Source organism: Heptranchias perlo, chromosome 2 (assembly GCF_035084215.1).
Source record: "Heptranchias perlo isolate sHepPer1 chromosome 2, sHepPer1.hap1, whole genome shotgun sequence".
Classification (NCBI taxonomy): domain Eukaryota; kingdom Metazoa; phylum Chordata; class Chondrichthyes; order Hexanchiformes; family Hexanchidae; genus Heptranchias; species Heptranchias perlo.
The window spans coordinates 45,765,689-45,898,679 of record NC_090326.1 but is presented as its reverse complement, the minus strand read 5'-3'; the positions used below and the strand labels follow the sequence as shown (position 1 = coordinate 45,898,679).

Below are 132,991 nucleotides of genomic sequence, written 5' to 3'. Positions count from 1 at the left end.
ACGCCTCGCAATGTCTGACTCTAGGAGAACCGTTGACATATGAGTGCCTCCCTGGCCCGGCGAGCATCCCGGTGAGTCGGGGTTCGGCGCATGGGTCGTTCCTCGTCCTCGTCCTCCTCGTCGCCGACCTCAATGTGGGTGGCGGGTGTTGATGGGGCCTCCTCCAGCGGCACCCCTCTCTGTTGGGCCATGTTGTGCAGGGCACAGCAGACAACTATGATTCGTCCCACTCTGAATGGTGTGTATTGCAGCGCTCCCCCAGAACGATCAAGGCACCTGAAGCGCATCTTGAGCAGCCCTATGGTCTGCTCAATTGTAGACCTGGTAGCAGTGTGGCTGTCATTGTACCGACGCTCCGGCCCGGTGATGGGGTTCCTCAGAGGCGTCATGAGCCACATGTGTAGGGGAAGCCCCTTGTTGCCGATGAGCCAGCCGTTGCCCGCGTTGGGTGCGTGGAAGATGGGCGGGACGGTGGACTCCCTGAGGGCGAAGGCATCGTGGCAGCTGCCGGGGTATCTGGCGCACACGTGTAGGAATCTCTGGCGGTGGTCACAAATGAGCTGGGCGTTCATGGAGTGATACCCCTTCCTGTTGATGAACAGCCCTGGCTCATGCGGAGGTGCCCGTATTGCGATGTGGGTGCAGCCGATTACACCCTGTCCCCGTGGGAAGCCAGCCATGGCATGGAATCCAACCGCCCTCTCCATCTGGCTGCGCTCGTCCATGGCGAAGTTGATGTAGTGCGAGGCCCTGCGGAACAACCCATCGGTGACCTGCCTTATGCACTTGTGTGCAGACGACTGACAGACCCCGGTGATTTCCCCCGTGGCACCCTGGAAGGATCCGGATGCGAAGAAGTTGAGGGCAGTGGTGACTTTGACGGCGACAGGTAAGAAGATGCTGCTTGGTCCATCAGGGAGCAGCTCGTCGTTCAGGAGGCTGCAGATGTCGGCGACTACCTGGCGATTGACTCTGAGCCGACGTATGCACTGCTCCTCGGAGAGGTCCATGAAGCTGAGCCTCGCTCTGTACACCCTGTGCGGAGGGTAGTGCCTCCTGCGACGCATCTCTCTCTGCGGTTGCCCTCCCTCCTGCTGTGCAGGTGGGTGTGCCACAACACCGTGTTGGGGGGCTCCACGTCTCCGAGGCGGACGGCGTGGACTGCGAGGCTGCTGGGGCTGGTCATGCTGTTCGTCCTCCGAGGATGTCCATGCACCACCCATCTGGCAGGTGTTGGTCTGAGGGGTTGTGCAGGGTAGGTGGGTGGTTCCTCGGACTGGGGCTGCGGTTTCACGTCGGTCTGTCCTCTGGCTTGGCGGGGGGTGGTGGAGGGCAGGGGTTGCCCTATGTGACGCGGTGGCCTCCTGCGTGGGTGAGGGCTCTCCCCCCCCCCCGCCCCCTGTGGAGTGCACCTTGGCAGCTGCCACAGGCTGCTGGCTGCAACACGTCTGGTTGGAGGGAGACTGTTTCCCCCAGTGTGTGAAACACTCTGCGTTGAAGGTAAAATCCCACACTTCCTGTTTTGACAGCTGATTCAGCTCATTAACTGACCTCAACAAGCAAGGTAAGTACACTCAAGTGGCATCCCGCTGGCGTTAATTGCCTGCGGGATTCCCACCAGCGGGGGCCGCGCACGCAGCCCCGCACGTCAGCGCGGGACCCGGAAGTGGCTGGGATCGCGGCGCGATCCGCTCCCGCACATGGAAATTGACATTTTCGAGCCCACCCCGCCGATAACACACAGGGAACCCGCTACTAAAATCGAGCCCCATAAGTCTGTCACTAACTGAGACAGGAAGCTGCCATCAGAGGAGCCCACCTGCACACCCTCTCCCCCGTAGAAGAAAACATGCCGGCCATCATGGGCAAGGGGAGTGTCAAAGCCATGGCAATTGGCAATGCTGGAGGAGATGTTACGCGTGATTTCTTCACACATTATCCTCTTTTTTTCCCTTATTGCTTCTATCTCACCCTACATGACAAATTTCAGATGCTTTCACCAGTCACTTCTCTCTCTCTACTCTCCCATTACACTGAAAGCTAACTCTTGTCCCTCTCGTTCATTTCAGGTGCTGAAATTGTGGACGCCCCTCTGCCAATGGAGGAAGAGGAGGCCAGCCTTCCTAAAGATGCAGCATTGCTCAATCTCACCCTCGCAAGCACCAGCTCAGAGACTGGCACCATGCGTACTTTAGAGGCTAGGCTAGAGGAGGAGCCTTCATGTGGTGAATCACTGGCTACAAATGTGCAGGAGTTAGGGCAGGGGGATAGGACGCCACAGGTGCCAGCTTGCTGGAAGACAAGATCACATACCAACTCTACTGGAGAGGACTCAGGTGCTGACTTTGAGGGTTTAGCACACCAAAGAAAGCTGATGGGCACATACCAGGAGTACTAGGTGCACTGGGCAGCCCGCCAGTGAGCTTGTACATAATGTCGCAGAACGTGGAGGAGTCCAGCTCCAACTTGTGTCAAGGCTTTGAGCAGAGCATAAAGACCTTTCTGTCCAACATGGGCCGAGCGGTCAGCTCCATTAACACAACAGTGGCGCCCATCGTCCCGGAGCCTCTCCTGACAGCTCTCCCAGATGTCATGGGCCACTGTTGACAGGGGCTTCCAAAGAATCAAATCACTCCTGCGCTCTGTTCTCATGCAGAGCCGCAGGAGTGCTGAGACTGAGGGCGGGAGGGCTGATTTAGGTGAAACACTCCTCAATGAGCTGCTCTCTGAGAACTCTGGCAGCTAGGGACACCTGTAGTCGATGCCTCTCCTGCTCTTCCTCCTCTTCATAGTCCTCCTCCTGCTGCACTTTCTGTTGCCCAGGTGGTGGAAAGGGGTAGTCCTTCATGATGGCAAAGTTATGGAGCATGCAGCAGATGACCACAAATCTGGATACCCGTTCAGGGGTGTTCTGCAAAGCTCCACCGGAACGTTCCAGGCAGCGGAAGCTTTGCTCGAGCATGACGATTGTTTGTTCGATCAAGTTTCTTGTGGCAACAAGGCTCTTGTTGTCGGCCAGCTCTGCAGCTGTGCCCTGGTTTCTGACAGGAGTCACGAGTCATGTCCGGAGGGGATAGCCCTTGTCGTCCAACAGCCAGCCTGTACCCACCCTGTAACTTGATGGCCTGGTTGGAATGAAGACGGCCCAGAGGACTGATGCAAACTAGCTGTACATTGAGTGAGTGGAATCCCTTTCAATTGATAAAGATGCGAGGCTGGTGTTGAGGAACATGCAAGATGCTTGCAGTCTATGGTATCTTGCACCCCGGGGAAACCTGTCGTGCAGGAGAAGCTGAGTTCTCTCTTGTCCTGCTTCGTTCTGTATCCTGGGAATGAGATGTCAGTGTTCCTCCTGGTATAGAGAGCCTCGGTGGCATTCCTGATACAGCAGTGGACGTGAACTGTGATAAGTCACTGATGGCACCTGCTGCAGCCTGAAAGGAGCCCGTGGCATAAAAATTAAGGGCCACAGTGACCTCTACAGCCACAGGCAGTTTTGTCTCTGCCCTGGTGCAAGAATCGAGTTGTGGATGCAGCAGGTGACATAGCTCAGTGACAGCCTCCTTTGTGAAGCAATGGCGCCTCAGACATTGCTCCTCAATGAAGATAATGCAGGAGGTGCTCCCTGAATATCCACTGTGGATATGGCTTCCTGTGCAGCGCCACACTCCTCCTCCTCCTCCAGAATCATAATATAGACCAGAAAATACCCAGAAGTTAACCAGCAGCTAACTTGCAAGTACCGCATGATCCCTTTAAATAGCACTGGTGAAGGGTCCTTCCTGCCTGTTAGTGCCACGAGTTGCTGAGCGAGTTCAGCACATCGCAAGTCAGGCGGTAGGGCATACTAAACGTTCACTTAGTACACCTATGGAAAGACCAATCCAGTATGGCTGGCAGTGCACTTCCAGCTCGAAATGAGCTTCCTGCCCTCCCTAATGAAGGGTACAGCACCCGTTTAGCGCCTGGAAAATTAGCGCAGCCCGATCGAATTTTTAGACCCATGTCTTTGGCTTCCTATCTCAACAGAATCTGGGATGGAAGTAAAAAGCAGAGGGACAGAATCCCCACTAGTTTCAGAGATTTTTTTAGAATTTAGCCCACTAACAGAGATAGGGTGGTATGCTTTATTATCATCCATGTTATGAAGACTGTTATGAAATAAATTGAAATTCATTAAAAATTTAATTTTTTTGTTCATATGTTACATATAAAATAAATCAGCTTGTTGGTTTACAAGTGGCCCAGTCTTGCTACAGTGTGTATTAGTCCACCAAGATAAGAGAAAAGCATGTGAGGACACATGCAAGATTATAGTATCCAGTATACACAATGAGGGGTTTTATTTTATGACCTCTGGGTTACACTATGCCCAACATCTATCCATACAATAAAGGTAATTCCTTGATTGTAGGGGACGCAATGTCCAGTGTCAAGTGACACTGAACACAACAGAATATCTAATACACAGCTGGAATTTGTAACAACCTGTTCCATATGATTTTGAATATTTTCAGAGGCATGGAGAGTACTAGAAACAGTTTCAGAGTTACAGAGCCTGCTTTAGTTGAAGGTATTTGGAAGAGAATGAGTTTAAATCAGTTCTGATGGATGAGTGTTTATGAAGCATAAAAATGAAAATGGTAGAAAATAGCTTGTCAAAAGAGCTGGAATACAATCACGAGGAAAGGACATGCTTGAGGTTGATTTGGATTTAGAATGGGATCAAGCAACATCTGTAAACACCTTTAGCTATGTTATCATTATTTGTTATATCCTCTGAGCTTACAAAGGCCCAACTAAATTTCTGGGATCATTTCCAGTATTTTTCCTAATGCCCATACAGTTTTGTTTTGGACTGAAACCAATCTCAATCATAATCCTCTCCCCAGTCTGTAGAAACAAACTATTCATATATATGTGACAAAAAAAATCCATTCAGTTTCAAGTTGTAAGAATTTCTATGATATATCCTCTCAGCTGAATTGTGTGAATACCAGGGGGTAATTTTAACCTAGATTACCAAGCGGGAATCCCACGGCATTGGGTGGAACGTTGGTTCAATTGAGACGTCAATGGAGAGTAAAATCAGGCGGGGTGTAAAACTAGTGTTGCGCCCGATCCCGTCAGTTTCCCGACAGGCGGGTTAGGTTAAAATTGTTCTCCGGGTCTCTGGGATTTTTAAAATGGAAGCTATGCCTGCATTTCTTTTAAGTTCTCATTTGTTCTTTGGGCTGGAGAGCCTGTAAGCAAAGCTAATATACGCCTCTCACTGAAGGCATTTTCTTTTAATGATAAAATTAAAATGGATTTTTGCTAGCTGCTTTTTGAAAGTTATTTCTGTATGTGTGTGTAAGTGAATGCACATGTCCCGATTTGGTCCCAGCAGCTTTTGAACTCTACTAACCACTTTGTGATATCCGACTATATTATTTTGTAGATTCTGATCAGATAGGTATCAAACAATGTAAACTTTCAGATATCGGCCCAGCTATTAGGAATAACAACGTCAAAAGAATGACCTTTGTTTTATGAGAATAGGTCAGAATGAGTGATCTGGTATTAAGCAAGAGTGTGCGGTTATTGTTATGTACAATTTCTATCTACTGGGAAAATGGAATTAATTAATGATTTGCTTACCTGCCTGTTGAGAAAGGACCCAGGGGTTCTTCAAAAAATTGCTTAGTGAGAAAGATTCTTTTGTTTTGAGATACCAGAACTGCTTGGACCATTTCTATCTAGGCAACACTAGGTTCTTGAATTCATTTAATTCAACCCTATCTACAGGGTCACTGCAGCAAGACAGAGCTCCATGAGCACCAATCAGGCAATTTTGTTATCTTGGTCTCCAAAAACAGTCTTAAAGTGCCAATGAAAATCAGGTATAATATTGTTATTTTATCTGTTGTTTTAACTTGCTTCTGTGTATATTTCTTTTAATAAGCAATTCGTAGTTCAGTCTGAAAAATGTGGTCTGTCAGTATGGTGTTTTTCTGCCCACTGGAGAGATCAGGAGTATAAAGTGGGCATTCTGTACTGTTTTCAGTATAATTCAGCAGTAAACCTGTAGAACATTAGCCTTGAGGCACACTACATTCCATTTAATATATGTAAAATGTGACATTTTGATTCATTAGGTGCAGGGGCCTGCTTATGGAAGCTATTTTGCAATAAGCATGAGTAAAGTGTGTTGGTAGATGGTCCAAATTATAACAAACCTGTAAATCTGCACTTTCCATGTTAGGCATCTATTATGTTGCACACACATTCAATAATGGAGATTAATGCACTAATGGGTGAACACTTACTGGAATCTGGACAAACATAATGAACACCGCAACTAGACATTTCCCCTCAGCTCATTTAGTTTGTTAGCAAAAAAACAACCGGTCACAATTGAAAATAACAACTGGACTGAGTGATTTTGGGTGGTGGGGGGGGGTCATATTGTCTGACACAGTGATATAGGGGTGTCACATTCCATGATTTAGTAGTGCCAGCCATATGCATTTTTAAATACTGTTGTTTGAATCTTACCGTTTAATTTGAAGTTGTTGGCTTGCATTTGACATTAATATCCAACTTCGCTGCCAGCAGTTGTTATGATTCAGGTTTCTTTACATACTTTTTCTAGTGCCCTTCACAAAAGCCAACTCCCATAGACAAGCCTGTGCTTCTGTCAATCGAAGCAACACCTTGTGTGCAAACTAATCTAGGATAGCATGCTCTGGGCAAATATTAAATCCATTTGTTACTTTCTGGATTTTTATTATGTGCTCCCATCGCTTAAGAAGATGATTAATATCAGTTACACCAGACATTTCTGTAGTAGACTAAATTACTAAACAAGCTTATTCATAGATAGCAAGTTATTGAAGTCAGTTCAAATAACACAGCAGCTTTGAACCAGTTCAGGAACATGTTAAGCAGACAAACCAGTAAGACGAGTTTCTTTGAATGACTGTCCTTGCAGATCTTTCAAACAAATGACAGACAGTTCTCAGAAGGGAAGTAACTGATGGATCCCTACCAGTTAGTCTTTCTCAGAACCATGAAGACGTTCCTACCCAAAGAGTTGTGCCTTGCCTTGTCTCAACACCATGACTAACTACTATATCAAAAGTGTATGATTCTATTCTATGATACCTATTAAAAATACAGGCTCACCATGAGATGTTAAGCTACGAGACACAATTATTTCACTAAACAATAAACAGTAAGCTTCATAACACATATACGAAGGTATACCGATGGCGACCATCGCCGTTGTCATGTGGTGCCTGACAAATGCTTTTAATGCCATGGCATTCCTGATTAAACGAAAGCCCAAAAATACATTCTAATTGCTTCGAGTGCTTGGGTGTACTTGGTGATTTTATTCCCAGACACATGCATCTGTTAGTAATCAACAGCACTGACTTATCTGGCTTATTTCTGATAAACTTCATGCAAAACCAAATGAATACAGTTGGAGAAGCCATTTTGAGGGTTATATCTTTCTTAAAAGAACCTGTTTTGAAGCTGAGAGGAAACCCATATGTTACAGACAGAAACCTTGTTTTGTAACAGGAGGATGGATAAAGGAAATGCAGTGGATGTGTTTCATATTGATTTTCAAAAGGCATATGATAAGGTACCACCATAAGAAACATATGCCAAAGATAATGAGACATGGCATTAAGGGGAAAGTAACCACATGGATAGAAAGATGGTTGGAAGGCAAAAAGCAAAAGTTAAAAGAATTTTGTCAGACTGAAAAGATGTGTTAAGTGGTGTTCAACAGGGGTCTGATTTGAAGTCACTCTTATGCAATATGTGCATAAATGATCTAGACTTCAGAATGGAGGGAACAATATTGAAATTTTCTGATGGGAGGGAATGGAAAATTGTGACATAGATGTCACAAAAGGCATCAAGGGTTATGGGGGGAGAGAGCAGGAATATGGTATCGAGATAAAGGATCAGCCACGATCATATTGAATGGCGGAGCAGGCTCGAAGGACCGAATGGCCTACTCCTGCTCCTATTTTCTATGTTAAAAAGACATTGATCGGCTAGAAGGACTGACAGATAGATGGGAGATGCAGTACAATGTGAAGTAACATATTTGAGGTAAGTGGAGTAGTGGAGAGGTTGTGCAGATTCTCTGCTCATTAAAAGGTGAAAGTGCTAGCAGATAAAAGCCTAAAAAGGAAACAGAATCCTTGATTTTGTATCCAGAGGCATAGAATACAAAATTAAGGGGATAATGTTGAACTTGTACAAGGCTTTAACTAATCAGTAGTTGGAGTATAGGATGCAGTTTTGGCATTCCATTAGAGAAAGCATATAAAAGAATGAAAAAGTTGATGCACAGATTTATTAAGGTGTTATCAGGGATGAACAGTTATAGTTAGGAAGAGAGACGTGAGAAGTTAGGGCTTTTTTCACGAGAACTGAGGTGGTTCATGGGTAACCTGATCGAGGTCTTCAAGATTATGAAGGATTATGATAAGATAAATAGTGATGGATTGTTTCCACTAATCAGCGAGATAGTAACAAGAGGACACAACTTTAAGATGATCACAAAAAGGATTAAAGGGGAGGTTAGAAGCAAAAATATTTACAGAGGGTGATTAGAATGAGGGATTTCTTTTTGCCCCAAACTGTTGTTGAAGCAGATTCTAAAAATTCTTTTGAAAGGGAGTCAGGCGCTTGAAAGAGTAACATTAAGCATATGGGGACTGAGCAAGGGAGTGTGATTGGACTAGATGGCTCACTTGGAGAAAAACACCAGTAAAGACTTGATGGGTCAAATGAGAGAGGGTTAATCAAAGATTCATTCACAGTAAGGTCTTACAATGAGAGTCCTTCATGTTGTGAAACAAAAGCTCCCCTAATGGCTTGGCGAGCCAGGTCCCAGGTTCAACTCCCAGACCGTACTGAGTTAGCTGATCTCAGGTGGAGTCGTAGTTCCAGGTTTAACAATTGGCCTCAGTGCCCCAGATTAGGGAGGCAAAAATTCACCAGAGTGATGACAAGATTGGGCTGCGATGCTCCATATAGTCAAATAGCCTGCTGACTCTCGTTGCCAAATTTCACGAGGAGTGGCCTTTGAACCAACCCACAGCAAGGTGCCATTGCCTTTAAGAGGGGAAGGGGAGAACATTGACAAAAAGAAAAAAGGGAGAAAAAAAATGTACATACATATTGCAGCAAAATTTTAAATAAACAAATTAAATAAAACAGAAATCCCAAGATGGAAATATAAATGAATTATCACCAATGTGCTGTTACTAATAATGAATTATTACTGATTGCCTGATCCTGATTTAAGTGAAGCAATTCTAATGTTTCCACCAGTCTGATTCAAATTAATTTGACAATTTCAGCTGCTTTGAAGACCATTTCAGGCAGTGGCCAGTTTGTTTCTGCAGTACAGATAGAATTCCTATCATTTACATGGTATATTAAAATGGGGAGCAGCTGGAGACTCACTGAAGTGAACTACCAGCTATCTTGTAAACAGGGTATAAAGGAACAGGGTTTCACATCATCCGCTCGAGTGGTACTTGGGATAAACAAATACATGTGTGCATTTAATCTCTAGACAGACATGAATAAAAAAAGCTGTAAATCTAGTAAAGTAAATGGAGTTAGGCTAAATACTTCATCACCTGGACTATAACTGTAATTTAAATGGAGATGGGTGTGATCTGACAAGCTGTAGGACACACTATAATTTGATGACAAAGGAAAGCATAGAGAGCACAAAAGAACTATGCAGACTCCAAGGTCTGAAAGATGAGTGATTGTGGAAGGTACACTGATTTTCAGACACAGCTGTCTGTTACTACACCCAGTGGGAGGCTCTGAAGACATTCCATCAGCTTTAACTCAAAAATGCTTTGAAGGATAGAGAAGAAAAGGCACATCTTGCCCTAAATGCCTTTTTACTGCTCTCAGTCATCCATGTAATGTAATTCAAAATAAACAAAGATAAGATTCATGAAAAACAATCTTAAAGCTTCTTTTAATCTGAGGCATTTCTAAGCATAGATCAAAACCTGCATTTTACAAACAAGAATGACATTGTCCTCTGTTTTCATCCCATTTGATTTTGTTTTTAAAATAGGCCTCAGCTGCATGTTGGCTGGGGAGAAAATTCACACTCAACATCTGCTGCAGTTTAAACTTTTACAATACAGCGATTAATTTAAAAAATATATAAATATAATCTTTCTTTTTGCCCTTAAGAGTTTTCTCCCCCATCCCCGGTTTTGAAGGCCTTGACTCATGCTGGAGGTCAGTTTCATGGGTGCCAGTAGCTTTCAAGCCCATTCTTCAATTGTGAACTTAGATAGTTAGTGTTGTCAGACTATTCAACTGAGGGAGCATCACAGAAGAATGCAATCTGCTCTCACTCAATGTCCACATATGCACACTTCCAGCAGAGGTCACTGACTAGCGAACAGCAGTGAACGCTGGTCGGTTTCCCCTTCCCCAACTGAGGGCACTGAGACCAATTGCAATGCCTCGGCTGAGATCAGCTAACTCACAAAGACCAGAAATCAAACATTGAATTTTTCTGGTTTGCAAAAATCAGTTCTAATCTGGACAGTAAATCGAATAAATCTGTGGTAAGAGAGAGACACATTCAGTGACTCAAAAGGAGTTGTGTTGCAGATGACATTTCTGGACTTTCCTGTTTAATCTAGTGAATTCTCTTACAACACAATCTACCAGATGCTAATGCTCCTTTGGGCTCTTCAAAAAAAACTACAACAATCTATTTAGAATCTCCTGATTCCAGATCAGCCCAAACATTTGAATTGTGGTAAATTACTGAAACTGACCTTAAATCAAATATTGGAAAAGGAATACTGGAACAAGTAACAGGTTTCAGTTACTCCACATTGATGGACAGACATTTTCTGCACTGAGGGAATTAGTTAGCTTTTCATCAAAGCATGGAGACAACATTTAAATTTCACATATTCTACTGGCATTTGGTGATGGCGTATTTATATTGCAGAACTGCTTCAAGAAGTGGTGCTGCAACATTTTCTGAAGATCCTGGTGTTGTGAATATTGGCTTATTTATATTGTGGGGCAGATTCCACAGCACTGCAACAGGAAAACAACTAGACATGTGCAGTCCAAGAACCAAGCAACAGGAAAGTGAGAAAATAACTTTAAAAAAAAAGGGAGGCTCAGTCTCAACAAAAATGTTAATTATGTGCCACTCAGAAAATACGAGTATAGAAGTCAAGACTTACTTCATGCAGATTCATTACATTTTCTGAAGAAAGCAGTGAAAGACATGACTTTGTTTTCCATACTCAAAGTTTCCATAAAGACAAAGCTGACATATAGCATGAACAAAGAAACCAATGACAGATTTAAAAACAATAACAGCATTTGAGAGCTCTGACCCAGTTATAAGCATTCAAGTTTTGCTCTTGCAGTTTACATTGTGAACTGCTTGACCATGTTGTAACTTTATCTTATCTATTCCTATTCATTTTATATGTAGGGTGGATCCCTTTTGTGAGGCTCTCAGATATACCATAACCTTCAATATAAACATACAAAACCCATAGAAACACTCCTCACACTTTATTAGGTGCTCCTCTCTAACATGGTTTTCATATGGCCTCCAAACAGCACTATAAAGTTGGCCTGCTCTGTGTCTAGGTATTTATGTTTTTTTTTCATTGCTTAGGGTAATGATCTTATAGTTAGTGCTGTGTTACATGAACTATTAAACTCAGCATTTAGAGGAAGCAGACAAAATATTAAACCCATGAATTGAATTCCTTTGGGCCTCATTAATACTCAATTTCTGAAAGGCAAATGTTTTCACTGTGGATTTACATTCCTTATATTAATGTATCTTTACAATAATATCTAATGCAAACACTTCATATTGACTATTCCCATTAATATTGCATTGTGTCTGAGTTGAATGGGAAGTGTTGCTGACAACTCAGTTTTGGTGACTGGAGGAGGGCTCCTTTGGACAGTCTTATTACACTTAAGTAGTGCTGATAACCGAACAACAGAGCCATCACTGACATTGAAAAATAATAGCTTAAATATTTTATGTCAAAAAATGATCTTTTAAAAAAGAAACCTTTCTAGTTTATACATTCAGGAAAGATTAGGGCACTAACTGACAGTTACTAGCTGACAAGATGGGAGTACCTACCTTGCACATGTAAAACAGGTATTGTTCTCTGAACATAAAATGCGGTAACCTTCCATGGAATCCCACACTCGCTCACCTGACGAAGGAGAAAGCCTCCGAAAGCTTGTGATTTTTAAATAAAACAGTTGGACTATAACCTGGTGTTGTAAGATTCCTTACATGTAAAACAGGGTTACACAACATCAAGGCTAATGTGTTGAAAGATCCACTCTCTGTCTGGTCTCTGCCAAAGTAAAATGAATTTATTCCATCTCAACTTAGTTCCTGCTGCAGATGTTTTACATGGAACTACACCTGTGACAGCATGAAGTTCCATCCACTAACATTATAAAGTGGAATAGTGGATTATGGATAGATTACTCATTCATAATATCAGAGGGTGGAATACTTTATGCTTGGATCAGGAAATCTACACAGTAGAAATTTTGAGTAAGATGATATTTTTTCCATTGAAATTCTATGATTGCTATCTGATCCAATCAAAAGTATACCTAAGGATAGAATACGACTTCTGTTCATTCTACAGATGGGAAGTGAAACATACCTGGCATGTACTTTCAAAATGTTGCATAACATTGTCAATTATACCAGTAACTAGTGATAACAGCACCAGAGAAACCTGCTTGTACCAATTTAGCTCAACATCTGGTTTAAAATGTGTGAGGTCTGTGTCATTTTTCAAAAACATGTGAATGCAAGTTCAAAAGTTATTATGAATACCAAGAGACACAGCGCAGTTAGACATCTGCCTGTAATTACATTTGCATGACTTACATTCCAGCCATACAATGTAGTATTATGCTTCGTATAAAAAAAAGCCACAAGCAATGTTCAATAACTGAGGTTTGTGTAACAGTTCATACTTGAAGAAAAAAGGGAGGTTGGAGATGGGATAGTAGTTTGCAAGGATAGAAGGAGTTGAGAGTTTTTTTTGGTGGTGGGGGGTTGGTGGCTGATGGCAGTGGTTTGGAAAGGGAGGGGAACAGTATCTGAGGAGAGGGATCTATCTACAATGTCAGCAAACATGGGGGCCAGGAAAGGAAATTGAGTGGTCAGCAGTTTAATGAGAATGGGGTCAAGGGAGCAGAAGGTGGGTCGCATGGACAAGATGAGCTCGGAGAGTGCATAAGGGGAGATAGGAAACTAGAGAAAAATGCGGGTTCAGGGCTTGGTGGGCTGGGGAGGGGGGAAAGTAGCAGAATGAATGGTCTCAGTCTTCGTGACAAAGAAGTCCATGAGCCCCTTGCACTTGCTGGAAGTGAGGGGCCTGGGTGACGAGTTAATGGAGGCAGTTGGTAGTGGAGTAAAGAAGCCAGGGGTCATCCTTGCATAGGTAATCAAGCAAGCTCCAGGAGATTGTAGTAACTGATACACTAATCAATCACTAACCTACCTACTGTTACTCAAGATATTTTCTACTCACAGGAACTTATCCAGCTTCCTTTTGAAAGTCTGTAGCAAATCCATTCTCACTGCATGTCTGGCAATCTGTTCCAGAGATTGAACAACCAACCAACCAACCCAGAGATGCTCCATGGTGTGGGGATTTCAAGAGAAAGAAATTCAAAGAAAGGACTAACTCTCCTGCAGGCTGAAGGTGTAGGTGCACCAATTACTGTGGAGCACAGCAATACAGACTAGTAAGGTCACAGGTTTGATCCCAGCTGAAGTAGTTGATCTCAGCATATTTGGAAGGAAGAATGGTCCTACGCTAGTGTTCATAGAATTCCTGAGAGCGGGTGAGGAAGAGGGAAAAAAAAATTAATCAGAGTTCTCACTCCTCATTGCTATCCAATTGCACCATTAAAGTAGTGAGAGGGGAATTTTATATGTGTTAAACGTTTGCACCATAACATCACATTGGGGTTTCTGCAGTTCTCCCGGCAAAGTTATGGGAGAACCCCTGCAGAAAAGTGATGGAAGGTGTCGTCGACAGTGCCATCAAGGGGCACTTACTCACCAATAACCTGCTCACTGATGCTCAGTTTGGGTTCCGCCAGGACCTCGGCGCCAGACCTCATTACAGCCTTGGTCCGAACATGGACAAAAGAGCTGAATTCCAGAGGTGAGGTGAGAGTGATTGCCCTTGACATCAAGACAGCATTTGACCGAGTGTGGCACCAAGGAGCCCTAGTAAAACTGGGAATCAGGGGGAAAACTCTCCAGTGGCTAGAGTCATACCTAGCGCAAAGAAAGATGGTAGTGGTTGTTGGAGGCCAATCATCTCAGCCCCAGGACATTGCTGCAGGAGTTCCTCAGGGCAGTGTCCTTGGCCCAACCATGTTCAGCTGCTTCATCAATGACCTTCCCTCCATCATAAGGTCAGAAATGGGGATGTTCGCTGATGATTGCTGTGTTCAGATAATGAAGCAGTTGCTGCATGTGGGCTCGAACTGCTTCATTATCTGAGGGGTTCATCAACCCCTCCGATAATGAAGCAGTTCGAGCCCACATGCAGCAAGACCTGGACAACATCCAGGCTTGGGTTCATAAGTGGCAAGTAACATTAGCGTCAGACAAGTGCCAGGCAATGACCATCTCCAACAAGAGAGGGTCTAACCACCTCCCCTTGACGTTCAACGGCATTACCATCGCCGAATCCCCCACCATCAACATCCTGGGGGTCACCATTGACCAGAAACTTAACTGGACCAGCCATATAAATACTGTGGCTACAAGAGCAGGTCATAGGCTGGGTATTCTGTGGTGAGTGACTCACCTCCTGACTCCCCAAAGCCTTTCCACCATCTACAAGGCACAAGTCAGGAGTGTGATGGAATACTCTCCACTTGCCTGGATGAGTGCAGCTCCAACATCACTCAAGAAGCTCGACACCATCCAGGACAAAGCAGCCCACTTGATTGGCACCCCATCCACCACCCTAAACATTCACTCCCTTCACCAGCGGCGCACTGTGGCTGCAGTGTGTACCATCCACAGGATGCACTGCAGCACCTCCCAAACCCGCGAACTCGACCATCTAGAAGGACAAGAGCAGCAGGTACATGGGAACAACACCACCTGCACGTTCCCCTCCAAGTCACACACCATCCCGACTTGCAAATATATTGCCGTTCCTTCATCGTCGCTGGGTCAAAATCCTGGAACTCCCTTCCTAACAGTACTGTGGGAGAACCTTCACCACATGGACTGCAGCGGTTCAAGAAGGCGGCTCACCACCACCTTCTCAAGGGCAATTAGGGACGGGCAATGAATGCTGGCCTTGCCAGCGACGCCCACGTCCCATGAACAAATAAAAAAATGAAATTCATCCCCATTCTGTTTAATCTCATATTCTGATCTCAAAATGTCCTTTTCTCTCTTATGTGAAGGAGATCTTTTTTTAACAGCACATCACATGCTAGGCTAAAGGGAGTGGTGCTCATTGCAATCAGATCAGACGAAAAGGAAAACAAGGATTAAATTAAAAAATTATCGGAAAGCATTTGTGTTTTGAGACAGAAATGTCATTATAAATGCTGGCTGCTGCACTTTTTTTTTGAATATATTTCCAGTTGGTTTAATAAATTAAGGAAACAACTCTTGTGGGTGGTTCTATGGCTCAATTTCTCACAAATATACCTATGTGGCCTGTACATGTGACTTGTTAATGATGTCAATGAGCCTTCTTTACATAATAATTAAATAAAAGCTCAAAAAACAAACTGTTAGTTTGATGCACAAATATGGTTTATTTTATACACTGACTTTCATGTTGGGAGTACGTGGTAAACACAACAGGATTTCAGAGTTACCAGATGTCATTACTAAAACACCAGTGCTTTAAAAACCACACCCTACCTGAGCAATCTGCATATTTTGTTGACTTTACAATAGCCCTTGGAAACCAACTCAATTTCATTGATTTGCTCTCTCCTTAACATTGTCAGGCCTGCCTTTTTGAAATCGGGCCCCAAATAGCTGGATATTTCAATCATGCCCTTGTTATAAGCACAATTGTAATCTTCGTTTTTTTTTGAAAATCACAATTTGTGAAGTGCATACCCATTACCAGGTGGAGTCTCGGTTGGAAAAAAACCTGCAAACTTTGGCTAGTATCTATGAGACTGGAAAGAGTGGATTTCCATTCCAAGCAGATACAATGATGGGGATTAAGTTCATTAGATAAAATCCTAAATAGAATTTTTGTTGCTGACATCAAATTACATTCACTTGTAAAAACTATGCATGTGAAATGCTCAGTAAATTGATAGAAGAAAATTAATTTCAATGCTGTAATCCAAAGCGAGAATTCAAATTATATTGAAACAGAAGTGAAGATTTTAAATGTCTGATTACTTAAAACATGTATACAGCTCATCAACCTTTTAATGCATTTACACTTGTAATTCTTGCTGTATTTTTAATCCATTGCAGGCATGCAAGGTCAGTTGGCAGGAACAACTTGCATTTATATACCATTAATGTAAAAAAAAGTGCTTCATAAAGAATAAGTGGACAACGAGGCAAAGGAGGAGATATTAGGAAAAGTGATCCAAGAGCTTGATCAAAGAGATAGATGTTGAGGATCTTATAGGAGGAGTGGGAGGTGGAGGGGTTTAGGAAGGGAATTTCAGAGCATGGGTGCTATTACAGAGGTCTTTGTAATGGAGAGAGTACAGAGTTGGAAACTCAGCTCAATAGAATGCCAAGGTTACGAGTCCAGTTCAGCATGAGTGTCCAGGAAGGGAATTGAGTCAGTGGTGAGGATGGAATTTTTCAAAGAGAAGCCATTAGTAGAGATGCCGTGGCTACAATCGGATAGGTAAGAGTAGAACTAAGCCACGGCATTCCCACTGAGCTGGACACCGGAAGACAGGCATCGAAGGATAGTGTGGTCGACCATGTGAAAGGCTGCAGAGGGGTCGGAGGAGGATCAGGAGAGATAAGGCACAGAGAATGCAGTGCCGTGCTTACAGAAGGGTTCTGAAATTGATGTAATGCAGCAAGTTAATGAACAAATATGCTGTGGTAGGCAGAAGTAGCACAAGTTCATGCTTGCAATTCCCTCCATGGCAAAGTGAAGAATGGGGGAAAAAGTCACAAGGCGAGTCATCACAGCCTCTTTCCCTAAATCTCTCTGCAACAGATTGAATGTCATTCACAGAGGGCTGTGCAGAGATTGCCTTATGCTCAGTGTATAACAAATAGTCACTCGATTGGAGCAAACCTCCCCCCGTATCATTCAACTATACTTCTCTGTCATACTCAAATTTCTGTATTGCACTTTTTAAAAAAAAAATAGCAGCCTCTTAAATGATATATTAATTCACCCTGTATTTACTTATCAGTAATTAGATTTTCTAGCCCTTAAGGGGCCAACACCTAAATGTTAGCAAGAGAATATTACATTCCCTTTATACGGTATAATGTTCCTAGCACATCCTCTGACTTACAAAGAGCAATTCCATGGCAGGTTGGCTAGTAATACTATTTTAAAATGGTGTATCAGAACTTCAGACATCGCACTCCAGACACCGCACATTAAAAAAAAAAGTGCCTCCAACAGAGAAAAAAGCCCCAGCATCATAATGTTGGCTGCTTCTGGTCTGCTCCCAAAACTAATGAGCACTTTCCAGTATGCAAAATTCCCTTGTCCAAACAATTTAAACTCTACAAATCTTCAGCCATTTCCTTACTAATTATGTTTTTTTTGTTGCAAGGTAGAAGAAATTTAATTCTCTCCAAGAACTAACATTCAGGCAATTTTTAAATACCTTTAATCCTAATTAAGACAAAGATTAAAATATTCTTGAGCTTTTCTTCCACAACACCTTAATTTATCTCAACATACCTATTCTTTTTGTTCTTCCCTTTATTTTTATAATTGCAAAATTAATTATCCCAAACTTATTTATATTTGTAGAATTTTCATTTTATATATACATACATACATATATATATATATATATCTCAATATACAATAAAATCCAATAATTTTTACATTTTATAGCAATTATTTTCCACTTTTCTGCAGTGCATATTGGTTCTGTTACACTTTTGTGTCGCTCTCCCTGGATTATTTTGTCTCTCCTACTTTACTCTCATGAGTCAGTTCCAAGTCCCAAACCTTTTGGAGTGTCTATTCTTGCCTCAAGATCAAGGAAACCTTTCAGCAATGCTGCTGGCTAAATGAACAGCAAATCTGGCTAGGTAATTGTTTTTAGGTACTGAACTCCATAGTGTGCCTCCCATCTAGTCTTCAAAATCAGCAGACGTTTTTAAGTTTAAAATATCAAATAAATTCATTAAACAATGAAGAAGTGAATAATCTAGATTATGATAGTTGTATATTTACAGTCGGTATTCTTTTATCTAACTCAAATAGACAAAATAATAAAAAGATCACAGCTCTAAAAACTAATCTTTTATAAATGGCTTTTAAAATATATTGTGTTTCTTCTATATCTTTCAGGAATATAAACCTCTCTATTCTGTTCCTCCTGAGATTCTCCAACTAGCTGCCTTTCTCATAGGATATTCCAACTGCCCAATGCCTTCAATTTAACTTTCACCTGTCAGTCAACCAAAGTTTTCTCTTATATCCAGGACTTTAAATATTGAGCCACTCAAATTTAAAAAGGAGCCATCAGCCAAATAGAAATTGAACCAATTAAGAAGTTTGTGTATATTTGAAACTTTTGCATTGGGCTCCCTTTAAAACCTATTAACAGGAAGCTTATAATATACTTTGCAACATTAATTAGAGGTATTAGCTGTGGCTCAGTGGTAGCACTCTCGCCTCCGGAAGCAGAAGGTTGTGGGTTCAAGTCCCACGCCAGAACCTTGAGTACAAAATCTAAGCCGACACTCCAGTATTGTAGTGCTGCAGTTGGATGAGATGTAAACCCATCTGCCCTCTTGAGTAAACGTAAAAGATCCCATGGCACTATTTCGAAGAGCAGGGGATTTCTCCCTATTGTCCTGGTCAATGTTTATCCCTCAACCAACATCACTAAAACGATTATCTGGTCATTATCACATTGCTGTTTGTGGGACCTTGCTAAGTCCAAATTGGCTGCCGTGTTTCCTACATTACAACAGTGACTACACTTCAAAAGTACTTTATTGGCTGTAAAGCACTTTGGGATGTCCTGAAGTCCCTGAAAGTCTTTTTTTCTGCATTGGAATAAACAGAAACATAGAAAATAGGAGCAGGTGTAGGCCAGTCGGCCCTTCGAGCCTGCTCTGCCATTCAATATGATCATGGCTGATCCTCTATCTCAATACCATATTCCCGCTCTCTCCCCATATCCCTTGATGCCTTTTGTGTCTAGAATAGGCTTTAGGTGGCTGCTAAACTCCCTTTGCACAATGACTGAGTTTTAAAGTGACAGCTATCTAAACAACATTAGCTGAAACAAATCCATAATTTATATTACAGATTCTAAGGAAATATTTGATTTAAATCTAGACTGTTTGATGTTTTGTGAATATTAATTGAAAATACATCCATTTAGTTGGGTTCTGACATATGCAAATACAATTTGCTGCCCAATGAGTTCCTATGTTATACCATGTTCATTACATGGTATAATGATCCTGTTAAAACCACAAACAACAAAAGATGTCCACAAGGAAAATCCACCAGTAATAATATGAATAAGTGTCTCAAGTCTGGCATGTGTCTGTCATGCTCCAAAATGTTACATTTTGTTACAGATTCAAAACAAATCGACAAAAAAATCTCGTGACCTGGCACCAGAAACTTACAAACAGTTGCTGTTGAACTCAAGAGTTTACAAGTTGCTAGTTTTCTGGTTTTACCTTTTAGATCACTTCCTGGCAGGGAGTACTTGCACAATGGTTGTAAAGGGATAGGTCAGGCTAGCAGCTGAACATCACAATCATGCTTCTGTGAGCAATGCTGGTATTAAAAAGGATGCCTCACATCATTCGTGGAAAATGTTTTAATGTAAAAACAGTAGCTTGGCATTTGCAACTGAGAAATAAGCTTTGACCTCAGTGGTTAGTTTCTGTTTGGCTTCAAATCGTGGGCTTTATACTATACAGAGTATACTAAGTATGGAACCAGCTAGCCGCATGTTGTGATGACATTTTCGTGTGTGCTCAGAATGTGACTTCCCAGAGCCTGTCAAGCTAGGTGAGACTCCACCAATGTGTGGCGGATGCAGTATGGCGAGGCATGGTGATTTCTGAAAACATTTTTTGATGGGATTTGACCATCCCGATGACTGCTTCTGAACAAAATAAAACCTCGAGAAAGAAAGACCACCTAAAATATCCAGGACCCGCTCCACAAAAATGCTGCGCACTTTCCTTTCATTTTTAAAAAGTCAGATCTTGGGGTTAGCCATCAAAAGGAATACTGGCTTTTAGGCCTTGCTATGTTTATCACCCGTGTGCAGGTCGTGCCAATGCTTAAATGCTGGAGTATTGAAGTGATAAAAACCACATAGTGTAGATTTCCTGCTGTAGGTCATGGAGTGTGTTCAAAACCCTCACTCCACTCAGACTGTTTCTTTCAGCTTTTACATTTCAGCCCAATTTGCAGACTACAGATTGCTCTACTTAAAAGCTTAGTGCCGCCCCGTCTTACTCAAGATCCTCAGCACAGCCCAGGTTATTTTCAATGGTGATATAGGCTTTGTGGCAATTTTGCAGGTTTACAGAAATAAGCATGGAGCCAGCTTTGGGTGCGAGGGTAGGGGAGAGGGGGAAAAGGAAGGAAAACCAAACTGTGTAAAACTTTAGGCTTTTCCGAGGAGAAATTTATAACAGCTATTACTGTGCATCAACAAGTCAATGCTAGTGAAGAACTCGGAGGAAATACTAAAAATAAACAACTTGAAGTACTGCAGTCATCTTTATGAAGAAAAATCAACTTGTGCTGAATTGTTGGTATCTCATTATCAGAGGAAAATGAGCACAAACACTTTCTTGACCATGTCACCATTTCATGTTGTGAAGATTGTGTTGCAGGATGCAATGAACTTGTAAGCTGTCATCCAAACATTGTGAGCATGACCCACTTACCCACTCTACTACTGTAACCAAGCAAAGTACAAGCTGCTAGGTCAGAACCCAAAGAAACAAAATCAAACAATACTTAAGTTCTAATATAGGATTATTAGAACTTACTCAATTGACAGATCAAGCAAATGGTCACTGCAAAGTTCTGTCTCTTCTTAGTTTGGGGCTATTGTAGTTTGGGTAATAATTTTGGTTTTGTTCCTTTTAACAACCTAATTCTTTTGCTTATCTTCTGACTGGTGCAAGAGTAATCATGGCATTAAATTGCATTTTTAGTAAAATGCAATTCCCTCAATTATTATTTCATTACTTTGCTATTAAAAATAACTCCTAGTATTTTATTGCATTTAATGTGAAATTTATTAATTTTACAAAATAATTGAAGATGATTGAAACATAAAAATTGGAGAATGTTGGCCTGGAAACAATCTCTAATTTTGCACCATGAAGGGGCAAAAATGCTTTGATTTCATGACCCAATAACTTAATTATTTAGTCTCCTGTTCATCGTTGCAGGCCATTTTCTATCACTCATCCTTTGCTCCAGCTTGGAGGATCGAATGATCAATGTCACTATCAACAGCATTCCTTTATGGAGATGGAATGTCTAACTTCCTTGTGGCTCTCGATCTAATCGAAGGTTAGCAAACCAGAGGAAAGAGCTGGAGCAAGTAACAGCTGAACCCAAGCCATAAACTCAATCTCACCGGGAGCTTCAGGGCACAGCTCTTGGGCTCCTTTCATTGTTTAAAATAATGATTAATTTCATGCTTGTGGCAAGAATCACTGGGCTTCACTTTAAAGCATACGCCCAAGACAACAAAATAATTAAAGATGTAAACAGCTCTGTAACTCTCTTCATTCTTCCACTAGAAAATTGATGAGGGCGGTCCTGGGAGACAGGATGGCTTTCTTGATGGCCCGTCCCTGTAGCTGTCTGATCCCCAGTTCACTTTGAAGGATCAGCTCCTGCACTCTTTCTGCATTCTTGACCACGTGTTGGGGCATGTTTACTGAGCCGCAGACTTTGTTGTTGATCTGTTAAGAGAGAGATGGGAGACAGCTTTTGTTACTGAAACATTTACATCTCATCACCACTTCCAGGCTTATATGTTCAGGTTTCTAATATCAGCCAAATGAACTCGGATCCCCAAAGATACCCTTGGTATTAATACTCTTTTCAAATGTGTTTCCTCTGCAGTTCTTCAACTCGTCTTCAGAGCTTCCCTCTATGGCTTTCCCAACAGAGCTCCTGGTTTCCTTAGCCAATGTCCTGCTCAGACCACATCAATCTGTAGCATTGCAGGTGCCCAGAAGCACTTCAAGCTCCCGTTATCATTTATTTAAGAATAGGTTGACAGCTACATGGAATTTAACAGTTAACCAGCAACCATGGGACTTCTGATGTCATGCTAGCACTTGTCCTTGAATTCTGCTGCCACTCCACCTATTATTAAAACCGTATGCAGATTCTGAAAATACCACAGAAAATCCAGTTCTTATACCTTGCAGTTGAACCGAGACATGGATACACAACACATATTATACACACTCGTACTCCCCCCTCCTCCACGCCCATCCCCCCCCAACCCCACACACAATTTTCTTCCCATCCAATGTTAATTCACACTGGAAGACAGTTCCAACCTCTAGTACTTTGCCATTCTTCATTTGGTAAACTAGACAGTGAATATCAGATTATTCAACCTTAGGGCATCACAGCCAAATCTGGCACTGTCCTCATCCATCCCAACCCATACACACACTTCACAGCAGGGGTCAATACAACACCAACAGTGAACACCTGGCTGATTCTAACCCTCCCTAAATCCAGGGGACTGAGGCAAATTGCTGCACCCACTCAGCATAGGGTGGGGATTACATTTAGATTTTCCAGATCTGGTCTGCATTTATCTACTGAACTAAAAAGGGGAGCTACAATGCAGTAATAACGTCACCACGATCGTAGCCCGAGGCAATGACAGTAAGTTGCAGGCAAATTCTGCTCCAACAATTATGTTTGTCCATGAAATAGTGGGAACGAGTTAGAGGAGCAAATTGCAGAAAGAAGAAAGAACTTTACAGTAGCGATAATGAATTACTTCAATTATCCTAATATAGACTGGGATAGTAATAATGTAAAGGGCAAAGAGGGGGAGGAATTCCTGAAATATGTTCAAGAGAACTTTCTTGATCAGTATGTTTCCAGCCCAATGAGGAAGGAAACAGTGCTGGATCTAGTTCTGGGGATAGAAGTGGGGCAAGGGGAGCATGTTTCAGTGGGGGAGCATACGGGAAACAGTGATCACATCATCATCAGGTTTAGAGTAGTTATGGAAAAGGACAAGGAAAAATCAAATGTGAAAATACTCAACTGGAAGAGGGCTAATTTCAGTGAGTTGAAAAGGGATCTGGCCCTGGCAAATTGGAATCAAAGATTGGCAGGTAAATCAGTGAATGAACAATGCAAGGCCTTCAAAAGAGACTGTTTGATTAGACTAGACACATTCCCATGAGGGGAAAACGAAGGGCATTCAAAGCTAGAGCTCCCCAGGATGACTATAGATTTGGATTAAAATGAAACAGAAAAAGGAGGCTTATGATTAATGTCAGGTTCATAATTCAGTAGAGAACCAAGCTGAATACAAAAAGTACAGAGGAGAATTGAAAAAAGAAATGAGGGGCAAAGAGAATGTATGAGAATAGATTAGCAGGTAACATAAAAGGTAACCCAAAAGTCTTTTACAAACATATAAATGGCAAAAAGGGTAGTCAAAGGAAGGGTGGGGCCTATTTGGGGCCAAAAAGGAGATCTTCTTGTGGAGGCAGAGGGCATGGCTGAGGTACTAAATAAGTACTTTTCATCTGTCTTCAATAAAGCAGAGGTTGCTGCCAATGTCACAGTAAAGGAGGTGGTAGTAGAGAAATTGGATAGGGGTAAAAATAAAGAGGTACTTAAACAGTTGGCAGCGCTCGAAGTAGAAAAGTCACCTGGTCCGGATGGATGCATCCTAGATTGCTGAGGCAAGAAAGGATGGAAATTGTGGAGGCTCTGACCACAATCTTCCAATCCACCTTAGATATAGGAGTGGTACCAGGACTGGAAGATTGCAAACGTTAAACCCCTGTTCAAAAAAGGAGAGAAGGATAAACCCAGCAACTATTGGCCAGTCAGCCTAACATCAGTGGTGGGGAAACTTTGAGACACAATAATCCGGGACAAAATTAATTGGCACTTAGAAAAATATGGGCTAATAAATGAAAGCCAGCACGGATTTGTTAATGGCAAATAGCGTTTGACTAACTTGATCAAGTTCTTTGATGAAGTAACGGAGAGTGTTAATGGGGGTAGTGCGGTTGTTGTGTATATGGACTTTCAAAAGGAGTTTGATAAAGTACCACATAAAAGACTGGTTAGCAAAATTGAAGCCCATGGGATTAAAGGGGCAGTAGCTGCGAGGATAAGAATTTGGATAAGAAAGGTACAGAAAGTAGGGAGTAGTGGTGAATGGTTGTTTTTCAAACTGGAGGGAAGCGTGCAGTACTGCCCCCAGGGGTCGGTGTTCAGACCACTGCTATTCTTGATATATATTAATGACCTAGAGGTTGGTATACAGCACATAGTTAGTGCAGTATAAAATGTGTGGCTGTAGGCATGAGTCTTTGTATGCAGCTGAGGTGACAGGTTTGTATTACTTATCTAAGTCTGGCATTGAATTGATATCAGATTCACTCAAGAATGAAATTTGAAAGTGTAAGTGATGCCGAAGGGTTGATTAGACTTTGCAGTCACTGGCCTGTGCGTGATTCAATCCTGCCACAGGGCAAACATGTCATTTACAAATAACAAAATTATTGTGTGGAAGCTGGTCAGGTTCACACCCACGCCAATGGAATGTCAGGTGTGTTTCAAAATGGACAACATTTTCAGCTTTCAACAATCATGAAGGTTCTCAATAAAGGGGAAATAGAAATTCTCTGACAAGTTGAAACATGTGTAGATATTAGTAACACGCAACTCCACTAGAATGCAGGCTCGCTAGAAGCAGATAGGATAGGGACCCGAGACAGTGAATATTTAAAAATATAATTTAAAGTGGGGGGGGGGGGGGGGGGAGGGAGAAAGAGGAGCGGAGAGTTGCTTTTAGCTCGAGAGCAGTCTTTAAAATGTTCAAGCTGGAACATCTTATCCAAAAGTCACAATGTTGAAAAGCAGATTTGTAAAGAATGTAAAGTCAGTTGCACATTTTAGAGTCAAAGTTCATTGAAACAAAAACACCACCCACCTACACAAAGCTAAAAATTCCTGTTTGATTAGAGGCAATTACTTTGTTGTGGAATTATACTTTATACTTCAACCCTTTATACTGTGAAATATCCTAGAACAATAAAAGCATCCGAGACCTCTTAGATTTGCATGAGTGAGGACACATCTCTGGCAGAGTTAACCCTGCAGTCCTGCCACATCCAATCGTGAATGGTGGTGGACAGTTAAACAACTACCGGGAGGAGGAGGCTCTGTAAACATCCCCATCCTTAACAATGGCACAGACCAGCACGTGAGTGCAAAAGACAAGGCTGAAGCGTTTGCAACCATCTTCAGCCAGAAGTGCTGAGTAGATGATCCATCTCGGCCTCCTCCCGATATCCCCACCATCACAGAAGCCAGTCTTCAGCCAATTCGATTCACTCCACGTGATATCGAGAAATGGCTGAGTGCAATAGATACAGCAAAGGCTATGGGCCCCGACAACATCCCAACTGTAGTGCTGAAGACTTGTGCTCCAGAACGAGCCGCGCCTCTAGCCAAACTGTTCCAGTACAGCTACAACACTGGCATCTACCCAACAATGTGAAAAATTGCCCAGGTATGTCCTGTCCACAATAAGCAGGACAAATCCAATCCGGCCAATTACCGTCCCATCAGTCTACTCTCAATCATCAGCAAAGTGATGGAAGGTGTCGTTGACAGTGCTATCAAGCGGCACTTACTCACCAATGCTCAGTTTGGGTTCCGCCAGGACCACACGGCTCCAGACCAAACATGGACGAAAGAGCTGAATTCCAGAGGTGAGGTGAGATTAACTGCCCTCGACATCAAGGCAGCATTTGACCGAGTGTGGCATCAAGGAGCCCTAGTAAAATTGAAGTCAATGAGAATCAGGGGGAAAACTCTCCAGTGGCTAGAGTCATACCAAGCACAAAGGAAGATGGTAGTGGTTGTTGGAGGCCAATCAGCTCAGCCCCAGGACATTGCTGCAGGAGTTCCTCAGGGCAGTGTCCTAGGCCCAACCATCTTCAGCTGCTTCATCAATGACCTTCCCTCCATCATAAGGTCAGAAGTGGGGATATTCGCTGATGATTGCACAGTGTTCAGTTCCATTTGCAACTCCTCAGATAATGAAGCAGTCCGTGCCTGCATGCAGCAAGACCTGGACAACATCCAGGCTTGGGCTCATAAGTGGCAAGTAACATTCGCGCCAGGCAATGACCGTCTCCAACGAGAGAATTTAACCACCTCCCCTTGACATTCAACGACATTATCATCGCTGAATCCCCCACAATCAACATCCTGGGGGTAACCATTGACCAGAAACTTAACTGGACCAGCCACATAAATAATGTGGCTACAAGAGCAGGTCAGAAGCTGGGTATTCTGTGGCGAGTGACTCACCTCCTGACTCCCCAAAGCCTTTCCACCATCTCCAAGGCACAAGTCAGGAGTGTGATGGAATACTCTCCACTTGCTTGGATGAGTGCAGCTCCAACAACACTCAAGAAGCTCGACACCATCCAGGACAAAGCAGCCTGCTTGATTAGCACCCCATCCACCACCTAAACATTCACTCCCTTCACCACCGGCGCACAGTGGCTGCAGTGTGTACCATCCACAGGATGCAATGCAGCAACTCGCCAAGGCTTCTTCGACAGCACCTCCCAAACCCACGACCTCTACCACCTAGAAGGACAAGGGCAGCAGGCACATGGGACCAACACCACCTGCACGTTCCCCTCCAAGTCACACACCATCCCGACTTGGAAATATATCGCTGGGTCAAAATCCTGGAACTCCCTACCTAACAGCACTGTGGGGAGAACCTTCACCACACGGACTGCAGCAGTTCAAGGCGGCGGCTCACCACCACCTTCTCAAGGGCAAATAGGGATGGGCAATAAATGCTGGCCTTGCCAGTGATGTCCACATCTCGTGAACGAATTTTAAAAAATGGAAAGTCAAACTTTGGTAAAAAGATGCCACAGCTTTGAAGTGCATTAAGTGAGAGGAGCACATTTTTAGAATTAGACACAAAGGTTTTATGAGGACAAGACAGATTTTTTTTGGGGGGGGGGGGACCAAATTATTATGGCCTTTTGCACTTTTTCTGCTCATCAAGGTGAGGGATCTTTGTGATGGGGAACGGAAAAGTTTCTAATTTTCCATTCGTAGTGTTAGCATTAATCACTCCTAGGTCAACAGTGGCTAGAGACTCCTTTCAGTCCGTTACGATGTGCCTTAATCTGAATATTGAATGCCCACAGGAAACTGAGTGGAGATGAAATCATTTCACACTGGTTACATGTAGCATTTCATTCTATTCATTTCGAAATGTGCATCCATTAAATTTTGTACGAGGTGTGCGTTTCATCAAAAACTTTCATGGGAACTGTTCCCCTATAAGCATACCCATTATATTGCCTCTAGTACCAGATGGGTCAGTGGCACTGTAATAGGTGTCCTTAATTTTAAGGGTGTCACAGATTCATCGTGTTACATCGAGTCTACAGCACAGAAACAGGCCATTTGGCCCAACTGGTCTGTGCCAGCATTTATGCTCCACATGAGCCTCCTCCCTCCCTACTTCATCTAACCCTATCAACACATCCTTCTATTACTTTCTCCCTTGTGCGCTTATCTAGCTTCTCCTTTAATGCATCTATTTTTTTTTGTTATTAATGCTATTTACATAGGATGTACAGCAGAGAAACAGGCCATTCGGCCAAATAGGTCCATGCCAGTGTTTATGCTCCACATGAGCATCCTCGCTCCTTCATCTAACCCTATCAGCATATCCTTTTATTCCTTCTTCCCTCATGTGTTAATCTGGCTTCCCCTTAAATACATCTATGATAGTCGCCTCAACTACTCCTTGTGGTAGCGAGTTCAATATTCTAACCACTCTCTGGGTAAAGATTCTCCTCCTGAATTCCCTATTTGATTTATTAGTGACAATTTATGGCCCCTAGTTCTGGTCTCCCCCACAAGTGGAAACATTGGGGGGAAAAAATTGGATAGGGGCCGTTCTTGGGCGCAGGTAACATGACGTGCTATTACCCCGCGTCCAATGACCCCCATGCAGACAGGACGCAAGTTTCAGCCCATCCCAGGACTCACCTGCAATCAGTGTTCCATTCCGGGCCTTGCACGTGGAATCAATGCAATTCGCATTTTCCACCACCAGGGGGAGCTCAATTTCTTAAAGGGAGGATGTTTCTTAGAACTCTCAAAGGTAGCTGGTACCTGTTATTTGCTGAAAATAACAGTCTACTGTCTGCACGGAGTCTGAACAGAGATCAGACATTGCACACGTAAAACACAGATGCAGGTCCCATCTCTATGTTTACACACTGATGAGTTTTGTTAAAACATTGAATAAACATTGCGCACTACTAAATCCTACATCCTCCAATCTGCATGCCAGTGGGGGGGGGGGGGGGGCGGTGGCAAGAGGCCTTCCAAAAGGCAGTGGGAGGCAGCGAGGGTCGAAGTCAATGCCAGGCGCACAGCATCATGAACATGGATGCAGTGCAGGAAGAAGTTCAATGCTTTGACTTGAGTGGTCAAGGTGAGTGAGGTCAACTGTCAAGTGGCGTCTCCTACCAACTGCACCACGCACTACACCCCCCATCGCCCACATACCAACAAACTCACTCCATCAGTACTCAACTCTTCCAACCAGATGCTTCCTCTCACTCTTACACATTACCACTGTTTCAAGCCGCCCACCCACAACTCACGGGCCACACATACTGACAGCTATTCAACCATGACAGGCACATCACCCAGACACACGTCCCGCTTTCTTGCAGGAGAAGGTGGGCGCATATCAGGAGGCATCAAGTGGCATTTAGCCTGTCGAGCCTGTTCTGCCATTCAATGAGATCATGATGGACCTGTGACCTAACTCCACATACCCTTGGTTCACAGAAATCTATCAATCTCAGATTTAACATTCACAAGTGAGCTAGCATCAACTGTCATCTGCAGAAGAGCATTCCAAACATCTCCCACCCTTTGCGTGTAAAAGCATTTCCTAACTTCACTCCTTCACGTCCTGGCTCTAAATGTTAGGCTATGTCCCCGCATCCTAGTATTGAAGTCTAGGAGACCTCCAAAAATAGTTACAAATGTCTCGGCAGCCAGAAGCAATAATCCATCCACTAACCTGTAAATCCTGCATGGTCCCTTTAAATAGCGCTGGTGGGGGGTCCTCCAGGCATTCTAAGACACATTCAGATGGTCGGGGAAAAGACTGTGCGTTGAGTTGAGCGTTAAGTGCCAAAATGGTGTCCATCACTTTAAATCAGCATTGCACACTGATTGAAGCCATTTTCTCCCTACTTTACATGATTCCAGCGTTTGTTATCTGTGCCAACTCCTATACCAAGGCGGCATCTGGCGCATGTTATGCTGGAAACGAGCGTGCACATCCAAGAGGCCATCTTGGATGTCGGAGAGGCCTTGTAGCACCGAAACAATAGGCGGTACATGGCCCAATTTAGCACCCATTTTCTCTACGTCTACCCTATCAAACCCTTTCATAATCCTAAAGACCTCTATCGGGTCACTCCTCAGTGTTCTCTTTCCTAGAGAATAGAGCCACAGTCTGCTCAATCTTTCCTGATAGATATAACCTGTCAGTTCTGGTGTCATCCTAATAAATCTTTTTTGCACCATCCTAGTAAATCTTTTTTGCACCTTCTCCAGTGCCTCTGTATCCTGTCATAGGGAGACCAGAACTGTGCACAATACCCCAAGTGTGGCCCAACCAAGGTTCTACACAAGTTTAACATAACTTTCCTGCTTTTCAATTCAATCCCTCTAGAAAAGAACCCCAGTGCTTGGTTTGCTTTTTAAAAAAAAAATGGCCTTATTAACCTGTGTCGCTACTTTTAATGATTTGTGTATCTGCACCCCCAGAACCCTCTGCTCTCCTACCCCATTTAGACTCTTATCCAAGCAGTTTGTGGCCTCCTTATTCTTCTCACCAAAATGTACATTCACGCTTATCTATATTGAAACTCATTTGCCAATTACACGCCCATCCTGCAAGTTTATTAATGTCTTTTGACATTCTTCCTTTGTGTTAACTACACCCAACCTTGTAGCACATACAGTAGGTGCTTTGCACTAGTGAGGGTAAAGGGTACAAGAAAATTATTTATTTCAATTTCTTTAGTGACTTTTACATGATTTATACAATCCTTTCTACATTTAAAAAAAATTATCTCCCCACCTTCTCCAAGTCTCCAGATACTTTTTTTCTCATGCAACTGCTGCCCAGCCTCTGGACATCCAGAATATATAGAATCATAGAAAATTTATGGCACAGGAGGTGACCATTCGGCCCATTGTGTCCGCGCCGGCCAAAGGTGAACCAACCAGCCTAATCCCACTTTCCAGCACTTGGTCCGTAGTCTTGTAGGTCACGGCACTTCAGGTGCACATTCAGGTACTTTTAAAATGAGTTGAGGGTTTCTACCTCTACCACCCTTTCAGGCAGTGAGTTCCAGACTCCTACCACCCTCTGGATGAAAAAATTTCCCCTCAGCTCCCCTCTAAACCTTCTATCAACTACTTTAAATCTATGCCCCCTGGTTATTGACCCCTCCGTTAAGGGAAATAGGTCCTTCCTATCCACTCTATCTTGGCCCCTCATTTTGTACACCTCAATTAAATCTCCCCTCCGCCTCCTCTGTTGCAAAGAAAACAACCCCAGCCTATCCAATCTTTCCTCATAGCTAAAATTCTCCAGTCCTGGCAACATCCTCGTAAATCTCCTCTGTACTCTCTCCAGTGCAATCACATCTTTCCTGTAATATGATGTCCAGAATTGTACACAGTACTCAAGCTGTGGCCTAATCAGTGTTTTATACAGTTCTAGCGTAACCTCCCTGCTCTTATATTCTGTGCCTCAACTAAAAGAAAAGTATTCCAAATGCCTTCTTAACCACCGTTATCTACCTGTCCTGCTACCTTCAGGGATCTGTGGGCATGCACTCCAAGGTCCCTCGCTTCCTCTACACCTCTCAGTATCCTCCCATTTATTGTGTACTCCCTTGCCTTGTTTGCCCTCCCCAAATGCATTACCTTGCACTTCTCCGGATTGAATTCCATTTGCCACTTTTCTGCCCACTTGACCAGTCCATTGATATCTTCCCGCAGTCTACAGCTTTCCTCCTCACTATCAACCACACAATCAATTTTTTTATCATCTGCAAACTTCTTAATCATGCCCCCTACATATTAGTCCAAATCATTAATATATACCACAAAAAACAAGGGACCTAGTACTGAGCCCTGCAGAAACCCACTGGAAACAGCCTTCCAGTCACAAAAACACCTGTTGACCATTACCCTTTGCTTCCTACCACTGAGTTGATTTTGGATCCTATGGACTTGTACTTTTTTGACCAATCTGCCATGTGGGACCTTGTCAAAAGCAAAGCTAAAATCCATGTAGACTACATCAAACGCGCTACCCTCATTGACCCTCCTTGTTACCGCCTCAAAAAATTCAATCAAGTTAGTCAGACACGACCTTCCCTTAACAAATCCATGCTGACAGTCCTTGATTGATCCATGCCTTTCTAAGTGATGGTTTATCCTGTCCCTCAGAAATGATTCCAATAATTTACCACCACCGAGGTTAGACTGACTGGCCTGTAATTACTCGGTCTATCCCTCGGTCCCTTTTTTAAACAACGGTACAACGTTAGCAGTTCTCCAATCCTCCAGCATCCACGCCTGTATCTAGTGAGGATTGGAAAATGATGGTCAGAGCCTCCGCTATTTCCTCCCTTGCTTCTTTCAACAGCCTGGGATACATTTCATCCAGGCCTGGTGATTTATCTACTTTCAAAGATGCTAATCCCCTTAATACTTCCTCTCTCACTATGTTTATCCCATCCAATATTTCACATTCTTCCTCCTTAACTGCAATATCTGCATCGTCCCTCACTTTTGTGAAGACAGACGCAAAGTATTCATTATGAACCATACCAACATCTTCCGCCTTCACACAGAGACCAAAAAGGTAACCTAATAGGCCCTACTCTTTCCTTAGTTATTGTCTTGTTCTTAATATATTTATAAAACATCTTTGGGTTTTCTTTGATTTTATTTGCCAATATTTTTTCATGCCCTCTCTTTGCTTCCCTAATTTCCTTTTTAATTTTACCCCTGCACTTTTTATACTCCTCTAGGCTTTCTGTAGTATTGAATTCTCGGTGTCTGATATAAGCTTTCCTTTTTTGCCTTATCTTACCCTGTATGCTCCTTGACATCCAAGGGGCTCTAGATTTGGCAGTCCCACCCTTTTTCTATGTGGGAACATGTTTATTATGAACCTCTTGAATCTCCCCCTTGAATGCCTCTCACTGCTCTGACATTGATTTACCTTCAAGTTGCTTTTTCCAGTTCATTTTTGCTAAATCACTTCTCAGTTTAGTAAAATTGGCCTTTCCCCAATTGAGAACTTTTACTTCTGTTCTATCTTTGTCTTTTTCCATAACTATGCTAAAACTAACTGAATTATGATCACTACCACCAAAATGCTCTCCCACTGATACTCCTTCCACCTGCCCAGCTTCATTCCCTAAAACTAAATCTGGAACTACCCCCTCTCTTGTTGGGCTTGCTACATATTGGCTAAAAAAGTTCTCCTGAATGCAATTTAAGAATTCTGTGCCCTCTATACCCTTCACACTGATTGTATCCCAGTTAATATTAAGATAGTTGAAATCCCCTACTATTACTGCCCTATTGCTTTTGCACTTCAGAAATTTGCCTACATATTTGCTCTTCTACACCCCTCTGACTGTTTGGGGGTCTATAGTACACTAACAGTAGTGTGACTGCCCCATTTTTGTTCCTTAGCTCAACCCATATGGCCTCATTTAATGATCCTTCAAACATTTCATCCCTCCTCACAGCTGTAGCTGTTTCCTTAACCAAAATTGCCACCCCCCTCCTTTTTTATCCCCCTCTGTATCTCGTCTGAAAACCCTGTAACCAGGAACGTTGAGCTGCCATTCCTGCCTCTCTTTAAGCCATATTTCTGTAATAGCTAAGGTATCATACTGCCACATGTCCATCTGTGCCCTCAGTTCATCTGCCTTATTCACTATACTCCTTGCATTGAGGTATATACTTTTAAGCACTGCCAAACTCATTTATTGTCTTGTTTCTACTGCCTTCCAAACTCACTTCCTAATTTTCTGCCTTCCATTTCCAGTTCAGCTTCTCTCCCTTCTTAGTCTACACTCAGGTTCCCATCCCCCTGCCAAGCTAGTTTAAACACCTCCCCAACAGCACTAGCACATCTCCCCAAAAGGATATTGGTCCTATAGTAGTTGAGTATTAATTTTAAATATTAAATTAATTTCAAGTAACTGTTGGACCATATTGCTCTCGTTCGCTATGGCCCCAACAGCTCCTCTGAAAAGTTATTTTATTTGAAGTTAGTTATTTCCTTAGGCCAGCCCACACGGCCTTCACACCTACAGGAGACGTGACCATCCCCATAGAATTTCTGATTGGTTATTGAGTGAAGAATTGCTTCGATGCTTGTAAAGAGAGACTGGATATTTAATAATTAATCCAAGCAGCAGCCGTGACTGGAGTTTCTCCATCGGTTTAAGCATCCCAGGCCTCTGCTGTCTGCACGCACCCCCATAGGCTGGAAGTGTGCGACCCACCATGCTGACCAAACAAGGTTGTCTCTGATTCTCCTTTACTAAGATGATAAACTCACAAAAGTACGAGCTGCCAACAGCCAAGGGAACTATTTGACCAGGAACAGGAAGGGGTACAGGTATCTTCCCCCACTCCCCACCATGAGGAAATTATGGTCTGGGGAAGGGAAGAGTGTCGCATCCCACTCTTCACCCCACCCCACCCCAGTTGAGATGATGATTCAGGCATGGGACAGCAAAGGGTTGTCTACCACATAGTCCCAATGAGAACAAAATGAGGGGGGGAAATAGAATCTACCTTCCCCTAGAATCAGGGCCATGTGGAGGGAAGGCACCTACCCCCTCATTAAGAGACTCTACCACCCGGTGGCCCACTGAAGTGGTTTCCCTGCCTTTACTTGGCCCTCCTCCTACCTTGCCCCCATCCTCCTGTCCCCGTCCACCTTTATCTTCCCTCATTCCCCTTCTCCTCCAATTGTGGGTCCAATTATCCCCCCACCCTCTAACCCTTCTTGACCCAAATACTGCACTTAGTTTTGATTCCCCTTGTGCAATCCCACTGGAGATCAACTAGTACTATATTAAATGTTTTGCATATAACATGTACTTCTTTTAAGGTATCATACTTGCTTCCTGTAATACTTTCCCTGTCACTTTGTTGATTTGACACAACCAAATTTTGTCCAGTCGTTTGAATCAGAGGCCCTGATAATTAGTGGTGCCTCCGACCACAGCAGGAAAGTGCTGAAGGGAATCTTGACCCTGCAGGTAGAAAAGCTGGGTTCTTGCTGTGAGCAGAAGTTAGTTATGTGCTAAAACGGTCAAGGAACTTCGTCGGTTCCTACTCACATCAGGTCCAAAGCGAGCCAAGAAGCCAAAACTAAATCGACATCAGGCGGCTGGTACTGTGGAACACAGCACCACTTACCTTGGAACATAGGAACAGGAGTGGGTCATTCAGCCCCTCGAACCCACTTCGCCATTCAGTTAGATCACGGTTGATCAGTACTTCAACTCCATTTATCTGCCATAGCTCCCTGGATACCCTTGCCCAACAAAAATCTATTGATCAGTCTTCAAAGCTCCAATTGACCCAGTGTTCACAACCCTTTGGTGCGTTGTGGGGGGGGGGGGGGGGGGCGGAGAAAGAGAATTCCAGATTTCTGAATCCTTTGTGTGAAAGAGTGCTTCCTGATTTCCCTCCTAAATGGTCTAACTTTAATTTGAAGATTGTGTCCCCTCGTAATTGATTTCCCCCATCAGAGGAAATAGTTCCTCTGTATCTACCCTATTGAATCCTTTTATAATTTTAAGACACTTTGATCTTCTAAACTCAAGGGAATACAAATCAAGTTTATGCAACCTGACCTCATAATTCAACCCTCTAAGCCCCGGTATCATTTTTGTGAATTTGCGCTGTACCCCTTCAAGGCCAATATATTCTTCCTGAAGTGCGGGGCCCAAAACAGATGGGTCTGACCAAGGAGTTGGAGGTCTCCTTGGAAACTAAGTAAGTTGAAATGTGACAGACAGGCCTAACAGTGAAGAATGTAGCATGACAGAAAAAGTAGAACAGCAGAAATGTTCCAGGAAGTAAGCGTTATACTTAAGCGTGTGCTATGAGGAAGTCTTGTTTTTTAACATTTCGCACAGCCCTGATTTGCTCTCTGTTTCATACTTCTGCTCTTCTTACCCTGACAGACATTTGCACAGTGTCCGGCTGCTGCAGATACTTTGGGTCCAGGCTTGGCCACTGTTGAAACAGCACATCTGTGTCCCACTGATAGTGAACAGCAAGTTTATTCTGGACACTAGAGAGACCTGCAACAGAGAGGAACACTTTCATTTGTACATCAATGGAGAGCTTAATATGTGGTTTCCCAAAAGACCTGCAGCTTTGAAGGAAACAATGTTTATTTGTCATGAGGGAGGAGTGCTTCAGAGCCGATTGTGTAAGTTGCAGTATAAATCCCCTACATCAGTTGGTAAATCACAGCTCACTTTGTGAAGGCAGAATGGATTTCAAAGCTATAACACAATAGAGTATCAAAGTGTCATTCTGTGAATGTCAGCAAGAATATAAAGCTCTCAACATTTTACAAAAAAAACCTGTTATGTCAGACTCTGAATAATGTGGCTGTAATATTGCTTTTGCGAACGGCAGCGTTTGCATGAATTACCCTAAGCAATTATCCCAATTTAGCCAGGACTTTTCATTGAAATAACTTGTACAATATTATTGAGTAACTGGAAGAACTGGTGTTTTGGTGTTTGCATTCAAGCAAACTACATTTTAGTGTGGTGCTAGTACACTGTGCTAAATATTCCAAGTCACATGCATCATGAGATATATATTTGATGGATTAACAGCTCCTGGGCTGGGTAGCTTAGCATGTTTTTACAAAAGGTTATTATAGAACCTCCCTCTCCACATTCCCTTAATCAAGAAGGCAGAATAGTCCAGTCTGCAGAAATGGCATCAGTGGCACTCACTGGTGTATTTGCTGGATGATGAATGAGATTGTTGCGTTAATGAAAATTAGGACCGATCTCAGAAGCTTTCACACAGTGATCAAAATATGGAATGCATTTCCATGGACTGAATGAAAGTAAAAATCTGGAAAACAGATGCTGTGATTTGAGGGGAGGGGGAAAAGACAAGAAGCAGGTTCTTTATGGATGAATGAGCTTAAACAGGGTGAATGTCCTTCCTCATCTGTATCTATCTCATGATTTATGATAACCACCCATCACCACGCCAATAATCCATGTGTTGCTCAAACTGTAGCTGTTGGTCTCACCAATGTCCTGTAGTTTACCTGAACTGTCTGCATTTATACTTACACTTAAATTGCTGTTTGTGGGAGCTTGCTGTGCGCAAATTGGCTGCCGCGTTTCCTACATTACAACAATTACTACACTTCAAAAATAATTCATTGGCTGTAAAGCGCTTTGGGACGTTGAGGTCGTGAAAAGTGCTATATAAATACAAGTCTTTCTTTTATCCTGCATTTTGTTGGAACTGTAATTCCTGTTCACCAAATACCTTCATTTTGGTAAACTGTATTTTTCTTCTGTCATTCAATAATAGTTTTAAAAAGAAAAACTAAGGGAGCAGTTTTACAAATCCACACTGCTGTTGGGGAGCTTCTCCCACCGGCAGCGTAAATCAGAAACTCAGGCTCGCACCGCCAATAACTTGATGACCATCAAAATGAATTGGCAGAAAACAGTGGGTAGGGTGTATCCCAATTTTGAATTTGTGCTGCCGGTGGGTAAAGCTCCCCACGGGCAGTGCGGACTTGTAAAATTACCCCAAAGTGTACATTACTGCAAACCACTTCTCCTTCCTCAACATCATTTAAATAAAATGACATTTGTAGTAAGATGATGAGAACCTCCCTGAACACATCAGAGTACTGCAAATATTACACATGTAAAAACATTGCTCTAAGTTTTTTATCAATCACTCACCCCCTTTTTTGAACAAGTTTTCTGCCTGTTTTGTGCCGAAATTTTCTCTGCACTTTTGTTCCATATCTTATTTCTCTCCTCTTCATTAATTTGTTTGACCCCTTTTGGTCATGTATTTTAATTCCCCCCCCCCACCCAACAAATCAGATTTTCTCAACTCTAATATAACTGATGAAGTAAGACAGACAGGTAGCTTGAGGAAATGCAGACTGAGCTATTATGGTTGATCTTGCACAACGGGTGCATTTGGCCACATATGGGCAAATGTAGACACGGACAGTGCTGTTGGAGCACTTGCAGCCAGGTGTGCAAAGATTAATGGAGCAGGCTGGCGGGTGGGTTTCCAGAGGTAGAGGATGGACCTTTGTGGATGGGTCTGCAGGGAAAGGTGATTAGATAGGCAGACACCAAATCTGTGAAAAAAATTATTTTATTGTTTAATGTTCTGATACAAACGTAATGGCAGATTCCAGGCTTCAGGAAGGAACTCTGTTTCCTTATCCTGTTAACGTTAGTGAAATTCCAAATCTGCTCCAAATAGCAATCAAAGGTTAAACTTCAATTTCATTGTTTGATGTACCAAAACAACACACACAAGTACAGTGATGACAGGGATGTATAAACATTTACTAATCCAAGGGTTATGTTTATATATCCGTGGAAAACATGAACATAAATCGGCAATCCAGGCTCAGCCAAATTTAGGAAGTGGGGATGGGGGTAAAAAGACTTTATTGATTCAAGCAAGAACTTCTAACTGCCTCCCAGAATTAATGTAATTCTGACTATGTAAATTGGAAATGGTAAGAAATGGAGAAGTAGCACCTTAAAGGAGAACCATGTTCATCTGAATGGTTATATAATGTTGATTTATATTGAACAGCCACTTCCTGAAATAGTGCTGGTGTAACAGAAAATTTGCACAAGTGGCAGATTCTTCTTTAATTTGTACACGGGATGTTGGCAACACTGGCAAGGTAGTATTTAATGCCCCAAGGGAAGAGTCAACCACGTAGTGTGCAGTTAACCATGAAGACTGAATGGGAAAGGCTGGCAGGTTCCTCCCTTTAGAACATTAGTGAACCATTCGCATTTTTAACGCAATCCAGCAGTTTTCATGGTTAGATTTTAACTCGATTATGGTACTAGTCCACAACCATGAGATTACAGTACAGGCTGGAATATTATTAATAAGCCTGTACAATAAGTTGCTTCTACAAAGTCCTGGACACATTGGTAAATTAGGGGTTTCTACTACAGCAGAGCTGGGGGAACCAAGGAGGCCATTGAAGCAAATATTCTAAATGGAGAGAAGAGGCAATTGGATGCATTCCTAGGGAAAGAAAAGATTGAGTGCGATGAGAAGTAAAGTAAGGTTGAAAAGACAGGTTTGTTGGATGAAATGATCTGCTTCTATTCCTAAGAATTATGTTCTCAATACAAAATATAATTTTATTGTCTTTTGATACATTGCTTAAACTCGGGATCGATTCTGAGCTATATCTTCTCCTTCAAAACTTCTTGTAGAAGTTATTTGCAAAGCACAACAGGACATTGTGATTATACAAAGAACTGAATGATGGAAGAAGGCTCAAAAGACTAAGCTTTGTAACCACATGGCTCTGCTGAGTAATTCCCACATGAGCTGCAAATAGTAATACTATTATAAGCTACAAAACAACAGCGTCCTGTGATGCAATGGTCCCTGACATGTTGCACAAGACAATGACTGCAGAACGACATTAACAGTTTCAATTCCTCACTCAGACAGTACTTAAACTCTGTCACCATGGGGAAGACACTTCAAGGGGGCCAAGCATTTCATATTGGGAGGTGGAAGAATAAAAATATATGGGTAGATGTTATGAGTTGGTGCTCCCGGTTCACAGCTTTGTGGGTTGGGAGTATATATTGGGAATTAAGGTACAGGGGGCTTCACAGGGTAGATGCTGAGAGGTTGTTTCCCCTGGCTGGTGAGTCTAGAACTAGGGGGCATGGTCTCAGTCTTAAATGGCCGACCGCTTATCCTGACATGAGGAGGAATTTCTTCATGCGGAGGGTTGTGAATCTTTGGAATTCTCTACCCAGAGGGCTGTGGATGCTGGGCCATTAAGTATATTCAAGGCTGAGATAGATAGATTTTTGGACTCTAGGGAAATCAAGGGATATGGGGATCGGACGGGAAAGTGGAGTTGAGGCCAAAGATCAGTCATGATCTGATTGAATGGTGGAGCAGGCTTGAGGGGCCGTATGGCCAACTCCTGCTCCTATTTCTTATGTTCTTATTTCTTATTATATCTTAAGCCCTATTAGTAAGGTGTCTAATATTTTTATTTTGTCAGTCATCTAATATATTGCTTCAGTAAGCTTGCTGTATTCCAGAGATGGGAGTATTGCACACACTGGGAAAATTGAATTATTTCTGATGTTTATTCCTACACTGACGCATGCATGTTTTAACAGGAGCAGAAAATCCCCAGCACGCAAAGCCAGGTTGAATTTCCAGATCTGCGATGGAATCAGATTCCAATGTCCATGGTCCAGAGGGGAAGGCCTATGCTGGGGAAATGTCTTAATGCATTAACTGGCCAATTTTCTTTTGGTACATTTAGCGATGTGTGTGTGTTTATGTTACATTATATTTGATTTTCCTCCTGTATATACAGGAGGAAAATTGTGGCCGTGAACAGTATGAAGATGTGATTTGGGTAATTTGACTGGCCTGGCAGCTGCTGGTTCTAGATTGCTAGAAAAAAAGGGTGAGTAATTTGACTGGGTGCTTTTGTAATGTTTGCTCATTGTTGTTTGGAAGCTTTCCTATAGAGTTGTTTTTTGGGATATTTGAACCAATCACTATTTCTTACACTGCGGATAGGTGAAGCTTTGGATGCATCACGTGACACCTCGAGAGGTGTGACGTTACAGATACGTGCTGGACACGAGGCTATTTATATAGACTGTGATGACTGTAGTTGATATTTTGAATGCTACAGTTCACTGTAGATATTACTAAATGTTAGTACTTACTGTATTTATGCGAGGAATTCTCAAAGGCTCAAAAGCTCTTCATTCTTTTCAGCTTTGAATTTCTTCCTTTTCACTTTCTCTACTCTCTAATCTTGGTATCTTTGTCACATGCTATTTTGAATAAAATGATGGCTAAAGCTCACAGGCTTGGTATTCTAATAACAATGAAGTACAACAAACTTGGTGTTTAGTCACTCTTTCTTTATGAAAAATGCAGAAATTAAATAAAGGTAATGCAACAACTGTTCTAACCTGCAGATCACATCAATATTGTACATTTGTTTAAATTCTTACCCCCTCCCCCCACCCCACACTCATATTTACATAGTTCTCCTTTGGAGTCCTTGACATCTTATGTTTTGTTCAGGAAACAGTGCATTGGGGCAGCATCAAGCAAGGAGGAGATCCTTTTAAAATGCATCCACTCCATAACATTAGTATAAATAGGATTGGTCTCTTTAGTCCTGTGCTCTTTTCAGGATTCTTGGACTACTTACTAAGCTCTAGCAAATATTCTTGAAAGTATGTTTTGAACTCTATGAATCCTAAGCTTTCAAATACAAATATGTTATGCCCATCTAGTTATATCTGTTCATTTTCACAGCAAACCTACAATAATATACACACAGCTAGGGACCAGTAACTTTTGACTAGTAACTTTCTTTTTGTTTCTGGGAACTGGTTCAAATCCGACCTGGTCAAAAGATACAAAAGTCTAATTTCTATGTTGGCCACAAGGGTCTTGGGCACTTTAAACCCAGTTGAAGCCCAGAGTACAGAGACACAATAGAAAAAAAACAATGTAAATAAAATTAAATTGGTAATCTTGCTCAGTCTGCAATGGTGGCTGTTGCAGTAAACAAGAACATGAAGATGTACCAGTCCACCTGGAAGTGCTCTTTTGTGGTTTGGTTTAAGGCAAATTGTTGAGTTGAGTCCAGTCAAGGTGAGGCAGACAACAATGCAGCTGACCTCAAGTTAGGAGGAAGGTGGAAAAAAAACACACATCCACAATTCCTGTTATTGTTTGCTAATCAGCTGCTGGAAGTCGTGTGGACATCTGGAGAAAGGAAAGCCTATGGTTGAACAACTCTGAAATCTTGGCTCTCGGGTGAGGAGTTCAGCAAGATATTAGAAAACCATAACAACTAATGAACATACCTCACAGCATGAGTTGCTGCAATTTCTGGGAACAGAAAAAGACCATTAAGCCCAACTGGACTAGAATTAGGTGAGCCGAACTATACACAATCATCTGGGTGTTTTCTAGTTTAGTTTATAGAATCATAGAAAGGTTACAGCACGAAAGGAGGTCACTTGGCCCATCGAGTCCGCGCCAGCTCTATGCAAGGGTAATCCAGCTAGTCCCACTCCCCTACCCTATCCACGTAGCCCTGCAAATTCAGAGAATCATAGAAAGATTACGAGGCTATTTAGGCTATGAATAGGCAATTTTACATTGCAATGCCAGTTTCAGGGGAGCGTTGCTATACTGGCCTCCCAGTGCTGCTTTTCCCATTTACATTTCCACTCAGCAGTGTTTATCATCAGGTGCTGGGCAGATGTAAACCCAGCAAGTCTGGCGGCACTCATGTGACTCATGGAAAATCAAATCTCTGCTGCTGCTGCCACGAGAGCTGCATGTTTGCTGTTGGTTAAATATCAACATGCCCAATGAGAACAGCATGCTCAGTGACAAAGTTAGCATTGCATTCAAGGATTATGATTACAAATTCCTTCTGCTAGTGTGATACATTTAAAAAAAAATACTGTAGTAATAATTCTTCTTAGCTTTTACCTTTCCACAACTCTGATGCGAGGTATGGAACCATGGGAGCAGTCATAATACATAAGGTAGCCAGAGCATCTTCATATTCAGTGCTGTGCAGAATCACTGGAGAAGTAGCTTGCTGAAGGAAAGGGGATGGAGAAAAGAAAAACAATAAAACCTTTATTTACTGTATAAAGCCAGAGCCAACTTCCTAAAGAGAAATCAACACATGATCTGCCATAAACAACACACATTACCAAGCTCTGAGCACGATGGCATTTTCATTTCTCAGCTTTTTTATTTAAAATAAAAAAGATGCTTAAAAAATTACTGTTTTTCCCCATCAACTTGCATCAGACCTGAGTAATTTGCTTGCACAAAGTAAAGAAAAAAAATTCAATCCAAATGAGAGGTTAATGCTTTCCAGGAGGGACTGTTTATGAACATTAAATGACACAAAAACAGCGTTCAGGCAGAGACAACATTACAACACCAACACTCAGGAAGAGGCTGAGCGGATGATCCATCTCGGCCTCCTCCCGATATCCCCACCATCACAGAAGTCAATCTTCAGCCAATTTGATTCACTTCACGTGATATCAAAAAACAGCTGAGTGCACTGGATACAGCAAGAAGCTATGGGCCCCGACAACATCGCGGCTGTAGTGTTGAAGACTTGTGCTCCAGAACTAGCCGTGCCTCTAGCCAAGTTGTTCCAGTACAGCTACAACACTGGCATCTACCAGACAATGGAAAATTGCCCAGGTATGTCCTGGCCACAAAAAGCAGGACAAATCCAATCCAGCCAATTACCGCCCCATCAGTCTACTCTCAATCATTAACAAAGTGATGGAAGGTGTCGTTGACAGTGCTATCAAGTGGCACTTACTCACTGAAGCTCAGTTTGGGTTCCAACAGGACCACTCTGTTCCAGACCTCATCATAGCCTTGGTCCAAACATGGGCAAAAGAGCTGAATTCCAGAGGTGAGGTGAGAGTGACTGCCTTTGACATCAAGGCAGCATTTGACCAAGTGTGGCATCAAGAAGCCCTAGTAAAATTGAAATCAATGGGAATCAGGGGGAAAGATCTCCAGTGGCTGCAGTCATACCTGGCACAAAGGAAGATGGTAGTGGTTGTTGGAGGCCAATCATCTCAGCCCAAGGACATCGCTGCAGGAGTTCCTCAGGGCAGTGTCCTAGGCCCAAACATCTTCAGCTGCTTCATCAATGACTTTCCCTCCATCATAAGGTCAGAAGTGGGGATGTTCGCTGATGATTGCACTGTGTTCAGTTCCATTCGCAACCCCTCAGATAATGAAGCAGTCTGTGCCCGCATGCACCAAGACCTGGACAACATCCACACGGACTGCAGCGGTTCATGGCGGCGGCTCACTGCCACCTTCTCAAGGGCAATTAGGAATGGGCAATAAATACTGGCGTTGCCAGCGATGCCCAAATCCCATGAATGAATTAGAAAAACTACTTGCATTTATCTGACACTTTTAACGTTTAAAACGTCCCAAGGCGCTTCACAGGAGAGTTATCAAACAAAATTTGACACCGAGCCACATAAGCAGATATTAGGATGTGACCAAAAGCTTGGTCAAGGAAGTAGGTTTTAAGGAGGAGAGTGGTGGGGAGGCAGGGAGGTTTAGCGAGGGAATACCAGAGCTTAGTGCCTAGGCAGCTGAAGGCTAGGCCGCCAATGGTGGAGCGATGAAAATCGGGGATGCGCAGGTGGCCAGAATTGGAGGAGCGCACAGATCTCGGAGGGTTGTAGGGCTGGAGGTGGTTACAGAGATAGGGACGAGGCCATGGAGGGATTTGAAAACAAGGATGCGCATTTTAAAATCGAGGCGTTCCCGGAGTGGGAGCCAATGTAGGTCAGCAAGCACAGGGGTGGTGCGAGTTAGGATACGGTCAGCAGAGTTTTGGATGAGTTCAAGTTTACGGAGGGTGCGAGGTGGGAGGCTCGCCAGGGGAGCATTGGCATAATCTATTCTAAAGGTAACAAAGGCATTGATGAGGGTTTCAGCAACCAATGAGCTGAGACAGGTGATGTTATGGAGGTGAAAGTAGACGGGCTTGGTGATAGAGAGATGGGGCCGGAAGCTCATCTCAGGGTCAAATAGGACGCCAAGGTTGCGAATGGTCTGGTTCAGCCTCAGACAGTGGCCAGGGAGCGGGATGGAGTCAGTGGCTAGGGAATGGAGTTTGTGGCAGGGACCGAAAACTTTGGTCTTCCCAATATTTAGTTGGAGGAAATTTTAGCTCATCCAATACTGGACAAGCAGTGTGACAAATTAGAGGCAGTGAAGGGGTCGTGAGAGGTGGTGGTGAGGTTGACCTGGGTGTCATCAGAATACATGTGGAATCTGGCATCGTGTTTTTGGATGATATCGCCGAGGGTATGTGGATGAGAAATAGGAGGGGGCCAAGGATATAAGCCTTGGGGGACTCCAGAGGTAACGGTGCAGGAGCGGACAGAGAAGCCATTGCAGGTGATTCTCTGGCTACAACTAGATAGATAGGAATGGAACCAGGCGAGGGCAGTTCCACCCAGCTGGACTACGGAGGAGCGGCGTTGGAGAAGGATGGTGTGGTCAACCATGTCAAAGGCTGCAGACACATTGAGAAGGATGCGGAGGGATAGTTTACCACGGTCACACTCGCACAGGATGTCATTTGTGACTTTGCTAAGTGCCGTTTCAGTCCTGTGGCAGGGATGGAAACCTGATTGGAGGGATTCAAACATGGAGGTGCAGGAAAGATGGGCACAGATTTGGGAGGCAACAACACTTTCAAGGACTTGAGAGGAAAGGGAGGTTGGAGATGGGGCAGTAGTTTGCAAGGACAGAGGAGTCAAGAGTGGGTTTTTTGAGGGGGGGGGGGGGGGGGGGGAGATGATGATGGCAGATTTGAAGGGGAGAGGGGCAGTACCCAAGTAGAGGGCACCGTTAACAATATCAGCTAACATGGTGACCAGGAAGGGAAATTGGGTGGTCAGCAGTTTGGTGGGAATGGGGTTAAGGGTGCAGAGATTCATGGACAAGGTGAGCTCAATGAGGGAACAGAGAAGAGAAACTAGAGAAAGATGCAAGTTCAGGGGTAGGGCAAGGACACAGATCACAAGATTTGACTCCAGAGTGTGCTGGAAGCTCAGAAAGTTTGAACGAAAGAATAACAGGAAATGTCTGAGAGAATGCAACAAACTTGCATTTAGCCTCATGTCCTCACGCTATCCCAAAGCACTTTACAACCAATGGATTTCTTTTTGCAGTGGAGTCACTGTTTTTAATGGAGGCACAGCGAAGCCCCACAAGTGGCAAACGAATGACTTATTTTTGGTGGTGTTGGTTGAGGGAGAGATGCTGGCTGGGATACCTGTAGCACTTTCTGCCCTCTTTGATGGGACTCATGTCCACTTGAGCAAGCAGATGGGTCTCATCTGAAAGACGGTACCTCAGACAATGCAGCAATCCCCAAGTATTGCTGTGAAGTGTCAACTTAAATTATGTACTCAAGTCTGTAGGAGGACTTTAACCCACAACCTTCTGACTCAGAGGCGGCAGTATGACTGAGCCAGACTGACACTCAAAGAAACTGTGTTGTGGCATCATTTTTGTAGCCCAGTACAAAATCCAACAAGTGGAAATTGGAGATTTGAAAGTTTTCTGTTAAAAGTAGTGCTACTTGCTCTTCTGTCCATTGTTCATGGATAGTGTGGGGTCTGCAGCATGGTTATGATGCTTAATGGCTAAGATGGAGCTGTATTTAACCTCATCTGTGCCTTTAAGGCCACAGCTCAGGTACAGCCTGTGGAGATTTTTTTAAAAATTCGTTCCTGGGATGTGGGCTTTGCTGGCAAGGCCAGCATTTATTGCCCATCTCTAATTGCCCTTGAGAAGGTGGTGATGAGCTGCCTTCTTGAACCGCTGCAGTGCGTGTGGTGAAGGTTCTCCCACAGTGCTGTTCGGTAGGGAGTGCCAGGATTTTGACCCAGCGACGATGAAGGAACGGCGATATATTTCCAAGTCAGGATGGTGTGTGACTTGGAGGGGAACGTGCAGGTGGTGTTATGATCTAAACAGACACATCCTAAGAGGTCAGTAAAACCAGCAGAAAATGACTTTTTTTTATATAAAAGAAAGCCACTTTTGAAATGTGTTGTCTGGACCATGACAGATGCGCAGTAGATGAAAGAGTTTTTATTTTACATACAAGTCAACCTCCCATGGCACTGATGACAGCAAGTCAGAGAATATGGTCATTCTCTTGCATGCTAATGATTGTATGTTGTTGATTCACTCAGTTTTTCCTCGTTTCAGTCTCTCCCTTAATTCTTTTTGATTCTCGGTCATCTTCAGCTGCTCTCTTTTCCTTTTACATGGGAGGTGGTGAGTGGGATGGTGTAGTGTGGTGGGGACAGAAGCCACCAACAGCTAGAGGCTACCACTGAAGTGGGGGTTGCAGGGGAAAAATGGCCCCCAGTGGCTTCATTTCCATCCCTCCAATCACACATGCTTCCCTCTCCCCCACTTACTGCCATCACATCCCCTATCCCTTCACTTTCCCACTACTCATTGCCCTTCCTAACACCATTTCATTCCCATCACCTCTTCCTCTTTGAATGACCCACTCAACGCCTGTATCTTCCCTTCCCCCTTCCTCTGTCACTCACCTCATGCTTAGCCCCCGCCCCCACCTTCTCTCACCCACCAGCACTAACTCCACCCAAGGGTGGATGCCAAGAGGCCCCATCACTGTCAACTAGCTAGCTTCCTCCCTTATTAGCAATTTCTCTCAGTCATGCTTTCAAAATTCAACTTTTTTGTAAAAAAAATAAGGCAATCTAATTAGCAGGAGAAAATAAACTGCCCATCTACCTTTTCCTCTGTGTCTTTCTCACTCTCCCTCTAGTAATCAGATCTCATCTCACAGGTACACACAATTAGCATGGACCTATTCTAACTCGGGTGGAGATAATTAGTTGGCTTCAAAATTCAACTGGTGTTTATTGAAAATTGAAGTAACACTAAAAGGAAGGGAGGCTCTCTCTCTGACCAGTCTCTTTCTCACCCCCCAATTCATCCATCGCTCTTTTACTTTATTATACTTTTAAATTTTATAAAACAAAACAAAAATTACAACAGAGGTATAATGAGAACACTATTATTTTCTCTTTCGTAAACGCAGCCTCTGTTTTTAAAAAAATGTAAATTTTACATCAGTAAAGCTTTTGAAATTTGTCCTCTTGTTTTTCCAGATTATTTGAAGAAAAGCTACTGGGCAGAAAGTGCTAGGAGGTAAAGAAGAATATCCCTTCAGTACAAGCGACTGAACAGTACTCATACACCCTGGGAAATTAGGTATACTGCATATGCTCGAGTCATAGCCTGGGCAAAAATATCAAGTCCCATTTTCAGCTTTTGGAAAAGGGAGACACCTATAAGTAAAGAATTTAATGAAGGCAAGACAAAAGATAATTCAGTGGATACATTTAAATCATGTGATTGTGAAATACTTATTTTTTTGGAATTTATTTTTTCATTTTGGATGCTTGAAATTTCAGTTACTAAGAAAAGAAATGGCAGCAGAAAAAATTTCAGAAAGCATTTGGAGTGATATATGGGAATTCTGTGGCCAGGTTACACAATCTCAGAAATATATTAATTATAAAATAGCATCTATTATGTGTCACACAGTGTGGCACCTTTAAAACTAAAAATACCTATCACAGGACCTACAAGAGTAACAGGTACTACAGGTACATAATGAGTTTTCAATGAAATTACTGCTCCAAAAAATGAATTTAATATAGAATAGGTACTTGGAAATCTACCGTGGTGCTGCTTATTGTAAATCAGCAGATGCACTGTTTTATAAGGACAGGAATATTGTACCATGTAAATCGCAACGTATTATTTTTCTGCTAAAGTGTAGGTATGTGTTTCCTTAAGGCTACAAAGTCGAACTGCTGTTAAGTAAACACGGGGTGAGTTCATACAGAGGTCAATTCAAAGGGCTACAGGCACTCTGGTTCCACTTTCTATAAACTCATACTCATCCAAAGCTTAACAGCATGCATCCTGTCCCACACAAAGTACCATTACCCTGTTATCCTAATCTCTGCCAACTTCCATTGGCTATCTCTCTCTCTCCCAAACATTGAATTCAAAATCCTCATGCAATTACATCTTTCAGGTCTATAGTGCTCTTCATTTGCAAAAAGATGTCTCACAGTGCTTATTATTAGGAGGGCAAAACAGTAGACACCGAGCAAGAGAAGGAAAGGGAAAAGCAGAAAGGATTGGCCGGTAGGACGGGGAGAGAAAATTAAAGACAGTAGAAAATTAGGGCTTTGAGGAGGGAGGGAGGTAGTAAGGTAGTGGGTTCCAGAAGGGTTGAATATAGTGGCTGAAAGTGTGGCCACCAATTATGAAGCAGAGAACCAAGGAGAAGCCAAATGTTACAGGAATGAACGGTGCACGCAGAGATACAAGGCAGTGAGGAGATCACGACTGTAGGGCAGGGCGAGGTCATGGAGGGATGAGAATTTTGAAGTCAACTTACTGGGGTATGGGGAACCTGGAGAGGACAGCAGTGGACACAAAACTTTGTCTATAACCCATTTATATTGTGACAGTGCTCCTTACATAATTACTAATTTTAAAAAAAAAACTTAGCACAAACACAAAAGTATTTAACACCAGCCTATAGCACTTCCACACACAAATATTTTCTGAGTTTAAAAATAAATTTGAACTGGGAGATATTTCCAGTGAGATCGTGAGAACAGCCCTAACAACTGGGACTTACAGAAAAATGTGAGAGATTTGGCATATCTGCTTTGCCTTGGGGAACAAGATTTGTATAAACTGCATTCTTTAGGGAGCTCTAATGCAAACCAACTGAACAAACTTAAAGAAACATAATCGAGGGAGATTGGAACTAACTACATCCATTTAAACATGCCATCAGGCATCATCAGATGAAGCAACACAAAGTACAGACATCAGCTGTTAATTATCTACAGCTTTAGTGCTACTTTAAGGCCAGAATCCCATGTGCCTTGGAGACTGGTCAAAAAGGTTCCTTTAATTATTGTTGAAAAATCTGGTCTTTATTCCTCAGACACCAGCTATTTTCAGGAGATTGCCCCACAGAGTGAGTTAAATGCTTTCACAGATTTGTTTTTCCTTTCCACACAGATTGAATAGAGTGGGAAAGGAGACATAGTTCAGAAGATGCCAACATCTTTCTCATTACTGGGAACAGTATTTGTTTCAATTTATTGCTCAGGCAACTGCTTAGTGAATTTTTTAGCGGTTCCTTAACAGCTGATATCTTCCAGCCTTATTATGTATTTCCACAATGGACATCAAAAAATATTAAAAATCTGGCAGGACATATAACGGATTTAGGGACTGGGCAGGAGGAAAAAGACCAGCAATCATGTATTAAAAAGATTGAGCGAGATTCCTCTTCGAGCTGTCCAAAAAGCCCCGAGCAAGCATCCTCTTCTAGTGATCTAATTAGCACTACCCAATTATGTGACTGATTCATTCAATTAGGTTACAACTGGATGCCAATCAAAATAAGATAAATTCAAAAATAGCCATCACAATCGCACTAAGCAGTGCTTCCAGGGGCTGAACCCAAAAGGAAAATAAAAGGTAAATGAAATCAAATAAAAATGTAGAAATTAAAATAAGTGGGAGGATACAAATTTGAACTGAAATGATAAAATAAAAAGAAACTGCAAGTTGTCTGCCTTGATTCTAAGTCGAAGTCGAAAATGAATTGAGGGGTAAGTGAAATAAATTGTGGAAATTGCAATAAAATTTGAATAGAGGAGTAAAATTTGTAATTTCATGAAGAGCCTTGCAGTTTTATATCTTGAAGAAACTTGCTACAAACAGGGCAGTGGTTAATAATGGCTTCTAATGTTCTGCAGTTGACAGGGGTTTAAATTTGCAACACAAATACTGTACACAGTAACAGGAAAGATGCTGATCCCTTTTGAACAAGGTCTCTTCTCACTCTACCCAATGTGTGGAAAATTTGTGTTTTAAAAAATTATTTCTTCAATATCTCTTAGCATTTATATTCTTACCTATTTCTTCCTTTTGGGCTTGAGCTCTGGAGATGTATTTGGTATTTGGTGCAAAGAATATGTGGCTTTCAGCAACTCCATCCCCAATCAATCACTCATGCTACTCCCATTGTGCCTCTTACCCCTTTCATCTTTCCACCATTCCCCCATTCCCATTACTACTGCTACCTCTTTGAACTACCCACTCAACCAGTTAGGAGTGAAATCAGGAAGCACTTTTTCCACACAAAAAGTGGAGCAGAAATCTGTAACTCTTTTACCTCAAAAGGCTAGGTCAATTGAAATTTTCAAGAGATAGATAATTTTTTGTTCAGTTAGGGTATCAAGGGATATGGAGCAAAGGAAGGCAATGGAGTAGAGTTACAGATCAGCCATGATCTAACTGAATGGTGGAACAGGCTCGAGGGGCTGAAAGGCTTACTCTGGTTTCTGTGCAACACCTGTATCCTCCTCTCCCCCTCGCACCAATGTCATTCACCTCAACTGTAACCCTCCAACTACTACAACCCACACCCCATTTGCTCGCCCCAAGGGCAAGTGATGAGGGGCCGGAACTTGTTTCCTTCCTTCTTCCTACCCGTTTCCTTCAGAGGCTTAGTTTGTTTTCAAAATTCAACTTACTTGTTTTCTTAAAGAAGTTAAATTAGAATGAGGAAAGACACATCTTCCTGCATAATGGTGTCCCTCTCCCCCCAAAGTCTCATAGATGTTAGCAATTAAAATCTCTGTCCCACAGCTGTAAGCAATCTGCTAACTATCAACAAAACACAGGCAAGATAATTATTTGGCTTCAAAATTCAACTGGTGGTTTTGGAAATTTAAACCGTAGTAAGAAAAGACATTCATACTCTGCCCACCTTTCTTAGTTTAATACACTTTCTGAAGTTTATACAACTCAAAACAAAAGCAACAGGTGTGTAGATAGTATGCTGTCATTTTCCTCAATCTCTTTCACACAGCTTCTGTTATTCTAAAAATAGCTTAATATAATTTTTACCTCGATAAAGCTAATGAAATTTTTTTCATCTCTCCCTGAGCAATGCCACAGGAGATCAGCTACTTCAGTTTGAAAATAAATTGAAAATTGGCTGCTTCAAATTAAATATCAAAATTAATGTCCCTGAATTTTTTTTATAACATAGAAAATTTAGTATTTTCTACTCTCCCCTTCTTTAGGTATCTTCACAATAGACAGGAGAATCAAAACATAACTTGTTCTAAGGCCTTGCCTAACAGTGCTGCAATTACACCCAGGACTTATCTGCAGATCTTCTTTTCCTCCCTATCGGGTGCTCCTGGCTTCCACTCAGCAGTGCAGCCATTGTTTACAGAATTGTGCTTTGATAGGTATACTTTAAATATCTAACTTGGCTGATCTGAGAATTATAAATTTATATCATAAGAACATGCATTGTTGCAGCACATGTTATTTTAAGGTATTTAGGAGAATAAATTCATAGAAATCTACTCTGCATTTAATGTGAAATTCTGGTATTTTGTTCCTTAACGTTAACATAAGGCCAAAGTCATCCGACAGATGTTGTGTCCTTTCCCTGGCTATCTGAGACACATGTAGTCTGTTGTACTCACTAACTTCCCACTTCTTTGTGCTCAGAGATTTGAGGAACTGTACTTACTGATAAAGTGTTTGTGAGGCCCATTAGCCGGGAGATTGCAGCATTCAGCAGGAAATCCTCTGTCATGTAGCTGGTTACCTAAACACATTTAAGCAAGGGAAACAAAATTAAAAACAATTGTTGCAATATTTGTCCAGCCAAATGGAAATTGCAGACATTTGTTCCCTCCTCTCCAAAATTGGACGGAAAACATACTTTTGTGCAGCGTTACCTTGTGAACTAGATTATAAATAATAGCTACCTGGTTATTATTACAAAGCAGAATGTGGGGTTCAGATCATTACAATAAAATTTGAGCTGTTAATTATTGTTCATCGGAACCCAGAGATTACAACTTTGATTTAAAAAAAATTATATAGATAGTATGAAGTTCTGTTTTGGGTCTTTGACAGTGTGAACTGGATCACTGATAGGTGGCTGTGCAACAACATCCTCGCTAAAGGATTGAAGATTGCATAACTTGTTTTATTTCCCCCATTTTGAATTTTTCCCCTTACCCCCGCTGATTTTCTCCCTTCTCTCCGCCGTTCCCCCACCCCGAAGGTGCTAACGCCTTGCTGGGCTTTAGTTCCAAGAACATCCCACAGTAACTCACCCAAACGGCCATTGCTCATAATTGAGCCTGGACAGCAAGTGTAAGTAGGATATGAGACTGCAGAGGTAGCCCAGCCAAGCCCAGTCCTGTCCTCAATCGATACCCACACATCAGCATTTCTAGCTAAGGTTACTGCAACGTAACCATCAGCAGGAATCCCAGTCAAATCTCCCCTCCCTAAAGCAGGGGCACTGAGGCTAATTGTAGCTTTGCAGCAGAAATCGACTTAATTCCAGCACAGAACGGAGATCGAGTCTTCCTGGTCTGTATGGCTCAGCTGCTCACTGCAACCGTATAAGCTTCAACACATACTTGATACTATGGTAGGTACGTAGGCTTACTTATTTTTCTTATCCCTCGCCATTATTCTCATTCCTCCCTCCCCCAAGAGTTCTCCTATCTGCTCAGCCTCTTTCCGATAGCAAGGAGTAGGCTGTAGATGCATCAACAATATTTGACAACCATGATCAACTGGAAGAGATGCAATTACTGGGAGACAAGAGCTCATGTCAAATAAAAAAACAAAATTCCTTCTCCCCTCCATCCAAGGAGACACACTCGAGGCCTCTAGTTTAGTTCATCTGAAAACAGCCCAAAACTGTCACTTAGATTTAATCAGGCGAGCATGAGGAAAGTGCATGCATGACAGTGGTGTGAACAAGGAGCTTTATACAATATAATATTCAGTTATAAACTGCTTTCATTTTTGAATATGTATTTTTTTAAGCTCCTATTTTTTTTTCTCCTCTTTCATTAAGTCTAGACGTGCTGTGTACCATACTCCAATTAAGAGAGTGGGGAGGTAATTGGTCCCAGAAGGTTTTACCTCCACTAATCTTAATGCTACCACTACGCATTTCAACTGTTGCAATTTAATCAGGTTATTCTGATGCCGCTGGTCAATGTCAGCCTTTTCCTGATAATGTGCAGGGTTTTAACAGAGAATCTTAACTCCCCCTCTACACCAAAAAACCCTGTCTACATGAGGCCTTATGGATTTTTAAAAAATATTTAAACCATAAAGTTGGCTTAATTTACCTTCTGTTTTAAATGTCTTGTTAAGATTCTACTAGTTGATCTCTCACAGCATTGCACATAAGGAGGCAGGACCAAGTGCAAGTATTCAGTTCAAGCAGCTTAGAGGGCAGAGGATAACTAAATTGGAATAAGGGGTACAGGAAAGTTGGGGGGGGGGAAATAGAGAAAGAGAAAGAGCAGAAAGGAAGGCAAGGAGCTTGGCTCAAATCATCTGGGTGGATGGATGAAGGAAAGGGGAGATGTGCTCAGGTGAAGAAGCTGGGTTCTGGACACCAAAACAATGCTCATTTGGTGGGAGTGGCAGGGATATTTGGTTGATTGGTGTGGTGGGATGTGCTCAGGTGATGACGTTCCTCATCGTCAAAACGATGGTCAGTGTGGGAGTGTTGCTTGGTTGAAAGGAATTGGCTGCAAGGAATTGGCTGCAAACCTAGGTGCTATATTTCTGCACAGTGTGGGGGCGAGTGTTTGCCAAGTGCATGGTGGGGGAGGTTTCTTCCACATGTCTGTGCTCACGGAGGAGGGGGTCACAATTTCTCTGTTCAGTGGGGGAGAAATGCAATGTTGGGATCTGATATTTCTGATTAAGGGTGAAGAGTTATCTCCGGGCCTCTTTCTACTCTGTTTGGAGTCCTGTATTTTTTCCTCAATCTGGGGGTTGGGGCTATTGCTCTTTAGTCTTAATTTTGCCTCATGGGAGACTACGTTAACTTATCTTTACTCATTTATACCAACTGTTTTCCAAGGCAAGGTTTTCTGCAGTGCTACACAGTGGCCATAGCTTAAAACTGCATCCAGATTTCACAGAAGAGGCTTAAGATCAGTTGATCAACCGTCACGTAACTTTAGAATCCACTTAGTTACATAATATTACTGAGTGCCACCTACAGGAGCGGGACCATGAACTTTTAAACATAATAGCCGCAGCTTTCTCCGCTCCCCTTACAAATTGTAGAGTGCTTTCTGTATTTGGAATTGTGTATTCTATAAACAATGCATCAAATATATTAGCACATTCATAGTAATAAAAATGCAAATATTATGTTACTTAAATATACATGTCACTATGCACAATAAAATAAAGCGTCCTGATTTTGGCCGTTTGTCTGATTTTTAATGCTTGTATTCTTGATTTTCTAGTTTGCAGCTTGAGAGATATGCCTGCCAATAGGTGCGTGACTCGGGTTATCTCACCCATGCCAATTTACTCTCTGTTGAAAATCAGATTGCCTCACACAAGATCTCATTTTGGCCTTGTATAATTTTCCACACTTTCACAAGAATATAAAGTATTTGTTTGGATGGGGGTGGTAGGGAATGGATTAAAGGCAGTAAGAAGCAGTGAAAACACAAATACTTCACACGATACTAGCTTGTGTCTAGTCATTGGAAATTCACTTGTGAACCGCAACTGGTCAGGGTTTAATAACGTGGATCATAATGTAAGATTGAAATCCTGGAGTTTGCACTCAATTACCTTTTTATTTGCAGTGCAGAGAGGAAGAATGAAGTCAGTGCAGAGAGGAAGAATGAAGATTTGGGGGTGCGGGGGTGGAATTTTGGAACAAATTTCAGAGCTTTTTCTAATTTACTGATCCTTCAGAACATGAAGATAATTGATCAAAAGCAGCACAATTGGAAGGATCAATTTTTAAAAGAATGCTTTTTGAGAAGGAAGGAAGCAACAAGAGTCCTCCCGTGAAAAAGAGACTTATCAATAGGCCTTAACCATTCTGTTTCAGATTGACTGTAAAAAATGACTCCTCTCCTGCACGCAGCAAGCCACATGCACTTACCTGAGAAACAGTGTAGTTTTTGCTCTGCCATATTTTCATTGCTTCTGCTTTCTCCTTTTTGTTGAGCAGGTCAGGGCTGGGCGTTGTTCCAGCATTCCGAGCATCAATTAGCTTGGTAACCAGGGTCCAAAGCCGGGCTTGCCACCTCAGTACACCAGGAATGGCATCCGCTGGGTCACAAAGAAAAATGAACAAATAAGCACACTACAGTCCTCAACCTGCCTTTGTCAACATTAAGCACTCCCAAATCAGATGCAGGGTGAAGTTTTTTCTACACTAATCCAACTGGACATCAACAGCCCCTACTGCATTATTGTGACGTTTCCACATTCAACCGATATTCTCTTAGCCTCACTTTTGTTTTTGGGGTGAATTTTTGTGCTCAAGCCGAAGGATGTTAGCACACGGGTATGGAACATGTTCCCAATTCAGACATCAGTGTCAGCAAAGCACCCCATCAGGCAGAGCACAGACATCTGCAAAATAAAACTTTTGCTACTCTGCTCCAAAATGTGCCGTCACCAAACTTGGAATATCTTCTGCACTAGTGTAACATATTCAATTTTCCACAACAGCCATCCTTGTCGCCTGTGAGGAAGATTGCAGATTTTGTGCTAAATTATGGGTGGTTTATTTTACACAGGAACCTTGCAACCAGCAGCCAGAGGAGACTCTCATCTGATCATTCGGAGATGGATTTGACTCCAAGTGTCGAAGTCGAAAGGACTGTGTGTCTCTCAGTGCCCCAAGTTCAAAAGTTAAAAAGGCAAAGTTCTAATTTTTTAATTTTTTAAAAAAAAGGTATTGTTTTATGTCTGATCATGATCAGAGAATTCCAATTAAACCAAACAGTTTCCTTTCATTTTATTGGGAGGAAGTCGATTTAATAAACTTGGACAAAATCTACCACCTCATTCTCCACCCCAAAAGGTAGTTTTTGCACATCTCTAGCCTTCACTTTGGTGAGGAAGAATGGATGACCCTAGAGCAATGGTGATGTTATTTGATGGGCCCTGCCAGGCAGGAAAACACTTTTCCCTTATGGGCAGTTTCCCTATCCCCCATCTTCATCTACTCAACTTTGAATTTGGAATAAGCACAAGTATAAACGTCAGTTGAAAATCTGGACTTAAACCCAAATCCTCCCACTGAAAAGCCAGTGCTCTATTGCTGTAGCCATCATCCCACCCCGATTAATCATGTTAAAATTTAGAGGTGGTAAAACAGGCGGGCTGACGGATTAGATTAGACTGAGGGTGGTGGGGTTGGGGTGGAGGAATTAAAAAGTACTCCTTTCCTCAACTCAGTAATATGTTACTTGCATGAGTCAATATGCTCACAAATGTGTTGAAAAGAAAGTAATGAGAAATGTGCAGCTAACAAAGAGCAACAAGATATTTGCTGGCTGCTTGAACCGGAGAAGCTCAGTCACTTACTTTTAACGTCCCACAGAATGTCCTGTTCGGGAGGGGCAGCATACAGGATGTACAGGCGAACCGTGTCAATCCCATACTGCTGGATCATTTCTGCTGGGTCAATGCCGTTGTGCTTGGATTTGCTCATCTTTTCCCAGGTGATCTGGAGTTTCTCTGAGGTAGTGGCATGGAGTGGGTCAGGACCTTGTATGGAAAGAAAAAAAAACAGTAAGATTACATGCATCATATAAATAAATGCTTATTTTCTAAAATCTCTTTGTATTGTCCAAAAATGATGCCAATTTCATCACGGTAAAACTTATTACAATTGAAGTCGCTTCATTGGGCTGATTAATTACTGCTAGCGACACTGTGCTGATCCTGTGAACTGGAGTCAAATACATATATCTTAACTAATACTTAACCAACAGCACTTTATTTTTTTTTAAATATAGATTTTTTGGGAAAAGTGTAGATCCGGTTCTAATGTACAAATAGGCTATTCCTCCTCATGGGCTGCTACTCAAACTGGAGACCTCCCCACAAGATAATTATTTTTAACTCATATTAGCATGAGAGTTTGTAAGGAACACCAACTGCGAAATCTGGCAAATCTCAGTCAGGATAGCAATAGAGATGCCAGAGTTCCTGTCCTTTATTGGTATCCTGTGACCAGAGGTGTAACGTGTATATGTTTGTACATCAGGTGAGGGCAAGATCAGGGTCAGCGATGATGCCCTCATTGGCGTCACTCGCCATCGAGGTTCATGTGATGAAAGGTACCAGAGGGCATCTACAACGGTAGAACCAGAACCCAGCAGTCAACACCTTCGTGGGGGGGGGGGGGGGGGGAGAAGGAGGAGAAAGAGTTAGCATATAAAACAAAGCACATTTTTATTTTTTAAAAAATAAAATCCACTACTGCTGCTGTCCAAATCATGCAGTACAATGTCAATTCAAATAAGGCGATGATGGTTGGAGTCTGTCATTTGCACTGTCCTGGGAACAGGCTGCCTCCCTATGACATCAACCACCTGCAAAAACAAAAACAAAATAAACTGGCCCGATGAACTCCAACTACATATTCGAAGAATAACAGACTGGAGTGCACGTCAAGGACAGTACACAGCTGGGGCCTCAGATAAAACTATCTGAATTCCTCGATCTATTACTGTCCTGTAACACCCTGTGCACTAAAAGTTATCCTGTATTTAATAACCATTCCAGTAAAAGAAAATGATTGCGGGGGGGGGGGGGGGGGTGGGGGGGGGAGGGATGGAATTCTCAAGAAAAAGTCCTTTTGTTCATTCTGCTGACGGGAAATAAACTTAAGCCATTTTGAGAACAGGAAGAGCCATGGCTGAGTGCACCCAGCACCATGATATTAACTTGCAAAGCCTGCGTGTATGGCACTTATCTGTAACAATATATTTCAAGTATATAGTTTAGGAACAAATAGCAGAATTTTTTTTAATTTTTTACATCCATATAATTATCACTGACATCTTTCCTTATCCACTTTTCATTTAGGTTCAGTGGCCACTTACCACTAAAATCTATTTCCTCTTTCTTCAGATATTGGCCACTTGATGCCAATCGGAATGTCTTCCCCTTGATAAGTCCATGCACTAGGAGTTTATGGAACGGTTCCCTGAACAAAGCACAGAGGAAGAGAAAGCACAGATTATGCAAAGGAAATTAATGACCAAATCATAATGGACAAATGACATTTATTTAACCATCACAACAACATCTGAACATGAAAACAGACCACAAAGAAACTATTGTCCTAACTTGGAGACGCTGACATAGCAATTAATTTGAAGGTAACTTTCACGTCATTGGAACCGAAAAGAAAGCTCAGACAAAACAATTTAAAATGTGTAATTTCAATGAAACGACGTACTAATAGCAAACACAAACTTTTTCCCTCTTTACTTATAACGTATCCATCAGTATCCAAATTCCCAATGTGCCAATCTACCAGTCATGGCTATACTATGATAGGGAGGTGCGGAGAAGAGACTGGTCATTTTCCTGAGTATGGAAGGAAAACAAGGAGTCAGAGTTATTCTGGGCTGTTTGCTGGCCTTCTCCTGCCCGATTACACAGAGATGCAGGCAAAGATCTGGGAGTAGGGTGGCTAGCGATTAGAAAAGGTGATGTGTCTAAAACGGAGGAGAAAGTAACCAAAAGAGTTTAAAAAAAGAAACTTCATATTCTTCACCTAAAGTGCTTCTTCAAAAAAAAATTCACTCAATATTACACTTCACTATAACCACAGCAATGTTAAACTAAAGCCACATCTGCTTGGTCAGGTGGGTGTTAACGATCCCATGGCTCTATTCAAAGGATAGCAGTGCGTTATTCCAGTGCCATGACCAATATTCCTTCATCAACCACTAACACAAAAAAACAGATTAACTGACCCTTCATTCACTGCAGTCACAGAATGGCTGATGTGTTTACTTGCAACAGTTATTTCACTTCAAAGTACAGTAATTCATTGTGAAGCATTTTGAGATGTTTCAATGGCACTAACAGAAACAAAGCTTTACTTTAATGCTGTAAGAGAATTTTCTTGCTCCACACTAGCTCAGTCAGCATAGGTCAATTTAGCCATATAGAGGAGTAAGGCCCCCCAAGTTTGATCCCTGGTCTGTACAGAGCAATGATCCGACTGCTGCCATTAGCTTCAGCAGCCTAGGTAAGGAAGAAGGAACAACATTCATCCCAAAAAAGCCAGGGCTCACTGTTTTAAATCGCTAACCAGCAACCCCTGGTAGAAGTGTGTTTGCAGACTTTGACTGAGGGTAGGGTGGAGTCCACTTCTGTGGTCAAACAGTCCATTCACACTTAATTTCCAGGCTCAATTCATGAATACCCACATGGTTGAGGTACCTGAGGGCTGCTATAATCTGTGGAATCTAATCATGTAGGAGATCCTGCCATCAATCATGGACAGGGCACAGAAATTAAGAAAACTGAAAAATAACCCCTCCCTTGCTCCAAGCATGTTCTAAGGTACAGTCGGAGGAGAGGGGGAGATACAATGGATATTTTTTTCCCCCGTCACTAGTACTGGTTAATAAAGAAGCTCAAATTAGGGATTTGTAGCAATAGGTGCAAAGAATACACAGCAGAAGCTTTACTCAGATCCCATATGAAAACAAATGCTGCATTAACATTGTGGGGGAAAAGAACTCTTCCTAGCAATCAGTGACCTCGAAGAACATGCAATGTCTCTTGTAGTTGCCAATGGTTTTACTGTAAGCATATCCTCAGGAAATAACAGCCATGGATCTCAACAGATAACTGAATAAAACAAGATCAAGTTTCCCCTCCCTCAGTTTTCCCATGGAAGCTATTGGTCCTCACGCAGCTATAAAGGTAATAGCTGTGGACTGCACACAAACATCTCAACTGACTGATGGGGGTACTTTTGCAGGTCAACAACGTTAGTTATCTCCCGTCTCTCCACCCAGTCAACAATGTTAGTTATCTCCCGTCTCTCCACCCAGTCAACAATGTTAATTATCTCCCTTCTCTCCTCCCACAGATAGAATGTTCTAAAGCAACGAAGTGGCCACTCAACTAAGACTTGGTTGTGAACACCGATAAAACCTCACTGCTTGACCAAGTTCAAGCAGCAGGTGCAGAATGGCCATCATGTTTGGCTACTAAACTTCGAAAAATAAATTAATTATGTGAAGGAGAGATGTTTTGACGTGAAAAGGCACTATATGCTGCAAGTGTTATTTTATAAATTTTAATAAGTATTATTTTACAGGCTCAATCACCAGTTAATTATCATAACCAACTGGTCCCAGCAGGTTTTCAACACATACTTTGTTCAGTTTATATACTTATAAAATTGAGAATATGATGGCCATGGTCAGGACCGTTGAATTTAAAATTTTTAAAAAGCCTGTCAGAGGGATGTTTTTGCTAGACGAAGAGGATACAATCACTGTCAGGCCATATTCTGAAGTATAGCCTTATAAAATTTGTAATGTTGTAGTTGCAAACTTTTCCCACTGGAGGACACTTTAGTCTATATACAGCTCACTTGCACCCCCTCGGGGCAGATGCTCAGTATTGCAGCTGATGCCATCTTGAATGGGTAGATGCGCATTTTGTCTTAGAATCTGACGCTAGCACATCACACCAACCCCCATCTCCCCCTAACAAAAAAAAATTCTACCCACACATTGTGGTGCATTAAAAAACGAGAAAGGTCAACTTAAGTGACCCAGCGTGATATCGAGATTAGTAAGAGACCATGAAAACTTGCATAACAACAGCAAAACACATTATATATCTTCAGAGCAGTCATACTTACCTGTATTTGACCATGTTTTGATCATTACAGAAGTGACTAATAAATCTTGCATAGTACAGATGCATGACAGCATGTTCTTTCCCTCCGATGTACAAATCTACCGGCATCCAGGAGTCAGCCAGCGCCTTGTCAAAGGGCCTTCAAAACAAGTTGTTACACACAGTTAGCAACAATTTAGAGACCTATCTGCATGTATGCAGAATATTCATTCCTTGGCGGAGGAGGAATATTTTTATACATTCCCCAACCGCATCTTTCTGGAATAATTGGTTGCCAAGCAACCAGATGAGATGAGAACTGTAACATATATCAGATTATAGGTAGCTGATACAGCCTTTAAGTGGGATATTCAATTACAGCCACATGGATTTAAAAAAAGCATTTTACCACCTTACTATCAACCTCAGTGATTTCATGTGGTAAATTGCAGGAAATTACGTATTTAGAAAGGAAGGAGGGGTGGTGTAGCTGAACTAATTAAAGACAACAGAAAAAAGGGACACAGGTAATATTAAGATAGAAACAGAATCCATATGGATTGAGACAAAGGATAAGAAGGGATAGATCATGTTAATAGGTATATTCTACAGACTACCTAATAGTGGAAGGGAAGTGCAGGAAGAACTATGTAAGCAAATCTATGAAATGAGTTTTAAAAAAAACCAAATAATAATCATGGGGGATTTCAACTACCTCCAAATAAACTGGCAAGAGGCAGGGAAAGGGGAATGGAGTTTTTACAGTGTGTTCAGCACTCCTTTCTTACCCAGTATATGAGAAGCCCAGCAAGGGAGGAATCACTGCTGGATCTAGTAACAGGAAATGAACCAGAACAGGTAAGAGCAGTAAGCGTAGGGGGACCATCTAGGCAATTGTGATCTTAACATAATATGGTTTAAAATAACGATTAAGGCATAAGTAAGACAAAGACCAAAGCAATAGATTGTAAAAAAGCTAATTGAGGGGATGGGAATGGAACTAGGGCAGGTAAACTGGAAAAAAAATTGACAGAGATAGAACAGCAGTGGGAAATATTTAAAACAGTGATCGAGAGTTCAGGAGAAACATATTCCTCCGAAAAACAATAAACAAGCTAATAATGAAACACCATGGATGAATAAAGAGATAAGGGTAAAATTGAAACTAAAGAAAAAGGCATACACTAAGTATACAGACAATAAAGGAGAGGATGACAAAAGGGAATATGAAGAGGATAGGAAAGAAGTAAAAAGAAACAATTAGGAAAGCAGAGGAACTACAAAATTAAATTATCAAGGAGGGCTGGTGGACAGCTAATGTTATTCCTATATTTAAAAAGAGAGAGAACACAAGTCCAGGCAACTATAGACCAGTTAACAACGTCAATGGTATGAAAAATAATGGAATCTTTACTCAAGGATGTAACAGAAAAACATCTAGAAAACAAAACCATAATAAAGAATAGTCAGCACGGATTTCAGATGGGAAAGTCATGTTTGACCAACCTTACTGAATACTTTGAAGAAGTAACAAAGAGTCGACAAGGGTAATGCAGTAGATTTGATATATTTGGATTTTCGAAAGCCTTTGATAAGGTACCGTATAGTAGACTCATAACTAATGTCAGAGCATGTCAAGTCAGGGGACAGGTAGCAGAATGAAGAGCAAGCTGGCTTCAAAACAGAAAACAGAGAGTAGGAGTTAAGGGTAGCTACTCAGACTGACAAAAGGTGGGAAGTGGTGTTCTTCAGGGATCGGTGCTGGGACCACTGTTGTTCACCATTTACATTAACAATATGGACTTGGGAATCGGATATACAATTTCAAAATTTGCAAATGTAGTTAATATAAAGGAAGAATACGTCAAAATGCAAGAAGACATTAATAAACTTGCAGAATGGGCATGTAATTGGCAAATAAATTTCAATATAGGTAAGTGTGAGGTGGTGCATTTTGGTCGGAAAAATAAGGAGGCCACATACTACTTCGATAATAAGAGTCTAAATGGTGTAGGGGAACAAAGGGATCTTGGGTTACAGATACACAAATCACTAAAAGTAGCAATGCAGGTTAATAAGGCCAGAAAAAAGGCAAACTAAGAATGGGGTTCATTTCTAGAGGGATAGAATTGAAAAGCAGACAAGTTATGTTAAACTTGTTTAGAACCTTGGTTAGGTCACACTTATGTACCGTGCACAGTTCTGATCTCTATTATAAAAAGGACATCAAGGCACTGGAGAACGTGCAAAAAAGATTCACAAGGATGATACCAGAACTGAGGGGATAAACTTATCAGGAAAGGCCGAAGAGGCCGGGGCTCTTTTCTCTAGAAAAGAGAAGGCTGGGGGTGACTTGATTGAGTTCTTCAAGATAATGAAAGGATTTGATAGGGTAAACATAGAGAAAACATTTCCACTTGTGGAGAGTCCAAAATTAGAGGTCATAAATATAAAATAGTCACCAATAAATCCAATAGGGCATTCAGGAGAAAGTGTGATAAGAATATGAAACGTGCAACCACAAGAAGTAGTTGAGGCAAATAGCACAGATGCATTTAAGGGGAAGCTAGATAAACACTCAAGGGAGAACGGAATAGAAGGGTATGTTGTTAGGGTCAGATGAAGTAGAGAGGGAGGAGGCTAGTGTGGAGCATAAACACCAGCAAAGACCAGATGGGCCAAATGGCCTGTTTCTGTGCTGTAGACTCGATGTAACTTGATGGGAAAGTGAGCTCATCCACTTTGGACCTAAGAAAGATAGATCAGAGTATTTTCTAAATGGTAAGAAGCTTGGAACTGTGGAGGAGCAGAGAGATTATGAGGTCCATGAGCAGAAATCACTAAAAACTAGTGGACAGGTACAAAAAAATAATTAAAAAGGCTAATGGAACGTTAGCCATTATCTTAAGGAGGCTAGAATACAAAAGAGTAGAAATTATGTTACAGTTATATAAAGCTCTAGTTAAGACTCCATCTGGAGTACTGTATTCAGTTCTGGGCACCGCACCTCAGGAAGGATATATTAGCCTTGGAGGAGATGCAGTGCAGATTTACCAGAATGAGACCGGGGCTAAAAGGATTAAATTATGAGGACAGATTGCTTAGACAAGGCTTGTATTCCCTTGAATATAGATGAGGATTAAGGGATGATCTAACTGAACTGTTTAAAGATGAGTAAAGGATTTGATAGGGTAGAGAGAGAAACTATTTTCTGTGGTGGGGGAGTCCAGAACATGAGGCATAACCTTAAAATTAGAGCTAAGCCGTTCAAGAGGTGATGTCAGGAAACACTTTTTCACACAAAGGGTAGTGGAAATCTGGAAAACTCTCCCCCAAAAAGCTGTTGAGACTGGGGGTCAATTGAAAATTTCAACACTGAGATTGATAGATTTATGTTAGGGAAGGGTATTAAGGTATATGGATCGAAGGCAGGTAAATGGAGTTGAGATACAAATCAGCCATGATCTAATTGAATGGTGGAACAGGCTTGAGCAGCTGAATGGCCTATTCCTGTTTTTATGTTCCCAAGCTGCCCCACGCTGTAGTTGAAGTCTGGCCGAGCAGAGACTGGGGAAAAAGGAAAGAATTTTTTTTGTTTAAAATGTAAAAGCACAAAGTAATTTTCAAACTCACTTCTGATTATTAAGAGGGTCAGTGTATCTGTAGTAATACCAGGCTGAATCCACAAAAGTATCCATGGTGTCAGTCTCTCGTTGGGCAGGGCCCTTACATCTGTACAGGAGGAGACGAATTACAAATTCTGTGACTTTTTAAGTACTAAAAGTTTAGTGATTAAACCACACTACAAACATGGAACACTGCTAACTGAATTAAGCAACATTACTAGCTATGCTGTTCCAAGCACCATTAGGAAGTAGCAACTTCACCGTACAAAGGATTGGGCCATTCCCTTTCAAACAGAACACCTACTTAGAGTCAGCATGATTTCCAACTAGAATCCTTTATTTGCACCCCTCTCACTCTCCAAATGCTGGATGTGCCCTGCAATCAATAGTATCCAGAGAGAGCATCAAGCAATACCCTGTTGCAACATTAAAACGGGGAAGCTGACTCTATTTCTCCCAGTGCGAACTGCTTTCCTCTTTGCACTCCACATAGACATTACATTCACGATAAGAAACTGAAGCAGATGTGCTCTGGTAACATCAGTCAGAGGGCATCTGTCTAATAGTCTTAGTTGACTTGAAAACAGTTGGCTTGTATAACAGGGATATCAGGAGCCATCTTTTACTTTTAAACTCCGTTCTTACCACACAAGAATGTGTAGAAACCAGACCAAGTACACTCAAATCAGATATACTCTAAAAAAGGAATCCATAGCTGAATGAGTTTGGTGTTGAGATTGACATGCAAGCAAGACAGCAAGGCCATGGAGATTACGATCATCCTCAGATTCAGTTGGGAACTTGTTGCTTTGATCTCAGAGCGTAAGTTTATCAGCATATTTCACATCCTGTGGTGTGAGTGAGTTCCTGGGATCAATAAAACTACCAAAATATTGTCTTGGTGGCACTGAAATACACCCTATTTCTTTCTGTTGCTAATGCAGCTGACCATATTGTCCCATTCGTACAGCAAAGTCACTACAAACTGAACAAGTCACTTTTCCATGCTTGGCTGGGAAAGAGATAAAAAATGATCGACTTACACTTTGGAATTTATTGTACTTTACAATTTAAAATGCTTACCACATCAGTTACCTCTTCCTTAAACAATTTCCTTTTCTCATTAGAAACCATGTCAAAAACTACTGGAGCAGTTTTGGAGCTAAATTATTAAGCAACCAAGAATAATTTACTTACTTAGGACAGGTACAGTTGAACCATTCAGAGGCTGTAGTTAGTGGAGAAAGCCCTTTGGCTACAAGTGACTTAACCTTGGGTAAAAGGACAGGTAGGTCTTCATAAGGGACAGGTACAGTGCCACAAGACTGGCAATGGATAATGGGAATAGGGGTGCCCCAGTAACGCTGCCGGGATATCAACCAGTCACGCATTTTCGGGCTTGTAAGGTAGCCACCGATTGCAAGGTCTCTTGCACGTTTCAAGATGGCCTGAGTTGCAGACTGTCTATTAAGTCCTGTGAACTGAAAAGATAAATAGCCCAATTTATTATAAATAGTTTGGTTTAAGTAACAATCTACAATAGTGACTGCATGAAGTAGATTTCCCCCCTTTTCTTCCTAACCTCTAAACACTATACCCCAATTTCTGATCCAGATGTCTGCACTGTGTTTGAGGAGCTCATTAACAGATGCCACCCAAACAGATGTAACCTCAAAAGCCCCCCCAGCCTAAGGACGGTCCAAACTTCAGATAGTGGAATGCATAGAACAATTCAGCACACTGGCATCAATATTAATAGTACAACATTAAACATGGAAGAATACAGACACACCTTATTTTGTAACACTAGTTTGCTTGACAATTAAGAAGTTGACAGATTTTCCTTTCCTTTTCAACCAATTATTCTCCAGGTTAAAGCAGTTGCAAAGAACATGTCCTGGTTTCACAAGATTTCTCATTACAGTTCCCCTTCCCTCTTCCCCCTCCCCCCCCCCCCAACTTAGGCATGCCTAAGTGTTTTAATAAATATCTATACACTACTACACAGAATAGACTGTTCTAATATATCATTAATATCTTGATATGAGAACTGAAGCTTCAGTGAACTGGGCAATGGTTTAACATTAATATGCCAAGATTTTGTCAAACATTAGAAAAGATTTTATCAACAGAACATGAGGGAGAAAGGAATAAAAGGATATCCTAATAGGGTTTGATGAAGTAGTGAGGGAGGAGGCTTGTGGGGAGCATAAACACCGGCATGGACCTGTTGGGCTGAATGACCTGTTTCTGTGCTGTACCCTATGTAATTTTATGTAAGAACAGCACTAATGCTTACTAATGGCCTCTGTATGCAGATCAATAGAATCATAGAAAGGTAACATGCCTGCTCAATGCAAGAGCAATCCAGCGAGTCTCACTCCCCCGCCCTATCCCCCCGTAGCACTGTAAATTTTTTCCTTTCAAATAACTATCCAAATTCCCTTTTGAAATCCATGATTGAATTTGCCGCCACCACCCACTCCGGCAGCGCATTCCAGATCCTAACCATTCGCTATGTAAAAAAGTTTTTCCTCATATCACCTTTGGTTCTTTTGCCAATCACCTTAAATCTATGTCCTCTGGTTCTTGACCCTTCTGCCAATGGGAACAGTTTCTCTCTATCTACTTTATCCAGACCTTTCATGATTTTGAATACCTCGATCAAATCTCCTCCAGATTTTACTTGATTTTTTAAAGAGTTAAATACAAAAGCAGTTAAGGGTAAATTTTGCGATGCTGCCTTCTTAAGGTGGGGCCGCACTCAGTGGGAGCATGGAGCACACCAGTGGATACAGATGTCTCTGCGCCTGAAATCTGCTGATTTTCTAGCTATTAACATTAATCAGATTGATGTTCTGAAAATTCAGTTTTCAGAGATGGGAGATTCTGATCTCATCAGTCAGTCTGGGCTGGATTGGTGCTGCAGAAGCAAAACAACAGTGTTCTAGCCCACTGTGCCACTCTCGAGTCATCTAATTAGAGACGAGTTACAATTCTTCCCCAAGACCTAAGTGGCTTCCTGATGAGGCTGCTTTGAGAGAGAATTTAATTTAGAAGAGATATTCTTAGCATGCGTTCAAACAAATTTCCTGCAAACCCTGATAAAAGTCAGACACCGATGAAATATTACTGGGAGTTAACAAGGATCAAATGAAATCCAGCTGTAAACAGGAGGGCCTAGGCTTGCCGCTCCACCACTGACGGGCGCATTTCCAAGAGGATGGGACCTCTGTCTGCCACGGTGATGCACCTCTGACCTCAACCACTGGATAGAACGATATCCTGATAGGGTTTGATGAAGTATGGAGAGAGGAGCATAAACACCAGCATGGGCCTGTTGGGCTGAATGGCCTGTTTCTGTGCTGTGTCGTACATTCTGTGTATTCTACATAAGAACAGCACTGATGCTCTTCCAGCCTCAGGGTCATTTGAATACACGAATTGGGCTCTCCGACCTCTGCTGGAGAATCTGACCTAAGTGGGGATGGGGCTTAACTGTGACGGATTTCTGAGGTACGCTGCAGCATGGGGACTAATTATCTTATTTAAATTAGGAGCCCCCTCTATGGCCTGCACATGGCCTCACTGTACAAAGTGGAGCATATCCATGAGCAGCCTTCATGTTAACCTTGGCTCAGTCATGGGCACTATTGCCTCCGAGGTCAGACGGTCATGGGTTCAAGTCCCACTCCAGAGACTTGAGCACATAATCTAGGTGGACGCTCCATTGCAGTACTGAGAGAGTGCTGCACTGTCGGAGATGCCGTCTTTCGACTGAGATGTTAGACAGAGACCCTGTCTGTCCGTTCAGGTAAAAGCTCCCTTGGCACTCTTGGAAGCAGAGCAGGAGAGTTCTCCCCGAGTCCTGGCCAATATTTATTCTTCATACAACATCACTAAAGACATATTGTCTGGTCAAGTATATCATTGCTGTTGTGAACCCTTGCCGTGCGCAAATTGGCTGCAGCGTTTCCCTACACTACAGCAATGACTACATTTCAAAAGTACTTCATTGGTTGTAAAGCGCTTTGGGACGTCCTGGGGTCGTGAAAGGTGCTATATAAATGCAAGTTCTTACTTTCTTTTTCTGCCCCCACTTGCCGGAAAAATAACTTGGGTTTCCCACCACCGTCAGGAGAACACATTTCCCTTATTTGCAAATCACTGGCAGGACAGGTGTATCTTCTGCCACCGGGCCCAGCCACTGAGAAATGGAGGGGGTAGGGGCAGCATGAGAAGGTGGGTATGCAGCCAAGCACATCTGTGAGCACCTAGCACCAGAAAAACAAAAATCAGCTGGGGGGTGGAGGGGTGGGAGGAAGGAAGAGAAGGAGAATAGAAACCCTAGGCCAACATGTCTAGTCTTCACCAGTCATCAGTGCCCAAACCACAACTCCAATAGCCACATCACTAACCTCTCCAGAATTTTGTAACTGCTCTGTGCCATCAGGCAGGATTTCAAAAACCTCTCGCCAGTCCAGACCCAACTTTTTTGCAACTGCTGCATCTTCTGGGCTAATGCCGGGAATACCTTTGTTTACAAAAAGCACACGTGGGAAGAATTATCGGGCAATATTAAGAAACATTCTTGTTGCCATAAAATTTTTGCTAAATTTAGAACAGATTCCTTTATTTATTTGAAGCACGACACCCTTGCATTTTCTCTCCAGCTCCCCTCAGTATAAACGAAGGCCATGCAGGAACTGTGGCTGTGGTGACTTGCTCTTATGCCTCTCTACAAACGCTGATCTCGGCCAGCTGACAGGAGGTGGATGCATTATGGTGGTGCAGGAAGCCATTCAGCCCCTCAAGCCTATTCCCCGCCAGGGGGAGCACCTCATTTCACTTTTTGCCTTCACGTAAAACCAGAACTGAGTCACCATCCGTAGCACAGCACATTAGTGCTGCAAACACTCACATGGCACCCGCTTAATTTATAAGTTTTCAAAATGGGGTCCCTTAATGCTCAGGAGGCCTAGAGGGGTACCAGGGGTCAAGAGTTCATCTAACTTCTGTTGGTCATCAGGTGTCCTCTATTTTGCTGGGTTTTTTTTGACTTGCTAGCGAATTATTTCGGTTGCTGTAAGCCAAATGTATTTTTCTTCGATTGCCTCGACTTTAAAATTCTCATCCTGGTGTTCAAATCCCTCCATGGCCTTGCCCCTTCCTATCTCTGTAACCTCCTCCAGCCCTACAACCCTCTGGAAACACTGTGTTCCTTCAATTCTGGCCTCTTTTGCATCCGCAATTTTTGTCGTTCCACCATTGGCAGCCATGCCTTCAGCTACATAGGCCCTAAGCTCTGGAATTCACTCCCTAAACCTCTCCTCCTTTAAGACACTCCTTAAAACCTACCTCTTTGATTAAGCTTTTGGTCACCTGTCCTAACATCTTATTTGGCTCGGTGTCAAATTTTGTCTGATAACGCTCCTGTGAAGCGACTTGGGACGTTTTGCTACTTTAAAGGCGCTATAGAAATGCAAGCTGTTGTTGTTGTTGTTGTTGTTTGGTGGGGGAGTCCAGAACAAAGAGGCATAGCCTTAAAATTAGAGCTACGCTGTTTAGAAGTAATATCAAGAAGCACTTCTTCAGACAAAGGGTAGTGGAAATCTGGAACTCTCTTCCCCCAAAAAGCTGTTGAGGCTCGGTCAGTTGAAAATTTCAAAATGGAGATTGATAGATTTTTGTTAGGTAAGGGTATTAAGGGATATGGAACCAAGGTGGGTAGATGGAGTTAAGATACAGATCAGACATGATCTAATTGAATGACGGAATAGGCTTGAGGGGCTGAACGGCCTACTCCTATTCCTTTACACTCCACTTCTTAGCCACCCACTTGGATTGCCCCAGGCCTCTACTTCCTAGTACTGTACTTCCATCACCCAGATATTGTCTGCCCACACCATTAACAGCTGTTCTCTCTCAGGCCCAGGTGCCCTGCGCTCACTCGCTGTTGCCCCTTCTCTGCTCCTCCCCCAAACAGACAGCATAAAGAAGGAAACAAAGAGAAAGTGTTAAAGATGTAAACAGAAATTTAAAAAAATAAAAAAGGTTACAGGAAAAGACAAATATTTTATTTTTCCCCAACTAGGAAGGTTTTTTAAAAAAATCAAATTGCAAAACTGGCATAGTTCACTGAAGATATTTACTGATGTTAAGAGCCTGTCCATGCAAGGAAAAGTAAACAAAATTTACCTCCCAATCAGGATAATGAAAAACAGGAATGGCTGCCTTACCTATGACTGTGTCCAAATGACCATCAAACTCCTTCTTGGATGAAATGACAACAGGAATCTCCTGACCATTTAAAAGGTTCACACCAGTCACTGGTGTCTGGCAATCTGAAAATCAATCAAAAAACGAATCATCGTTAAGCTCTTAAAATATCATTTTATTTTGAACAGTTGTGTAGTGCTTTCCACGAGTGATCCTCATTGCTCACAAACAGGAAGTGGTATTTTTGAGCTCTGCCCTTGTAGACCAAGACAATTCAGGTCCAACAATAATGATAATATTCACATTTACATAGAAAATTTCATGTGGAAGCATCATAAAGAGCTTCACACAACAAATTACTTTCTGAACTGCAATGACTTATGTCGGCATAAATGGCAGTAAAAATGGAAGACAGTTAAATACAACACATGAGAGAGAGAGAGAGAGAGAATTACAGAAAAAAGGAGCACAGAATTAGTAAGAAGCAGATAAGGAAATTAAAATGAGTGAGTGAAAGCCATACCTGGTTCAGGTCCAACCTGAGCACATAATCTAGGCTGGCATTGAGTGCAGTACTAAGGGAGTGCTGTATTGCCAGATGGTGCCATCTTTCTGTTGCTATGAATCAGGTGGGCGCTAGAGATCCCAATTGTAGTTTCAAAAAACAGTGAGATGTACATCTTGGTCAACAACCTTTCCTCAACCAACACCATCAAAAAATTAATTAGTCACTCACTTCATTGTGGTTTGTGGAACATTGCTATGTGAAAAATGGCTCTCCCGTTCATCTATATAACAGCGCACTTCAAAACAATTCTCTGTATCTGAAGCACCCTAGGATACTTCTGGGAATTTATATTGCTTAGGATCTGATTAAACTGCATTTACACAAGATGCTGAGTTTAGTCAATTTAATATCACTCCGTCACTGGTATTAAACAATATTTACTTGATGTCTTGCAGTGTTGCTCATTGACAAATAAATATTACATCTCTTTTCCCCTGGATCTTTTGCCTTCATTACTCATTCAAATTCTTTTTCTTAGTTTAAAAAAATACTTTAAATTACTTTTTAAACTTTGTTGCATTGTTACTAAGGTTCTCAAAGTTTAATAAGATTCAGGTTCAAATAAGAAAGCCACATGCCTAAATAGCTTTTCTCCCAGTATTAACCAGACAGCTCTCATGAATGCTAGTTGTTTCTCCATTAACCTTACCTGCACTTTTCCCCTTCAACAACAATTTGCATTTATATAGCGCCTTCAACGTAGTAAAATGTCCCAAGGCGCTTCATTGAAGTATAATCAGACAAAAACAGACACCGAGCCAAAGACGACGACATTGGGACAGATGACCAAATGCTTGGCCAAAGAGGTAGGTTTTAAGCAGTGTCTTAAAGGAGGATAGAGAGGGAGAGAGGCAGAGCGGTTTAGGGAGGAAATTCCAGAGCTTAGGGCGTAGATGGCTGAAGGCACGGCCGCCAATGGTGGGGCAAAGGAAGTGGGGGGGGATGCACAAGAGGCCAGAGTTGGAGGCACGCAGAGTTCTCGGAAGGTTATAGGAGATTACAGAGATAGGGAGAGGGTGAAGCTGAGGAGGGATTTGAACACGAGGATAAGAATTTTAAAATGGAGGCCAAATCAAATGTTTTGTTTATATGTAAAATAAAAACCTGTGAACCTGCAAAACACAGCATCCATCTGATAATCACAACTGGTTAGTTGACCTGTTCCTTCTGATTTTTTTTCTCCTTTACCCGTCTCTCCTGAAGATGGCGCCTCACAATGGGGTACAGTTCCACAGGCCACAACAGCAGCAACCATCTAATGCATTAAAGTGGCTTACTTCAGCAGTGTGTGTTGGCAGGTGGTTGGACTGTACAGTCCATTGTGTTACAGCCTGACCCTGTCCACACATGTAAATTTCTAGCAGGGGCAGCTAGACAACAACCAGAAGCAGGAACTGGCCAATTTTTCCCCATTCCTAGCCCAGGAACACTTTGCTGAATTTACCAATCTCACCTGAGGCAGCAGTGTGCTGCTACAATTGGCCAGAGATGAAGATCGAAACTGGGACCTCTCTACTCTGTACAGCATGGCAGCACACTACTTTGTACATTTATTCACTGAACTTTTTTTTGAAAACAAAGTGGAGCCTTGCTTGTATTTATAAAGAAAACTTCATGCTTTAGATTATCAGCAGCAGATAACCATTGCTACATTCTGCTTAGAACAGTTTAAGTGTGCCCATGGTCAAGGCCATTGGCTTTCAGGGAAAAATGGACAGAAATGCACAACAGAACATCAGCAAAAAATCTTGTATCAAAATGAAATTTGACTTACTCAGCTACATTAAGTCAGTGGTCCTGATCATAAGAAATAACAGCTCTTTTATATATTATAGACAAAGCCACTGGTTTTCAAGTGGAAGCAATCACATAATGGGATCCATCAAAACACCAGTCAAAATTCTGCAATCCAACGCAAGAGAAACAGAATTTGACTTATTCAACCAGATTGTAAACCAGGTGGAAGAATGTAGAGGGCGAAGTGAGTGAAGGTACACGTAATATCAGTGGTTTAACTTGTTTATGAGTGGGCCAAGATATTTTATAGGATCACAGCATGAGAAAGACTGCGCAACGTCGAGAATATTTATAGGCAAGTAACACTTCCCTAATGAACAAATGTTTTGACAGGATATTTTGTGCGGGCCAATGTTAATTTACAGAAACAGAGAGATAGTGCTCAAAATAAGTCAATCACAACAGGAAAACCCTTAAAAGGCAACCAAGCTAAATGGGTGAAGTCTGGGAAAAATATTTTCTATTGTACTTAATTTTATTCTTTTGTCTGTCTGAATAATGTTGCTGACCCTGTAAAATGCCTGGAGTTCAGCTGGTTGCTGGAAAATCACACCATCACCACTGTGCCTTCTGATGATAGGGAAGAACATTTCTATTTGCAAGCACTTCCTGATGGAGACAGAAAGTCTTGTGACAACAATTTCCTCCATTTCTATACTTAAAAAATTACATCTTTTTGGAATATAAATCCCCTTGCAGGAAAATCACTGTAATTGGAATTTCCTGCTCAAACATCATCACTTCCCAAACATGACCTTGTTCTCAAAACTCCCCAGTGAGCGATGTGCAGTTTCTTGTATTAGCAGCATTACTCCTGTATGTCCAGACAAAAATTGACTCAATTCAAAGTAACTTCTCACCTACAAATTGAGCATATAACTGACAGAATAATGAAATGTAAATAAACCACCATATATATTTTTCAGTATTGTGTTACCACAGAATATTCGGTAGGGGTAAACATAGAAACATAGAAAATAGGAGCAAGAGTAGGCCATTCGGCCCTTCGGGCCTGCTCCGCCATTCAAAATGATCATGGCTGATCGTCTAACTCAGTACCCTGTTCCCGCTTTTTCCCCCATATCCTTTGATCCCTTTAGCATTAAGAAATATATCTATCTCCTTCTTGAATACATCTAATGACTTGGCCTCCACTGCCTTCTGTGATAGAGAATTCCACAGGTTCACCACCCTCAGTGAAGAAATTTCTCCTCATCTCGGTTCTAAATGGCATACCCCGTATCCTGAGACGGTGACCCCTGGTTCTAGACTCCCCAGCCATCAGGAACATCCTCCCGATGGGTGATACAGTTGGTCTGAAGGCCCTTGTGTTAGGGAGGGGAAATTCCTCCACGGTCCCCACTCCTGATCACTATCCAGTAACTTGTGCTGGAAAATGCACAGATGTAGACAGCATCAGGCTCAACTATGACGACCCCATGGTCTATTAGCCAGCCAATACTAATCATCAAGGCCCACACAAGATGAATAATGACCACTTGGGTGAGGTACAGGAGGACCTGTACACAGCGAGAAGTAATCAAGACCTTCAGGGAGGATAGAGAGTGAGGAAATTAACAGTGAAAGATATGAAGCAAAAGGAAAAGGAAAATACCCATCATAACTGAAGTACAAACAAATGATTATTCCACTGATTGCCATGTTTAACACATGGGTAAGAACAAATGAACTAAGAATAGTAAATACTTACAGTCTCCCTGGACTAAGTGCAGAGTGTAAGCCTTTGCATTTCTGGTTTTGCACAGGCTTAGAAGGGGAAATAAGGGGGTATAATATGTGAATTATTTTGGTTTCAACCATACAGGATGAAGGCAATATATTATTTCTGCACTGAAAAACACTAATATCTTTGCTAAAGTTAAAGTAATTTCCAGTGGAAGCAAATGGGAGGAATCGCAGAATGGGTGCCATTACACTACCGGGTGTATTCAATAGGCCACCAACTTGTGGGAAGGATATAGAGGAGCAAATTAGCTGGGAAATTGCAGAGAGATGCAAGAACTATGGAGTAGTGATAATGGGGGACATCAACTATCCTAATATATGTGGAGATGCCGGTGATGGACTGGGGTTGACAATTGTAAACAATTTTACAACACCAAGTTATAGTCCAACAAATTTATTTTAAATTCCACAAGCTTTCGGAGGCTTCCTCCTTCCTCAGGTGATTTTCCACACCGTTCACCTGAGGAAGGAGGAAGCCTCCGAAAGCTTGTGGAATTTAAAATAAATTTGTTGGACTATAACTTGGTGTTGTAAAATTGTTTACAATTACCCTAATATAGACTGTGATAGTAATAGTGTAAAGGGCAAAGAGGAAGAGAAATTTCTTAAGTGTGTTCAGGAGAACTTTCCTGATAAATGTTTCCAGCCTAATGAGGAAGGAGGTATTGCCGGATCTAATTCTGGGGAAGGAGGTGGGTCAAGTGTCAGTAGGGGAACATTTCGGGAACAGTGATCATAGGTTTAGATTAGTTATGGAAAAGGACAAGGAGCAATCTGGAGTAAAAATACTTAATTGGAGGAGGGCCAATTTCAATGGGTTGAGAACAAATCTGGCCCGGGTAAATTTGAATCAAAGATTGGCAGGCAAAACTGTAATCGAACAATGGATGACTTTTAAAGAGGAGATGGTTCGGGTACATTCCTACGAGGGGTAAAGGTAGGGCAACCAAAGCCAGAGCTCCCTGGGTGACAAAAGAGAGAGTAAGATGAAGCAGAAAAAGGGGGCGTATGACAGATGTCAGGTTGATAGTACAAGTGAGAACCAGGCTGAATTAAAGTACAGAGGATAAATGAAAAAGGAAATAAGAGGGGCAAAGAGAGAGAGTATGAAAATAGACTGGCAGCCAACATAAAAGGGAATCCATAGGCATATAAATAGTAAACGGGTAGTAAGAGGAGGGGTGGGGCCGATCAGGGACCAAAAAGGAGATCTACGCATGGAGGCAGAGGGGATGGCCGAGGTAATAAATGAGTACTTTGCATTTGTCTTTACCAAGGAAGATGATGCTGCCAAAGTCACAGTAAAAGAGGAGCTAGTTGAGATGCTGGATGGGCTAAAAATTGATAAAGAGGAGGTACTAGAAAGGCTGGCTGTACTTAAAGTAGATAAGTCACCCGGTCCGGATGGGATGCATCCTAGGTTGCTGAGGAAAGTAAGGATGGAAATTGCAGAAGTGTTGGCCATAATCTTCCAGTCATCCTTAAATATGGGGGTGGTGCCAGAGGCCTGGAGAATTGCAAATGTTACATCCTTGTTCAAAAAAGGGTGTAAGGATAAACCCAGCAACTCCAGGCCAGTCAGTTGAACCTCAGTGGTAGGGAAGCTTTTAGAAACGATAATTCGGGACAAGATTAATAATCACTTGGACAAGTGTGGATTAATAAAGGAAAGCCAGCACGGATTTGTTAAAGGCAAATTGTGTTTAACTAACTTGATAAGGGTTTTTTTAATGAGCTAACAGAGAGGGTTGATGAGGACAATGTGGTTGATTTTGTGTATATGGACTTTCAAAAGGCATTTGATAAAGTGCCACATAATACGCTTGTCAGCAAAATTGAAGCCCATGGAATAAAAGGAGCAGTGGCAGCATGGATACGAAATTGACTAAGTGACAGGAAACAGAGAGTAGTGGTGAACGGTTGTTTTTCGGACTGGAGGAAGTTGCACAGTGGTGTTCCCCAGGGGTCAGTACTGCTTTTTGCGATATATTAATGACTTGGACTTGGGTGTACAGGGCACAATTTCAAAATTTGCAGATGACTAAACTTGTAAGTGCAGTAAACAGTGAGGAGGATAGTGATAGACTTCAAGAGGACATAGACTGGTGGAATTGGCGGACACATGGCAGATGAAATTTAATGCAGAGAAGTGCAAAGTTATACATTTTGGTGGGAAGAACGAGGAGAGGCAGTATAAACTAAATGGTATAATTCTAAAGGGGGTACAGGAACAGAGGGACCTGGGGATATATGTCCACAAATCTTTGAAGGTGACAGGACAGGTTGAGAAAGCAGTTAAAAAAGCATATGGGGTTCTGGGCTTTATAAATAGAGGCATAGAGTACAAAAGCAAGGAAGTTGTATTGAACATTTATAAAACACTGGTTCGGCCTAAACTGGAGTATTGTGTCCAAATTCTGGGCACCGCACTTTAGGCAGGATGTGAAGGCCTTAGGGAGGGTGCTGAAAAGATTTACTAGAATGGTTCCAGGGATGAGGGACTTCAGTTATGTGGATAGACTGGAGAAGCTGGGGTTGTTCCCCTTGGAGCAGAGAAGGATAAGAGGAGATTTGATAGAAGTGTTCAAAATCATGAAGGGTTTAGATAAAGTAAATAAAGAGAAGTTGTTCCCATTAGCGGAAGGGTTGAGAATTAGAGGACACAGATTTAAGGTGATTGGCAAAAGAACCAAAGGCGACATGAGGAAAAACTTTTTACACAGCGAGTAATTATGATCTGGAATGCGCTGCCTGAAAGGTAGTTGAAGCAAATTGAATTGTGGCTCTCAAAAAGGAATTGGATAAATATGTGAAGGAGAAAAATTTGCAGGGCTACGAGGAAAGCGCGGGGGAATGGGACTGACTGGATTGCTCCAACAAAGAGCCAGCATGGGCCCAATGGGCTGAATGGCCTTCTTCTGCGCTGTAATCATTCTAAGATACTATCAAAATACTATTAAAAAAATGCTGTAATCTGTAAACCCTGTGGAACCCAATCTAAAATCTCATTTAAGGCGAACTGAGTGGGGCAATGGATTCGCACACTGAGCATTCACCTCTGAGGCCAGGGTTTGAATCCAGTCCATATGGATGGTTTCCTCTTTCTATTGGCTGTTTGACTCCGACATGAAAAGAGCTTGGGAAGCCTTAAACCAGTCCCTTGTGGAAGTGGGCCCACAACACAAACCTGCCCCCAATTTGTCATTTTTATCTCGCTAAGTGCCAATCTTACTCAAAGGCCACAGTGATAAGTGCTATGGGAAATGGAAATGTCACACTGAGGGCACTGCGGCTGGGGTCAATAACTTGTGCTAAAACAAGTGCATTAATTGGGAAACACTACTCCAAAGGCATTTAAAAGGAATTGGTTGGTACATTTGTGCACAAGTGTGCCAAAAGAACAGGTGTACAACTTAATTGGTGTGCTTCCTCTGCTCATTATCTCAGTACCATTTTAGCAGTTAAAGGAAATGGAATATGTCTTCAGCATTTCCCTGAATAGAGGATACAGATACCAGATAAAAAGGAAAGGAAACCTTCTTCTGCAATGGGCTTATATCATCTGGGTTCCTGAATTCAGTGAAAAGAAAAAGATAAAATAAAATTCAACGCATTACTTGCATACTCAGAGGTTTACATGACCTTCAAACCTTGAGATGAAGCTTGATGTGAGCAACCCTCTGGAACTCAGCCACCTACCACAAAAACTGAATAGTGTGACCCCTACATTTGTTGTCAGTTGCCTATTACAGAATATGAATATCGGATCTATCCAGACTATGAATAAATTCTGAAAATCAGCATAGAGCAAAAAGTTATTTACAGATATTGTTGAAATATTTGCATTTCCCCATTCCCTCCACCCTGACAATTTTCTGCACTGCTCTTTTGAAAACAGCAACTCATTCTAGGATACAGCTCCAGAGGTACCAGCAGCATTCTGAAACCATGCCAATGTGGCCATTCTCTACGGTAGCATCAAGCATGGGATGGCAATACATCTAAGCCTGATCCAGTTTTCATCAAAAATCCCATACTCCAGCAGAGATCACTAGTTTGTTTCTTCCCCCCACCCCCACACTCCTTCCTTAACCTAAATCTAGGGTTCCTGAGGCTGATTTATAAAGCCCCATACTTGGGTTGATGGAATAATTTTTTTAAGTTTTTGTTTTCTGTTGATATGGAGATTTCCACAGAGTCTTACCTGTGTCAGGTACAAAACACTTTTGAAGAATGTCTCTCATGTTACTCCCACTTTGCAGCAATCTGTGACTCGGCAGGATAGAAAGGTGGGACGCGCCATAAACTGCATCTGGGATGGAGGCATATGCAGGGAGCTTTTCACCAACATGTTTTCCATTCACCTAGAGTAGAATAGATGTTCACATTGCATGAATAATAACCAATTTCACAGCTGCAGGCTACATCTAAAACAAAATGACATAAGCAAACATATGCGGTGGGAAGAGAGGTTGTGAAGTGAGTACATGGCACAGGTGATTGTGACCAGTTTTCTGAAGCTGTTCAGTTAACAGGCAAGAGAGCAGAGGTGGCTAAAATTTATCAATACACTGATTGATATGAGAATTACCCACTCACACTACTAAATTAACAGAGGGTTTACTGTTAAACAGGCACATGGTGCAATTGGGGCTGTATTCTCAAGGTTCAAAATAAATTATTTTAGCACAAATGAATAAAAAGTGGAGGTGAGGGCAATTTTCACAAATCTACAGTAGTTTAATCTTTTACCAACAAATTCAGATTTCATTAATCTTTAAAAAAAATGTCAGCCAAACAAGGAAAAAATTCCCTGGAGGTGCTGGTACTTTATAAGTCAATTGCACATGGGTGGCGACACCTAGCTCCTTACCGAATACTCCCTACCTGGCTAGACTTTCCACCAACTGCTCCATCCAAACTGCTACAGTGGCAGTGTGGCTCTCATCACCAAGACCCATGTTGATCTCTCTCCTTATTCTTCTTTCACTTATTCCACTCCTCTCACCTCTCCTTTAAAATCTGTCGTCTACCGGCCTCCCAAGGCCCACCCTCAGCCTCTGCACTGAGCGACTCCTCATCCTCGGCGATTTCAAATCTTCATCTCCACTCCCTTTGCAGTCTCAACTCTGAATTCACTACTCAACTGTCCTCCATATAAACTCTCTCACCCATATTCATGGCCACCCCCTCCACCTTGCCATCTCTCTACTCCCATGGTCTCGATCACTGACAAGGCCTTGTACATACACTTCCTTGTAACCCTCACCACCTGCATCCTCCTGCCCACTTCCAACTCCACAACAACAAAAAAAAGCAACACAGTTTAGCTGTTCATGGTTGGTTAGGAAACAGCAATAAACACCAAGGACAGAGTTTTCTGCTTTTGTGCTCGCCTGCCTATGATTTTACGTCCATTTGGGCGAATATGCAGTAAACTGTGGACTGGCGAGCGTGGAAATGGAGGAGCCTGGCCTGAATCTCAGAAAAGATTTACCTTTAATTCAAAGTCAAAGTAGCATCCAGTGCAAGCCCCAATCCAGTTTGCTTGCATTTCTTTGACACCATACCAATTCGGAAGGTCTTCCAAGGCATCCAGCAAGGACTGCAGAACATAAATACTGTATAATTAAAAATTAATCATACAAATCATATCATTAAAAGTCTTCAATCTAGCATCAAGCACATCTTAAATGTGTACACCACACGCAGGATGTTCATAGTCTCAGACTTGAATGGCTGCCTTAAATAACCATGTCAACCATGCTGATTTATTTGGCCGATTGTCAATAAACAAGCAGGAAAAGCGACCAACCAGAAACCAGCAACCCACACAAAAATAAAATCAAAATCCCTCAATTTGTATTCAACGCTACCAATCTGAAGCCAGCAATGGCCAGAAAATGAATCAATTAAAATAATTTAATTCCACAGTCAGATTTCTTTTAGGGGTCAACCAACTACACAAATGTTAAAATGAGTGTGCAGATAACTTGAATGTAGTTGTTTGATAAAGACCACGAGGGCCCGGAATTTGTTGAAGACTTGTGCCATAGTAATTATGTATCTACGGCATACGCATTATTATGGAGCAGATATTACAGGAAATATGGTGTGAGTGACTTATGCCATTACGTACGCTGCGACATAATTTGCTCGGACTTTTTACAGTGCTCCACACAGACCCTCACTGAAAAAGTTGAACAGCTAATTATCATAGCTCTGCCCTCATTAAAATCAATGGTGAGATCGAGTTTGCTGAATTAACACCTCTGTGATTACCACAGGCACTTAGACAATTACAGAATGGGGCTGGAGGACTCAATCAGTAAAGCATTCAATCGCTCAGCGGGTTGCCTGAGGGTAACATTCTTCCTGACTTGTTCTCGGAACTTCATTTAAATCTTAATCTTCAATTAAGTAATAAAATAAGTATTTTGACAGCCAGGCATGTTCTGATATTCCACCAGGCTAATATTTGTTGAGCTTGTGCACATAGCATGGATTGCAACTGGTAATGAAATATGGCTAGAGAGTGCACGTAGTTTGGGAGACAACCCTATGCACATCGGTCCCTTCTATAATGCCGATTTATATATTTATACTGTTTCAGTACAAACTCAATCACATTAAATACGACCTGGACATTCTGCGACCCCATCCCCACGTTATCAGATTGGAGCCATTGGTTCTAAACACGTCCCTGTTAAAGACAGTGTTGTTGCGTTGTGTGTGGGGCCCCCAGCACCTAGGATGTCTATCAGACATTGGCCCTGCCGCACCCAATTCGCCACTATGCTCGCAGTATTCTAATTATTTTTCCAGCAAATTGTGGCGAGAGTTCACCACTGGAGGATCAGGGAGCACAATGATAAGTTATGGTGTTCATCACCAATATCACCATTGCATCGAATGCAGGACCAATATTTCAAAAATTGCTTCGATAACAATAGAAAGGTCTGTGAAACTTGTCGTACATTATGTAGTGTAGTGATTATGTTACTGAACTAATAATCCAGAGAATGCAAGTTAAATTCCACCATGGTAGTTTGAGAATTTGAATTCAGTTTAAAAAAAAACCTGGAAATAAAAAGCTGCTATCAATAAAAGCTGTCCCATCATAAAAACTCAACTAGTTCACTAATATCCTTTTAGGGAAGGAAACCTGTTGACCTTAAATCGGTCTGGCCTATATGTGGTTGACTCTTAATTGCCCTCTGAAGTAGCCCAGCAAGCCACTCAGTTATATCAAACTGCTACAAAGAATAAGAATGAAAAACCTGGATGGACCACTTGGCTGCGACCTAGGCATCGAATTAGGACAAAACGATGGCACACCCAGCCCAGTCAGCCCTACAAAGTCCTCCTTACTATCATCTGGGGACTGGTGCCAAAGTTGGGACAGCTGCCCCGCAGACTAGTCAAGCAGTAGCTAAACAGCCATACTCACAGAATCATACCTATCAGTCAATGTCCCAGAGTCCATCACCATCACCGGGTATATCCTGTCCCACCAGCAGGACAGACCCACCAGAGGTGAGGGCACAGTGGTATGCAGTTGGGTGGGAGTGACCCTGGGAGTCCACAACATTGACTCCAGATCCCATGAAGTCTCACAGCTTCATGTCAAACATGGGTAAGGAAACCTCCTGCTGATTACCACCTATTGCCCTCACTCAGCTGATGAATCAGTACTCCTCCATGTTGAACATCACTTGGAGGAAACACTGAGGGTAGCAAGGGAAAATAATATATTGTGTTTGAGGGACTTCAATGTCCAGCACCAAGTGGCTCAGTAATGCCACCACTGACTGAGCTGGTCATCTGGATGTGACGCAGGCCTACCACTATGTAATATAGCCTGTAATAATAGTAAAAACATAAGAAACAGGAATAGGCCATATGGCCCCTCGAGCCTGCTCCGCCATTCAATAAGATCATGGCTGATCTTCTACCTCAACTCCATTTTCCCGCCCTATCCCCATATCCCTTGATTCCCTTAGTGTCCAAATATCCATCGATCTCAATCTTGAATATACTCAATGACTGAGCATGCACAGCCCTCTGGGGTAGAGAACTCCAAAGATTCACAACCCTCCGAGTTAAGAGTTTTTTCTTCATCTCGGTCCTAAATGGCCGACCCCATATCTTGAGACTGTGACCCCTAATTCTAGATTCTTCAGCGAGGGGAAACAGCCTCCCAGCATCTACCCTGTCAAGTCCTCTAAAAATGTTAATTTTATGGTTTCAGACATCAGATAATCAAGCTCAGAACAGTTGTCTCTCAAGACTTTTTATTAACAGCAACTCAAAGTACAGAATGGATACCATTACCTCATTCTGGACAGCAGATGTATGGTGCCCTCCATGGCTAGATTCTAGAGTCTTTCTGGCATACAGGGTTCTGGATACCTTATTTTCAAGAAACTAGCAACTGTCCTTGCACAACAGTGACCATGGATGTCTGTGCTTTGACCCCTTGAACTCTCTGTCAAATATAGTTACTGATTTCCCTTTGTTCAGCAAGCCCAACAAGGCCTCTTAGTAATACTTCCCCTTTTTCCATATAGTAGAGTCTAAGAGTTGCAAGGTCACTTGCTAACAAAACTACAGACGGACATTACTCAAAATATCTGTTATTAAAAGTATACATTGAGACGTGACAAAATGACCTTTGTTATTAACAGATGCACATTCCAACATTAGATCATTTGACCAGGCTGACCTGGAGATTGCCGACAGTCAAACTTCTTAACTCGGTACAAACATCCAATAAGTTTCCTATCGTAAGAAAAAAATGCATAGTAGCACTAAACATACCGGCAAACTCAGCAGAATCTCACCGCTCTGCCTCCACAATCAGAATCCTAAAAAGACATGTGACCTTTGCTGAATTTAACAGAAACCTTCACGCCACAACTTATCAGTCCTTGTTAGTTTAAAATTGCAAGACTTCAAATATCAAATTCCAGTGACCTGCAAATCCAGGGATGCAATTTTAGGTTGAATGCTATTGATCATTAGCCATCGAGCTTACTTTTGCCAGTTTTTAAACATTAAAGTAGAATACGAACTTTTTAAAAACTGCAAATAATTAGTTGATACAAGATCCTGCCATTTACAGAACTTTGTAACAATATAACAAAACTCATGTTAATGATCCCCCTTTTCTTGTAAATTATTTCTCTTGTGCACTGTTATGGATCTCTCTCATCATTTACCTGCACAAGACAGGCAGCAACTGCAAGGTACAGGCAGAATATCCAATGACCATTTTGAGGAAGAATATTTGGGTGAAGGATTAAAGTGGTTTGTTAAATAAAGAATCACTTACAACAGTTTTCAGACTATAGTAGACACTGCATTTCCTTGCTAGGCTGGCTAATAGTTTAGCAGAAGTAAAGATTTTATTCTCTGAATAGATAATTCTTCTGACAAGAGGTCTATTCAAATGAGAAGTATTCTAGGTGGAGGGGTGTGATAAGTGGGAATGCACAGGTATTGGATTCAGCAAGAACAAACAAACCTGCATTTATACAGCACCTTTCATGTCCTCAGAACGTCCCAAAGTGCTTTATAGCCAATTAAATATTGGATGTTGTAATACAGGCAAACCCGGCATCCGATGTGCATGTAGCAAGGTCCCGCAAATTGCAATTAAATAGATGACCAGATAATCTGTTTTTAAGTTGTGTTGGCTGAGGGATAAATGTTGGCCAGGATACTGGGAGAACTTCCCTGCTGTTCTTCAAAAAGTGCCATGGGATCTTTTATTCCCACCTGAGCAGGCAGAATAAGCTCAGTTTAACTTCTCATCCAAAATACAGCATCTCGGACAAGGCAGCAATCCTTTAGTACTACACTGAAATGTCAGCCTAAATTATGTGCATGGGGCTTGAACCCATGGGGCACAATTTTAAGGTGCTGGAGGGAAGAATCCAGGGGGGGGTGATTTTGCAGGTGCCAAACCCGGAAGGGAATTAGATGGGAGGCCAATCAAAGCCTCTTCCGGGTTTCGCGCCCAACAGCCAGCATGCCGACAGCAGCTGCACATCCAGGGTTGGGGTTGGGGGAGGGGGGGGGGTGCGTGGAGAGAGAGAGAGAGAGAGAGAGAGAGAGAGAGAGAAAGAAAGAAAGAAAGAAAGAAAGAAAGAAAGAAAGAAAGAGAGAGAGACCTCATCGGCAGTTAGTTTAGAGATTGGGGGGGGCGGGGGTAGTGGAACAAAGATTTGAGTGGAGACATCGGGATCAGAGGACAGATATCGAGATCAGAGTGGGGGGGGGGGGGTCCAGGCAACATCATTTTTAAGGTATGTTTAATTAATTTTTTTGCATGAGTGGGAAGTCGTGGGAAAGCTGCTCAGGTAATGTTAAAATCTTTTTAAACTATCCAATACACAAAAAATAAACTACCTTAAGTACCTCAATGAGGTACATTTGCTCCTTTAATTATCAGCCTGCCGGATTTATGTGGGGGTGGGACTCCCTGGTGACTACTGTATGCACGCACGCAGATTTGCCCGAGTTTCATTCAAAAATGTGAGGGTTCCAGCCGGGATGTCTGGCCGATCCCAAAAACAGCGATTTTGATTGCCCCCCACCCACCCCACCGGTTTTTCCCTTTTAAAATCATGCCCACAATCTCTGACTAAGAGGTAGTCTTCAGCATTTTCCTAAATAACCTGGAAATAGGTTTCATCTCAAAGTTTGCTAATGACACCAAAATAGCCCAGGTAATTAATATGATGGAAAATGGAGACAAGCTAAAGGGAGATTTGGGCTGTTTGGGGAGCTCATCAATTGGCAGATGCAGTTTACTGTTGATAAATGTAAATTCATGCACTTAGGGATACAAAATTACAAACCAGTTATGAGCGGATAAATAGTGCAAGATTGTTTCCACTGGTTGGCAAATCAGCACCAATGGGACACGCACTCAGGACTATCAATAGAGGAAAGAGGGGCAAGTTAAGAGTTTTTTTCCCCACACAAAGAATATGGAATGCTTTACAACAAATGACTAACAATTTTAAAATGAAAATGGATAGGAATTTGAAAAGGAATAAAAAAAGCATACAGAACAGATAACTCCAGCTGAAAAGCTAACACTGCAACAGGCATGATGGGCCAAATGGTTGCCTTCTATGATGTAATTTCTATTAACAGGTCAGAGATCAAACCTGGGCCTCCTCAGTATGGCTCAGTGCCATAACTTGCAGTATGTTTATTCATTGAACCACTGAAGAGCCTCAATCAAGATTTCTCAAATTGATGAGTAATTCAAGGCCACAAGAACCCACCAGAGGTCAGCCCTCGTGGTATCTCAAGAAGATGCTCTTGATGAACCACTGGGCTTAAGAAAGAATATACGTAAAGTACTAATGCAATAGATGGGCTACAATCACAGAACGGCATTTTTGAACACACTGGGGTAGAACTACGGCTGAGATAATGGGCCAGAATTTGTTGTCAAAATAACGGCAAGGCTAATGCCAGTTATTTATGGGTAAATGGTACAGCAACTTCAGGCGAGGAGCAGATGCACAGTTAAATGTGAATATTCAAAAGTTGCTGTCCAAGTTGCGCTGCTCCGCCGTTAGATTCGCGAAAACAGCATCTTGCCCTTAGCCTCCCTTTTTGTTAAATATATAAAAGGATCTTGCTGTATTTGGATTTAAAAAACGTCAAATTCTAAATGTTTTTTTTCTTACTTTTCCTGTCTCTTTTTTCTCTCTCTCACTCTTAATCCAATCGTTCTTTCCCTCTCTCTTTCTGTACCTAATTTGACATTTACTTCACCTTCTTTCTCAGTCCTTACTGTGTTTATTTCCCAATCCTTAAATCTCATTGATTAAGAGATACACAGTTGCTTGCCCTGTTCACTCTGGCTCCAAATGCCCTGGTCTCCCTCACTGTGCCTTTACCAGCTCACACTTTCAGCAACTTTGTGAGCAAATTTTTTTTCAGCTGAAGGATGCAGGGGCAAGTCTAACTAAAACAGACACTGTTAGATGCTCTGCTACAGCTAATTCTGGCCCTCTGTTTCCTTGTGGCAGATGGAATGTTTTAATGAGGTAAGCATCCTTGAGATTTATCATAGGCAATGTCTTGGGCAGACTACCCAAATAATCTAAGACAAAGTGACCATTTTGAATTTTTCTATTCAGGGAAGTTTGTTGAGTCAGGACAGGTCCAGGAAAAGACAGAATCACAATATTTATTTGAGAGGTTGGGGGGTGGGCCATGAAGTGGAGAATAAAAATCCTTCCTTTCTTAACATTCAAGAACCTCCTCTAAAGCATTTGATTGGTGTTGGCTGCTTCCTTTAGGAACCATATTTCCAAGTGGAGGACGAGTGACCTGAATGGATTATCCCCCGAATTCTGAGAACCCAATAGTCAAAGCAGGTCATCCTGCAGTACAGTTTTCTTGATCCAGCAGTCTTGCTGCAACATCCCTTTTATGGTCTGCAAAAAAAAAAAGCAAGACAGGTCCCAACCTGGTAAAATGGCATCACTACTGATGGCTGAGGCAGTACTGTCAACAGGGTGGGATTTTTTTTTCACATGCATCCTGCTGGACAAATTCAGGTATGCTTTGCAAGCCTAAAGGGAATCTTATTAAAAGCTGGTAAAACACTTTTAATGATATCGAGGGGGAAAATTAGAATTCATGGATGGACAGATGGTGATGTGGCAAATTCCATCCCTCCCTGCCACTTTTCTTCAAGCAGAGGCGAGGCATTAAAAGTAGAAGTCTAAACCTAAGAGTACACTAATTCCCATCCTTGTAGGAAAACGTTTTTAGAATTTGGTAGCCACTTGAAGAACAGGACTACTAATCTCATCTCAGCTAAAGTGGTTAACTGATCTCCCCCCATCATAGATGAATCCTAAAGAGCAACAAAGTAAACATCTGATTTTGACATGGGGTTTGAGTGAGCTGCATTAGCAACAAGAAGCTTAACCAAGAAAAGAATTAGAGTTGGGGGCCAGAATAAACATACAGATGTCTCTTACGAAGCGGCGATTTATTTTGTTTCTTCAACTCTCCAGAGTTGGAAAGTAACTTACAGGAAAGACTTCCCAGCCCAGATATGCATGCACACTCTTACTAACTTGACAGACATCAAATTGACTGGAAGTGAGGTTTGAGCTCCTGAAGGTTTCTAACACCTTTGGAGTACTACTGAACCTTTGCAGTTTTCAAATTATATTATAATTAAAGTGTTTTCTGTTATGTAACATCTACAGCAATAGCGTTAGCATATTACATTTTTAAAAATACTCCAGAGACAGCATACCAAAATTACTTTATTAACCGCAACTTTATGTATTGACTGTAATTATAGTTTTCCTTCCATCAGTAGCTCTCCCATGAATTGAGACCTACGTGGCTGTTACAATCTTTCTGCTTCCAAGTTCATAGTGGTATTGCACTTGGAAGTGATACAGGATGATGAGGGGAGACTGGATGCAGAGTCTCCTCTCCTCCGTCTTCAGCATACACCCAATTAATAACAACATTTTAGTTTAACAACACAACCCCTTGAAGCACAGTCCAGTCACACTTCCCTAAATGCTGATTACAAATGAAATCAGACCAATTCATCGACGGCTATCTGATTGAGCACTGGCCGCGTGGGTGTACTAATTATCAGACAAAGCTGCACTCCATGCAGCTGTCAACTTGTACTACTAAATTGCTCATCATCCACTAAAAGCTGACACTATACCTGTTGAGAACTAGCATACCATTTCAAATACAAAATTACTCTTCATTTGTAATTCTGCTGTTCAATATGTTACTTTAATTATAGCTTACAAATCCAGCATTTTAAATTCAGAGCATCAGATTTACATAAGGTGTATGGTAAGAACGACATTTGTACTTTCAATCTAATATACTGCACCACTGCAGCTCTAGCTCGGAAGATCAACTGCAGATTAGGTGACAGCTGTGCTGAATACCTTGGTTTTTTTGAAAGTGTGATTCTGCCCTCTGGAAGGCTCACTACTTTAACCCTTCGCATTCCCATTCCAATCTCTTAGTCTTTGGCCTGTTGCATTGTCCCAACCAAGATAAACACAAGAACACAAGCTTCAGGAAAAGTATCTTATCTTTTGGGCAGTCTGCAACACCCGCAGCTGAACACTGACTTAAGTAACTTCAAACCTTGGCTATATTCCCCATTTTCTTTATTGCAAGTAGGCCTGTCAGTGTCCCAGGAGAGAAGCAGGTTGATGTTCTGGGTCAGAACAAACGATTCTGTCTGGCCAGGGTTGGGGGGCCTGCACCCTAGGTGCTGGCCTGTTTTTTCCTCCTTGCAGAACTGACTCACTCACTGTGTGTTTCTAGTATTTCAGCTTTCATTTTAGACTTGCATGTGCAGGGTCTTAATTCCACCCCCCACCATCTCCACTTTCTGGTCTTTTTTCTTGTTTGGGCCACTCACCGTCTTTCTTATTTGTATGCTCTTCGGTTTCTAACATCTTCCTGACTGAGGTGATCTCATATCGTCTAACATTCCCCTGCTTCTTTTTTAAGCCGGCTGTAGGTCATTAGCTTCCTCTCTGTGATTGGTGTATCTGTGTTTCACCCAACCTCATTTCTGATTCTGTTAATACCCAGTTTATCTTTCAGTTTTCACTTCTGACAATTCTTCTTGAAAGGTCAACCTGTCTGTTCTTTCTATAGGTGCTGACTGATTTGCAGTATACTTACAGCATTTTCTGTTTCAGATCGCCAGCATTTGCAGTTTGTTGCTCTTTATTTGAATGATCTTGATAGTTGCACATTACCTTCATGACCTGAATGTTAATAAAAAAAAAATCCTTTCTCGTCTCTTCCCCCACCTCAAAGTGAATGTCACCAGTTTTCAAAAACTAGCTTCAAATTAAAAACATTTGGGAACCAGGCTGGAGTCCATCATCCTAAACCTGACTATCCTCATCAACATCAGTTAAATTGGAGAAAGTAGCAACTAAAGACTTTCAATAGATGAAGTCTGATATTTACTGCAGGCCTACATTACTACTGAACTTTATAATCTAAATTCTTAATCATTCAGATAGATAATTTAACACAAATTGAATTGGCACAACACATGGCAAAATCTTATCCAATTATTAATTTTTGTGCAGACCGAGAGGGATTTCTTTGATAATTAAGAAAAACTGTTATATTAATTTAGGTGAAAAGTAACCAGTCATGTAGTGCGAGTTGACTCAATACTCTGGTGAGTGAAAATGTTGAACACTTAGTGTACTGCCAGGTTAGTGTTCCTGCTTTTCATCTGTTCTTATACACTTTGTTGTCTGCTCACCTTTGCATAGTTTGTTGTCTTAATGAACCACTGCTTGAGGTATCTCTGTTCAACTGTAGCCCCAGAGCGCCAGGAGCAACCATTCTCATCCACCTGCTCATCTGCCAACACCGTCTGATCCACTGGGTCCCAGTTCACCAGTCCCTGATGAGTAAGCAAATCATGCAGTGAAAAATACATTATAGTCCGATACTATTTAAATAATATGGAATGTATGGAATGGAACTCATTTGCACCTAGTGCAATGTAGCTCTCAACCCAGAAATTTTCACTCATGATGAGTTCCTGACATGCCACCTTCTAAATGGAAGGGTAGTGTTTCCTCCGAAGGGTCAAGGGGAAAAAACATGGATTAACCTAGGATTCTCTCAAACACTTCTTCTTAGATGTTGGCTCTTGTAACAGAGAAATTAAGGAAATTCAGCTGTAACAACTCTATTGAGATCAACCAGCTCAGCAAAGACCAGGAGGCAAGTCTAATCAGCAGCACACCATGTGGTGCATTTACAGATTGAGGTGCTGGTGGGGAAAAACCTGAAAGTTAAATAAATCTGTACTGCTTTAACAATCATTAACCATGCAGATATCATCTCCTACAAAATGTAGAGCCACTGCTTCCTCCCTGAAAAAAAAAAGCCAAAATGGAATAAAATCTTCCAGTCTAATTCTACAGTACAAACTACTAAAATAAAGGTTGCATGGGACTGATGCCAAGGTACTAACTCCACCTCAAGATTCGGATATTAGTTTTAACCACTTGAGTGTTACACTCATCACTTATTACATCATCCGGATCCTGAGACGAAATTATCACCTTACTCCCTGTATTGTACGTGGGTCATGTTATTTCAGTCTGTCGTCACCTTCAACTTATTTCTGGAGAAACTTGCAGGTAACATTATAACCCTTCAATGCTGATATCTTCATTCACTGGTACACAGCGTTATCTGCACCAAGAGCCACTCGCAACACCACAAATAACCCCCAAACTGTGTAAAACCACAATGAAGCTCATACCATCCATTACTAAAAAAAATGCACAGACATGGCGAATGATTTCAAGGCAACAAGTAGCTTGAGTATAACTCTTGTGGTTTACACCATTCGCATCTCGATTACATCACAATGTGTAATTCTCCCTGCTATTCTACATACACTATACATAGATTTGTCATGTCTGAAAGTCCGCACAACACTTCTATGATCTTTAGTGACTGTAACTCACTTCCTTTTGGTAAGCCATGCCAGCCTCATGCAGCTTGAGGAAGAGGAATTGGGTCCATCTGTAATAATCAGGCTGACAGGTGGTCACTTCCTATAGGGAAAATTGAAGAGCAGATAAAAATACAAATTAAAGCAAATTATGTTCTCTATTTAACTGTCATGAATGCACTTAACAATCACTATAAAATCAACTTTCAACACAGGAGGAGGCCATTTGGCCCATCTTGCTTGTGCCAGCTCTTTGAAAGAGCTAGCCAATTAGTCCCACTGCCCTGCAAAGTTTCCCTTTTCAAGTATTGATCCAATTCCCTTTTGAAAGTTACTATTGAATCTGCTTCCACCACTCTTTCAGGCAGTGCATTCCAGATCATCATAACTCGCTGCGTAAAAAGAATTCTCATCTTTCCTCTGGTTCTTTTGCCAATTATCTTAAATCTGTGTCCTCTGGTTACCGACCCTTCTGCCAGTGGATACAGTTTCTCCTTATTTACTCTATCAAAACTCCTCATAATTTTGAACAACTCTATTAAATCCCCCCTTAACCTTCTCTGCTCTGAGAGCAATCCCAGCTTTTCTAGTCTCTCCACATAACAGAAGTCCGTCATCCCTGGTATCATTCTAGTAAATCTCCTCTGCACCCTCGCCAAGGCCTTGACATCCTTGATTGGCACCATCATCATGGTGGCTCCCAATTTGTGGATTATGTTTTGGGGAAATATACAGGAGGCTCAAAAGAATTCAGGATGCTATTTTTGCACTGTTCGTGTTTGTACTCCATAAGTGCTGCAAGTCACACTCAGGTCAGAGTTTATCACCATCAGCAAACTCTGGCGATATGGATAAATGTAGAATATGTCGTGTGACATTAAGCCTTACAGATCAGGAAGGTAGCAAGTTTGATCCCACATCTGTGTAGTGATCCCATTGCACATGGCAGTGGAGCCAGTGTTGATTCTGATGCATATATTTTTGGCCCCAGTTCAATAACTAAATGCAACCTTTGCACAAAAACTGTTTAAGAAAATTTGTGCTCATAACCAATAACTCATATATAATCTAGAGAGGACATTTTTTTTTGTTTTCATAAGCATTTGATTATTTTTCCCTCTCTATGTAAGCGACTCACACCACACCTCAACCCACCCCACCCCTCTAGCCAAAAGAGCAGTGAAGCAACTGGCACCTGGGCAATTGACAATTTCCCTCTCTGACTATTCACTGTGGTGGATGACGTCCTCTTGGGTGATGTTCCCTCTGATTTTTTTTCCTTTGGTTATTGTAAATTAATTTCTAGATATTGCTTTATAGTCAGTCACATGCATGTGCCTATGTTAACGCAAAAAACAAATGTTCATCTATTATGACTTCTAGCCCTTTTCTTTTAAACGGTATTTAGATCAAACAAGCGTTATCCATTTTTGAAACATTTCAGAGGCCAACAACTAATATTTTATTGTAGTCACTCACCTTCTTCCAGTCAAAACACAGACCTAGGATATCAAGCTGTTCTCTCATGTGTGAAATGTTACTGGAAGAAAACAGATTGCACTTAATGAAAGTTATTTAATTTTTGTCAAAGTAGTTCCGAATACTTTTATAGATTCAGAGAAAAGTACAGCAATGTTACAAACCTACAAGCTATTAGAAAATCTGGTGTATATGTAGCATTGGTTAAAAAAAACTTGAGATTACCAAGCAGCCAAATAAAAACAGTTCACACCAGTAGTTGTCAGTTAGGTTCGCCGGTTGTAGGAACCTGCATGAAAGTGCAACTGATGGATCAGATTCCAAAAATTTCAAAACAATTGAGGGGCAGGTCGATATTGGGTATTCAGTGCTGAATGACTCTCCTCCTGACTCCCCAAAGCCTTCCCACCACCTACCAGGTATAAGTCAGGATTATGATGGAATATTGTCCTGGATGGGTGTAACTGCAGCAACATGCAAGAAGCTCGACACCATCCAGGACAAAACAGTCTGCTTGATTGGCACCAACATAAACATCCAATTCCTCCACCACCAGCATACCGTGACTGCAGCGTGCACTATCTACAGGATGCACTGCAGCAACAGGCCACAGTTTCTTCGGCAGCACCTCCCAAACCCATGATCTCCATCACCCAGCAGAACAAGGGCAGTAGGTGTATGGGAAAGCCATCCCCTCTAAGTTCTCCTCCAACTCACACACCATCCTGACTTGGACATATAAATCGCTGTTCCTCCATTGTTGCCGAGTCAAAATCCTAGAACATCCTACCCAACAGTACTGTGGAAGAACTTTCACCACATGGACTGCAGCAGTTCAAGAAGGTCCACGGAGGACAACAAGAGATAGGCAATAAATGCTGGCCTTCCAGCAACATCCACATCTAAAGAATAAATAAAAAAGACCAGTATGCTCCTTAGTAGCATTATTCTTCCTGTTTCATCATTGCAATAGGTTAAAGCAAGCTTATGAAGAGCATTTATACAGGTAATAACAACAAAGTGCTGGAAATACACAGCAGGTCAGTCAGCATTTGTAATGATTGGCAAACTACTTATTAGAAAATTATTTGACGATATAAAAGATCTCACTGAGGCAATAGAAAGGCATTAAAAGAATGTGCAAATAGTTAACAGGATGAAGACATGGAAGAGATTCACGTACAGAAAAGGTTGAGAATTAGAGAATGGGAAAAAAAAGAATAAACTGCAATTGCAGGAGGACTGGAATGAAATCAGAAATTGCTGGCAAAACACAGTGGGTCCACCAGTCCTGGAGAGAAAAAAAACCAGACCAACACCACGCACCCAAGATCCCCCGCCAGCACCGAATTTTGATTAAAGCCTACACCCGAAATGTCATCCCTCCTCCACATCACCAACACTCTGGTATAAAGAAGATGGAGGAACTAAGTTCTGAGATTACTAAAGTCAGTGTTTAGACCAGTGGGCTGCAGACTGCCTAGTGGAAAGATGAGATGCTACTCCTGAATCTTGCGTGGGGCCTGGTTAGAACAGTATAGAAGGCCAAAGCCAGAGAGGCTAGACTGAGAATGGGAGGGAAAGTTCAAGTCAAGACCCACAGGGATATTAGGGTCACACTTGTGGGCAGAAAAGAGGAAATCATTACATGAGCAACAAATACAATATACTAGATTGGAAGAAGTTTACGTATGTTGTCTCAGGTGGAAGGAGTACTTCGGGCTCTTACAGTGGTTTGGAAGAAGAAAATGGACAAGCTTCGCATCTCCTGTGGTTGCACAGAAAGGTGACAGGAGAGGGGCAGTTGGAAGTAGGGATGATGGAAGAGTGAGCAGAGGTATCATGGAGGGGACAGTCCTTCTGGAAAATGGAGGAAGAGAAATGGAGGAACAGACGTGTTTGAACATAAGAAATAGGAGCAGGAGTAGGCCACATGGCCCCTCGAGCCTGCTCCGCCATTCAATAAGGTCATGGCTGATCTTCAACCTCAACTCCACTTTCCTGCCCAATCCCCATATCCCTTGATTTCCCTAGAGTCCAGAAATCTATCTATCTATCTCAGTCTTGAATATACTTAATGACTGAGCATCCACAGCCCTCTGGGGTAGAGAATTCTAAAGATTCACAACCCTTTCAGTGAAGAAGTTCCTCCTCAACTCAGCTTAAATGACCGACCCCTCATCCTGCGACTATGCCCCCTAGTTCTAGACTCTCCAGCCAGGGGAAACAACCGCTCAGCATCTACCCTGTCAAACCCCCTCAGAATCTTATATGTTTCAATGAGATCCCCTCTCATTCTTCTAAACTCCAGACAATATAGGCCCATTCTACTCAACTTCTCCTCAAAGGACAACTCTCTCATCCCTGGAATTAATCTTGTGAATCTTTGTTGCACCACCTCTAAGGCAAGTATATCCTTCCTTAGATAAGGAGACCAAAACTGTTCACAGTACTCCAGGTGAGGTCTCACCAAAGCCCTGTACAATTGTAGTAAGACTTCCTTACTCTTGTACTCCAACCCCCTTGCAATAAAGGCTAGTATTCCATTTGCTTTCCTAATTGCTTGCTGTACCTGCATGCTAACTTTTTGTGTTTCTTGTACGAGGACATCCAAGTGTCTCTGAACATCAACATTTAATAGTTTCTCACCATTTAAAAAATATTCTGTTTTTCTATTCTTCCTACCAAAGTGAATAACCTCACATTTCCCCACATTATACTCCATCTGCCACCTTCTTGCCCCTCACTTAACCTGTCTATATCCCTTTGCAGACTCTGTGTCCTCCGCACGGCTTACTTTCCCACCTAGCTTTGTATCGTCAGCAAACTGGGATACGTTACACTCGGTCCCTTCATCTAAGTCATTAACATAGATTGTAAATAGCTGAGGCCCAAGCACCAATCCTTGTTGCATCCCACTAGTTACAGCCTGTCAACCTGAAAATGACCCGTTTATCCCTACTCTTTTTTTCTGTCTGTTAACCAATCCTCTATCCATACTAATATATTACCCCCAACCTCATGAGCCCTTACCTTGTGTAACAAACCTTTTATGTGGAACCTTACTGAATGCCTTTTGAAAATCCAAATATCTACATCCACTGGTTCCCCTTTATCTACCCTGCTAGTTACATCCTCAAAAAACTCTAATGAATTTGTCAAACATGATTTCCCTTTCATTAAACCATGCTGACTCTGCCTAATCATATTATGATGGTTCTAAATGCCCTGTTACCACTTCCTTAATAATGGATTCCAGCATTTTCCCGACGACTGATGTCAGGCTAACTGGCCTGTAGTTCCCTGTTTTCTCTCTCCCTCCTTTCTTGAATATCGGTGTCACATTTGCTACCTTCCAATCTGCTGGGACTGTTCTGGAATCTAGAGAATTTTGGAAGATTATAACCAAAGGATCCACCATCTCCGCAGCCAACTCTTTTAGAATCCTCGGATGTAGGCCATCAGGTCTAGGGGATTTATCAGCTTTTAGTCCCATTAGTTTCTCAAGTACTTTTTCCTCTATTGATATTAATTCCCTAAACTTCTCGCTCTCATCAGATGTTGAATTACGATGCAGGTGATGGAATATTTAAAGTAGTCCTCCCTCTCTTTTTATTCATTTCTATCTTTTCTAACCTTACTAAAATTCTTGTTTATCATTACTTTTCAGTTCTGTTGAAGGGAAACCACAATATGAACGTGTCTTTTCTCATCACAGATGCTGACAGACCTGCTGTGTACTTCCAGCATTTGTAGTCTTTTTATTTAGGTTGGGTGGTGTGGTGTGCAACACTGACCTTCCACCTCTAGGACCTGGGTTCAAAGCCAGCACAGACTCATGGAGATAAAAGTCTCTTCTGGCTGCAAGGATCCGATGTGAAATGAGTTTGGACATCAGCATAAACCGTCCACTATTTAAACTGAATTGACAATTTCTTTCAGAGAAATAAAAAGGACGACACACTACTGCAGTAAAAGGTACTTATCAAAGACAAAAGTTGGGCAGAAGCAACATTGTTGTTAGGAGAGTAGTAAGCTTTTACATCTAATTGCGCTATACCTGGCCTGGGTGCTCTCTGTACTGCAACTGTGTGCCAGAACATAAAATGCTCCACATTTTACTTTTACTATTAAGAATGTAAAAAAAGTACTCAAAAGTATCATCTGCTCAATCAGCCCACACAGCAGCCTGGAGTTTCTGCTGGAGGCACGATCGGTAAAATGCGCCCAGAGTGCGGTGGAAACTGCGGCGGTTTTGCAGAGGTGAAGTTACACTCAAACTCATTAGCATACGCCCAAACATAAAGTATCCCATGAATCAATGTAATCGATTATTGACTGGAACAGTACCAAGGGGTCTCAAGGTGACTGAATTAAACTAATTTAAACTGAAAATTGGTTCAAGTAATTGCTGCAGCTGAAGAAACGAGCCAGTGGTTTCAAATGACTGAATTTAAACTGAATTTAAAGTAATTGTAGCATCAGTATGAGAAACAGACTGAGGCTTCAATTGACTGGTCACTGCAGCTCATTAATGATGGATCAAAGTGGCCACTCGATGCCTGGTCACCCAAAATTCTGGGCGCAATGTGATGAATATCCCCAAACGGGCGCAATCGACGGAAGCTTGCCTTGCCGGCCTGGGGTCGTGGTCAATTCTATGGGCGGGGATTGCTTCGGGTGAATCGACTTACAAACCAGTGAAAGAGACCACGGAAACTAGAACGTAAATATTTATGGGCGTAACTCACGTTTTAAATTCCGTGATCTTTTGTGCTATTTCAGTCGATTCCACCCAGATGACACTGATATCTGGGCGGAAACTCCAGGCCAGCATGTTCAACACATACTCCAATAGCTGGATCAGGTTGGTGAACTACCTGCTATTGTAGACGTCAACCCCAATTTTCCCTTTAATTAAGAACAAACAAAAATTGTTGTAGCTGTGCAAGTCAGGCATTCCTCCTCCCGAGCACAGCTCATGATTGTTTCACTGGTCTAAGAATACAGCTCATAGCAGAATAAACAAAATGCGCTGCACTGAATGGCTCTTACTAATGTGCAATGTTAACTGGAGGGACCAGTCATGTGGGAACAAGAACCCATTTTATGTTTAAGTGTGAACTTTACTACTTTGGATTGCAATTATTTTTCTTTCCCATGCGAGATTATTAAGAATTTGCATCTGAACATTACTAAGCAACTCCATCGTTGACTCAAGGATGTATAATCTAGCAAAGATATTGAAGACAGACTAAAAGAAGCTGCTCTGAACAAAGCAGTGTGCTTCAGAGGGGTAGAAACAGGCCAAAAACTGCATTAATTTTTTGGTAAAAGTTGCTTTTAGTTGAACCAATCCCTTTTACTCTGTATGGATGTACAACTAAGCTGCCCACTCAGTCTGGTAAATTTTATGGATTCAAATCTGATTTGTGATTTAATATTAAATAGGCATCTACAATTTGTTAAATGAGCTATTTAGTCGTACATATCTGAAAAAAAAAGCATTGAGCAAATCCATAATACAGCATAGAAAAAAAAACCAGAATGGCCAGGCAAGCCAAATGGTGAGTGTGCTGAGTGGCATGCCCTTGTTAAATTGCTCTTTATAGACAGTACTCCCAGCTTATCACTATTTGACTCAACTGTACTTTTCGTGAATTGCCCAATAGTTTGTCCCACTAATTAAACCCCTTTATTTATACCATCACAGTCTGTTCTTCTGAGTCTCCCTTTCTTACTGACTGCTGGTAGCTGCTGCTATTACCAAAGATGGTAAAGCTGTGCCATATACATTTTCATGAAGACAGTATCCCTTCAATAATACAACTCCAACCTTTCGCTTTACCTTTTTGTCCACTCTTCTGGATCCAGGCCACGCTCAATTGCAGCATTTTCTGCTGGTAAGCCAAATGCATCCCATCCCATTGGATGCAAGACCTGCAATTTACAGAGAATGGTAGTTAGAACCCTCATTATTGGAACAAGTATTTTTATTTGCTTTTTCCTTTAACGTTATCCCGGTTTACTGGGAAGTACACAGCTATGGCCCAGTTACATTCATTGTAGGTTCTCATCAAGAAGATATAATTCACAATGAGTAATGTTATAAACCATATAAATCCAGTCACCTTTTCGACTATTTGAAAGTCAACCTGCTGCTGTCAGATTATCAAAGGAATTTTTAAAAATGAAATAAGAAAGGTAGCTCAAAAGGATTTATGGTCTTTACCTAAATCCTACTAATTTGTTACATGATATAAAATATTCAACGCATGAACGATAAAACAAATTTCAGGAACATTTGCCTGCTCAGATGTTTTTACGTGAGGTGTGCTATATAAATGCAAGTTGATGTGTGTTGGATAATCCTTATCCTTTTTAAGGAGAGATTTGAAAAGCTAGAGACAGTAATATGTGTAACAACTAACTTCATTTATTATTGTTTCAAAACATTCATCTTAAGGCTGCATACAAAGAGGCACACGCAGTCCTATGTCGAGAAACTTATGCGTAAAGAACTTCCTGGGAATTGTGAGCGATGCCTATCCAGGTCATTTATGGCAGCTCGCGTTGGAGCTATCTATATTCTTACATTGTGGCCCTGGGCTTCTATAAGAAAGTTAATCTGTTGCCATTTACTGAAGTGTCATTTGCTGGGCAGAAAAAGTCCAAAAAGGGCCGCAAGGAATAAGGAGAGGAAATCATTTTTTTGTAAAGTTTTTTTTCCCCTCCTCTTCAAGTCACCGTCTGCTGAACACCATGATCTGAAGTCCCCAGTACTGGAAAGAGAATCTGGTCTCTGGAGGTAAACATTGTTGGAGAGATTTCAAATATAGAAAAGGCAACTTCATAGGCAAGTTTAATAAGTTTGTTATGAATTACATGTGCTTTTATATGCTGGTTATATAACAAATGATGATTTTCGTACTACATCCTGAGATTACTGACAAAACAAAAGGGTGGCTGAAAGGATTTAAGAAGAAAAAAATTGGACTTGCATACAATATAAATACAGCTGAAACTACAGCTCAGTAATAAATATAATTATTAATATTGCTGTATGTTTGTATCAGTTAAAAACTGTGTATAGAACTCTTATTTGGGCAACAAACCCTACCCTGCCCTTTTGTCCTGATGCTGTTTTACTCACTTCTTAAACTTATTACACTTCCTGTTTTTCATTACTCCTGTTGTATTTTTCAGTGATTTTGTTATTACTTCCTATATTTTTTTCTGAAACAAGAGGTATTTATATTATCTTTAACATTATTTATGATCTGGACTTTGCTCTCATCCCTTTTTCTTATCTTTAAGCTATTTTCACTTTTATTATCATTTGGGTAGAGTCCCAAGATATGGCAGAGGTTTTAAATGGCTACTTTGCATTAAGCCTTCACGACTGAAGATGATGTTAGAGTACTAATAATACAACATAGGTTGATACCATCATTAAATAAATAAAGCCGATATAGTCCTGGCTAGAATTAGTGATCTCAGAAGAGGTTAGGCTGCTGGCCCTTTCAGCATATGCCCCAAGGTGCTCAAAGAAATTGGGGCTGTGCTCAGCAAGTCACTTGCTCATTTATTTAATAGCTCGCTGGGGTCTGGGGCTGTTTCCGTGGACTGGAGAAAGGCCCATGTCATATCAGTATTTTAAAAAAAGGGCAATGTCAGAACCAGGAAAGTACAGGCCCATTATTTTGACTTCAGTTGCTGGACGAGATCATTAGAGATGCACTGTACAAGAGAAGGGGTATTAAGGAATCTCAGCATGACTTTTGGAAACAATGGTCCAGTTTCACCAACCTGGTTCAGTTTCACCATCCTGGTTGAATTATATGAGGAAATTACCTACTTGGTGGATGTTGGGAGCCCAGTCAACATTGTGTATCTTGACTTTCAAAAAGCCTTCATCAAGGTGCCACACAAAAGGCTACCAAGAAAGGACAAGTCTTGTGGGGTTGGCAGGCAGATTTTGGACTGGACAAAGAAATGGTTGCATTCTTGTGGACAGAAAGTAGTTATTAATGATAGTGATTCTGCATGAGGATTGGTCACTAGTGGAGCAGGAATCAGTATTGGGGGGTGTTGCCCTTCACCAAATTTATCAATAATTTGGTTAGTAGCACCTGGGGAACTATCTGCAAGTTTGAGAATGACACAAAGACATGTGCAGGTGTTAGGACCTTTGATGATAAAAATAGATTACAGGCAGATCTGGATACGAAGGGGAAAATGGGCCTGTATGTGGCAGATGTCTTTTAGCATAGATAAGTATAACATAAAGCCAATTCTAAGCCAATATATAGCAAAAAACAGTTATGTGATTAAAGCTGCTTTGGTGGTGGGGGGAGGGCGGAGAGAAAGAGAAAGACCTGGGGGTTATAGTGCATGGGTCATTAAAAAGGTCCATGACCAATGCCGCAAGGGTATTGCAAAAGCAAATAAGGTGTTAGGTGCTGGGACAAGATTAAACTAGAAACATCTTTTCTCTGTACAGATCTTGGTCAGGCCACATCTAAAATACCATGTCCAGTTTTGGTCCCCTCACATGGTGGGAGATACAAGATTCTGAGAAGGACCACTAGATCGATACCCAGTTTAAGAATCCTCAGCTATTAGGATAGGATGAGAGCGCTGAGGCTTTTTACTTTATAAAAGCATAGACTTCAAGGAAATGTAATTGAAGCCTTTAAAATAATTAAAAGGATTATACTCCGCCCATAGATAGACAATACAAACTGGATAAGTTGAAGGGGGCAGGGGAGAGGAGGCAACCAAAGGACACATGTACAAGTGGGAGGGGAGGGGGGGGGGGGGGGGGGGGGGGAAGAAAAGAATAGGTGATGGTGTGCAGAAGTCTTGTCAGCATGGGACGGGTTCAATGGACCAGCTGGTTTTTACCCCTCCTATGTATCTTTTGTCCCCGCTCGCTACTTGTTTATTAATAAATTTCCTACCTGTTTACTTGTGATTTGTTGCTTTGTGAATAGGACATTTGGGTGAATTGCATATAATTGTGATACAAACTTCACATATGTGCAGGCTAGAAATAAGATCTTTGGAAATGTAGATGTATAATACATACAAGTCTGGTGAACACTAAGTACGGAGGAGGAGGCTCTGCAAACATCCCCATTCTCAATGATGGCGGAGTCCAGCACGTGAGTGCAAAAGACAAGGCTGAAGCGTTTGCAACCATCTTCAGCCAGAAGTGCCGAGTGGATAATCCATCTCAGCCTCCTCCCGATATCCCCACCATCACGGAAGCCAGTCTTCGGCCAATTCGATTCACTCCACGTGATATCAAGAAACGGCTGAGTGCACTGGATACAGCAAAGGCTATGGGCCCCGACAACATCCCAGCTGTAGTGCTGAAGACTTGTGCTCCAGAACTAGCTGCGCCTCCAGCCAAGCTGTTCCAGTACAGCTACAACACTGGCATCCACCCGACAATGTGGAAAATTGCCCAGGTATGTCCTGTCCACAAAAAGCAGGACAAATCCAATCCGGCCAATTACCGCCCCATCAGTCTACTCTCAATCATCAGCAAAGTGATGGAAGGTGTCGTCGACAGTGCTATCAAGCAGCACTTACTCACCAATAACCTGCTCACCGATGCTCAGTTTGGGTTCCGCCAGGACCACTCGGCTCCAGACCTCATTACAGCCTTGGTCCAAACATGGACAAAAGAGCTGAATTCCAGAGGTGAGGTGAGAGTGACTGCCCTTGACATCAAGGCAGCATTTGACCGAGTGTGGCGCCAAGGAGCCCTAGTAAAATTGAAGTCAATGGGAATCAGGGGGAAAACTCTCCAGTGGCTGGAGTCATACCTAGCACAAAGGAAGATGGTAGTGGTTGTTGGAGGCCAAGCATCTCAGCCCCAGGGCATTGCTGCAGGAGTTCCTCAGGGCAGTGTTCGAGGCCCAACCATCTTCAGCTGCTTCATCAATGACCTTCCCTCCATCACAAGGTCAGAAATGGGGATGTTCGCTGATGACTGCACAGTGTTCAGTTCCATTCGCAACCCCTCAGATAATGAAGCAGTCCGAGCCCGCATGCAGCAAGAACTGGACAACATCCAGGTTTGGGCTGATAAGTGGCAAGTAACATTCGTGCCAGATAAGTGCCAGGCAATGACCATCTCCAACAAGAGAGAGTCTAACCACCTCCCCTTGACATTCAACGGCATTACCATCGCCGAATCCCCCACCATCAACATCCTGGGGGTCACCATTGACCAGAAACTTAACTGGACCAGCCATATAAATACTGTGGCTATGAGAGCAGGTCAGAGGCTGGGTATTCTGCGGCGAGTGACTCATCTCCTGACTCCCCAAAGCCTTTCCACCATCTACAAGGCACAAGTCAGGAGTGTGATGGAATACTCTCCACTTGCCTGGATGAGTGCAGCTCCAACAACACTCAAGAAGCTCGACACCATCCAAGATAAAGCAGCCCGCTTGATTGGCACCCCATCCACCACCCTAAACATTCACTCCCTTCACCACCGGCGCACTGTGGCTGCAGTGTGCACCATCCACAGGATGCACTGCAGCAACTCGCCAAGGCTTCTTCGACAGCACCTCCCAAACCCGCGACCTCTACCACCTAGAAGGACAAGGGCAGCAGGCGCATGGGAACAACACCACCTGCACGTTCCCCTCCAAGTCACACACCATCCCGACTTGGAAATATATCGCCGTTCCTTCATTGTCGCTGGGTCAAAATCCTGGAACTCCCTTCCTAACAGCACTGTGGGAGAACCGTCACCACACGGACTGCAGCGGTTCAAGAAGGCGGCTCACCACCACCTTCTCAAGGGCAATTAGGGATGGGCAATAAATGCTGGCCTTGCCAGCGACGCCCACATCCCGTGAACGAATAAAAAAAAAAGTTCTATTTATTTCTAAAACATAATCTTTAGGTAAGCTGATGCTATTTTAACACTAGTATGCACAATATAAAAGTGTAATAGCCTTCACTATGGTGAAAAAATTTCTTCTCAGCTCCCCTCTAATCCTTCTACCAATTACTTTACATCTATGCCCCCTGGTCACTGACCCCCCCCCCCCCGCTAAAGGAAATAGGTCCTCCCTATCCACTCTATCGAGGCCCCTCATAATTTTATATACCTCAATTAAATCTCCCCTCAGCCTCCTTTGTTCCAAAGAAAACAACCGCAGCCTATCCAATCTTTTCTCATAACAAATTCTCCAGCCCTGGCAACATACTCTTAAATCTCCTCTGTGGCCTCTCTAGTGCAATCACACCTTTCCTGTAATGTGGTGAGCAGAACTGTACGCAGTACTCAAGTTGTGGCCTAACTAGTGTTTTAAACAGTTCTAGCATAACCTCCCTACTCTTATATTCTATGCCTCGGCTAATAAAGGAAAACATCCCGGATGCCTTTTTAACCATCTTATTTACTTGTCCTTTTACCTTCAGGGATTTGTGGACATGCACTCCAAGGTCCTTCTGTTCCTCTACACCTCTCAATTCCTCCCATTCATTGTTTACTCCCTTGCCTTGTTTGCCCTCCCCAAATGCATTACCTCACACTTCTCTGGATTGAATTCCATTTGCCACTTTTCTGCCCACTTGACCAATCCATTGATATTTTCCTGCAGTCTACAGCTTTCCTCCTCACTATCAACCACATGGCCAATTTTTGTACCATCTGCAAACTTCTTGATCAAGCCCCCTACATTTCAAGTCTAAATCATTAATATAGACCACAAAAAGCAAGGGAACTAGTACTGAGGTTTGCGGGACTCCACTGGAAACAGCTTTCCAATCGCAAAAACACACGTCGACCATTACCTTTTGCTTCCTGCCACTGAGCCAATTTTGGATCCAACTAGCCACTTTCCCTTGGATCCCATGGACATTTACTTTTTTGACCAGTCTGCCATGAGGGACCATCAAAAGCCTTGCTAAAATCCATGTAGACTACATCAAATGCATTACCCTCATCTACACTCCTTGTTACCTCCTCAAAAAATTCAATCAAGTTAGTCAGACACGACCTTCCCTTAACAAATCCATGTGGACTGTCCTTGATTAACCCGTGCCTTTCTAAATAACAATTTATGCTGTCCCTCAGAATGGATTCCAATAATTTGCCCACCACTGAGGTTAGACTGACTGGCCTATAATTACTCGGTCTATCCTTTCCTCCCTTTTTAAACAATGGTACAACGTTAGCAGTCCTCCAATCCTCTGGCATCACACCTATAGCCAGGGAGGATTGGAAAATGATGGTCAGAACCTCTGCTATTTCCTCCGTTGCTTCTGAACGCACGTAGCATTCGTAATAAAATGGACGAGTTAACGGCACAAATAACTACGTATGGGTATGATCTTGTGGCCATTACAGAAACATGGCTGCAGGGTGACAACGACTGGGAATTAAATATGCCAGGGTATTTAACAATCAGGAAGGACAGGCAGGAAGGAAGGGGAGGTGGGGTGGCTATGTTAATAAAGGAAGGAATCACTGTAATACAGAGAAATGATATTGGGACAAAGCATCAAGATAATGAAACAGTTTGGGTGGAGATAAGGAATAATAAGGGAAAAAAAACATTAGTGGGCGTAGTATATAGGCCTCCTAATAGTTGCAACTCTGCTGGAAGAAGTATTAATCAGGAGATAGTCGGGGCATGTAATAAGGGAACAGCCATAATTATGGGGGATTTTAATTATCATATTAACTGGACAAATCAAATTTGGCAGAGCAGCCTTGAGGACGAGTTCATTGAGTGCATCAGGGATGGATTTCTTGAGCAGTATGTAACTGATCCTACAAGGGGGCAGGCAACCTTGGACCTGGTCCTGTGTAATGAGTCAGGATTAATTAATAATGTCCTAGTTAAGGATCCCCTTGGAACGAGCGACCACAACATGGTTGAATTCCATATCCAATTAGAGGGTGAGAAGGTTGATTCTCAAACAAGCGTACTGAGCTTGAATAAAGGAGACTATGATGGTATGAGAGCGGAATTGATTAAAGTGGACTGGGAAAATAGATTCAAGGGTAAGACGGTACATGAGCAGTGGTGTTCATTTAGGGAGTTATTTTACAACTTTCAAAATAAATATATTCCACTGAGGAAAAAAGGGTGTAAAAGAAATGACAGCCATCCGTGGCTAAGTAAAGAAATCAAGGATAGTATCCGACTAAAAACAAGGACATATAAGGTAGCCAAACTTAGTGGGAGGATAGAAGATTGGGAATTCTTCAAAAGACAGCAAAAAGTAACTAAAGGATTGATTAAGAAAGGGAAGTTAGATTATGAAAAGAAATTAGCAAAAAATATAAAAACAGATAGCAAGAGTTTCTATAGTTATATAAAAAGAAAAAGGGTGGCTAAGGCAAACATAGGTCCCTTAGAGGATGAGACCGGGAAATTAATGGTGGGAAACATGGAGATGGCAAAAATGCTGAACAAATATTTTGTTTCAGTCTTTACAGTAGAGGACACTAAGAATATCCCAACACTGGACAAACAGGGGACTCTCGGGGGGGAGGAGCTAAATACGATTAAAATCACTCAAGAGATGGTACTCAGTAAAATAATGGGACTCAAGGCGGATAAATCCCCTGGACCTGATGGCTTCCATCCTAGGGTCTTGAGGGAAGTGGCAGTAGGGATTGTGGATGCTTTGGTGATAGTTTTCCAAAATTCCCTGGACTCAGGAGAGGTCCCGGCAGATTGGAAAACTGCTAATGTAACACCGTTATTTAAAAAGGGTAGTAGGCAGAAGGCTGGAAATTATAGGCCAGTTAGCTTAACATCTGTGGTGGGTAAAATTTTGGAGTCTATTATTAAGGAGACAGTAACGGAACATTTAGATAAGCATAATTTAATAGGACAAAGTCAGCATGGCTTTATGAAGGGGAAGTCATGTCTGACAAATTTGCTTGAGTTCTTCGAGGATATAACGTATAGGGTGGATAAAGGGGAACCAGTGGACGTAGTGTATTTAGACTTCCAGAAGGCATTCGACAAGGTGCCACATAAAAGATTATTACTTAAGATAAAAAATCACGGGATTGGGGGTAATATTCTGGCATGGGTGGAGGATTGGTTATCGAACAGGAAGCAGAGAGTTGGGATAAATGGTTCATTTTCGGACTGGCAACCAGTAACCAGTGGTGTTCCACAGGGGTCGGTGCTGGGTCCCCAACTCTTTACAATCTATATTAACGATTTGGAGGAGGGGACCGAGTGCAACATATCAAAATTTGCAGATGATACAAAGATGGGAGGGAAAGTAGAGAGTGAGGAGGACATAAAAAACCTGCAAGGGGATATAGACAGGCTGGGTGAGTGGGTGGAGATTTGGCAGATGCAATATAATATTGGAAAATGTGAGGTTATGCACTTTGGCAGGAAAAATCAGAGAGCAAGTTATTTTCTTAATGGCGAGAGACTGGAAAGTACTGCAGTACAAAGGGATCTGGGGGTCCTAGTGCAAGAAAATCAAAAAGTTGGTATGCAGGTGCAGCAGGTGATCAAGAAAGCCAACGGAATGTTGGCTTTTATTGCTAGGGGGATAGAATATAAAAACAAGGAGGTATTGCTGCAGTTATATAAGGTATTGGTGAGACCGCACCTGGAATACTGCATACAGTTTTGGTCTCCATACTTAAGAAAAGACATACTTGCTCTCGAGGCAGTACAAAGAAGGTTCACTCGGTTAATCCCGGGGATGAGGGGGCGGACATATGAGGAGAGGTTGAGTAGATTGGGGCTCTACTCATTGGAGTTCAGAAGAATGAGAGGCGATCTTATTGAAACATATAAGATTGTGAAGGGTCTTGATCGGGTGGATGCGGTAAGGATGTTCCCAAAGATGGGTGAAACTAGAACTAGGGGGCATAATCTTAGAATAAGGGGCTGCTCTTTCAAAACTGAGATGAGGAGAAACTTCTTCACTCAGAGGGTGGTCGGTCTGTGGAATTTGCTGCCCCAGGAAGCTACATCATTAGATAAATTTAAAACAGAAATAGACAGTTTCCTAGAAGTAAAGGGAATTAGGGGTTATGGGGAGCGGGCAGGAAATTGGACATGAAGCTGAGTTCGGATCGGTCAATGCCCTGTGGGTGGCGGAGAGGGCCCAGGGGCTATGTGGCCGGGTCCTGCTCCGACTTCTTGTGTTCTTTAGATTGGTGGTTGGGATCAGATCAGCCATGATCTTATTGAATGGCGGAGCAGGCTCGAGGGGCCGATTGGCCTACTCCTGCTCCAATTTCTTATGTTCTTATGTTCTCTTAACAGCCTGGCATACATTTCATCTGGGCCTACCAATTTATCTACTTTCAAAGATGCTAAACCCCTTAATACTTCCTCTCAATATGTTTATCCCATCCAATATTTCACTCTCCTCCACCTTGTTAACTACAATCTCCGCATTGTCCCCCTCTTCTGTGAAGACAGGCGCAAAGTATTCATTAAGAATCATACCCACATCTTTCATCGCCACACGTAGGTTATCTTTTTGGTCTCTAATAGGCCCTACTCTTGCCTTAGTTATCCTCTTGCTCTTTATGTATTTATAAAACATTTTCCACAGTATCCTTTTACACTAATATCACAGTGTGATTTCAACTTATTACATTAATCACTAATTACGTTGGACATTGTCCCAGCATGTTACCTGGAGAAAGACTATTAAGAGCAGTTAAAAAAAAACTGATGCTAAACCAAATAAATCTATCAGGGTTAAGAAAAACAGCATTTGGGGAGGCGGAAGTACTTTACATGTGAAGCATTCCTCTAGTGTTTGTAATACTAAAAAGGTGTTTTAAAAAAACTCCTACCAGAGAGATATGTCTAATTATATCTGTGATTTTCAGCACTGTGGAGCGCCATGATTGCAGGTCTCACCTCACACTAGGGAGCTGCTCTGCTGACATCAATTACAGGAGTCAGGGGAATTGCTGTATAGGGAATACTGTTGATCAACATCTGGCACTTGCCTGGAATACCAATAGGGAAGCACCCTAAACAGAAATAAATATTCAGCCCTAACCAAGTGTTGCTTTGTGTATGGATTATTTATTTAGTGTACATTCTCATCTCAATAATACAATGTAAAGTAAAGGAGGGGTATCTGACAAAGTCTTTTATGCACAAGCACAACTTCCAATGAGATCCAACTTTTTCTGGGTCCCAAGAGCAGAGGTTGGAGGCAAGGAATATGTGTGCCTCCTTCTATTAGCTCTGTATTGGAGGAGCACTTAAAAAGCTGACAGCATTACTTGGAAGTCACTGGTCTTCACTTCAGCCCCAACAAGGTTAGGGTGGCTGGACAATGACCAGTTCAGTGATATAGCGCAACGAGGACCAGCAATTCCTGTCAAGACACAAAGATCATTGCTCAATTCTGAGATGCAAGCAAAGCCTACCCAGTTGAGGTTCTCTAACTTTGTGATCAGTGATTAAAAATGTAATTTAAGAAAATGACTGGCAGCCATCTGGTGCAGACACATGACACAAAATTAACAAATGATTTTTTGATTTTATACCATTCCAAGGTATTTTTATTGCCATCCATCAGAAAGCACATAACTGGACCAGAGTGATAATGTTTACAGGTTCTCTCGTCACCAAATTGTAGCTCACACCGATTCCTGTCCACTTCCAAGATCGATAAGAATTTTTTAAAAAATATGCCGGCACACTTATCTGCAGGTTTTCAATATCGAGGTCAGTGCCACATGGTCTTAAGACTGTACTTCAGGACAAAGAAAATGCAAAAACAACAAGTTTAAATAGGTATAAGGAGTTATTGAAATACTGGCTAATTTTAAAAATTTTCATTCTAATGTTCTAGCACATTAGGGATAAATTACTTAAATTAGATGTATATGCAACTGGTGAAAAAGAGAGGTTATTGGAATTATAAAAACATTAAAGTTAGCATAGGAGAGGCTTTACCAGTAAAAAAAAATAGTAGCTGAAAAGGGTTAAAATAGCAAGAAGGGAGGTGGCAGAAATCAATAAGAACAGTATTCATTGCCACCAGCTCCAGATAAGCAGGTAGATAAAAAGCTTGTAGGCAAATAAGACTGCAGGGAATCAATGCAGTAAGAATGGCAAACCTCAAGATCTTAGAGGTAAAGTGGGTGAACAAAAGGTGCAAAGAATTTCAATGATTTTTTTTTAAACACACAAAGCAGATAATTAGTGGGGCATTTATACTGCACAACTAACATCAATGCAAAGCTGTACTTATGTCACACTAACTCAAGATGAGTATAATACCGTAGCAAATTAGGGCAGATTCAGCATTTGTTTCACAAGATCACCTGGAGAAGTTGCTCTTACACTGCTTCGCCTCCTCATCAGCACAAGTCCAAAATCAACATTTGATTCTTCAAATGGTAAAAGGAGTTTGGCAAATGCTTGATTTTTTAAGGTCACCATAGAAAGAGCAAACTATTCCAGAATAATTAGCTCTTTTCTAAACAAAGAACTTCAGCTATTTTCTAACAAAAAAACTGCAACAGAGCTGGCACATGCATTTACATACACATACCTCTGCTTCCTCCATTAGAGTTGTGGCAAATGGGCAGTGTAACTCCATGCTGTCTGCTCATACCAGCACTGTTGGTACACTTGTTGCTGTATTAAATTTAATATAATCTATGTTGCATTTTGTTCTTTAAATTCTTGGGCAATGAAGAAAATCCAAATCTGCCCAACAAAAAAAGAACAAAATCTGAAAATGATCATTTTGCTTTTGTGCAATTTTAGGAATATAAAAACAAATATTCATGGTTGCATCATTTCTCTCCCTACAGGATCATACATGATAAATATCCTGGAGATACACTCAAAAACACTGATGCGAAATTCTGCTGACACATTTCAAATTCAGACAGAGTTTCCATTACAATTAAATTACCTGAAATCCACGCATTCTCTGGAAGTGGGCCATTGTGTCACTGATCGTGTACACTCGAACATGTCCCATGTGGAGTTTCCCAGAAGGGTACGGGAACATGGAAAGGACATAACACTTTGGCCTTGATTTCTGAGAGGAAAATAAAGATAATCTGTCAAAAAACATTGAACAATAGTATCTGAGACTTAAGTTTATGATGTTGTACACTTACCACCTCACTCACTAAACCACACATTATTTTTCTAGTATAAACTTGTAAGATACTTTTACATATAGAATGGGATGTAGATTAAAGAGTAACCAAAGATAGAGTGTAACATTAGGTAAGCGTATTATAGACTTATTTGACTTTGGGTCCCTCACCACATAGCATATAAGCAACTGAGTCATAAGTGTCTTCAATCAGGCCTGAAAGTCATAGAAATGTATCAAATGTGAACAAACGTGATGTTCTATTTACATCATCATGGACAATCACTCACCTTTTAAAGTTTAAAATGAACTCTTGTCAAATGGGTCCTTCTCTTGTACTCTGTTCAGATCTCAGGGGGCAGGGGAGGGGAACACAAGAGATCACTAATAGCCAGTACACTGGTAAAACACTCGGCAACGGTGACAAATTTCATGATGTGAGCATCGCTGACAAGGCCACCGTTTATTGTCCATCCCTAATTGTCCGGTGGGACCTATTCTTCAATCACTGCAGTAGCAGTTTGATACGATTGAGTGGCTTGCTAGGCCACTTCAGGGGGCCGTTAATAGTCAATCACATTGGTGTGGGACTGGAGTCACACATAGGCCAGACCGGTAAGGACCAGTTGAGTTTTTATGATAATCCAACGTGGGCACTTTTTATTTATTTTTTTTCTAAAACTTAATTCAAAATTCTCAAACTGCTATGCTGGGATTTGAACTCACGTTCTCTGGATTACTAGTCTAATAACATAAGCACTTCGCTACTGTACCCTCTACTATTCACTTTAGTGATAAGCCTATCCAGTCAAGTTTGCAATTATCCAAATAGCAACAGAATTTCAGCCACTTTTAAATGGACCAATGAATGACTCATGTATCTAGATGTGTCGGTAACTCGTGACCAATTTCTCCCTCTGCTCTGTATTATACCTCATTCAAAATGAGGTAGTCAGATGGGATGGTTTACCACTGTTGGTGGTGGGTAGAGTAGGTGTCCTGAAGATGGAGGTTGAGTTCAAGTCAGTCCCTGATTTGAGCCATGTTGAGCCGAGACTGCGGTATCTCTGAGTGGGGAGATTGGCAGTGAATGGGAGTCGGTCACGCACCTCGTCGCCTAGGTGTCAGGCCAGGCAAACAAAGAAAGGAAACAGAAGTATAGAAAAAGGGAAAATACACCCTTTCATGAATAAAGTTAGTTAAAAACACTTCATTACTTTAAACCTGGGCTTCACATGTTCCGTTCTTCTTATCAGGCAATGAACTAGCGCTCAACATTGAGAATATCACAGGATCACAGAAAGGTTACAACACGGAAGGAGGCCATTCGACCCTTCGAGTCCATTCTGGCTCTATGCAAGAGCAATCCAGCTAGTTCCACTCCGCCGCCCTATCCCCATATCCCTGCAAATTTTTCCTTTCAAGTATTTATCCAGTCTCCTTTTGAAGGTCATGATTGAATCTGCCTCCACCACCCCCTCGGGCAGTGCATTCCACATTCTATCCACTTGCTGTGTAAAAAAGTTTTCCTTCATGTCATCTTTGGTTCTTTGTCCTTAAATCTATGTCCTCTGGTTCGTGACCCTTCCACCAATGGGAACAGTTTCTCTCTATCTACTCTGTCTAGACCCTTCATGATTCTCCTCTCAACTTTCTCTGTTCCGGGGAGAACCACCCCAGCTTCTCCAGTCTATCCACGTAACTGAGGTCCCTCAGCCCTGGAATCATTCTAGTAAATCTCTTCTGCACCCTTTCTAAGGCCTTCACATCCTTCCTGAAGTGCGGTGCCCAGAACTGGACACAATACTCCAGTTGTGGTTGAATCAGTGTTTTATAAAAAGTTCATCATTACTTCCTTGCTTTTGTACTCTATGCCTCTATTTATAAAGTCCAGGATCCCATATACTTTTTTTTTAAAATTGCTTTCTCAAACTGCCCTGCCACCTTCAATGATTTGTGTACATTTACCCCTGGAACTCTGTTCCTGTACCCCTTTCAGAATTGTGCCCATTAGTTTATATTGCCTCTCCTCATTCTTCCTACCAAAATGTATCACTTCACATTCTTCTGCGTTAAATTTCATCTGCCACGTATCCGCCCAGTCCACCAGCCTGACTTCATCCTCTTGAAGTCTATCACTATCCTCCTCACCGTTCACTATCCTTCCAAGTTTTGTGTCATCTGCAAATTTGGAAATTGTGCCCTGTACACCCAAGTTCAAGTCATTAATATATATCAAGAAAAACTGTGGTCCTAGTACCGACCCCTGGGAACATCACTATACACCTCCCTACAGTCCGAAAAACAACTGTTCACCACTACGCTCTGTTTCCTGTCACTTAGCCAATTTTGTATCCATGCTGCTACTGCCCTTTTATTCTATGGACTTCAATCTTGCTGACAAGCCTATTATGCGGCACTTTATCAAACGCCTTTTGAAAGTCCATATACACCACATCAACGACATTGCCCTCATCTACCCTCTTTGTTACCGCATCAAAAAACTCTTATCAAGTTGGTTAAACATGATTTGCCTTTAACAAATCCGTGCTGGCTTTTCCTAATCAATCCACACTGGTCCAAGTGACTGCTAATTCTGTCATGGATTATAGTTTCTAAAAGTTTCCCCACCACCGAGGTTAAACTGACTGTCCTATAGTTTCTGGGTTTATCCTTGCACCCTTTTTTTGAAAAAGGGAACAATTACTCATAATATTTCAACTAGAACACAGATTGCAATAAAAGAGCATATTTAGAGTACTACATTCAGTCTGGGCACCATACTTCAGGAAGGATATATTGGCCTTGGAGGGGGTGCAGCACAGATTCATCAGAATGATACCAGGGCTAAAATAGTTAAATTAGGACAGGTTGCACAGACTAGGCCTGTATTCCCTTGAATATAGATTATGGGGTGATGTAATTGAGGTGTTTATGATGATTAAAGGAGTCGATAGGGTAGATAGAGAGAAACTATTTCCTTTGGTGGGCAGTGTCCAGAACAGGGGGGAGTAACCTTAAAGTTAGAGCTAGGCCATTCAAGAGTGATGTCAAAAAGCAATTCTTCAAAGGGTAGTGGAAATTTGGAACTGTCTCCCCTAAAAAGCTGTTGAGGCTAGGTGAATTGAAAATGTCAAAACTGAGATTGATAGATTTTGGTTAGGCAAGGGTGTTAAGGGATATGGAAACTAGGCAGGTAGACATAGTTGAGATACAATCTGCCATGATCTAATTGAATGGCACAACAGGCTCAAGGGGCTGAATGGCCTACTCCTGTTCCTGTGTTCTTTCTATCCTTCCTAAATTCCAGTTTTACATGTGGTTGTGCTTCTAGCCTGTGAACATTCTGCATGTTGATTGTGAAATTTTTTTAAAAATACTTACATCCGTTTCAGAAATAATTTGGAACTGTTCCTTTATTCGAGAATGCCAGTGTCCTTCTACGCTTTTCCTTGTCGTAGTTCTATAGTCTCTTTCCCACTTTCCTGTCTCACTGTAAATGTTTCTGCTGTAGCCCAGCGCCTGCCTCCCATCTTGCTTGAGTAAACTGGTCCAGCCACAAAAACGTTTTTTCAAGCAAGAGGAGCAACACCCCAAGTTCCACAAGGCAGTCTTCATCTTTTGTACAATCATGCGCCTTTAAAAAAAATCATAATGGGGAAAACACAAACATTCAGTTATTTGGGGTGAGTAATGGGATCTCACACATACACACACAATTAAAGCTTTAAAATTTGGTTCAATGTCTCCTAATTAGAAATGTCAGCCCATTAGTACTGGTTGGCAAAAATGTATATATTACACACAGCACAATGAGCCATTTTGTGCAGATTATCTTCATGCAAGCAAAACTTTGAAATGTTTTTTTTAAAAATACTATAACAGAAATACATTGGTATCTCTCACTTTGATGGCTTTAGGGGTGATTCTTATCTCCTAGCAGGAAGCCAGCAGAAGTTGGACGGCAAAAGAGCAACAGTCGCCCAGAGAAGTCATCAGGGAGCCTTCCCAGTTTCGAGATTGCCCCTTGTTTGCACGGTTGAGGCGAGCTGCCAGCAATAAACACATTCCCCATTGGTAGGCTGCTGATTGGGAGGAGGGAAATTGGGAGCTGTTGCAGATACTTAAGACTTACAGCAGCCTAAAAGGGAGCTGCTTTTTTTGTGGCCAAATCAGGGAAGAAACCCTATGGAGCTGCAGGTAAACTTCAGCACTAAGAAAAGTTCCATTGGAGCCCCAAGGTTTTCAGATGCAACCATGAAGACGGATGAACAGCAGATACCACGCAAAATTGGTGAATTGGCATAGCGAGAAGTGGCAGAACACGTTAATGGCATCAGTATTTTCTCTAGGACCTGACTGTAGCGCCTAAAAGAAATTTAATGATCTCACCAAGAGTGTCAAGATAAGACTCCCCTTCACATCTCTAATACAACAACAACAACTTGCATTTATATAGTGCCTTAACATAGTAAAGCATCCCAAGGCACTTCATAGGAGCGTTAACAAACAAAATTTGACCCCAAGCCACGTAAGGAGATATTAGGAAAGGTAACCAAGAGCTTGGTCAAAGAGGTAGCTTTTAAGGAGCTTCTTAAAAAGGAGAGCTAGAGGGGTTTAAGGATGGAATTCCAGAGCTTAGAGGCTTGTCAGCTGAAGGCACGGCCGCCAACGGCAGAGCGATGAAAATCTGGCAAACAGGAGAGAGACAAGCCGCACAACAGGAGATCCTGCCACTCTGCACGCACTGACACCTATGAAAGAGGCGGCCATCGACATCATAGAAAACCACATAACGAACAGCATCAGAGATGGCGAGCCTGGAGACCCGACACATCAGGTGTGCTGAATGCAAAGGTCTTCTTTCATTTCCTTCTTGGTTCTGACCTCCCTTTTGTTGGTGTTTTAGGAATCCGCTTTGACAGGGGACGGGAGCGGAAAAATCGCCTGCACTCAACTCAACTCAACTCAACTCAAGGACGAGGTGCAGTGACAGAGGAAACAAATAAAAAGGAGAGAAGATTTGAAGGGAAAAAAAATAATAAACCAGCCCACTCCCATTTATTAGAAGCGACAGCCACTCCGAAAATAAACAGAGCCGCATACAACACGGCACGGGTTTACAATGTGCCTTGCTCTTGCTGCTCACACTGTCCCTCTCGATGACCGATCCTGGAGCCGGTGAACTCAAACTCACCTCACTCCCTGTGCGCCGCCATCTTACCCGCTCTCAACAACACTTTATTTAAATCGCATCGAGACACATTTTATTGACATCAAGCGCTTGCGGCAAATGTTTCCGCGCAGGCGCGTTGGCGGTGTGAGAATGTTGTTTAAATACAGACGTTCTGGAGCACAGAGACTCACCAACGTTTTTTTGTGTGATTTTTAGGCCCCCCCTTTTATAAGATGGTGGGGGGGGGGGGGGTGGGGGTGTAGGGTGTGCTTAAATACTAAAAAAAAACAAAAAGAACCAAAATCAAGTTTCAAATTAAAATGTCATTATCCTCGTTCAGGATGCACTCCAGCCCCTGCGGTGCCCACCGGTCGCGGAAAGCCTCAAGCGCACCGGCAGACTCCGCGTGCTCCATCTCCAGGGCCACCCGGGCGCGGAGCAACCCGCGAAAGAGAGGCAGACGGGCCGAGCGACCGCCCCCACGGACCGCGAGCAACCTGGACCTGTGGATGGCCACCTTGGACAGGCCCAGGAGCAGGCCCACGAGAACGTCCACCGACCTGCCCGCCCCCCCCCCACCCCCTCCTCACCGGGCGGCCAAAGATCAGGAGCGTGGGACTGAAATGCAGCCAGAACTTGAGGAGCAGCCCCTCCAAATAATGAAACGGGGGCTGCAGTCTCTCACACCCGGTGAACATGTGAAACACGGACTCCTCCAGGCCGCAGAAATTGCAAGCGGCCTGGGTGTCCGTGAAATGGCGTAAACGCCGATTGCACGCGACTGGTCCGTGCACCACTCTCCACCCCAAATCCCCGAAGTAACACGGGAGGACCCCTGAGTAGAGAGCCCTCCACTGGGGACCCCCGCCTCCGCCGGACGGCAGGATGGTACGCCAGGGCCTGTCCGGGCGAGAGACGAGAGCGAGGAAGTGGAGAGTGTGCAGGAGCAGCCCGTACAGGAAATCCCTCCGCGCGGAGTGAAACGGCACGGAGGGAATTTCCGAGAGACGGCTCAAGTTGTGAGGCGCAGCCCTCCGAGGGAGGTTTCGGGGTTTGGCGCCGAGGAGGAATTCCGTCCGAACGGGGGTCAGGTCTGACGGGATGGCTCCGCACGCTTGAGCCGCCTCCACACCTCGAGTGGAGTCAGGGCCGAGCGCCGATTTCAATGCCTGGATGGCGATGGCCGCGTCCCCGGCACGCCACGAGGACATCCGAGCGGCGAGCGCCCACGGCTCCAGCCAACCCGACCCTCCGCCATCCAGGACGTCCCTGACTCTGGTCACCCGACCGGCCACAGCCCTCCGCTCCGTCAGCCACGAGCGGCCGAAGCCGACATCGCGGAGGAACGGATTCCCGAGCAGCGGCTCCTGCAGGACGGCCGCTACCCCCGACGGGCGAGAGCTCCGGCTGGAGGCGACCATGGTCCAGACCCTGAGCAGATCCTGGTAAAAGACAGGCAGCTCCTGCAAAGACGTGCGGCCGCCCAGCAGCGAGACGAACAGGAGCTGCGTGTCGTAGTTCAGGCCGTGCAGCTGGCGGAAAAAATACGTTGCCAGCGCACGCCATCTAAGAGGACGCTCAACATACAGGTATCGCTGCAGTGTCTGAAGGCGGAAAGTTGCCACCTGGGTGCGGACGCACACCAGCCCCTGACCGCCCTCCCTAAACGGGAGACTCAGGACCGCGGCAGCGACCCAATGCATCCCTTTGGCCCAGAAGAAGTCGACGAACTTCTTCTGAATCTTGGCGACAAACTCAGGGGGAGGGGTCAAAGTGACCAACCGGTACCACAACATGGCGGCCACCAGCTGGTTTATGACCAGCACACGACCCCTGTAGGATAACACTCGGAGCAGTCCTGTCCAGCACGCCAGGCGAGCGGTGACTTTTGCCTCCAGCTCTACCCAGTTCGCCGGCCAGGCTTCCTCGGCAGGGCTAAGGTAGATTCCCAGATACCGGAGGTGCGTGGTACTCCAGGCGAAAGGCCTGAGCTCCTCCGGCAGGGAGTCCACCCGCCACTGACCCACCAGGAGACCGGAACATTTCTCCCAGTTGATCCTTGCGGAGGACGCAGCGGAGTAGACCTCTTGGCACTCGCGCATCCTCCGCAAGTCAAGGGGATCGGTGACCACGAGGAGCACGTCATCGGCGTAAGCCGAAAGGACGACCTCCACGTCCGGCTCGCGCAGAGCCAGTCCCGACAGCCTCTTGAGCAAGAGGTGCAGGAAAGGCTCTACGCAGACGGTGTATAACTGGCCAGACATGGGGCACCCCTGACGCACTCCTCTCCCAAAGCGAAGGGGCGCCATCAAGGATCCGTTAACCTTAATCAGACACTCCGCGGCGGCGTACAGAAGTCGGATCCGGGCGACGAAATGCGACCCGAACCCGAAAGCGCGCAGAGTCCCGAATAAGTACTCGTGATCCACCCTGTTGAACGCCTTCTCCTGATCTAGGGAAAGGAAGGCGACTGACAGACCAGCCCTCTGGGAATGGTGGATCAGGTCCCGGACCAGGTGGATGTTATCCTGGATCTTCCGGCCCGGGACCGTATAGGACTGGTCGGGGTGGATCATGTGGGCCAGCACGGCGCTGAGGCGAGCAGACATCGCCCTGGCGAAGACCTTATATTCCGTGCTGAGGAGGGAGACCGGGCGCCAGTTTTTAAGGTGGTGGAGATCCCCCTTCTTAGGCAGCAGGACCACGACCGCCCTGCACCACGATAGGGGCATCTCCCCGGTCGCCAGACATTCCCCCAGGACCTCCCAGAAGGCCCTTTGGAACTCCACGGTCAGCCCGTCCAGCCCCGGGGACTTCCCCCTAGAGAGCTGGAGGAGGGCGCCGGTCAGCTCCGCCAAACTCAGCGGAGCGTCCAGACTGTCGGCGTCCTCCGGGCCGACCTTCGGCAGGTCCTCCCACAAAACTCTGCGTGCCTCCTCGCTGGACGGATCCGGAGAGAACAGAGCCTCGTAGTACGATCGAGCCCGGGCCCTGACTCCCTCCGGGTCCGAGACGAGGGACCCGTCGTCGGCCAACAGCGTAAGGAGCTGCTTACGGGCCCGCCGCCGCTTTTCCAGCGAGTAGAAGAAGGGAGAGCCGCGGTCCAGGTCCCGAAGGAGCTGGAGCCACGACCTCACGTACGCACTCACCAACATTCGTTTATCGCGGTGGAACGATGACGTCACCCCCTTGTTTCATTATCTTGAATATTGAAGCTTGAAAAATGCAATTTTCAGTTTTTATAATTTATTTTTGAAGACTGAAAATATTAAAGAATGTAGGAATCCAACTGTGACTGGCCTGTTGATGGCAGGTATCTCACGCAACAACTTTCCAGGAGCCCTTTGAGCAAACAAGATGTGGAATTGGCATGAGTGACTGAAACAGGATTGTCCCTGTTTTAATGATATGTTGATTATTTCTCATCTACATGCTGCCCCTCGGCGACATCCGAAAAACACGCCGTCAGGTTCCACGTGTTCGCTGACGCCACCCAGCTCTATCTCACCACCACCTCTCTCGACCCCTCCACTGTCTCTGATTTGTCACACTGCTTGTCTGAGCAAAAATTTCCTCCAACTAAATATTGGGAAGACCGAAGCCATTGTCTTCGGTCCCCGACACAAACTCCGTTCCCTAGCCACTGACTCCATCCCTCTCCCTGGCCACTGTCTGAGTGTGAACCAGACCACTCGCAACTTTGGCGCCCTATTTGACCCTGAATTGAGCTTCTGACCACATATACACTCGATCACCAAAATCGCCTACTTCTACCTCCGCAACATCACGCGTCTCCGCCCCTGCTTCAGCTCATCTGCTGCTGAAACCCTCATACGTAGAAACACAGGAACAGGAGTAGGCCATTCAGCCCCTCGTGCCTGCTCCACCATTTGATAAGATCATGCCTTTCGTACCTCTAGGCTTGACTATTTCAATGCTCTCCGAGCCGGCCTCCTATCTTCCATCCTCCATAAACTTGAGCTCCTCCAAAACTGCTGCCCGTATTCTAACTCGCACCAAGTCCCGTTCACCCATCACCCCCGTACTCGCTGAACTACATTGGCATTCCCAGATCGGGAGCCTCAATTTTAAAATTCTCATCCTTGTTTTCAAATGCCTCCATAGTCCCACCGAATCCTCTCTCTGTAATCTCCTCCAGCCCTACAATCCTCCGAGATCTCTGCCCTCCTCCAATTCTTGCCTCTTACGCATCCCCGATTTTAATCGCTCCACCAACGGCGGCCATGCCTTCAGTTGCCTAGGCCCAAAGCTCTGGAATTCCCTCAGCTCTGGAATTCCCTCCCTAAATCTCTGCCTCTCTACTTCTCTCCCCTCCTTTAAGATACTCTTTAATACCCACCTCTTTAACCAAGTTTTTGGTCACCTGTCCTAATATCTTCTTATGTGGCTCGGTATCAAATTTTGTTTGATAATCGCTCCTGTTTTGCTCCATTAAAGGTGCTATATAAATGCAAGTTGTTTTTGTTGTTACAAATCGGATAAGGATTATTCTCCTTGAACATCACTTCATCTCCTTGTTGCCCTAGATTTAAAGTTTTACCTGTCAGGTCTCATTCATTTGGAGCAAGTCTTACACAATGTTTCAAAATGAAACTATTTTGATACATCTCTATTAAAAGCAAACATTTCCACGTGTTTATATGGGGTTCTGAGATTCACTAAGATGATACGAGGGATGAGAGGCTTTATTTATATGAGGAGATCAGAGAAACTGGGTCACTTTTCATTAGAACAAAAAAGGCTAAAAGGAAATCTAATAGACGTGTTCAAAATTTTGAGGGGATTTGAAAAAAGTAAATCAGGAAAAACTAGATTACCAGGTAGGTAAGTTGGTAACTGGAGGGCATAAATTCATCATCAAAGAACAAATGGAGAGGTTCAGAGAATTTTTTTCATGTAGCAAAATTGTTAGGTTATCGAATGCTGTACCAGAGAAGGGGATAGAATCAGAATCCGGAACTCTGCCCACTTTGCATCACAGTGGAGTTTCGGGGGTGAAGCCCATTGCCTCAAATGGCAGGCGTTTCATTTCATAAAATCATAGAAAGGTTACAGCACAGAAGGAGGCCATTCAGCCCATCAAGTCCGCGCCAGCTCTATGCAAGAGCAATCCAGCAATCCCACTCCCCCGCCCTTTCCCCGTAGCCCTGCAAATTTTTTCCTTTCAAGTACTTATCCAGTTACCTTTTGAAGGCCATGACTGAATCTGCCTCCACCGCCCCCTCGGGCAGTGCATTCCAGATCCGAACCACTCGCTGTGTAAAAAGTTTTCCCTCATGTCACATTTGGTTCTTTTGCCAATCACCTTAAATCTATGTCCTCAAGTCCTTGACCCTTCTGCCAGAGTAGATAGAGAGAACAGTTTCTCTCTATCTACTCTGTCTAGACCTTTCATGGTTTTGTATACCTCTGTCAAATCTCCTCGCAACCGTCTCTGTTCCAAGGAGAACAACCCCAGTTTCTCCAGTCTATCCACGTAACTAAAGTCCCTCATCTCTGGAATCATTCTAGTAAATCTCTTCTGCATCCTCTCTAAGTCCTTCACATCTTTCCTGAAGTGCGGTGCCCAGAACTGGACACAAAACTCCAGTTGTGGTCGAACCAGTGTATTATAAAGGTTCATCATGACTTCTATACTATTGTACTCTCTGCCTCTATTTAAAAAGTCCAGGATCCCGTATGCTTTTTTAACCACTTTCTCAACCTGCCCTGTCACCTTCAACGATTTGTGCACTTATATTCCCAGATCTCCCTGTTCCTGTACCCCTTTTAGAGTTGTGCCCTCTAGTTTATATTGCCTCTCCTCGCTCTTTCTACCGAAATGTATCACTTCGCATTTTTCTGCGTTAAATTTCATCTGCCACGTGTCCGGCCATGCCACCAGCCTGTCTATATCCTCTTGAAGTCTATCCTCCTCACTGTTCACTACACTTCCAAGTTTTGTGTCAACTGCAAATTTTGAAACTGTGCCCTGTACACCCAAGTCCAAGTCATGAATATATATCAATAAAAGCAGTGTTCCCAGCACTGACCCCTGGGGAACACCACTGTACACCTCCCTCCAGTCCGAAAAACAACCGTTCACCACTAATCTCTGTTTCCTGTCACTTAGCCAATTCTGTATCCATGTTGCTCCTGCCCCCTTTATTCCATGGGCCGCAATCTTGATGATAAGCCTACCATACGGCTAATTTATCAAACGCCTTTTGAAAGTCCATACACACCACATCAACTACATTGCCCTCATCTACCCTCTCTGTTACCTCATCAAAAAACTCTATCAGGTTAATTAAACACAATTTGCCTTTAACAAATCCGTGCTGGCTTTCCCTAATCAATCCACCCTCATCCAAGTGTCTGTTAATTCTGTCCCGGATTATCGTTTCTAAAAGTTTCCCCACCACTGCGGTTAAACTGACTGGCCTATAGTTGCTGGGTTTATCCTTACACTCTTTTTTGAACAAGGGTGTAACATTTGCAATTCTCCAGTACTCTGGCACCACCTCCATATCTACAGATATTTGGAAGGTTTTGGCCAGTACCTCTGCAATTTCCATCCTTACTTCCCTCAGCAACCTAGGATGCATCCCATCCGGACTGGGTGACTTATCTACTTTATAAATTAATTTGGGGACAGGGATGTCCTGCACATCATTTCCCACTGCTGTGGGCAGCAGGATGTCAGATGTTAGTTGTGCCCAAGTGGGGTTGCTAGATGTTGTTAATTATAGAGATGGTCATGGAAAAGACACAGAGATGAACATACCTCACTTTGGCAGACGATTAGCGTAGCTGGAGGCTCCTCTTCCCAAAGGAAACTAGGACAGCAGACCCAATGGCTTCACTAAAATATGTGAATGCCTGAGTTATTGTAATGTAGAATGTTTTTCCAGAAGCACCACAACTATGGTTTGTTATGCTTTCAGTGGCACTGCATGAATGAACATGTGCCAGGATGATCAACAGACAGCATACCCAAATTGGCATGTGCCAAGATGCTCCCAAATATCTACAGGTCCTTGTACTGGCCATGCAAAACTGCCTCATGAGGGTTTGGATCAGCAGAGAGCCAGATGAAGAGCTGCACCATCCGTTGCAAGGACACCTGCAGCTAACATGCAGCATAAAGCAGGCACATCAAGTGACAGTAATGGCCAGCTGCAGCCTTAAACTTGGTTCCACTCCTTGCAGACATGCTGCAATGCTGACCTATGGTGAATTACATAGAATTACATTGAGTCTACAGCACAGAAACAGGCCATTCGGCCCAACTGGTCTATGCTGAAATTTATGCTCCACATGATCCTCCTCGCACCCCTCTTCATCTAACCCTATCAGCATATCCTTCTATTCCTTTCTCCACTGTGTATTTATCTAGTTTCCCCTTAAATGTATCAATGCTATTCGCCTCAACTATTCCTTGTGGTAGCGAGTTCCACATTCTTACCACTCTTTGGGTAAAGCAGTTTCTCCTGAATTCCCTATTGGATTTATTAATGACTATCTTATATTTATGGCCCCTAGTTTTGGTTTCCCCCACAAGTGAAAACATTGTGGTGCTTTGGAGTGGCACAGAGAGTCAACCTCCTCACCTCCTGCAGCAGCACCTCTGCTTCATCAGCCACCAAAAGGGGGGGGAGGGGTCAGATGCTGCATTGCTCTTTCACTTGCCTGCACACTCATGCCTATACTTTGGGCGAAGGAGCTCTTAACCAAGCAAATTTTTGTCATTAGCACTTTTGGTGCAGGTCTTTGTACGCTTTGGAGCGTATATTGGGAATATGGACAAGCATCCAAATCGCAAGCCCACGATTTTCCTCCATTAATTTTACGGTTGGATTATAAGGTCTGGTCCCCTTTGTTGTTTTTACTGTTGACCTGAATCCTAAAGAATTGGCTGGTTGATCATAAGTGAGACTATCGGCTGATCACTGAGTTTGGAATGTTTATTCATCCCAATATGTTAATATTGTTAAAGCTTATGTTGTCACTTGCCTTATTATCTTCAGATGTAAGGAATCTTACAACACCAGGTTATAGCCCAACAGTTTTATTTGAAAATCACAAGCTTTCGGAGCTTACCTTGTCTTGATGTCTTGAGGAGTGTACATATTACAGAGAGGGAGGTGCTGGAAGTCTTAACGCGCATCAAGATAGATAAATCTCCGGGACCTGATGAAATGTATCCCAGGACGTTATGGGAGGTTAGGGAGGAAATTGCGGGTCCCCTAGCAGAGATATTTGAATCATCGACAGCTACAGGTGAGGTGCCTGAAGATTGGAGGGTAGCAAATGTTGTGCCTTTGTTTAAGAAGGGCGGCAGGGAAAAGCCTGGGAACTACAGACCGGTGAGCCTGACATCTGTAGTGGGTAAGTTGTTAGAGGGTATTCTGAGAGACAGGATCTACAGGCATTTGGAGAGGCAGGGACTGATTAGGAACAGTCAGCATGGTTTTGTGAGAGGAAAATCATGTCTCACGAATTTGATTGAGTTTTTTGAAGGGGTAACCAAGAAGATAGATGAGGGCTGTGCAGTAGACGTGGTCGACATGGACTTCAGCAAAGCCTTTGACAAGGTACCGCATGGTAGGTTGTTACATAAGGTTAAATCTCATGGGATCCAAGGTGAGGTAGCCAATTGGATACAAAATTGGCTTGACGACAGAAGACAGAGGGTGGTTGTAGAGGGTTGTTTTTCAAACTGGAGGCCTGTGTCCAGCGGTGTGCCTCAGGGATCGGTGCTGGGTCCGCTGTTATTTGTTATTTATATTAATGATTTGGATGAGAATTTAGGAGGCATGGTTAGTAAGTTTGCAGATGACACCAAGATTGGCGGCATTGTGGACAGTGAAGAAGGTTATCTAGGATTGCAACGGGACCTTGATAAATTGGGCCAGTGGGCCGATGAATGGCAGATGGCGTTTAATTTAGATAAATGTGAGGTGATGCATTTTGGGAGATCGAATCGGGCCAGGACCTACTCCGTTAATGGTAGGGCGTTGGGGAGAGTTATAGAACAAAGAGATCTAGGAGTACAGGTTCATAGCTCCTTGAAAGCGGAGTCACAGGTGGATAGGGTGGTGAAGAAGGCATTCGGCATGCTTGGTTTCATTGGTCAGAACATTGAATACAGGAGTTGGGATGTCTTGTTGAAGTTATACAGGACATTAGTAAGGCCACACTTGGAATACTGTTTACAGTTCTGGTCACCCTATTATAGAAAGGATATTATTAAACTAGAAAGAGTGCAGAAAGGATTTACTAGGATGCTACCGGGACTTGATGGTTTGACTTATAGGGAGAGGTTAGATAGACTGGACTTTTTTCCCTGGAGAGTAGGAGGTTGAGGGGTGATCTTATAGAAGTCTATAAAATAATGAGGGGCATAGATAAGGTAGATAGTCAAAATCTTTTCCCAAAGGTAGGGGAGTCTATAACGAGGGGACATAGATTTAAGGTGAGAGGGGAGAGATACAAAAGGGTCCAGAGGGGCAATTTTTTCACTCAAAGGGTGGTGAGTGTCTGGAACGAGCTGCCAGAGGCAGTAGTAGAGGCGGGTACAATTTTGTCTTTTAGAAAGCATTTGGACAGTAACATGGGTAAGATGGGTATAGAGGGATATGGGCCAAGTGCAGGCAATTGGGACTAGCTTAGTGGTATAAACTGGGCGACATGGACATGTTGGACCGAAGGGCCTGTTTCCATGTTGTAACTTCTATGATTCTATGATTCTATGATACCTCCTTCGTCAGGTTACCTCCCTCACTCACCTGTCGAAGGAGGTAAGCTCTGAAAGCTTGTGATTTTCAAATAAAACTGTTGGATTATAACCTGGTGTTGTAAGATTCCTGACATTTGTCCACCCCAGTCCATCACCGGCATCTCCACATCATTATTATCTTCAGGAGTAAGTGGGAAACTCAGGTGAAGCTTTTTCACCTAAAGGAAAAACAGTCTGGAGTACTAGAGCAGAAAGCAAAATAGCATAAATGGATTCAAGAGACAATTGAATGTGCTTCTTTCCCTCTTTTAAGGGGTGGGAAGAGAAGCCTTTGCCTGAGATCCTCTGACTATGGTTGGATATTTGTAAACAATTTTACAACACCAAGTTATAGTCCAGCAATTTTATTTTAAATTCACAAGCTTTCGGAGGCTTCCTCCTTCCTCAGGTGAACGATGTCGAAATGAAATCCTCGAAATGAAATCGCATTTATAATTCACAGAACAATGCTTGGTGATTACAGACAGTTTTTTCAACTGCCCGTTGCCAAGGCAATCAGTGTGCAGACAGACAGGTGTTACATGCAAGGTCTCAGAATATACAAATCACCAAAAAAAACAACAAACAAAAAAAAACAGAGATAGAGAGGTAGAAACATAGAAAAGACAGCAACTGACCCGTTTAATATAACGGGTCAGTTGCTGTCTTTTCTATGTTTCTACCTCTCTATCTCTGTTTTTTTTTGTTTGTTGTTTTTTTTGGTGATTTGTATATTCTGAGACCTTGCATGTAACACCTGTCTGTCTGCACACTGATTGCCTTGGCAACGGGCAGTTGAAAAAACTGTCTGTAATCACCAAGCATTGTTATGTGAATTATAAATGCGATTTCATTTCGAGGATTTCATTTCGACATCATTCACCTGAGGAAGGAGGAAGCCTCCGAAAGCTTGTGAATTTAAAATAAAATTGCTGGACTATAACTTGGTGTTGTAAAATTGTTTACAATTGTCAACCCCAGTCCATCACCGGCATCTCCACATTATGGTTGGATAGGTAAGAGTGGAACCAAGTGAGGGCAGTCCCAGTGAGGTGGACAATGGAGCAGAGACGTTGGAGGAGGACGGTGTCAAAGGTTACAGAGATGTCGAGAAGGATGAAAATGGTCACAATCATATGGGATGGCATTTGTGACTTTGATTAGGACTCTTTCAGTCCTGTGGCAGGGGCATGAACAGCTTTGTAAAACTTAAACAGTTACATGTAAGATGGGTACGGATTTGTGAGGCGACGACATGTTCAAGGACTCAGGAGAGGAAAGGGAGGTTGGAGACAGGGCAGTCATTTGCAAGGACAGAGGGTTCAAGGGTGTTTTTTTTGAGGAGAGGGTGAAGATGCATTTTTGAAAGGGAGGAGGACCGTAACTGAGGAGATGGAATCATTTACAATGTCAACTAGCATAGGGGCCAAGCAGGGAAGTTGGGTGGTCAGCAGTTTAGTGGGAATGGGGTCAGGAAAGCAGGAGGTGGGTCTCATGGACAAAATAAGTGAGAGGGTATGCGGGGAGATAGGACGGGAATTATAAATTGATGCGAGTAGAGGGAACCTTGAGGGAGGTTTGGCTTGATAGGCAAGGGTAAGGGTGGGTTACAGTCGAGGTAGCTGAACCTATGGTCTCAGTCTTAGTGACAAAGAAGTCCATGAGCTCTTCACACTTGCTGTTAGAGGTGAGGGGGGGAGGGAGGTGGGTGCAGGGGAGAATGATTTAATAGGATAGTTGGTAATGGATAAAACGAGCCAGGGATTATCTTTGTTTTCTAAATTGATCCTGGAGTAATAAGTGGTTTTGGCAGAGAGGAACCCTTAAATTTTTTGCTTAAGGGTCTTTCCAGGCAGCAGCAGATGACATCAGTCATATTAGTCAATCTCCAGTCCACGACTATATCAAGCAGTTCAATGATGCCCTTTTTGCCAAAGCCAACCAATTTATAACATTTCTCATGGACACCAGCAGGCAGTAGGAAAGGGCTGTAAGGATTTCTGCCATAGCAGGCCTGCCTCAAGTTCAGGTTGTGATTGACTGTACCCATGTAACCATCAGGGCATCTCCCAATGAGCTAGCAGCCTTCATGAACAGAAAAGGCTTCCACTCCCTAAGTGTTCAGCTGGTAATTGTCATGCAGCCTGCTTTCCTGCCAACTGTCTCTCCCCTATTTCTGAACCTCTCTTGGTTGTTGTGAGCCAGCTTCTCCCGCGGAAAGAGGCAACAAATCCGTGTGTGGTTCTTGTAATGGGTCGTGCAGGTGTGTAAGCCAGCTTCATATCATATGCATGCTGAGGGGGAGAAGCAGCAAGATGAGGGAGGTGGTCATGTGCAAGAAAGTGGCTCCAATGTGAAAGTAGTTAACAATTGTAAACAATTTTACAACACCAAGTTATAGTCCAGCAATTTTATTTTAAATTCACAAGCTTTCGGAGGCTTCCCCCTTCGTCAGGTGAACGATGTGAACGATTTCACATCGTTCACCTGACGAAGGGGGAAGCCTCCGAAAGCTTGTGAATTTAAAATAAAATTGCTGGACTATAACTTGGTGTTGTAAAATTGTTTACAATTGTCAACCCCAGTCCATCACCGGCATCTCCACATCAAAGTAGTTAACAGAAGAGTGAAATGCTTTCCATTTGCTACCTGGTAAAAGCAGAATGCTATTGGTGCCTGTTGTGAGAGCAGCAGCAGGTGAGTGTGTGATTGGAATGAGGAGAGTTGGTACAATGTCCTCTTGGGTTTGGAGGAGAAGCAAATAGAGTGGGGAAGGGATGTGTTTGGAGTGTTCAGCAGGGTGAAGTGCTGTGACAAGGTCTGATGCAGAGAAACAGAGTTCAGATGAGATCATTCTCACCCTTGCTATTCAGGTTAGGTCGTTGAAGTGCTTGCTTCTGGGTTTAGTCTTAAAGGGCCCACTGCTTACCATTTTTTTTATTTTCCAGTCTTACAGTGAACTTTTAGTACTGGCTTGTTATTAATTTTTAATGATTTTTTCATCTTAAAACAAAATTATTTTGGGAAATCTTTCTCCTCACAATGTGGAATGTTTATGCAGAACCTAAAATAACTGAATACTGTCTGCTAATTCCCTGGAAAGCTGAATGTAATTCAAGCATTTTAAAAACTCCAGCAGAACAGGACGAGCTGAAAAAAGACAGGATATGATAAAGGAGCTCTTATAATACAGGAACTAACAGAACTACAAGGCATCAAAGTGAAGAGTCAAAGATTATCAAATCAAATTAAAATAAATGGGGAGCACGCACCTGAATTCCCAATATGTATTTCTGATGGGCGAAGACCTCCGACAGGAGCACAAGTTCATAAAATTACTTCAATAATCAAGGTTGACGACCTATGCAGTACTGTACTGAGAGAGGACTGCATTGTCAGAGGCGTGGTCCTTCAGATGAGACATTAAACCTGCCTGTTGTTGTGGTTAAGGTGGAGATTGAAGATCCCACTGAAAGAAGAGCAGGGAGTTCTTCCATTATCTTAGTCAAAATTGCTCCCTCAATCAATAGCACCAAAGAGGAGGAGAGGTAGAGGAGGGAGGGGATGGGGGGGAGGGGGAGAGGAGGGGGGTGGGGAGGGGGAGGAGAGGGGGAGGGGGAGGGGACAGAGGGCAGGAGGGGAGGGGAAAAGAGTTGACAGAGGAAAAGAACCAATACATTTTAATGAGGGAAAATAAGTTTTGCATGTTCAGTACTACACCAAATAATGTTGTCATTTCATCTTATTCCTCAGGAGCTCATTAATATAAGAACAATCCTAAAAGGAAGAGAAAAATCATGAATTTGTTCAACTTTGATTGATACTGAAAAGCAAAGCATGCTGTTGCATGCGTAAAAGAAAAAAACGAAGTCCAGAAGAAACCGTGCCTTCTTTAAGAAGAAACAGCAAGGTCCATTATGGCAACTTGTTGTGATTATCAGTTCCAAACATTTCCATCAGGCATATAGCAAAACTGTCAATCTCTCATGTCTGCTGTTTGTGTAATTCTTTCTTGGTGCAGTGACAGTTATCCACTGTGATTTATTACTTGACATTGCTGTTTGTCTACTGAAGAAGCAGTGGCACTGCACTGACCTTAACTCTCGAATCTTGTTGCTTTCTTTCACATGAGATCTGTTGGTTAGCCAAAGCAATAGTTTAAATGATTGCTATCGGGGAAATGAAGTTAATGCTTGAGATTATTTAAGGCACTCAGACCTTTCCAAATCACTGCTTATTGTTTACAGAGCAGATATAATCCAGTGATGGAAGTTGGAATCTGGGCTCAGACTCAATTGGAAATTCTCTGAACTACATTTAGATATGATATGAGATAAATCAGTCATAGCTACAAAAATATTTCTCTGGTTAACTAATTGATGACTAGGTTATATACTAGGAATACTTTAAACAACTATAGTCAGAGTTTCACTTGTGCATAGTTAGTTCTTTGTGATAAAAGCTGGTAACAATTTTCTTTATTAAAACTAATGGATAAGTAGGATAATCAACTGGATTTTGCATAACCTTGCTGTTGCCACATTCCTGTGGACTGCAACCCCATTTATTTTCAAAATGGTATTTCGTTCACAAGATGAACACAGATGAGGAAAGCTATTCTTCCCATCGTAAATCTTCCATCTGGCAAGCTCCGACAGTCCCTCATTATAGCATCCAGTTGTTTCTTAAATAATTCTAGGGTTTTTGACTCCACCACTCTATTTGGAAATCTATTCCACACTTTGATCATTCTGTGCGAATCATTCCTAAAATTGCCTTTTACCTGTTTAAATCTGTGTCCCCTAGTGCTACCTGTGCAATTTAATTTAAAGTAATATTCTGACTTTACTTTTTCTATTCCCTTAACAGTCTTAAATGCCTCTCAGATACCTCCTTTCTAGACTAAAAAGCCCAAGTTTCTCCACTCTTTCTTCATAACTCAGACCCCTGACACGGGGGGCTGGACTTTTCTCTGCTATCCGACGATAGTGGTGGAAAAGGGGGTAAAGTTGGACAGCAAGGCCTACTTCCACCTCACTGCCCCAACGTGAATTTACTTCCTCCCATCCCTGATGGAACTGCCGCTGGCCGCTCTTTTCCCACTCACCACTTGCAAATGCAAGCTGGGGCGCAGGGCCAGTGATCCTGGCCCATTTCCCTCCCATCCATCCCTATTCCTGATGCTCCCCAGACCTCCAAGTTAAGCCTGGTGGTAGTCCCAGGGGTAGTGGCAGGAATGTTCCGAAGTTCCTTGATGGAGCAGGGTCCTCTAGTGGCCTTCTCTCGCTTCATTTTGCCTACCCAGCACTTGAATGCTGAAGGCCTCGACCTCGACTGAAGCCTTCAGTGGGAGATCTGTTGTAGTCCTAAGGATTCTACAGCCCATTTAATGCGGCTTCTGTCACTTCAGGTGCTGCAGGGGCAGTCCTGGATTTTGCTTGGGGCCATTGGTAGGCTTCTACTTGATTGTGAGGAGCCCGCTATGAATGCTTAATGATCCCCGATCCAAGAAAGTGGACCAGGGTCATCGTGGGGTTGGGGCAGTGGGTGGAATTCCTGTCCTGACCCTGAAGGGCTGGGAGGAAGGAAATCCAGCCCTAAGGATCAGCATTGTGGCTATTTTCTGCACTGCCCCCAGGGTTTGAATGTCTCCCTTGTTTCTTGGTGACCAGCACTGGATGCAGTATTCAAGGTGTGGACTGACTGGAGCATGATAAAGTTTGATCATTACCCCCTGATTTATATTCAACTGTTTTGGTATGTAGTTGAACACATTATTGGCATCATTGATTCCTGCTCTGCATTTATTGGACATGTTTAGCTTTGAGTTTACTAAATCTCCTAGATCTCTTTCAGCTTCATCCTTAGCTATTTCAACACCATTTATGGAATATGTGTATCAAATACTTTTCCATCTTATGTGAAGTACTTTACACTTCAATGTATTAAATTTCATCTGCCATTGCTCAGCCCACATGTATATGTATATTTTGTCCAGCTCATTCTGTAGTTTTTGAGCTGCCTCTTTTAATTCCACTGCCCTTCAAAATTTGGCATTATTTACAGATTTACAGATTTGGCCACTTTGCATTGACTTTATGTAAATTAGAAACTGTAGTGATTCCAACACAGAGACAACTCTTGTATAGCATAGGAATATGGTGCTGGGGGGATGGAAGTTGAGGCTGCAGGCCTTTAAAATGCCTAACATAGCTGAAGATTTCAGCAGCAGGCTACAGTGGAGCTGTTAAGGAGTGAACATTTTGCCAGACTGAGTTAACTATCGGTAATGTTAATAGAGATTTTCGGGAGCTTTCAAAGCATATTTTCAAATGGAGAAAATGACAGAGGCACCCAAAGATGGAGCAGGACAATGGAAGAAGGCAGAGAAGAAGAGCACACAAGTTCAATGAGCTCGATCTTCATACATCCCCTGAATTAAATGCAGTAAAAGAGAAAGGGAGAGAGACTATTCGGTATCTGTGGGAGGAAACCTCAGAAAAATGTTTCACTTACCATGTTGAGGGAAGTGGTAGAGTGCCACCCCTTTCACCCCGAGAACTGCAGACCAGTGCCTGAAAAAGTTCAATAACCTGACA

General features: G+C 42.7%; 1 protein-coding gene across 1 annotated transcript; it reads right to left on the bottom strand.

Moving 5' to 3' along the window:
* Nucleotides 1–15,858: 15,858 nt before the first annotated feature.
* Nucleotides 15,859–116,720, bottom strand: lars2 (leucyl-tRNA synthetase 2, mitochondrial). The gene is made up of 21 exons (XM_068001831.1): nucleotides 116,633–116,720; nucleotides 114,820–115,072; nucleotides 111,244–111,372; nucleotides 99,170–99,261; nucleotides 93,322–93,382; nucleotides 91,856–91,945; nucleotides 90,631–90,774; nucleotides 80,803–80,910; nucleotides 79,510–79,669; nucleotides 71,215–71,319; nucleotides 69,394–69,509; nucleotides 66,173–66,456; nucleotides 64,983–65,081; nucleotides 61,372–61,509; nucleotides 58,577–58,680; nucleotides 57,051–57,233; nucleotides 55,615–55,784; nucleotides 52,186–52,263; nucleotides 42,459–42,570; nucleotides 35,853–35,980; nucleotides 15,859–22,222 (listed from the first exon to the last, which is right to left on the bottom strand). Exons 2-21 carry the CDS (start codon nucleotides 115,066–115,068, stop codon nucleotides 22,043–22,045), a joined length of 2,730 nt encoding a protein of 909 aa, XP_067857932.1. The 5' UTR covers nucleotides 115,069–115,072; nucleotides 116,633–116,720; the 3' UTR covers nucleotides 15,859–22,042.
* Between the last annotated feature and the right edge of the window lie 16,271 nt (nucleotides 116,721–132,991).

Excerpts from the sequence above, each read along its gene's own strand:
- lars2 (XM_068001831.1), bottom strand. The coding sequence starts at position 115,068 with ATGATTGTACAAAAGATGAAGACTGCCTTGTGGAACTTGGGGTGTTGC. Across the intron at positions 35,981-42,458 it reads CGCATCAGAGTTGTGGAAAG|GTCTCTCTAGTGTCCAGAAT; the intron begins GTAAAAGCTAAG and ends TCTCTGTTGCAG. Across the intron at positions 22,223-35,852 it reads CTGTGCAAATGTCTGTCAGG|ATCAACAACAAAGTCTGCGG; the intron begins GTAAGAAGAGCA and ends CTCTCTTAACAG.